This window comes from Agelaius phoeniceus, chromosome 4, assembly GCF_051311805.1.
Source record: "Agelaius phoeniceus isolate bAgePho1 chromosome 4, bAgePho1.hap1, whole genome shotgun sequence".
NCBI classification, from domain to species: Eukaryota; Metazoa; Chordata; class Aves; order Passeriformes; family Icteridae; genus Agelaius; species Agelaius phoeniceus.
This window is the reverse complement of record NC_135268.1, coordinates 39933508-40077686: the sequence shown is the minus strand read 5'-3', so window position 1 is coordinate 40077686 and position 144179 is coordinate 39933508. Positions and strand designations below refer to the sequence as shown.

At 35.7% G+C, this 144179-nt stretch overlaps 1 long non-coding RNA gene across 1 annotated transcript; it reads left to right on the top strand.

Moving 5' to 3' along the window:
* Positions 1-53042: 53042 nt before the first annotated feature.
* Positions 53043-134533, top strand: LOC129120156 (uncharacterized). The gene is made up of 3 exons (XR_008534199.2): positions 53043-53206; positions 133087-133200; positions 134497-134533. It is a non-coding gene; the product is annotated as an uncharacterized LOC129120156 (long non-coding RNA).
* Positions 134534-144179: the final 9646 nt, after the last annotated feature.

Genomic DNA, 144179 nt, shown 5'->3' with positions numbered 1-144179 from the left:
TCATTTTCAATTCAAACCATTCTATGATTCTAGTTCATGTTAACAATGAATTACTGTCTTTTTAGTTTCTGGGCTTTTTGCTTCTTTAGGAAAAACTTCACATTAATATTTTTTTCTTTATTATCCTTTACTCTGTACTTTCTTTTTATTTTTTTTTCTAGTTGTTTTTCCTTTCTCTATCCATGTCATGGTCACATCTTCTTCCAAGAAGTCACCAAAATCATGCAATTTTTTCATTTCATTTTCTTGTCAGTTCTGATTTCCTTGGGTCCCTCCTTGGGCCAGAAGGTGTGTCTTTAGTGTTTACAGTATATACTGGACAGAAAAATACATTTTTCTACATAGTTAAAATACTAAATAAAAGACTATTTCTATTAAAACGATTATTTCAAAATAATTTCCTGAGTCAGCCAGATAATTAATTTTACATAGCCCAATACAAATTAGAAACACCAATTTCACATCCACTTCAAACATGATATAAATAGAAAAAGGAAATAGACTTTTACCCTACAGCAGACATTAAAATTTTCTTTTTGCTAGTAGAGTATTTAAATGGCATCCAGTAGGGCAAGTCTGTCACAACAAATAAAACTTCCCATGGACTTCTTCTCATGGACTCTTTTTTTTTTTTTTGAGAAAATATGTCCATATTTTTAGTTTACTCTGCAAGATAAGAAGATTCAATATGGGGATATCTCAACAATATTACAAACTAGAAAAGCTTATGTATTTTCCCCTGTAGATCATGTAGTTTACTTTAAATTAGAAGTTTATATTCAGTGTTCCTTATAATCTTGTATCACGTGGTGTCTAGAAAACTACTGAACCTCCACAAGCATTGAAATCAGAGAACAGATGAAGAAATTTTCACAGGGTTTAGAAGCCACTAAGGAAATGTACAAAAAACGAATACTAACTACTACGTACATTAAAAATATTTTAAAACAAAAAAAAAGTAGATTAGGAAGAAACTTGACTTCAACAGTAACAGTCAAAGAAGGAAACAAAAAGAAATTAAACTTCAGAGAGCATATTTTGCAGGTATGGGAAGGAGTGTTCTAATTCTTCTTTAATAACTCAAGAGAGGATAAATTTTTCCCTAACAAAGTATTGGCTACACACTGACAGGAATAAATTTGACGCCTGGCAGCAAAAGCATCTGCTAAGATCTACTTAAGGTTTTATAAATCTATCGTGTGGTACAACTTTGCTATACCAGACTAGCATAATAAAACAAAATCCTAGACTACTGACATTAAAACTAATTAGTAAGTAGAGTGAGGTTTGGGAAAGCAGCCCAGATGAGGTCAGCCACATGGTAAAAGTTTCTAAATATGCAGAGGACCTAAAAAATAAGTATGCAATAACAACAGTTTTTAAAGTTTTAGCAAAAAATAAATCCCCTCACAATCAAATAAGCTTTATACTTTTTGAAGGCAAGTAAAAGGTAGCAACTTTTCTCAAGTTTTTATAAACAGCAGACCCTGCTGAGACTGTAGTAACCACAGTGACTGCTTTAAGAATCCTCTAGCCTTTGATCTCATCTCATCCTGGACAGCTATATAAAAACACTTTGATTCAACTAATGATTACTCTTCCACAAAACAATTTAAAGGAGCATCTGGATTTTCTTTAAATAGAAGGAAGAGGTGAGAAACATATTAGAATGCAAAAGGATTTGAATCATTACAGAGTAAAATCCATCTTCAGAAAGATGAGGGAATAAAATACTGTATTGCTTTCACCTTCGAAATTTCTCCTGAATTGTGTATTCATGTTGCCACCCAGTTCTGAGGAAAACCACTTCCTAGAAATATTCTTGCTCATTTTTATGTTTTAAGCTTCTGTACTGAATTCATGGCAGACACAATGTTGATGAGAAATTTGTATTTATTTAAAAAGGACTCTACGCAGTAGTAGAGGAAAAAGTTGAAAAATTCTTTTAACTTTAGCACAATAATGCTAAAGTTCAATGCTTGGTTTTGTACTACATAGTGCTTAGTAGAAATGCCAGAGATTAATGTGGCTTTGTGTTAATTCCCTATATCTGTGACACATAGTCTTGTGCCAGCTATTTGGTTCCTTACCTACATATATCAGTGATTATTATGTACTAGCAGATGTCTTTGTTTCGAGAAAAAGTGTTGTATCCCGCAGCAAAGACTAGAAAGAGAAGTACATTATGACCTGACAACTTATTTGAGATGGTCTCAATGAGAAAAAATTCTTCAGATGATCCAGAACCACATCCAAGTAATCCCACTGAAATAAGGGACATGCATGTATTCAGGAAATGTAATGAGTATTCAATAGGGATGTAGTGAATAAGTACTGGTTGCATTAACATAGCCAGGTCTGTTAAGCTGCTGGGCATGCATGTTAGGTGGACAGATTTCCCCATGCACTCAGTGTGCTAAATAAACTAATATTGTCTTTCTAACCCAACAAACTTGTTTGGTTTATTTTTATTTTTATTTTTATTTTTATTTTTATTTTTATTTTTATTTTTATTTTTATTTTTCATTTATTTTTGGTTTATTTTAATTTTTTGTTTATATTTTTTATTTCCCAGTTTTAAGTGACTATGAGGAGGTAAAATGCTTGGTTTGTCTTAAAAGTCTCAGAGGCTCTTGTATATTTTTTTTTATACCGATATTTACTGTGAAATATCTTATATTAATCTCTCATGCTGTTTTGGAAAAGGAAAAATGTATCTTAATTTTATGTTAGTTTTTGAAATATGTTCTAAAATTATTCTTAGGAAAGGCTTAAACTCTCATTACATCCTATGCTGACTGATTGCTAAAATAAAACTAAATTCAGGCCAGCGAGCAGACTCAGCAATGTATGTAATTATTTAAATTTAAATCTGATGGTCAAGGTCTCAGGCTTGATACAGCCTAGTGGGAAGTTTAATGTCGGAATAAAAGCCTATTCCACAGTTGCATCTCTCATCTGCAATGATAAAACTTGATTTGACAGCTGGAAGAGAAGCAGACTTAAAGCTTTGTGGGTCAGCCACAAGAGAGAAAGACATGCTGACACACAGAGAGCATTAGCACTTATGGAAAAACCTACTCATTGTATATGTACTAATATATTAAGTTAGAGTAGAAACTCTCATACTGGTAATCACAAGCTCTCAGGAGTCATTTATTGGAAGGAGTATGAGCAAATATTCAACACTGAAAGAACAGCGCCGTACAGAGCAATGAGAAAGAAAAGAAAGAATGACTAAATAATAACCTCCAAGAGCACAGAAAAACTAAAGCAAGAATATTAACTGCACATCTCGATCACTAATTTCCAAAATTACTGTTTGTCAAAGAAGTATATTTTAAAAAGCTGTTTGCAGAAACTGCTTCAATATTTTTCTCCTCTGCTGATCTGTAGAGTTTTTTGTTCAAAATATGAAAAACCAGAAAGAAGATCATATCAAAATCCAGAATGTTTCTTTTGCATCAACTTCACCATCTCAGTTGCTAACATTAAATCTCTTTTCACCAAATATCCATTCTCAATCTCTCTCTCTGAGGTCTGCAGAAGAGCTAGAATTTCAGTAGCTGGTAGGAGCAATATGCCTTTAGAAATAGACTTGTCAAAAGCTTCAGCCAGGAAAAAGAATTAGAAAAATAAACAGTCCAAAATTATTTGATGCTGGCTGCAGGTATTATTAAATGGATGATGAATGAGGGTCTTCTATTTACAACTGATTTATTTGTTGTGATTTATTTTTAATAGAGAGGTGTATTTCTCTAGATACTGAGTTCTGGTTTCTGTCTGTCTGTTTGTTCTTTTGTTTATGTCTTTCCCCAGATGATATTTATTATTGATTAGAAAATAACACTTTTAATGACAAACAAACCAATGCAATCCTAAAGTCAACAGCTGGCAGAAATGAACAAGTACAACACAATGAATATATGAATACGAAGTGAAGCTCTGAGGTAGGGTTAGATTTTCTTACCCTCTCAGGCTCAGGAAATGTGTGATTACATCTCTCCCAAAATGGCCTGACAACCCCAGCAGCAGTATCTAAAACTATTTCTAAGGAATAAGTTAGTGAGAAACAAGTACACATGTACTTTTCCCTATCTGCTTCCCTTTCTAGCTCTGTGGTATTTGATTATTTCACAGTATGTATATGTTTATATATAATAGTGTAAGGAGGGGAGACACAGATATTTTTCCCTTGTAATTTTTCATCCTTAATTATGTTTCATATCTTACTGACTCATTAAGAAACACTAATAAGAATACTGCTGCTGTTACTGTTCAAAAGAGCAAAATAATGGTTAACTTTGTCAGTGTGTATCTGTCAGGATAGAATTAAAATTCCAAAATATGCAAAGATTTTTAGGCAAATTATTAATTTTAAAATTGTACACGAAAGAGAAAAGCAGAGGAAGGAAAACAGATACTGCATCACTTTCAGCGCACTGAGCTAGATTTCATTGTTATCTCAAAATAAAAAAAAAGGGAGTTACTGTACATATTGTTACTCATTTAGTAGTGTCTTACAATATGTTGTGATTTGAATGTTTGGAAAAAACCAGTCAGGGGCATTGCAAGAATGTGTATATATATGTATAAAATTAAATCCAATTTTTAAAGTGTGTCCTTTAGACACAAATCCTAGCATACACTCTGACAACAAAAAAAAAGTTTCCCTGAAAAGTATCCTTACAAGCTGTTCTCCAATAAGGCTAAAATGTAACAGGAGTTTATCTCACTTTGTGAAAATGTATTGTGTTTTTTGGAAAGACAGGGTCAGGTTTTCAGAGCTGAAAATATACATCCCAAGTATATTATCAAGAGAATTTATGGCAGAAAACTTTCCAAAAGATGTTAAAAATGGTACAGGTAGTGAAAGAAAATCTTATGTTTTAGAGCTATTCTTAATGAAAATTAATTTAACTTTGAACATTTTTTAAATGTATTTTTAATTTGGTTATTTTAAAATTTGGTTTGGTCTCTGATTTCATCACAGAAGATAAATTTTATTTTCTTTTTTCTGTCATCTCACAAAAGCTTGGAATTTGTAGTCATTGAGAAATAGGATTCTTTGATATCTAATCCTTCAAGAAACTTTTTGACAAAACTTGAAATAGTATTTTATTTAGTAGGGGGAATCCTTGAAGACTAGGCTTTCTGAGCTAGGACAATTCACTTCTTAGTATGATTTAGTGTGAATGTTGTGGCAAAATTACAACTATATTGAAGTTTATCAATACTTGTTGTCACATAATTTTACAGCTTCAATGCAGGAAAATGTGTCACATAGCTGGCTCACCCCTGCTCACTGCCTATTATTCTCAGTGTTTGATGAATAAACTAAAACAAAGCAAAAGAATATAAAACAGTACATCAGATGGTAGAGTACATTTCCATTTCTTCCTTGGACAAACATTGATATGAATACTAATGAGCAAGCAGAGCACTCATGTTTCAAAATAAACAAGGTTAAAAAAAGATTTGGACTAAGGCAGTACATAGCCCCTGTTATTTTCAACTCAATATTTTTCTGGTGTCAACTATGTGATTTTAGACTTATCTTCCATCTGAATTATGCAGGTTATTCACCATACAAAATTGATATTATAATTTAATCTTCTCTCTCTATTCATTTGTAAAGTGCCTATAAAAATGGCTCCCAAATGGAAGACTGTTAAGAACAATGATATAATAAGCAGAATAAGCCATATTTCAATAAATCTCTTATTCTGTGTAAAGCTGCTTTTGATTTCTCTGTAAACTGAAAATTAAAGTCTAATTTATGGCTTCAGTATTTTCAAATGCTACTTCTTCAGCATGTGTTAGGAATGTTTTATCTTGGGTATCACAGTGCAACAGCAAAAGATTATTAACCAAAGAATACTACAAAAGAGAAATTAGAAGAATAATATAAAATCTATATTCAATTATGTGCACACATTTTGCAGAATATGTAATGTACGGAAGAGGAGCTAAGTAACTTGTAATTGCTAAAAAATAATACATTTTTATGCATGTAGAAGAAGAACATAAAACAAAAGCAAGTCAGAATTTTATACCCAAGCACTCATTTTTTTTAAAGTAAAATATTTTTCTACATAGTGTTCATTTTGAAGATTACTTATTTTCTACCCAGTAATGCATTTTGTTTCTTTTTTATATGTGCAAATGATGAACAAATATGTGCCTATTGGAATAAGAGAAATAAAATTGGGAATATTCACCATCAGTGTTATCTTGGTTCGTCAGCTGAGGTAGATAGCATTATTTCTGGACTTGCTCTGTATGCATTCCAAGCAGCAGATATTTCAGAACAATGTGGGTATTTTCAAGGGTAACCGCTGTGCATGCACGTGTGCGGTCCTAAGGTGGAAACACTAATTTTTAAGTCATACTTGTGAGTAAAATGTGAATTCCATCTCACCTTTGTAAAGAGACACATTATCAGAATAAGTTTTTACTGTTCAAGTAACTGTGATTTTTTTTAATATCTTCATTATGTGACATAGTTGTATTTTCCTGAAATTCAATAAATATTTAAGCACATTTCCCTGTTGTCTTTCTCTACCTACAGTGGTTATCTAAATCCAGCTATGAGCAGAGTTATTTCCAAAGCATATAACATTATCTTTCAATTGTCATTGCTAAATTGTTGAATTTATAAAAACAGTTGAGAATTATATTCCATTTTCATAAGCAGAAAGCCGTTCTTTAAAGTGAAATTAAAAGTCAAATCTGCCCACAAATGGCTTCTTCAGAAACCAGGGCCTTTTTCCCAAAGTTTGACAATGCTTTTGGTATCTTTCTGTTGTTCTCCCAGGCATGAAGACAGCCAAGAGTGTTTTCATTCAGCATGAAATTCACACCTGCAGAAAAACACAGACAGAGCAAAGAAGGGTTTAAGGTGGGTGGTAATTAGTATAGCTGGATAGAGTTAGTCTGTATATGACAGGAGATTATCTTTCAATGGACATAAAGAGACTGCTGCAGCCTGCCTTTGAGAGTCACGGTGGTTTTCTGGTGACTTCTGTCCCTGTCTGGAATTGTGTAAATGCATTCTTGAGGTGACTGCTCTGTCTCTCAGCATGGGAGAGCATTCATGCACCCAGAAAAACTCATGCATACAGATCCTCAAGTTGAGGGGCTGGGGCAGCTGAGCAAGGCACAGACAGTGACTGTGTCGGGGGAGCAGGCACTGAACTTGTAGAAGGACAAAAAGAGGAGGAGCATGGCACTGAGGCACTGCTCTGAGGTGTCCAGAGGGCTGGAAATTATGCATTCAGCATGGAGTGGGATCTCTGCAGGATTCTGGAAGATGCTTAGTACTGCTTTTGATTTATCTGTTGGGTCTTAACTGCTTGTTGAGATAGGACTGAAGTTCACAAAGTCAAGTGGCCTAATCTAATTATGCTACCTGGTGTAACAACAACTCAGTGTGAGCAAGTTACTGACATTACATTACCAAATTTGATTGGCAATAAGTAGTTCATTCTTTAATAATATAATTGGGAAGAACAACAGGTAGATATTTTAGATAACTCATTATTTTACGCTCAAGTATTACCTTTTTCCTGAAGATTACTGAAGTATAAACTAGTCTCATTTTTTCTTCCAGGTAGATCTGCAGTATCAATGAGAGTTTCCATCAGCACAGTCAGAACTCACATGAAACTGGGGACCAGTCTGGATCTCAAAAGTCACAAGAGGCTGCAGCTCATAATGTTGCAACTGATATTCTTCTTTTGTGGAGCTAGAAAAATTCATCTTTTTCTGAGCCACCTATTCAGGATGAGAAAAAGGTATTACTCTCTTGATGAAATCCTCTTTACAAATACATTTTCATTCCCTGAACACAACAGAAATCAAACAATAAAGCAAACTACTTTTGTTCAGTGCTCTGAGACCTTTTAAATAGTATGCACCTAAAAACTTTTTCGATTCCTTCTTAGCTCAGGGTAAAGGTATCTTTTTTTATTGTTATATACATATTTCTTAGCAAGCTACACCCACTCAGCCTGTAATCTTTGCATTCCTATTTTTCAGGGGTTTTTTTCCTTTCTGCCTAGCTACAAGTTTTGTGGCATATTGTAACCTAAAATTATTATTGTTTAATTATTTATTATTATAGGGATTTGATTTGGTATATGATGCCACAAGCATGACTAAGGATGACAATGAGCCATATATGAAGGCAGACAATTATTAACTTGACTTTGCCATTTAACCAACATTTCCTGATTTTTTTTTGTCCTCAGGAAAAATACTGGACCAAAAAGCATCTTTGTTCCCTGGGTAAGCTCTTCTTTGGACAGAGCTGTGTTTTTGGGATGGAATAACTTAGTGGTTTAACCATGCTCTTACTTAACCTGTCTTAGATGAAACAGTTTACAGCTGTCAGGCTGAGGGAGATCTAAGTTAAACATAGCAAGGAACAATGATCTGGCAGCAGATAGCTCATCAAAACTCAACAACATTTTCTTGCATACAAGCTGGAGCTGACTTTCTCTTGTCTATGCTAGGCACTTTTCTTGCATGTCCAAACTAAGATGCCTGAGGATTTCTAGGGCACTGATATCCATTATTTACATTTGGGATGCAAAATTTACTTCAGTGTGGCAGTTTTCACCTTTATTTTCTCTTCATAAATGTTTATAAGTGTAATTTTTTTTTTATTTTATAAATTTCAACTCTAGGAAATTCATCGAACTCTAGGAAAAGAGCTATGATCTTCTGTAACAATAGAATATATTCTCCAAAAGTTGTTTCTGTGACTGTCAGAGACTTCAGCTTCACTTCATTACTCAGTCACTTGCAAAAGCAATCTTCATTGAGTAGCATTTGTCCTTGAACATTGGTAGTTCAGATTATCATTTGCTTTTGAGGAAAGCATTCATTGTCAATTCTGATAGCAGGTTTGAATGCTGATAAAAGTTAGGAAATTAATTTAAAAATGAACCAGGTAAAATTAACAATAGAGAAATGACAGAAGTGCATTTAAAACAGTAAAGAAAACCAGGACTTGACTATTTTCATTAAACAGACATCATATTTTTCAAGTGATTATTATAGAAGTGTCAGGTTTACAAGAATAATATAAATCAATGAACTAAAATATTGAACCTTAACAGATTGCTCTTTCAGAGAGCGGTCTGTTTTAAACACAAGCCCTTAAAAAGCATCACATTCCCAATCTAGAGTGAACCAATAACTATAAATGGTAAATTTTGTTTTTCAAATTCTTTGAAAACTGTTTTGGCAATGCTGCGTGCTCCTCCAGTGTCGCACTGCCCTTAACGTGACAGGGGACTGTCGCAGAACCCCATTATTGCCTATGATTTCTGCTCTCTTTGTTATTAAAAATCCAATTCCTCACTGCCACAGCTCTAGGTGTCTGCTTATTACTCCTTAATTATATTCAAGTTTCCTATCCCCACTCTTCCATTCTGTCTCTTCTTATACCACTTTTTTACACAGACTTTTTTTCCCTTTGGAAGGGTCTTTCAAGTTTCCTCCTTACCAAAGGGCCTGTGTTCAACAAATTTTTTTCTTCTCTTGTCATTGCAAGTTTTCCAAGATTTTTGGTCTTATAAATTCTTTACACTATATCAAATACAACTGTGCTTGTATTTTATCTCCCATCTTGCCAGTAGCTGAAAATACCTTCAAGTTCAGCATGTTTTATTGCTGAAATACAGTGTTTTCCCACTCTTGCTAATGCTCATAATGCTTTATGCCTTGCCTTTCCCTCTATTCTCCCCCTCTTGCCTCTTCTTTCCAATAGGATTATTCTGTTTTGTTCTCTTTCTAAGATGCCTGCTTTCTCTCCACCTTTTCAGACATGTACTTTTTGTTCTCTACCATTATTTTCCTGGGACATATTGTTGTGTCTGGGACAGCTATTCATGGTGTTTGCATTTTGACCTGTAATAGAAGGAGAAGCTGTAATGAGACAAGGGAAAATAAGGTAGTTACTAATGCCATTATCAAAGCAGTAGAATATTCTGAGTTGTGGATTATTTGCATTAATCAGATTATTCGTACACATTATTTCTTAGTACAAAATAAACCAATTATATGTTCCCACACTATAGACATTTAGCAAATAGGCAGATAGATAAATTGGTCTGTTAGATATGTGGATGTTCTACTTCTTATACGAAACAGTAAAAAAATAAGAAATTGTGTGTTGAGCTTTTAGTATGTAATTTTCTGCTATCTCAAAGTCAGTCAATGTAGCTTTCCTATCACAGCTATGGTTCCCATAAAGCTAGTGAAGCAAAAAACATACAGATGCCATTAAAACACAACCAATCTATTTGAGCCAATAAAGTAACAATTAGATAACTTACATCTGCATAAGTTAAATAGGCGAGAGGAGTTAATTAGAAAATCTTACATCTGCCTGTTTTCTTTAGGAAATTACCTTACAAGATTCTTCTTCCTTAGCCTAGAGCACTTGAAGGAGAACACATGTGGAGGAGAAAAGATAAATTAACTCTTAAAGGTTTTTATGTTCCTAGAAGTTTACCTGAAAACTCTCTGATCGGGCTAAAAGGAGTTACTGCTCAAGGGCTCTTAAATAAATGTAAAAAAAAAGCCATAAAATATTGCTTCCACGTGAGCTATTCTCAATATATTTTACTTTTTTTACTAGTAACACAGACAAAGAAGAATTGTGCATCACTTTCCAGTTCCTTTTACCAAAGACTAAACTCAGCTCAGTCCCAAAGTTTTTGAATGCTTTCTTCCCTTCTCTGCTCAAAAAGCAAAGGGCTCAGAGTTGGACTTTGAAAATTATATACTGTGGAGTTACTGATTTTTTGGGGGGTAGTTTACCAGAGCCCTTAGCAGACCCATTTGCATCTCTTTATTTTACATTTAGTGGTCAAACGAGGATGAGCTTACAAGCTCCAAGTCCACATGATTAATGGAATTCTTTGCCAGATTTTGACTATCTGACCAATTATCTCCTTCCTTTCCTTTTCCTCTTTAATTTTCCTGAAAAAATGGTTTATTATGAATTACCTCTTGCATGGCAAAATAATGCCTTATATACTTTTATATAGTAATTAGCTTCAGTTTCCCCTCACCAGATATAGATTTTTTTTTCCCCTAAACTCTTCTAAGAAAAAAAACTATAACAAAGTCACTTTTGGATCATGTTAATAATATCTGAGAATGTCAGCTCCAGTGTGTGTTCTCTTGAAAAAATATTTTATGCATTTTTCTCGAAAAACACAACAAAATAAAGCAAAACAACACAGCACAAAAAACAAAAACCACAAAATTCAGACACACAAGCACAAGACAAGGAAAAAAATACTTTCAAGTAAGTGTATAGATGAAATTTTTTTTGCAACGAATAATATCTAAATATGAAAAGCATATTAAAAAGAGTCTAAACATATGGCAGGATAGTATAGATAATAGTGTGTTTAAATAGAATTTTGTATCTGGAAAAATATGAAGAATCATAAAATTCTTAGGTGACTATTTTTCAGAATTTTTTTCTTTTTAAAGCAGGGCATAGGGGTAATGCAATGTATGAAACTGACAATTCCTCAAGATATTTGTTATTCTGTCTCCACAAATTCATGTATTCATCACGTTGATTTATGCCTTTACCTCAGCCATTCCTATGAGAGCTAGAAATGTGGAAAAGTGAACTCTGTTTTTTGTAAAGGCTTTTAAACTGTGTTTTATTTTTCCAAACCTAAATAAATGACATTTCAGACAGAATTTTAATAGTATGGGAATGACACAAGTCAACTAAAATGGAGGTAATATAATCATATTAATTTACAATATTAATTGATCTAAGATTTTGTATTTATATTTATAGTTATGGTTATTTATAGGAATAGTTAGTTATAGTTATAGTTATAATTAATTAATTTAGTAAATTAAAATAATAATAATAATAATAATAAAATTAATAGTTTAACCTTTTATTATATATTATTTTTCACTTGCTTTTTAATAACATTTTTGGTACAATTTACTCACTTATTTGTTTTCTAATTTTCCTTAGTTGTTTTTTTCAATTTTTTTTTCTCTTTAGGATTTTTATTTTCTTTTGAATCCTTTCCATTCTCTTTTGTCTCATAACTTCTTTCCTCTGCCACTTATCTGACTATGTTTCGGTTATTGTGTTTTCTTTGGTATTTTTTCCCTCATGAACCCCTGACTACCAAGATGCAATGAAAACACAATATCAAATATATTTAGAGTGATATTTTGCCTTATATCATGCATATTTCCAACTGTGTTGCTGAGTTTTATCTTCAATTCTGTCCACTCTGTCTTGTTGTTTATTCAGGAATCTGGACTAAAAAAATCGAACTGATCAAATGAACAATAACAAAAAAAAAAACCAACCAAAAAAAAAACCCAAAACAAAACAAAACAAAAAAAACCAAACAAAAAGCCCAGCTAGACTAACAGCTTCTGATCATGCTTTCCTGATGTGATTGACACTGCTTTGTATAACATTATGATTTGAGAGTCTAAAGGTAATCTTACCTTTAGAAAGCCAGCCACCAAATCTTAAAATACTTTAAAAACTTGAAATTAGATTATGTGCATGTAGCAAATGTTTTACTTAGCTTTTCCTTCTAGTAATATTTCTTCTTAACGAGTACTGTTTATCACCAATATTTATCTTAAAATTTATACTTAATTTCTGTCTGTGCTATATGCCTGCTGAAATGTGCACCCTAGATGAATTACAGGACACTCAGCTGATAAACCTACAGACCTAATTTTTCTAGATCATGCAGAATTAATTTATTATGAGGTTGTCAAAATTTCAGGCATATTTCAAACATCATCCTGTGTCTTAAAACCTCAACGAACTGAAAACATTTAATTTAATTTTGTCCAGCTTTTTTTTTATGTAGGCCTCTTCCAGACAACAGAAATTTACTTCAAAGAGAATCAGATTTAATTATGGAAAGAAAACAAAGCCCCTCCTTTCCTTTCATTTGGTTAAAGCTGTGAAGATGAAACTCCATCTGTTTACTTTTTTTCCTAATGTATTCTTTTGTGTCAGGTAACTCTGCTTCAGTGAAGAGAGAGGACCATATACTTTTTAGAAGGAGCCCCTAGCCTTTAAAACAAGTCAGATTCAGAGGTATTTCCACAGAAGCCCAGACCCTGTTCCCTGATGCTCCTTGCTGCCTTATTATTACTTGACAGCTCGTCTCCCTGAGGGGACTGTGAATATTTTGCCAACAGCCATCCCAACCATTGTCTCCAGACAAAAGAAAGTGGGGCCTTTGATGCATACGCTATGAATTCAAATCTTTGGGATTTCTCAGGAGATAGGTACCAAAGGGGTTTGATGAAGCCTGGTTTTGGGGGGAAAAAAATGTTATCTAAAGCTTTTTGCTACAGGTACTGAATCCTTTGTATCTATTTTAGCATTAAGAGGTCAAATATTTGGCAAGTGGGGAAGAAAAGACAGGAGCTCTGGCTTTGTCCTGGTGCATTGGAACATAGGGTCTTGTCTTTCAAATATCTCAAACATCTGATAATGTACCCTTTCTGCTCTGAAACAAAGATCTATTTCCTTCAAGCTTACCCTACAACTGGTACTTACTACTATCTCCACCACATTTTTATATGGTTTTGCAGAAGTATTGCAGCTTAAAATACTTAACTATTCTTGCATTAATTGGAAATTTTCTGTAGTCAGAAATATACTTAATATACTTAAACACTGCGTTCTGTTTGTACTGAGACAAAATACAGGGAATTTTATGGTGGCAATGAAGCAAAATCAGCAGGTGTGGTTATCATGATAACTACACCCCTGGGTGCTTAGAAGCACATGGCTGCATCTGGTCCATAGTTATCTCTCCAGGGGTGAGATTATTTCATGATGGCCACACCACCCTAATGGCCCATTGCTTAAGTAGTATTCATGACCCTTATTCAGAATCTTGCCTATATTGAACAGACTGAATTTCTCCCCCACCACAGCTGTCTCTACTTTAATGTTTTTAATGTAATTCTTTCCTTGTTCATTTCTATTCATTATAGAGATGCATTTGATATAAATGCAGAATGCATTGTCTTTAATAGCAAAATTGCAGATGAGTAAAATATATGGTTTGGATCAAAACAAGCAGTTATCTAGAGTCTAGGTATAGCCTAACTGATTTTGTGTCACACATCTGGTGGAACTCGACTGGCATTATTTGCTATGAAAATATAATTTCCAGAATAAGGATTTTTCCAGTGCTCTGTATGAAAAATAATGATTTCTACCTTGTAATTCTATTAGTGCTACAGAAGACGTAAAGAAATGAGAGCAGGAGCAAGAGTTTCCTATCCTTTCACACCTTGTAGTCATTGACAAGCAGTGTGATTAGCAATTAGACTGAGAATATTCTAAAATGTTACAGAGCAAGAACTCCAGAATTCAAAGAACCAAGGGCTGAGCAATGCAGATATAAATTTAATGCCACCCTTGCAATTCCTGTCATCATCTGATTCCTGGTACATATCTTCAGCTGTGGCAGGGTTCTCTTAATATATTTCAATGTCCTATGTCACCTAATTAAATCTGGCTAACAGTGTGCAACTATAAACGCTGCCTAAACACTTAATGAGTACAGAAAGAAAATAAAATACTATAGCTTGAAGGAAATATTTTTGTATTTCATATAATAGATTATTTTGCCGCTTCCCTTTAAAGGTTAATGTATTTTCCCAGCAGTTTAAGTTGAACACAAAGGCTTAGAAAGAGAGAAAATGACAGGAAATTGAGTGTTACCAAGTAAAAAACAAAGGCTTTCTTCCTCTTAATGGGACTCAAGACACCACGAATCTCATCTGGTTTAGCTGATAAGGTAGGCATCGAGATGGAGAAATGGATTCAAAAGAGGAATATTTCTTTATCACGCACATCCAACTTTCATCTTCTTTTTGATATTTTTTTTTCCTTCATAGAACTAAACAGCTAAGATGATTACTTTTCACAAGGTAGTAATCATTCAATGACTTAAACCAATATTTTATTTTTTAAATTGAGGGGATGCCACGAGATATTTCTTAATTAATTTCATAATTCCTAAGAGCAATTAAAAGGATTATTGTGAGAATGACTGGTGTAATTTAAATCAATTTTAGTGCATAAAATAATTTTACCACCGTATCCTCTCTCCCTAGCAACAGTGGATCAGAGCATGACAGGGAAGTGAAATATGCCCACTGCATTCAGACTTGGTAAGCACAAATTAGAATGTTTGATTGTCTGAGTCTCACACCTCCATTGACTCTGAACAATACTTTCAGGCTTTTCTCGGGTTTTCATGTTTTTAAAACTTTCTGTATTTTACAATTAGGATCCAAAGCGAAAATATTCTCATATAAAACACAGAATCATAGAGTCATAGCATATCCTGAGTTGAAGGAGACCCACAAGGATTATTAAGTCAAACTCCTGGCTCTGGACAGGATCCTCCCAGGAATCCCACCCATTTGCCTGAGCCCAATGTCCAAATGTTTCTTGAAGGTTTGGCAGGCTTGGTGCCATGACCCCTTCCCTGGGGAGCCTATTCTACATCCAGCTGCCCTTTGGGTAGAAAACCTTTTCCTACTATTTAACCTAAATCCCTCTTGACACAGTTTCCTCCCATTCTCTTGAGTCCTATTGCTGGTCACCACAGAGAAGAATGACACTGGTGTAAGTCCTTGGGCTTCATCTTGTGAGGAAACTGTAGACTACAGTGAGGTCTTCCCTCAGTCTCTTCTTTTTCAGTCTAGACAGACCAAGTGACCTCAGTAGCTCCTCACATGACTTCTCCTCTAGACCCTTCATCATCTTCAGAGCCCTCCTTTGGACACTCTCTAACAGCTTTACATCCTTCTTATATTGTGGCACCCAAAACTGCCTCCAGCACTCAAGGTGAGGCCACCCCAGTGCAGAGCAGAGCGGGACAATCCCCTCCCTTGCCTGGCTGTGCCTGATGCACCCCAGGACATGGCTGGCCTTCTATTCACTCATTCACACTGTTGACTCATCCTGACCAGGACTCTCAGACTCCTTCCCACAGCACTGCCCTACAAGGTCTTGTTCCCCAGTCTTTATGTACATTCAGGGCTGCTCCATCCCAGGTGCAGAATCTAGCACTCGCTCTTGTTGAACTTCATGGAGTTGGTGATTATCCAGCTGACAAATTTGTTGAGGTCTCTCTGCAGGGCCTCCCTGCCTTTGAGAGAGTCAGCAGCTCCTCCCTGTTTGATTTTATTGGTGAACTTACCCAATCTACCTTCAAGCTCTGTGAGTTGTTTGCGGAAATATTGGAGAGTGCTGGCCCTAAATGGGAACGCTTCAGAACTAGTGACTGAAACATGAAATTTGTATTTTCTGGTCCTCTTCTTATGAAACATTTTCCAAAAAATATGACTAAAAGAGCTGGGAGGAATGGATTATATGTTATAGACGGAAGCAACTGAATAGAATTGTTCTGCTACTTTAGTATTTATTTTTTAACATTAACCAGTAGTTGTACAAAACTTGGAAACAGAGAAGCAATAAGCTTTTAAGCAATTTACTTCTACACCTAAATATTGCATCACCAAGTCTATTCAAGAGACAAGCTACAGCAACACTGTACTTTGTTTTCTCTCTTAACTTCAGGAATCCCAGCTCACTAACCCCTAGAGAGCTCAGTGAATAATTTACTTCTCGCGCTAGACAGGAAAAATGCTGAAATCAACAGACTTTTCCTCTTAGAACCTCTACACAAAATTTTCTTCCCATGCAAGTCGTAGTTTTGCTTATCAGGCAGCCACTCAAGCCCCTGTCTGTTATAGTTGTGTGTCACAAGGTATACAAATACAGCCTTAACTTCAAATATTCCAGGCAACTTCATTGTGAAAGTTTCTTTAATAACAGTTTTGTGGAGGAAAGGGAAAGCTGTGTTTATCACATACAATTTTTCCTTCAGTTTTATTAGTATATGTCTCTTTTAATCTAAAAGAGCCTGAATAAGTGAGATATAAGGGAACAAAATGATATATTTAAATAAACTCATTAAGTTCTGTTATTCTCTAGCTGAATGATATTTGAACAATTCTTAGTGATCAACAAAGAATGAAGTACTTCTGGAGAAAACATGACCTCCCATTCATGACATGGGATGAAAAGTGTAGAATGAAATTTTTCATTCCTAATTTATAAAATAAGTTGAAGGGAATTTCTCCTGTGTAACGTAATAGTCCATGTTTCACATGCCATCTGCAGCACATGCCACTTTGCTTAATTCTATTCTGCTCAGGAAAATATACAACCTTATGCAGAGCTGTCATGATGTGAACTGTCCCATAGGAGTTGAAATTATGTGACTTTAAAAGATTACTTGCATCCTTAAAGCTAAGCTTATTTCAATTGTTAAATTTAACTGAGATCATTCTGCTTAAACTTGTAAAATATTGGGCATCAGAGGTTTTACATGACACTGTACTTATCTGTGAAAACATTTTTATACTGAAAATGAGAGTTTTGCAGACGAAACCAGGGTTCCTTCCCATGTCTACGAAATGCTAACTAATCTAGAGTTATAATATTGGAATCAGCCAGTGTTGTCAATGAGATATGTAACCACAAATTTCATTGTACAAAAAAAAGTTCTTAGGGGATTTTTTTCTCCACATTCACCATTCTTTTTATTTGTGTAATGGAAATTTTCTTGCTTATACAAGTAATATTTATATAAATAAATTTCTACAGTAAATATTCTAACTTTTGAAGGAACATTTAGAATAAATATGATTGCTACAGTCCTAGTCTCTTAGGTAAATTTCATGTGCTGTTTCTTTTCAAACAAGGAGAAAATATTTTTGTTGGAATGCAAACAAATGCTTTCAAAGAACAGAAAGCTTTGAGAGCTGTGCAGTATTTTTCATCTCATTTGGAACTACCAAACTAAAGAAGGAGAAAATTACTACCTTTTCCTGTTTAGTACAGAGCTGTTTCAGATCATAGCAAGTGTAGCATAATTAGACACAAAGAATGTCATGGGAAAATAAGGAGGAAAACCACCATCAACAGGTCTGAAGAAATTAACCCTGCTTATAAATGTCACATGGTCAAACCTGGCAAGTAGATGGAGGGAAATGAGCTTCAATATTAATTCATCATTATTTTGAATAGGACTGTTAGGCTTCTCTATTTAAGTATTGGGCCATTACCAAACATTAAATAATGCTCTCTGTGATTTATATCCATGATTAAAGTATATAGCAATCCATTCACACACATTTTGTTATCTATTTTATTTTATATCTATTTTTATAAGTAAGCTATCTCATTTAAAAATAATTTTCAATGAATTTGTATATTTCTTAACTTAAGAAAAAGAATGTTTCATCAATGGCAATATTACCAGTGACAATAAAACAGATACTATAATGTCTTGTTTTAACTCTCTGTCATCTAATTCGAGCTATTAAAAAAAACCCCAAAACCTTTATTTGTAATGTTTATGGTTTTTCTGAGTCTGTGCAAAACTGTAAGTATATAATGTATAGCATATTTCATAACTAATAATCTTTTGTTTAATAATTAAGTTAACAGTAAGAATGTCTTATTGAAAAGTACATTTTCCTTCTGAGATGGATCATCAGCATATAAAACAATTGTTTATTAAAAAAGGTACTCAAAATTTGCAAGATTAGACTTGTGATTATCAATCAATGCACAGAGATATGAAAAGACAATTGTAGTTCCCTTTGAAAAAGAAAAAAAGAACTTTGCAAAAGAACTTTGTTTTTTTTAAAAAACACTAACATATTTGCTAATTCAAGTAAAATATTTTGAAAGGAGTCACTGAACTCTGTGTATTATTATAAGTTCTGTCCTGTGTAGATATTTATGTTAGAGAGAAATAACATCACTGCACTTTCAATGGTGAATTGTCTTGGCACTAGCAATACTTACAAATAACATCTCCTTCCAAATAGAGCACATGTTTTTTGTTCCTTAGATAATTGAGATGACAAACTTCATGAAATGATAGGTTATAATAACTGGTACTGTTCAGTAATGAAGCCATTTATGTATAATAAAGCAAGACCATTTAGGCTGCCAAATAGAAAAAAGCCATATAAGCATAAAGCCCCCATATACTAACAGAGTAATTCATTTTCTGACAATGGTTAAGAAATTTCTTTTATGTATCTATTGAATAGTCAATGGCCTCTACCCTCAAGAATGCTGAGAAGAAGCAATGCAATTATTCTCAATAAAACAACATGACCAAATAACTATCCAAAAGAAAGATACTTTTAACAATAGAGTTTTAACAAAAAATTTAAGAGCTGAAAAGTTTTTATGTATAATGGAGTGTTTGGGTTTATTAGAATAAACATTTTGTCTCTTTTTATTACTGATGAAACTATCTACCTATGATATTAGGACTATCTACCTATCATGTACTGCATACAAAGCAGATTGGCTATTCACCAGCTAAAACATATCATGAAAAATCTCAGGAAGAAATGAGAAAACAGAAACACAAAATGACAACAGCTCATTAACGAATCCAGAAAACAACGGATGCAACTGTCCCCCCTCTTCCATTTATTTAGAGAAAAGGGATATTTTTAAAAGCCTTTGGATCTGAACCAGGTCATTTCTCTGACTTTCTTCTCAACCCAAGATCATTGTTCCCAGAACAGTCTCGTTACTCTAAAAAAGCAGAAGCTAAGGACTCTCCTTAGCTCTCTCCTAACTCCCTCCTTTCTCCCCATGGCACCAGCCTGAATCTGCTCAGCAAGATTTCAGGTCAGCATGCCTCCACCATTTGATTTTACAGAGACAATCAAAAGAAATGAGATAGAGTTGTAAGAGGCTACTTAAAAAGAGTTTTCTCTGAAGGATTTTGAATGGGCTATTTAGATGATTCTATATGGTTAAGCACTAACAGCTTCTTTACTTAAACATGAAGTCATTTAGACCACTTATTTTTGGAAAGACTACAGAAGCCAAGCCAAAATAAAAAAAGGGGAATTAAATTCACATCTCATGCATTTTTCACTCTCATGACAATTTTTCTTTTGAGAATTGGCTTGCTTTTTTTTTAATTTATAAAAGTTAGGGAAATGTTTTTCAAAATGATGAAGGTACCTTACAATGACAATCTTGTCAATTAATACCTTGCCCATTTGTAAATATTCACAATTACCAGGAATAAAGTGAATAGGTATGTACAAATTTCAGAAATAAGATGTGCTGGTTTGTTCTGGGATAAAGTTAATTTTATGCTTAGTATCTTGTACCGTGTTGTGTTTTGCATTTGGGACTGAAAGATTGTTGTCAACACTGGGATTTTTCAGCTGCTGCAGAGCAGGGTTTACACAGTCAAAGTCTTTTCTATTTCTAACACTGTCCCAGCAGTGAGTAGTCTGGGGGTGCACAAGGAGTTGTGAGGGGACACAGCTGGGGCAGCTGACCCCAGCCACCCCACACCGTCTGTCCTCATGCTTGGCAAGAACAGCCAGGGGAAAGAGGGGGGAAGGGGCCAGTTTGGATTAACTGCATTTCTCTTCCCAAGTCAGTGTTACATGTGATGGTCCCTACATTCCTGAAAATGGCAAAATATTCCCCTCCCTGGGAAAGAGTAGATGAATTTCATATTTTCCTGTGCTGCTTTTGCTTTCCCTATTAGAGTGTCTTTATCTCAGGCCATGAGTTTTCTCACTTCTACCCTTCCAGTTCTCTCCCCCATCCCACTGGAGGGGGAGCAAGCAAGTGGTTGTATTGTGTTTAATTGCCTACCAGGGTTGACCCCAACATGAGATGACAGTCTTGGCAGAGGTAAATCAACAAGAATATCAGACTTGGTTTGGGTTTGTTTTTGTTTTTTTTTTTTTTTAATTTTAGAATTTAAGCAAAGTAAATAATTGTGGATTTACTCCTCTTTTAGTTATGTTTTTGAATTCTATTTGTCTTTCTCTAATATTAAAATTGTCATAATTTATAGTCATTATTTTTTTGTTTTTCTTTGCCATTGAGTCCCAGTTGAATGAAGACAAGTGCAGGGGGCCAAAATTGTGCTGGCCATGAAATTAAATCTGGCATAAAGAAGAAGTATTAAGAACTGAGCTTTATCTTCTAGAGTACTCAGACTTAATTTTAACACTTTTAGTGTTTTAAGATGAAATATGACACTTCATAAATTGTATGATCGCCTTTAACATTATGCTGCACTGTTGTTTTCTATGTTTAGCACTGAATCCTGTAATATCTCTGCAGGCTGAAGATCCCATCACCAGTTTTCTTTACAACAATGCAAGTATGACCAAGCCAAGGTTGCCCTTTTTTTGAACTCATGTATGTTTTCATTACAAAGCATGTTTTTTATCAATCACATAGTCACTCTCATTCCTATTCTCTTACAAATCTACAAAAGTTTGTTCATTTTCCTCTTAAATCAGAATCTCTTAATTATTAACATAACAAGAGTATGACTATGTTTATATGAAAAAAAGGTAAGTTTTTGCAATTATTATTCTCAAAGAGAAAATACAAGCTAAGTTTGTTAGCTAAATCTTCTCAAAATCTGAAGTTACTGCTGCAATAAGAAAATTGTTGACTGAGGCACCAACATCAACTCTGTTAAGAGATTTCTTAATAATTGTATCATCCTTCACTTCATACTCTTTTCCATCCTCAACAGGGGAGAGAAATACTTGTTTAATATGTCAGTGTTTTGTAAATATTAATAGCCATATAAAATGGACTAGTCAGCACATTTCTAGTCTTTATTTTTAAAGTAGTTTTAATAAGAAAGTAGTGAGATGTGGGCATCTTCTGGATTTTCTTTCCTTAAAAATATTAGAAACAGTTTGCCTGTAATAAATCTGGGAGTTTTCAAGTTATTTTGAAGTTCAGTTAATTCAATCTAGGTCTTTATGTAGTCAGATTAGATATTTGAAATGAGATCTTCTGGCTTTACATTCTGTGAAACTATGACACAAAATATATCTTTTAGAAGTGCCATATCCAAACTCTTGCAATGAGAAATTTTGTAGATTTTGCTTGTCTTGACAGGAGAAAGATATACGGTAAATCATTTTTAAAAACTAGAAACGTACTTTTTATTGAATAATTATTAGCATACTTACTCCATGTTTTATTTATTTTTTTCAAGACTATTTGATACAGGCAACTTTGAATTTAACATACACCTCTACACAAAATAAAAAAGTGAGACCTTTTTTAAATGCATATTTAAATGTAGATAACTTGGAATATAGCAGAAATGGTATAGTTTCAGGATCACTTCTTGATCCAATAAAAATTTAGGTGAAAATTGTTGTAATACTTTAAGCTCAGACAGAAAAGGTCTCACTGGAAGACCTCTAAGTCTCATAGTAAGTCATTACCTTAAGTCCCATGTCCTCAGCTCATGAAGAACATAAATGCATTTTTGAATTAACTACTCCTGCAAGTAGGAACGCACAGCTTTTGAATTTTGAAAATAATCAAAGAAAGATGAGGGATAGAATGCAGTCTTGCTCTCTGAGAGCATTGCCTTGTAAATTGCGTATTCTACAAACAAGATTGTTGTAACTGATCCAAATTGCAAAAACTTCACCAAAGGTGACCACAAACTACTTATAATTGTATTACTAGCACTCTTCTGAACAAGATTTGGTATTTACATATTGTCTGCTGTGATCTGAAGTTAATAGATATATATCTTCCTTACTGCAACTTTTTTACTAATAAGGATATCACACTTCAAATTGTGAAAGAAATAAAACATTTTTTGCAGTTTTCCATATTTTTTCAACTACTGTCTTATTTCTTGTGAAAAAGTTATGATATTTGTAGAAATTGCAGTAACAGTAAAACCAATGTTTTTTCGCGGTCTTGTATTGAATTCTGCATAGGTGATAAAGGTCTTCAAGTGTGTTTGACATGCCCAGAATTGCTGAATTCAATAAAAGTGCTGTCTGGAGAAAAGCATTCCAGAAATCATAAAGGTTTTCAAGTGTGTTTGACATGCCCAGCATTGCTGAATTCAATAAAAGTTCTGTCTGGAGAAAAGCATTCCAGAAAATGGGTTTTGTAAGTGGTTGTTGCAAAATTAACATAATTCTACTGCTAATTTTATACCATTAAATCTGTACTTGTAGTTATGGCAGAAGTTTGTGGGTTTTCCTCATCACTGGGACGAGTTACACACATTTCTTTTTTAGTCTATTTTCTGTAGCTACCAGTATCCTAAAAAGCATGTACTTTAAAGCGTTCTGTTAAAATAGCTGGATTTCAGAGATTTAGGTTTCTTATTTTCTAGCTTTATGGCTGAATAAGTCCTAGGTTAAAGCTGCTTTATTCTTGGTACTTCAGTTTGCTAATACTTATCTGAACATCATAAGTTTCAGAATAGACTGACTTGGCTGTCTCACTCCACTTGCTGTGGGCAAAAATGTTTGAGATCCAACCAGGTCTTTTTTTATTCTTTGCAAAGTAGATCACTGTTGGTAATTAGCAATGTTTCTCAGTTTAAGTCTGGAATCTACTTCAGGGTCTTAATCATTCAAGTGAGTTAAATTAGTCAATATGCTTCATTTTCTGATTTAAATAAGATTTTTATCACTGATTTCCATCATGAATGCAGGAGCTGACAAAGTTTATTCACACTTTTTGAGTAGATTGAACTACTATTGCTTTGATGATGAATTGGCTATTACTGCATTCGGCTGTGATTTTAGTTATTTTGGATGTTTCTTTTTTTTGTAACTGTGGGCTTTTTATGATGTCTTAATGAATGGCAATTTCAACTCTACTGAGAACAGCAGCAACTCTTTAGAACATACAATTAAATATCTGCTTTGTGCCTGTGACTATTTTTGCCATCATTTCTATTATGAAAGCTGAAAGATTGACCTTTGAATGCCTTAGCGCCAATTCATCACCAGCAAGATTAAGACATAATTGCGTACAATACAGGAAAAAATTCTCTACCAAGAAAATTAAAATTGAGCCATTAGAGAGAACTGAAATTCTAAGAAAACAATTCTTTCTCCTGAACCTATGCTAGGCACATCTGTCAGGGAAGAAAGAAGCAGGGTGGACTTCCTAGATAGATTACTTTTACTTGGTAACTGAAATCTTTGAAGAGTGCTTCAAAATGACTTCTGGAGATTAGTTGGCAGAAAAGTCTTCTTTTCCATGTGTTGTATCTACTCATGAGAAGAGAATCAAAAAGTTCCAGTAATTTTTCAGTAATAAGGCTTTAAATATTTTTTTTTAAATACAAATTGACTGTACATGAATAGCTGTGGAAAATTTGAAAACCATGAAAATAACCAGTATAGAATCTAGAGCATGACAGTTATTACTCTGCTTCTCTTTTTTTGACCCAGCATACCAGCATATAATTTTGCAAGTAAAAGAAACAAACAGTCTAACAACAAAGTTCACTTACAGTCATGTATGTCTGCATAGCAAAGAGTGGCAACCTCTTCATTTAAAAAAATGTACAATAATGTAACTGATTCCAATGAATCAGACGTGCATGGAAGCATAGGGATAGAAATGGGTGCTCAATACTGAAGAAAGACAAAACGGCTTAGTAGATGTGAGGAGAAAAGTAGGTGATGAAATATATATGCTCAACTTTAAAAAGAGCAAAAAGAAACACACACATGTTTATTTTTATCCCGATTGTGTTACTTGTGTTTACTTAAACATTTCTCAGCTTGGGCACTTGAAATTTCAAGGTCTTTGAGACAAAAAAGATTTTTCCTATGTCTTTAGAGAGTGTCCAATGCTTCTGAACAATATCAAACTCTATTCAATAGATATATTTCTTTAATGTATTTTTTGTTTCATTTGCAATATGCTTGCCAGAAGCAGAGGTTGGTATATTTATAGACAGTAATTGGGCAGGAGGTCAAAAACATTATCTAATGTAACTTTTTTCATCTTTAATTAAATTCCATTTGTATGCACTGCAGGAATAGCTACAAAATTAAGTTAAATAGTTCTGTATTTTAATGTTTATTAGTAGAAGGTCATGATGACAACAGCCCCCTTTTGCAAGATTAGCAATTTTTGTTCAGAAACCAGTAGATGCTTTTTATCAGTTTCAATTCTGATGTGTGTCCAAAGTTTTCATTTTTATCAAAGCACTACAGTGGTTGTTGATAAGAAAATTAGCCAGCTGCCTCTTGCTCTTTCTTCATGAGATTATGCAATTCTTTATCATCATAAGCAGATACAATGACACATTGTAGGTCAAGAACAAAAAACCTTAAATGCAACCCTTTATCATATTTCTTATTAGATAAGAAGGCTAAGAATTCAGATGTCAAGATTTTATCCACTGTCTTTCACTGTGAAAAATTACTCCTGAAAAAATCAAGACAGGCAAAATGAAGGGCCAACTCCAGCTTCAATACAGTAAACTATATCTTATGTTTTCAGACTAGAAAGTATGGCTATACTAGGAGTACCATGTATCTTTTAAATCTAGAAGTGAATGTATTTAATATTCTAAATGCTCTACACTTAGAATGTAAAACTTAATGATAGTTTTTTTGTTTTGTTTTTCCTCTTGTAGCTTTGTTTAGAAGCATCGAGTATGCTTTTCTCTAGCAACAGAATTTATAGTATTAGCAGCAATATTACTAGAATGGTTGGATATTTATATTGTAATTGTTTCATAGGAAACAAGCTTTGAAAGATCATTGAGAAATGGTCTAATTCATACCCTGCCCCAGGGTAGTGAAATCATTCCTATCAGGTATTTGTCTAATTTGCTTTTTAAATCCCCTGTTTTGGAGAGTCTACAATCTTCTCTCTTAAACTAGTGCTGAACTGTCCTTACTGTTGGCAAATAATGTTTTTTTGATATCTAATACTGTACCTTCCCTGATTTACTTTTACTTGCTATTCCTTGCCTTAGACTCATAACAGAGAGTTTATGCTTTTCTCATTTTCAGTTGTCTGATCTTGGTAACCTCAGCATTCTCATCCCCAGACTAATCAGCCCCAAATACTCCTGTCTTTGTAGTCTATCATTATTACCATTCTGCAGTGATCTCCCACTAGTTAATTCTGTTTTATCTTTTCCAAAAGAACGATGACTTCAGTAGGATAAAAGGCTCTAGTATATGCTTTATCAGCATTGAGCAGACTAGAGGACACACTTCAAGGGTCTTTCAAGCAGTTCCTACCAGTCTTTTTCTGCAATAGTGCTTTGTTAAGCCATGCCTCAAGGTTTTTTACTCTGATTTTTACATTTAAACTTATTTTCTTCTGGGCCCTCTTAGCTTAAGCATCCACACTGTACTCATATGAGGTGAATGTCAGGATCTCTTTTGCTTTAAACTGTCCAAACATTTCCTCATGTAACTCTATGTTTGACTGAGTTACAGACTCTTTCTGTAATATTAATGGAATCATGGTTGGGTTTAAAAGGACCCTAAAAATCATCTATTTACAGCTGCATTGTCATGGGCAGAGATACCTAGACCAGCTTTCTCAGAGCCTCAGCCAGCCTGGCCTTGAACCTATCCAGGATGGGGCATCCATGACTTCTCTGGGCAATGATATGCATTGGTCTGCAATAAGTATTCTGGCTTCCATATTTCTGAGCATGTGTCCAATGCTATGCCAGCAGGTCTCCCTTATCATGAAACCTAGTATGGAACTACCAGATTAAGCTTCATTATAAGATATAATCTAATAAAAATATTGAGTCAGAAAACTGCTGACTGGAGTAGATAACTTATCTAGAAAGGCCTATGGACTGAGAAATTCAAAACATTCAAATTTCTTGTAGGAGGTACTAGACATGTCCAGGGTATTGAGTGCTATACTCCAGACTGTTCAAGAAAGGACTAGGAACAGATGGTGTCAAGTGAATCTGTTACCCAGACATGATGAAATCACTTCGAGTGAGAACAAAGATGTTACAGACATTTTATACTCATGTTGCCTAAGAAAAAAAAAAAAAGAATGCAATAGCTGACTTGATGTAGTGGAAATACCCTGTACAGGCTGTACTTTGTGTCTCTCAGAAGCTCATACCACCAGAAATATGACAGCATGATTCCATTAATCTATAAAGGCTCAACTAAGACCAGGTCATAACTGTGGAACTGCTGCTTGGCCAGTCATCCTCTAGATAATTTTTCTTCAGCTTCTTATTTTTCATTGCACTTGTCCATCTTGATGGACATCTTATTTTTTTTCAGTGAGGCTCCCTAATTTGTCACAATCATTTGGCATTCTAGCCTTCCCTTTAGAAGGGTATCCTTCCCAGCCTGCCAACTCATGCAGACTAACCAACATGCACTGCAGATCAATCACTCAAGTAATTAAAAAACAAATACTGCCAAAACAACAAAAAACACTGCAACAACCTCTCCAGTTTGATAAAATCCCATCGTGAGAGAACAATTTGTTGAATACACCCCATTAGTGTATTCTGCCTAATTACATTTTTCTTTGCATCGCACTTATGGATATGTCTATGCAGGTAAATAGAAGACAGAAGGCAAATTGCAATGGATTGACAAATGTCAACACTTCATGAGGGTGCATCCTTCTACAATAATAAGGAATATGCTTCCAGATGATCTTCCCCTAGCTTAATCTGTCCTGTGAGAGAGGACCATCAACACATCAGTCACTGTGGACCCTGGGCTCTCCAGTGAGTTCTGCATACTGAAGTTCAAGAATGTGATTCACTTTATTCACTATACAACTGATTGTTCTGTCTCTGTTCTAAAGTTAGAACTTCTTTGGGCATTTGGCTGGGGAGATAAATACACGTAGGAGACCTGTGGTGTGCAAATATGCGATAAAAGCTCATCTGTGGGGCACAGAGACCAAGGCAGCAGGGGAGCCCGAAGAGCACCTGGCCTCAGCTATGCCTGGGACCACCACAGATACTGTCAGCCCATCAAACTTCTATTCCCACAAATTCACAGGAGAACAAGGGCACAGGTACAAAAATTAAGGCATCAGAGAAAGAAATGTCCTGTCCAGTTCGCTCCCATTGCTTTCTCAGGAAAGCCTCAGTTTAAAAACCTACTTGTGACACAGAATCATAGAATGGACTGGGTTGGAAGGGAACTTTAAGATCATCTAGCATCACATCAAAGTGTGTTAATGCTGCAGGAGCACATTTTGCACTGAGGGTCACTTTTTACTGGAATGGAGGCAGGGGAATTTTGGAATTGCACAGGACTTATTAACACATGTTTAGAGGGGGAACAAAAAGTGAGAGGATCTAGGTGATTTGGGAAGGGAAATGTGCATGAATAATATGGGGATGAAAAGGAATGATGGTGATTAAATAGTTTTGTATGCTTTTCTGCGCATTTCTTGTGCCTAACCACTGTGATCTGTACACTCTTTGAAATTCCTTTCCAGTTCTTTCCTTGGATAAGGAATTCTATTTCATGTGTCTGCATATGCATGTCACAAGGTGAGTGTCAGCAACTGGAGTGGATTGTAGGGCCTGTGGTACCAGCACCTGGAGTGAGCAAGGTCTGGGTGCCAGCAGCTGCACTGGACCACAGGCCAGAGGGTCTGTGTGCCTGGGTGAGGGGGAAGAACCATGAAGCTGCTGGTGCTGTCTGTGTTGGTGCAAATGGCTGCAAGTCAGAGCTCAGAGGCCAGCTTTGGCTGTGAGCAGTGCACACATGTGCTTGGTGTGCATGTGCCTGGTGGAAATGTGTATCTTCTGCCTTGCCACTTGTTCAACCTGGGACATGGAGCTGCAGCAGCATAGCTTTTCTTGGACTCAGATCTGGACTGATAATTTAGCCTAGAAACAGGTTCCTGTGGACTTTTGCAATGCATAAACCTACCCAGCAATGAAAGAACATCCTTTGAAACTAAAGAAACTTTATAAGTTACCCATACCCATACCCTGATTGAATTATTGTTAGATACAATAAAAAATTAAATGAAATAAAATTCCCTGCAATTTGATAATGCAGATGACACCTCATGCATATGATATCACATTAGATATATCAAATAGAATGGTGTCCTCTCTATAACCTTCTTTCTTTTTTGTGTAAAGTAAATTAACAAACCACAACATCCAATAATCAGGATTGTAAGGAGGCTAAAGTATTAGTATTACTTTAGCCGAGGCTAAAGTATTTTGTTTTCAAGAATTGGTTCCTGTTTATCTAACTCTTCACTCCCTGAAAGTCAATTCACATAGGCTATGCATCTGAGAAAATGTACTGCTAAATCCTGGCAATATTATTCAATTACTTATTTCAGAACTATTTTTTCCATTATATAGCCACCTCTTTTCCAACACATCTTAGATATGTTTGCACAGGTCTCATTTTCTGTACTGTGTGAAGAAAGCTGACACTCATCTGAACTTCAACTCTTTTTTTCTTCATTTTAATTGGGATATTGTTACTGCTTCTATCCTTCCTTTCTCTTTTTTCCTCACTATTGTTCTGGCTGACATATTACTTGATTATGTTTTTTTTATCTGGCAGATGTCTTCATCATCACCATCCAATTAGAGGACAATCAGTGAGGATGTATGGAGACTACAGACTAAGCACAAACCGTATTTGAACTATAAAATGCTTTCTGCAGCACCCACATAATATCTCTTTGGGGCTGTACCACTGCAAACACTAAAGTCTCATTATACAGATAGAATAGATCTCTGAAAACTTCAGGTATTTCTCTGATATCCTAAAGCCAGTGTATTCTCACCTAATTTTTGAAAACAAACTTTGAATATACAGAATATTATGTACATTTTTTCCATAAAATTACTGTGTTTTCTAATGCTTTTAAAATTTAACATCCTTTATTGCAATAATCCCAGCAATTTTAAATAAAATTTCTTTCTGAGAACATTTGTCTAATATCTTTTTTCCTACATTGAACCAACCAGTTTTTTCACAGTTTTATTTCAATTTTGGAATTTATTACTCTAATCATTAAAAACAAAAACTATGAAAAATCTTCCAACCTGTTCCTTGTAGTAAATAAAATTTCCAAAGTTGTTCAGAGTTTTGCCAGAGCAAGAAGTGAAGCTGGCATCTTAAAGCACACCACCCTAGGAAAGATATGCCCTCTTTGTGGGGTTTTCTGATTCTTCTAATCTTGTTTTGGGCATTACATTGCTAATTATAAAATCTGGTTAACAACATAAATCTTTAAATGATGTTTTATAGGAAATAAAACCACATTAAATCAACTACTCAATCTAATACCTGTGGTTATTAGATTTCATGTATAGCATCTATAGCTATATATAGCATTACTTCTCACAGTAGAAATTGTATGAAGGCAATGTAATAACTACATATATAAAGAACTGGAAAAGCATGAAAATGAAAGAAAAATGTGCTTATCTCACACCATGACAAGCTTACTGAGGTTTTAAATGAATATATATATTTATAAAATTGCCTTTGACAATTCACAAGATCTGATTATGTGGCAGGATGCTCTGACAAAGGATTTGATTATATGGTGCACTGAGCTGTGGCTAGTAAATAATAACCTTCAATGTTCATGCTTCTATTTGTTATTGTTAGAAAAGTGGCACAGTATTGAAAATTAGTAAGTGCCGTAAGAAAATCAATTGAGGCAGGACAGCATGTACCATTTGGAAAAGGCAAATAGGATAAACCATTTTATTTCTCCTGGAAGGAATTTTGTAAGTGGCTGCAAGTGAAGTGTAGATCCTTATGCATGAGCCATAATTCAGCCTAAGGGAACAACACAGGAAACCTTTTCATATATTTATCTAGAAACCAAGCAAACAACAAACAAAAAACTCCAAACAAAGCAGATAAAACACCCATTCAAAGCCAAAAACCTTCTCCCCACTGCACTAAACAAACCGTAAAGGATAGCATCTAAAAGAATGACACAGTGACTGTCTCCACCCCAAGGGTGTTCTCTGGACTTACTGTCCCTTTTCCCTGTTCACCTTGTGGTCTAGGGCACATTTCAATGCAGCACAAGGCCCTTCAAGACAAGCTGAAATCACTACTGTTAAAAAGTAATTAAAAAAATTATATAATTTTGTGGTTTATGACTGCTATTTTTTTCAGTCTAAAACCAAAAACTTTGGAAAAAAATATGATGATCCAGAACAGAGTGAAAGACCTTCCAATTGGAAATAGCAGGAATATGTATAGTATACTATTCTGCCAAAAATTTCAAAATGGCATTCCAATATTCATTGGCCAAATGGTGGTAATTAATTTTTAATTTCTAAAAACTTTTTTAAAGATTGAATTTTGAAAAATAACCACTTTGAACTTAAAATTAAGACCCTCAATACTGACCAAAATGTTTTATTATTTTCTGATTTTTTTTTTCATATTTTTAAGTGAAACTATCTCTACCCAACAGTTTGAAGAGCAAACACAAGTGTACTTTCACTATGGAAGTTTGAATTTGGGGAGCAGAAGCAGAAGCTGCATTTATGATTTATTATTTGACTAGTTTTTGAGATGGAATAGATCACATTTCTGCTTTAAACAAAAGAGCAAATTTTGAAATGCCTCAGTAGCTGCTGAGTTATTGATATACAAAATGCATACCCAAAATTCTCTTACCTACAAAAATGAGATTCATTACTGGATATGAATTTCCTAAAAGGTGGAGTGTTAATAATTGAAAAAGAAAAGCAAGTTGGTCCACAAGCAGCAGAGCAAAATGCTTGGTTACTGGAGACAAGCACACTTCATCCCTCATTTCTCCCTGACCATTTTCCAGTGTCAGTTTTGAGAACCTTGGAGTGTTAAAAAACAGCAAGCACATGGTCTCACTGACACATTCAAGCTAAGGATTCAACTACACACAGAAACTGATGAGGTGCCCATGTACATGTACTATATAGGCTGGCTACTGTTGGCCAATAAATAATGGATAACTCTGCATGCCTTCTTTTTGAGATCTCCAATTCATATTCTCGACATACCTGGGATGAAAGAGACTTTTAATCCCAAATTTTACTTAAAACTCAGCAAGATATTAACTCAGGGACTGATAAATAGATCCAATAATCATCAATACAATCACATTAGCCTTTTCTTCTTAGCCTAAATGATAAAAAGTATCTAATCCAAAAATTGTGCCTGTTACCCAAGCCTGAAAAACTAGAAATAGACGTGAATTTTTGACTTTCCTCTTCGTTCTTGTTTTCAGGTGTCATAAGGTCAATTCATGAACACTGTTATACTTTCTAAACCAAGTTTCCTAAAGGGATAATTTTAGTTTGATTTCTATCCAAGTTTTATTTTGAATACTGTGCAGCAAATTGTTATTGAATTAATAGCATAAATAGAATGGATCATCAATCAGTTTATGAATCATGCTTTGAGCATATAAAAAATCCATTTGGAATCAAGAAGAAAGACAAGTGTTTAGCATGTTAGAAAGTCAGACATAGAAAGTGTAGCATTATAGTACATTTTTGGATAAAAATAATATTTTTCTATTGAAAACCAGCCTGTAATCAGGTTTCAGAGGTCACCATTGAGGGTTGGGGAACATGTTTACTGAATTTGCTGTTGATCAGAACCAAATGTTTAAGACATTGTATTAAATGCACTGGGCATTTGCTGTGCATTATTTTCATTTACTTATTTTTGTTAGAAGTGAAAAACTGAGATGTCTTGACAGGCTTGATATGCTAGAGAATAGAATAAGGACACTGGCATAAAGCAGCAGGGATTTGCCTGCCTTTTGTACTTTCATGTGAATGTTTCTTAAACTCCTATCTATTCTTGCAAGCTCGCAGGAAAAATTCCACATATCCAATGCTGAGAAAACTCACAATACATTCTCTTTAAACATCAACAATCTTCTTTGATTGTAGGATCTTAAATATTCTTTTCTTTTTTTCTTTCTTTTTGTAACTTTTCAGGTCATGATGGCACTTCTGGTTAACATTTTACATTTTGATATGGTTTTGTACTGGAATTTAAAAGAGTTTAAGTGTTCTGCACTTGTCAAAAAAATAAAAATCTGCAGCATATATGATTTTTTCAAGAAATGTCTAAGTATTGTCAACATCAGCAGGAAAGAGAGTGACAATGAAGTATAAAACAAAAATACAGTTTTTTTTCTTACATGTTATCTTAATTTACTACAGTATTAAAAATAAAATGACAATATTTTACTTGAAATGAGGAAACATATGTCTTAATAGGTGATGGACCAAATCAGTAATGATTTTAATCATAAAAGACACTTAAACAGCATGACCCCAGACAAATGCATCAGAAATTTTACTGTGTTACTGGCTAGGCTTTTTAGGTAGATTATTGTAGTGAGAGCAGATGGTCTCAGTTTATGCCTTTGTTCTGCACAATTATTGATGTGGATGCTTATATGAGACAATAAGTGGGCTATTTTTTGTTTATAATTGACACTAAATGGGTAATATTGAGGAAGCATTATAACAAACAGACAGATTCAAATCCATGTAGTCCTTACTAAAAATCATGCAAGTTCAGAATGCTGTAGCCAAATTACCACCATAATTATCCACATACAAGGGAAACAGAACAAAGAATCAGTAGGGGAAAAAAAAAATCTTTAAATGGTATTTATGGTATGCAAAGTACCATACCCAGTACAATTTCAGAGAGACAGAGGTGGCATTGGACCGTCCATTCCTTTTCATGTACTCAGAGCTGTATTTGCACCCTGCCATGGGCACGTGTCCTTCCCACACATATTTACAAATACCTGCTGGTATACACAGGGTCAGTCTCTGTGAGCACCAATTGCCACCCAGAAGGACCAAATTTTTGCCCTATCAGGGCTGTATCTTCTTTGTATCTAACAAATTACAAAATGAAATATGTCCAGCCTTGATAATCAGCAATGTTATTTATTTTCTTATTTCAGAGTTGTTAATGGCGAGCAAATAGGAATCAGGAAGCAGAAGGATCTTCTGTACTTAGTTTTTTCAGGCCAGTGCTTGTTTGTCTTTGTTGTTCTGTGGTTGGTTATTTTTTGGTTTATTTGTTTTTTTTTCTTTTTAACACAGTGTTTAACCTGTACATCACTCTTACTAGGAGTGAGAATACATTCCTTACAGATATAAGGAATACAGTTTTGGTAGGTTTTAGGACCAGGTTTAACTAACATCTGTCAGAAATGTCATTGGAAAAACTGATCCTGTCTGAGGCATAGGAGATGGACAAGATAATCTATTGAGGTTCCTTCTAAGACCATTTGCTGTGATTATATAATGTGTTACCTTTGGACAAAGAAAAGAAACCATCAAATTCAACTTGGAATTTGAAGGTTTTAAAATCTAACTGAAATACATGACTTGTAATACTTTCTAGATCCATCCAAGCTTGTTCTAGTTCAAAATCGCTGACATAAATAAGCACGCATATACATTTGTTACATGCACCCTAATTTTCTCCTTCACATTAGTTTTAAAATAGACACAAACTACTTGGACTGGATCCACCCTGATTTTAGCAGTCTGGAATGAATGAAAAAAGTCTGGAATTAATAAAAAAGTCTTTAAGCAAAACTGATGTGAAATCCTGATTGTGTTCATCTGAGCAGAGGTTTGCTGTTACTGATAGATTTTTTTCCACAGATGAGTATTCCTACTAACAAAATAAAATGCTATTCTGCATTTTATAATGCAGGTGGGTAATAGAAGTTGTAAAAACTCTTAACCTCTACAAATAGCTATTGGGATTTTTTTTTTCCCTTCAGGAAACAACCTCTTCTCAATATATGTCAAATTAAGAGAGACAATGAACTCTCTGAGAAGAAAGTCAGGAGTTCAAGTTTTAGCATCAGGATATTGAAAGATGTTTGGACACCATAAACACATGAGTAATACTAGATGTACAAAAAACATTATAACAACAACAACAATGGTATTTTGACATGATGCTTCTCTCATTTTGGAAAATCGCTGAATCTGTTTCAGTGTTCTGTATTTTCATTAAGATAGATTGTTAACCTTGTTTACTTTAGACAGAAGCTTGCGAAGTATAATTTGAGAGTGCTTTTGGAAGAAGATTCATAAAGGTAAGATGCATTATTTAATATCTATATAGAACCTTCTAATTTCAAATATTTTGATCTGTTCTGCTGAAAAGAAGTAATCTTTACTATAACATACATTTATGGCAGATACTGTGTAAGCATCACAGAAACACTTCACAGGCTTCTGATATTCATTCTTTCTGGCAGCTGGACACATTTAGACTTCATATTTTTAAGACAGCTGTTTATTTTACTAATTCTGTCGTTCTTGTATCAAATTATTCCTTAATGATAATGTGCATTTACATTTAAAATCTCATTTTAGTATACTATACACTTCTGTGTTATCCTGAGGGGGGTGTAAATAGGCAAATCTTGGTTGAGTTCACTGGATGTTTGTCAGTATGCATCTGTTTGGTATCTGGTTGCTTATTTTCAAAGCAATATGCAATTTAGGAGGATCAAACCGGGTTTTGTAAATAAATACTATGATATTTGCCTTTTCCTCAGATGACAGCTAAAATATACACCACACATGAGAATGTTTATTTGTTATGATGAGAAATTATGTGCTGGATTCTAGAGAGAATTCAAGTAAAATTGAAATGACACTCTTTAGTTCTGCTGCATTCAGTTTCTAAATGATCCATCTCTAAGGTGAAAATTTCCCATCAAGGGAATTGTTATTTGGCTTTTTACTGATTGTGTTGGGACTTACCTTGTCCATATCTCAGTCTATTATTCCATTGACCCTTGTATGAAAGCTACTGGTAGAGAAAGAAGTTGGGGATAATTCATTGTGTGCTGTCTCTGATTTTAGTAGGGATCTGTATGCTTATATTTGTAATTAGATCTTTATATCTTATTCAATTAAAAACCCCATTATTTTCATGTTCACTTTCCTTTTCATACGTAATTGGACTTTTGATTTTTAGGGTTTTTTTCTATGCAAATATTAAGATAAGTTATTACTCAAATATATTTAATAAATATGATCAAACTTTTTTGTAAATTGAGACTGAAGGATAGATTATTGTCATCCTCTCTGCTGCATGAAAAGGAATGGGGACTTCAGGGCTCACCAGAGAATGCATCTGTCTCAGTCACAATATACCTGAGGCAGCCTTGTTCCCTTTCCTTTTATCTTTAAGGAAGGTAGTTTGCTACTCTGAACATAAAATGTTATTTACCAAAACAAGTCAGTCATTATAGTTTGATTTTCAACAGCTGAAAAAGCTAGTCTTTGCTTTAAAGAAAAATAAACTTCCTGAATTAGTTTCAGAATTACATATCTTACACCTCATTTTTCATTTTATCTGACAAAAAATTGAGAAACACAAACCAAAAGTAGTCTTCCTGTGCTAATTTTGAAGAACTTAAGGAAATTAAAACTATTTTTTCTCGCATAGCTCACATTCAGTGATTCTGCAACTGATCTAATGTGGTGCAGTTTATCTGAAATGAATGAACTCAAAATATAGTCATAGAATATATTAATTTGCTTTTGAGGGGAACTCTGTTGGATCAAAGTCCAAGACACACTAGCACACCTTCAAAGTGAGATATAGATACTATGAATTCCTAATATGTCTGTTTGAGACAAATCTTTGTATTTCATTATAAAATCTGGGCACTCACAGGACTAAAAGAAAACCATCAACCCCAGAGAAATAACACTTCTGGCTTATAAAAGCTTCCTAACTGAACATCAAGCAGCTCCAGATGAGGATCAAAATGTGTTAACAAAATCTATTAACTTTGTGTCTGTGTTTTAACATCCTGACACCTTATTCAGGTAACACTATGCTATCAAGGCAAACATCTTACCTGTTTCAGAGATCTCTTCTTTCATTTTTCTGATACAGTTTTGAAATAATTACCATTTTTGATTACACTGAAAACAACAAGAAACATGTGAGCATGTATTATATCACATACACACTTGAGTATCTGTAAATATTTTCTGTTCTGAAATCCCCATATATGTTCACTAAGGCCTCTGACCACTGTCAGGCAACCTGAGTGCGTTTAATTTTTGATATTATCATTAACACCCAGGAAACTACATGATGAGCCCACTGAGGCAGGCACAGAGATTCTCTGGATGATCCATGCATGGGAAGTGATAACCATCAATCATCCTTCATAGATAGCACTGGGTGTCTATTTTAGAGTATTGCTCAGATCCGGGTCCATGTGGAGGAGGAAGGCAGCAGTTGCAGCTTCCCCTTGCCTTTGTTTCTTCCACTACAGTTGCAATTTTTCTCCTGTTTCTGTCAGTCACCTTTTTCAATGCTGCACATGTTGCAGATGCGTACAGTCCTTGGCACACCTAGAGAAAGGATTACTAAGGTGGAATGGCAGCAGGCAGAGGCTTCAGATAATATCTCAAAAGGCATTTGGGTCTACTGTTGTGGCTGGCATTCCAGTAGATATGTGATTAGCAGCAATTAATTGGTAGTTAAACTCTCTCTTATATAACAAAGGAGAAACACTGTCAGGATCTGAGATGGCAGTTCACAATAGCTTCAGGAAACCTAATGGACGTAGAAAAAAGAAAGCCCAAATTTTACAGGCTTGGTCAAAATGCTGAGTTACCAGGATCCAGACATCCAACCTAGGTTTTTCCTTAGGAACCTGTGGCAGCGTTTTCCAGAGAAGAGCAGGCCAGCCTAGCAGCCTAACAAACAAAAAAGGAGTCCTGTCCTCCCCACTGAGTCTCTCCCCCACTGCTGCCAACCACATACTTCCCAGATCTGTTCTAATTCCAGTCCTCATCTCACCAAACCTGTTGCTGAGCCCGCTCAACATAATAACTCAGGAGAAATAAAGAGGACAATTAAAGAATTAATAAATGAATTGCTTTTGGAATTTCACAGAATCATAGGATGGCTAGGGTTAGAAACCTTTAAGATCATCTAGTTCTACTCCCTTGTCATGGGCAGAGACAATTCCCACTAGACCAGGTTACTCAGAGACTCATCCAATCTGGTCTTGAGAACTTGGAGAGTCCACAACCTGTCTGGACAACCTATTCCAGTGCCTAAAGCATAGAATTTCTTCCTAACAGCTAATCTAGACCTACCCTCCAGACAGCCCAGCAGGCACCGGGGCGGGGCAGCTCCTACATCCAGATGGCACTGGGGAGGGTCAGCATGATGGGAGCATGGAAAGTCAAGTGAGACTGTGCCTTTCTAAGAACTGTGAGACTTCAGACGCTCTAAAAATCTCACTCTAAGTTGCCTCCTCAAATAAGATAGAAGACAGCAAGAAGAGTGGGACCAGTTTCAGACCTGCAGATAATTTCTGCAGTTTACACAGCAACAGGATGCATTATCTCACATCAGTTCCCTCAAGCAGAAGTCAAGATATTAAAATATAATTAGATTTTTTAAATAACTAATGTATTGATTATTATTTATTAATATTTATTATCAGACACATAAATACCACACATATAAGATTTACATGAGTTAGTATAAGGTAATTGGAGCAAACTTGTAGTCCTTGGAACCTGAAAATCAAATTAAGTGCCTCTAAGGTTTTTTTGGCTGGTTTAGTTTTTTCTCTCTACCTGGTTTACCCATTTGCCCTGCCTCACCAAAACAGACTGCTAACAACAAAGCCTATCCACTGGAAAATATGATTAATACAGCTCCAGTGTGAGTAAGTGACTACAATCAGAGACAAATTCTAATGGGATGTACTACAATTCTCTCTTTACTCACAGGTCAGGTACAAGGCATTGATGTAGTGCCCAGCAACAGGGGTGGCTATATCACCATTTCAGAACAGGATCTGTTGCATCCAGTATTTCACTAAGGTGTCATCACACCTGGAAAAAGTCAGGAATATTTGTGGCCATGATTTGTAGACTTTAAGTCAGCTTATAGCTTGAATTATGGAAATTGTGTTTGCAACTGTCTCTCACTGAGAAAAAATGTTTTATTTTGCTGAGAAGTTATTACAATAGACTGTGAAAAGTATTTTTTAGTATTGGCAGTGAACCTTCTATTTAATTTGATTGTGCAGAAGTAATTTGCCTTTTAGTGTTTTGCTTACGTTACCAGCCAAAGGAAAATATTTTGAAAAATATTTTAGAAAATATGTCAGATTTGATGCAACATTTATGCCAGATCAATGGTGATCTTGGGCAAGTGATCTTAATCAATTACTCTAATTTCTTTTGGATTCCTGGTGTCCCAGAGGTGTTCATAAAGTGCCATAGAGAAGAAAAAATAATCATAAAACATATCACTTAATGAAAATTACAAAAATATGGAGCTTTCAGATCTCACTTATTAATGTTTTACTATGCCCCATTTTTCTTCCCTATTACTGATCTGTCTTATTTTATTAGCATAAATTAAATAAAATTTTGAATGAACATATTTGCAGTAGTTCTCTAGAGCAAACAATATGAAATCTGCCAATTCATTTTGTAAATTGGCCTCGGTTACATTTTGCACTTACTCCATATTCATACTCCTTTAAGAGGATTTGCAGATGGTAAACTACATACAGATTATTGAGAAAACTCTGGAATTATCATCTGAAAATATTCCCATAGTCACACATTCTCATTGATACTTCTGCATATTCATAAGCTTTTGGGAATTTGCACTGAGCACTCGATGCATCTCATCTACCTCTCCTTCCTCCCACACCAACCTGCACAGAGACTGGATTGTCATTCATTTCCATTATTACAAGTACTCTTGTGCCTCAAGAATCTGTTCTATCTTCAGCAATCATATGTTGCCACACTAAGTACATTGCACAAATATTTATGTAGACAACACAAAACCTCCATGAGAATTGTCTTTACTAAAGATGAAAATTCAACAGTTTGAGAGAACTGACTGTGTACATAATTGACACAACTTGAATGTTTAAGTAGGGAGAATGGCTCTGCTGGAGAAACAAAAACCTTCCCCCTATAATTATAATTAGTAATATACTATTGAGAATCAATTGTTCAAAAATCAACCAATAGTCTGGGAAGTAGTAGAAAAACCTGAATGCTCAGGAACCTATTCTGCACTGATACTTTCACAGATGTCAGTGCCCTGGCTCTCTCTACTGCCTGTGAGACACCCATGCATGCAATGTTATTGTTAGTTCTGGACACTGGATGTCATCACCTTATTAGGTGTGCAAACAATGATACACTTACAAAGGAGAGTCAGAGAACTACATTGTGCATTTTCAATCATTTTTAATTTCATCTATTGGGGGAAAAAAAACCCCATCTATCTGCAGGGAAAAAGTTTCATCCCTGGTTTAAAGTGAAATTTATAAAACTAAGCTTGATTACCCCCTCCCTTTTTGAGATTTTTCTTTCAAAAAACCCAACATTACTTTAGAGTACTAAAAGGGGGCAAAGAACGTGGCTGTTTTTACAAAAATTAAAAATTCATCAACTCTATATTGTGTTCCTGCCAATGTGTGATTAATCTTGATGTCTCTGTGGAGGTTTGTATCCACTTTCACCTCATTCTTTCTTAGTTTGCATACTATGGAATTCAGATCACAAACCATGTTTGTAAATGAGGCCTAGAACTGTCAAGCTCTTAAATGTATGTCGGATTTTATGTAAGTGTCCCTTTGCAGGTGGATTGCTCAAATGTGAGAGTTAACTTTCCATGAAAACAATTGCTGGAGGAAGGCCCAAAGAAGATATTTTTGCATCAGATTTTTATTAATGTATTTTGTTCTGCACCAATTTGGTGGATTGTATACTATGCTTGTGGACTTCCTGAGCAAGTGTTTATTAAGGAAAACATCAGAACAGATAAGCATGGCTTTGCAAGAGTAACAAACACATTAGCTTATGCAGCATCTTTATCTTCTTATTTAATACACACTTAGGCATCTGAACGAAACACAAGGTTTAAAATTGCCAGTCATGATCATTTATTATAGACCACTAAAAGCTAGCTGCCTAAGAACTTTTCAACAATTTTTTCAATATTTTATTGATTTTGCAATAAACATACAGTTGATGAAACCAGTGTAGGCATATTGGAAGATGCATGTCTAACAAATCCTGCAATATATTTGCTGATAGGTAACACATCACCAATCAGCTTTTAGAAAATCTTCAGTGGGATACAATTTCCTGTGCATAAAGGTTTATCTCATTTAGGACCAATAAGCAACCATGCAGTACAAATTAATCTGCACTTCTACCACTTCATCTGATGCCCACTATCCAAATAACAGAGGCTAAACATTGGGTCTTCAGATATTTTCCAGATGCTTGTTGCCCTGGTTTTTTAAGTTTTTCTAAGACTTCTGATGTTTACATTCTTGTAACAAACTTTCTCACACATTTTATGTAAATAACTTATTGTTTTACATTCGTTTTTGGAGGAGAAATCTGATGGACTGTTGGTTTGTCCAGTGTCATTGGAGAGGTGGCACTGTCAGCCTCCAATCCACTGTCGCTTTTAGAAATCCATAAATGTTGGAGTCAGAAATTAAATATTCTCTTTTCTATGCTGTTTTCAAGAGCTGCATGTATCCATCATGCTATTTCATGTCCTATAGTGACAGATGCTTAGAATAAAGAAAATGGAAGATTACAGTAGCTGAAATAGGCAATTTATCTACAACATTTAACTTCAGTCATATGCTATCAGAATTAGGAGCCTAAACTATTTAATGACAACTTCAGAGGGTGATGTGACATACCGAGACTCTGCTCTCATTACCAGACTCAGGTACCCTGGAGAGCTCCGGGGAGTTCTGATAGCAGAAAGTGCCCCAACCACACACTCGGCTATCTCGATCAGATGGGAATATCTACTGTTCTACTGTGTCAACATCATCACTTGTGATTCAGGAAATTTCTTTTCACAGATCAGGTGTGTCCTGTGTTGCTGTATGAGCTGGTGAACAGTTCTGTTTGTTTGGAACAATTTGAGGCTTTTGAAGCACTACCCTGCAGCAGTCTGCACCTCTGTATAAGTGACTCTGCAGGATCCTGCTATCTCCCTCAATTTATTTTAATCCAGTGTCAAGCAGGAAAACACTTTTTAAAAATAAGCAGTGTTTTAAATTTTGTTTTATCTTTCTTTGTCTTGAGGATTTCTCCCTGCTCATTCTGTTCACTTTTTCACTTCTAATACTGATAATTGACACCTATGCTTTGGTGTGCCATTCCTCCTTGAAGCATGCCTACCTAGTCTATCCAAAATTACTTCTTCATTTCATTTGACCATAGTCATAAAATATTTTTCCATTTCCCCCAGGGTAAACTTACTAATATTTAACTCATTCTTTTTTTTTTTTTTTTTTTTTTTTTTTTTTTTTTTTTTTTTTTTTTTATCAGAGCCTCCTCTCCAAACACATTAGCAGAAATTTTTGCAAATTCATTTGGAACTTTTTTTACCCTTGCTAAAAAGACATAAGAATCCAGATAGGAACAAGATCATCAATTATCTGCCAAAAGTAGTAAGTTGCTAGTCTCAAACATTTCAGCTCTATTTCTTCAAACTCATTCTCCAAGTTCAATGGATTCTGACATAATCAAAGAAAGAGTACCAGCAATATCGTACCTTGGAACTGAAGTTTGGTAACAGAAGTGGGATACAGCAAAGTGGGACACAGCTGAAGGACCCTAAACAAAGGGAAATTGAGTTGGTCTTTGCTCACATGGCAACATCAGACATCCTCAGGGAAGGATAAGACCTATTTCATTATAATTACAGGCTGTAACAAGTTCTATATTCACATAATAATGCATATCTTTAGGAAGAACATCTCCCATGCTGGTCTAAATAATTTAAATCCTCAAGCATCCTTATTAATTTCTTTTTTAAGATGTGTGTTTTTAATAGGTTTGGAACAAGCATTCTTTGAAAAATGAAATCTCCTCTACAAGTTCCTTTGGAGATGCAAGTGTAATTATTTCTCATTTTAATAAATATTTTTTTTTGTAAATCTGAGAGTTGGTCTTCAGATTAGGCTGTCTGCAAAACTGACAGCTCTAAGATAACCTTCAGGTGGTCACTGGAGCAACTGCTTTAAAATGGTAAAGTGTCTGCTGCACTTCGAGCAATGAATTTTTTTCTACTTTTTGTATTTTTGACTAATTATTAAATGTTCTGTGCTTAAGCAGGTTAATGCAATATCTTCTACCTGCACAACCTGGGCTAAAACCATTTGAGTGAAGATAGGGAGTGATGTTAACTTATGATTTATTTTTTAAAAAAGGGAGAAAACAAAACCAAAAAAACACTTGTAAAAGGATATTTTCTAGTACTCCCTCTGAAGAAATGTGATTTTCAGAGAAATGAACAATTCTTCCTGGAGGGTCTCTGCTCTGTGTCTTTCTTCATGACAGCAGCTGTGTCTTTACTCATGTGGGCAGCCAGATGAACCCTGTTTTTACTGCTGTATTGTCCAGGTGGGAGAAATAGATGTCCATATGATTATGTGCCCCCTAGCTACACCCTTCACCAGAGATGAAGGCAACATCCAACCTCAGCTATAGTACTCTACAGCCTTGCCAATACCAGCCAGTCCTGGTGCTCTGATATCACACCTGAATTAATCTGATTTTGTCCTACAACTGTAGAAAGGCCAGAGTGAAAAAAGGAATGCTTCCAGCAGCCTTGTAGGAAGTGAGAGTCTGAAATGTATTATTACAATCACAGAGTTTCAGGAAAGGTGAAATATTTTAAGATCAATAACTCCAGAGAAGGGATTGTGTAAAAAATGTCATAGAAAGAAACCAACCAAGTATTTCAAAGGAATTTCATGATCATGTTATCACCTTTGAGTGCATATTTATATTAGTAGTAATCCAACAAAATGTTTTAATGGTTTAGTTTGTCCCCATGGTTTGGGGAAAGTGCTAAAATAAACCTCAAATTATTAAAAATGAGGCATTGTTTTCTCTTTTTTTTTTTTTTTTTGTTTGAGTGATAATACTTTTTTCCAGCACCAGCCTATTTAGACACATTCAGACATAAAATTAACAGAAAGGAAAAAGTTGCTGCATACCTGTAACTTCTATTAATTTCCAGCCTTAGCTATGCATAGTAATATTTATGTTCCTACCAATACAGAAACATGAAAGGTCAGAAATGCTTTCAAATAGAAGCATGTGAATTTAACATTTTTAACAAGCTAAATTATAGGTATGAAACAGATTTCTATCCCTATTGAAATCTATTGCTGTGCTTTCCATTTTCAGTATGTGTTTACAATAGACAAGCACAGTGGAAAAAAGCAGAATTTTTCAGTACAAACCCTGTAGATGCAACCCACTCTGTGCCCTATAATGAAAATAATTACTTTAGCTTGTCAGCCTATAGGCTTTTGACATCATTGCTAGTACATGGAATATGAATTTCTGTGGGAAGCTTGGCAAAGGTAGAGAGATGGAAAGTGTTTTTATCACAAAGCAAGTTCAGATATACTCATTGATGAAGTTTCAGATTACTAAAAATATTCATAATGAGAAAAAATTTAAGGCTTTTGTTTGCCGAAATGCATCAGTATCTGTGGGAATGGATTTTTTTTCTGGTAAATTACATTAAATTATACCTTCTTCTTTCCTTTCTTTCTCCCACTATATCTCACTGTAGGAAAAATTAAACAATAAGACATTTTTGTGTTGTAGTGCCTATGATCTATTACCCCCTCAAAAATGCCTTTTAAATATCTACTTGATTGCACCTGAAAATCTTGTCCTCTGATAGGGTTCAAATCCCTAAAGTTGTGCTAATAAGAGAAGCTTCTCTTCTTTTTTCATTACCTAAATAGATATGTATATTTAATAAGAATGGGATTCACAGAAAGATACCAAATGCCTGTTAGAGAGTAACTGCACTAAATGGTGCTATGGTTAGACAAACACTTCAGCATTTGTTTGGAATTAGTGACCTGGTCCTCCCCAGAGGGTTTGTTTTGCTTGTCTCCCCAATCCTTTCCTGTCAGATGAAACTGAAGAAGAACATGTTCCTCAGGAAGGCACTGAATATTCTCCAGCTAATAATGATCATTTTCACAGTGAGGTACAGCTGCAGCAAATATGAAATAAATGTGCAAGGAATGGTGCAAACTCCTCTATATGTTCTATTTGATTCTGTAGGTCTGTCCCTGTCTGGGTTATGCTATCTCTTAATGCAGCCTTAACTTCTGTATTTTATAACACGTGGCTGCAGGACTGAATACTTACCACATTTTTAGAGTCCACCATACTCATAATCCCCCAGTCCTTAAGGTTGGGGTTTTTGTGGCAACACACCTGTCATCTGCACATGAGAGTACTGTAAACAAGAAGAATGTGCATTTGGGATGGAATTGTGCTGCTACAAATATTCAGGGCACACAGCTCTAAGGAAATATGAATTACTTTCCTGTATACTCAAAGATCTGAAAATCCTTCTCTCTGAAGGAGATCTCCTCATACACACCCAGGCAATATACAGATGATCAGATTGCACTGAATATTGATCTCATATCAAAGCATTCTGCTTAAAATTTTGTATGGGCATTTATTTCATATAGGAAAAGTAAAGAGTGAAATTACTATTACACTCTGACTATTTCATACAGGAAACTTGACTGTATGATATTCAGATTTTCTTCCCTGAAATAGCATAAAAGAGTGTGAAAGCTATTCAATTATTTGACTTAATATTATGTTGAAAATAAACACTCTTAAGTTCCACAGGGAATAGTCATTTCTTGCATTACTTTTTTACTTTTTTTTCTCTTGTAGGTTAGATCTTGGTTTGTTTATCTTTAATTATCTGTGCTATGACCTGAGATCATTAATTATTTCTCTGCAAAACAAAGTGGACCTAAGTGATTTTTCTCCTGACTTAATAAATATACATAAGAGTGTGAACTAATACTTAAAAATCTCCATATGAAGATCAGCCACAGCTAGCTATTTCTTACAGGAAATGAGAGTTGGGAGGAGTGCTTCCATGCATGAGTGGTTCTTTGAGGTCTTCTTTAAAGTCTTTTTAGTGGACATTTTTACCTCCCTTTCAAAAATATAGAAACAGAACCACTTCAATAATCACTCCTTAGTGATCCTGACCTGATCAGGTAAGTTGGGAAGGGAAGCGTCTGATTGACATAATCTTGTTCACTGGGCAAATGAAAATCAGGATTGCTTGTTTTTTTCCATGTGTCAACATAAATACATGATTCATTTTTGTGTGAAATGTTTCAATCCATACACAAAGAAAACAAAGCAACTCCTAAAACTCATAATAAGGAATTTGCTTGTTTAATGCATAAACTCAATGCATTCACGCAAGGAATCAAAAGACCAGTTAAAGATTCTGCCATTGTTCTGAACGATATTCAGATTTTCCTAGAAGAAAACCCAAGGTGTTCAATCAAATATGCTGTCATAATTTAGTCTGGATGTTTCATAGTGATGTTCTCTGTATTCACATGAAGTATTAAAATATATCCCGAAACAGGAACCAGGCAAATGGCATTGTAAAGACCATGAGGTCATATACATTTTTATTTATCCCAGTATATTTGAGTATATTATACCCCAGTATATTATTTTACACCAGAATATTTGAGTATTTTATAAGCAGTTGAAAACCTCTACATACAAAGACTGCAATCACAAAGTGGAACCTCCATATTCTAATAATAAAATTATTTATACCAAATGGGGCAATCACCAACAAGAGATTGAGATAATTTTCCCTTGGAGCAAGTTAATATATTTCAGTCATATTCTTTCTTACCTGTGAAAAATACAGACTCAAATAAAGTGCTCTTACCTGGGCAAAAGGTCTAGCCTTAGTAAGGGAAAGTAGCTGCTCATTTCCTTGTGAACTAGAATCTATAAATTGATTTTAAAACAACACACTACAGATTATACTTAAGAGGAAGTCACAACTAGCTCTGAACAACTTAAAGGATAAATTAACAGACAGGAGGAAGCTAAGAAGATAAGGGAAATTATGCTAGTCACTTCAATGGAAGCAAAAATAAACCATAAACTTCTACTATAAAAATAAAAAAAATTAAATTGCTTTCATAATTTCATTCTGCTTTGACTATTATGATTCATCTTTAAATACTTTCCTTTAAGTCTAGCATATTTTGAAGCACTAAATTCAGGCAGTAAGACCACAGAGCTACCTAGGTACCCATCTCATTATAAATAAATTTTCCCAAAATGTGCTCTCAGATCATTGAGTATGCAGTAAACCATAATCACACTTCCATACTGTCTTTGACTGTGTCATATATCAATTTTCTTTCTTCTAGTGAAATCTTTCTTATTATATTGAATTACAATGGTGTTTTGGTGAGGGAGTTTTTCAGTGTAAGATTTCTTTCTGATGAACTAAAAGGCTTACTGAAAAGGGTTTCTTAGTGGTTAGCTCTTTTAGTAACACACTTTCTAAATACAAAGATCTGCTTCACAGTCACTCTCTGCTTGCAGAGTGAACTACTTTAGTTTAATTTCTAAATGCCAAATTCTCAAATGCTTCTGTACAAAAGCTGAACTAATGTTCCTAATTCCTGAGGGAAAGCCATGGTAATTCTGCCTTTCCCAGTGTCATGGAGGACTGCCCATCCAAAACAGCAATACCAGTGTTCTCAGTGTATGTTAACACTTCTAGAAATGCTAAATGGGTTAATATTATGCTTCAATACAAAAGTATCATTAATATCTACCTAATGAATATATCTTTATTACCTGTCATAAACTAAAGCTGTAATCTTCACTGCAGTTAAAATATGCATTTACTAATATTGTAAATTAAATATGCTAATACTTGGAAACAGATTTTAAAATGGTAAATCAAAAGTTGTTCATAACATCCTGCTTAATGTAAAGAAATATACTCATATTTAATTTGAAAATATTCACAAATGTAACAAGAAATTTGTGTACACTTGTCCTTCAATAGACTTCAGGGTGTTGATAATATTTTCCAAAAGAATCATTTGGGTTTGTCGCCAAGAACAAGGCCAAGCATCTTGGAAGAGCAGCTGCTTGTATCTCCAAAACACCAGTCAAACTCCTGTCTGTATTTCTTCCTGTGTAGCTGGTGTCATTATTTGTGTTCTCTTAAGATAAAGTGACACAGGGCAGAGGTAAGAGTGATGTAAGAAGGCCTGACTTCAAACTGTGCAGAACTGACATCAGTAGTGTGGAGAAAGCCAGCACTAAGCACATCAAGTACTGTGAGTGCCCTTCTGATTGATAGGGGATGTGCTTCTGCTGGAAATGACATTTTCTGGCTTTGGAGCCTTCTCTATTCCTACACAATCAGTTTTGGTCTTCTATAGGTAAGAGGGCAGGAAGGTGCTCCCATGCTGAAGATGCACATTTTTAGAAATAAGAAATACTCCAAATATTCTGAGATGCCTTTTGTCTTGTTTTGTTTTGTTTTGTTTGAATAATTTTATAATTTATAATTAAAAATGGCTGAGATTTTTTTAGCTCATCTTGATTTTTAAGGTTTATCACTCATGAATGCGCTTTCAGCTGGGCTATTTATTAGCAACAGATTTACTAATTTAGCCTCATGGCTGTAATCCAGACAGTGTTTTCTTTTCTTTAAACCACTGAGTGTTCAAGGAAAGAAGAGCTGGGCTGTGTAGCTTACTGATGTAGTGTCATAAAACTTCCAGTATTATGTGATTTATAATGTTGCAGACAACTGCTTCTGCTTTACAAAGGTTCATCTTCCTCAAAAAAATATAGATTACTGCAACTAAAATGACAGACACCTGTACTTTTTTCAGAATAAATAAAAGTGATATGCCTACTATGAGCAGCATATAGCACTGAATCAGGAAAAACAATCAGATTACCTCAGAACAATCAGTATTTATCTGCCAGTCATTGATTTATACAAAACATATAGTATAAGCAATAATACAGTTGGACTTTCAAAGACACCACATGGCTGTGATCCCATGGTAGATATACCATTGTATTACAGACCTTTCTATATCATTTAACAGAAATTCTTTGTATGTATAAGAATTACCTTGCTCACTCACCCATCTGAGAGTGGTGTATTGACTTTGGCCCCAGGCTTAGGCATTAGGCACTGTCAGGTCCTGTCCAGTTGTGCACAGAATATAATTTGTGAGCTTTGAAACCCCTGAAATGATGAGTTAATAAAAATATTGACATAATCTGTACTGGAGCATCTTAAGCATGCTGCTGTACAATAATATAATTTTTTTCCAGAGGGAAAATCAAGAATTGGATACCATTAGGTTAGCAATTATTTTTTCACTAACAGGAGAACTGTTATAATTAACACTGAGAAAATAGGCTTTAGTGACAGAAAATGTGCAAAGAACTCATTAAAATATCACACAAAGCATTTGTTCTCCTGGACTGAAAGTTCAGAGGCAGGGGGCAAGAAAAAGTCAAATGGAATGATATGAAATAGCCTGAGCCTGCATGTCTTTGTGTTGTCATGGCATTCTAAACCATTTCTGTATGCTAATTCACTTCTTTTTCCCCCTCTGTTCTGATTTTAGCCACTCACACTTTACAGCTGCATTTGTCTAACTTTTTCAAAATATTTTCAATTTTTAATGTGATGTTTCCTTTTGTGAAGGGTGTCACATACCTATCATTTGAATACTGTCTAGCTCATAAAGCTGAGACAGTATCTGATACCACCCTGATGGCCTGGAAGAGTTAGATGTATCAAAAGAATAATTTCATTTCCATACTCAGGTAACCTTTAGTATTTCTGTAAGTGTTCCTAAGAATCTAAATAATTATGGAGAATTTAATGACATTTGTCTAACTGGATTTTTGCACTCATATTTTCTTTTGTTTATTATTTAACCAGAAAAAATAATAAGAACAAGCTATTTACCTCTCTTTCTTCTAACTCTGTTTTAACTTATAGTTTTAGTTAAATGGAAGTCTTTAGAGTGAATTTTAGTCCTCTTTTCATTAATAATTGTTTATTTTAATTTTATTTTTTCCATTCACTCTCAGTTTTAGCCACACACAGAGGAAAAAAAAAACTGAGTGAAAAAACCCTCAATCTATTGACATTCATAATGTTGAACATTTTACATTTTTCAAGGACATTATCCAATTGTAATTCTCTGAAGGTTGACCCTGCACAGTCTTTTGGATCATGGAGTACTGTACATCTTTAAGGTATCATTTATTCTCACTCAATGCATAATCAGAATGACCAGTTCTCTTTCTGTACCTTTTTTAACCAAATCATTCTGTGAATTCTGTCAGCAAACAAGCATAACAAACTCCTGTTCTAACAGACACATTTTAAATTACAATGAGGAAAAAAATGACAAAGAAAATGAAGTCTTCATGAGAGATTGCAGTGTTTGCTTTTTGCTTCCATCACACTGTACCTATTCTAAAAAGAAAAGTAGATTATTTTTTTAGATATGGTCATAAATAATTGTGTGCACAGTTCACAGAAAAATCAACCTGAAACTTCATAACACAAGACTTAAAAAATGAAAAAAAAATGTATGAAGTGATTTCAGTCTACTATTGAATTGCTGGGCAGCAGGACATAATGAAATTAAAGGATGCATAGCAGACTTGTAATAAAATACTGCCCTTTTAATTAGGAACAGTTTAATTAGTGATAATATTGTATAAAGACAAAATTTTTAATGAGCTATAGCCAAATGGAAATTTGCCTTCTAAGTCAATGAAAAGGTGATCTTCAACCTATATAAGGACTCCAGCTTAGGATGGACGTAGAAGGAAAATCTTATGTACATAACATAAAATAATGAAAAAAAGCTTTTGTTTTATTTTTTTTCCTCAATCTCTTAGCAAAGTAAGCAATGAGTGACCCACCCAGGTCCCTCTGCACTGTCAAACGCTTTTGGACTACTACTGCTGCTCCAACATACTATACAGAAATTCTTGTGCTTTAGGGCATAACTCAGTCATTAAGCCTTCAAATACAGCTGGTTTCAACAGTTTTCATAGGACTAGCTTTCACTGAAATATGAAACCTTGCCAAAATCAACATGTTTAAAGAATCAGGTCAACTGATTAGAATTTTCTTCTGAAAGAAAACTGGAACGGTATCCGATGTTTTTGATACCTTTTACAGTCATACATGTAGAATATTTTTTTTTCCTGCACCCATCTTTCTGTGATCTTTGTGCATTCAAATCCTCTTTTCATCATCAATTCAAGTTCTTGCCGTTGTACTTGTGTATTTCACATAGGCATAAGCATATTAGAAATTATAAATTATTTTACGTATTCCTATGCTGGAAATTGCCTATGTTCTCTTACAAATTATTTCCAACTATCTTAAAAAGGAAAACATTGCATCAGAAATATCCTGTCACTGTGTAATCCTGTCTCATGTTAGGAAAGGGACCAGTGACTTTACTTCCCTGTTTCCCTTTTCCATATTGTCTTAAGTGGGATAAACCAGCAGATTTTTTCCATTCGCTTCCACTTCCACTCCAGTTATGGCTGAAGTTGTATTACTACAATAATGTTTAGAACAATTCATTAGTTGTCCAGTGTTCAAAATGCAGTTTAAAAGACTAGAAAAGATTAAATAACAATGGACAAATCTTCTTTCAGGGCAGGGTGTTACCCTCCTTTTCAGCCTTTACATGCTCTCATTACCCTCACACTGGCACAGCTTCTTTCCATCTCTCTTGATCTGGAAAATGGGGTTGAAGATGTACTAAGAAGCTGAAGCACTGGAGTGTTAGTGGCATAAACTCTTCAGAAGACTAGGTAATGAGCAGAAGGAGGAGAAAATAGGAAGCACTGTATCACTCTTCTTTTTCTTTTGCAGTTATGATTCAACAAATGCATCCAAGTAATGGTTCACTTGTTTTTTTCCCCCACAAAAAGCTCAAAATTTAACAAGGATTAAGCATAAATTAATTCCTGATTCAATTTATTCATCAACTAGTATTTTATATGTTTTATTTTTAATCTAATCTATTCTTATCCCTTTTTCTTCTTTGAAAAAAACATCTTTTTTATGTCTGAAATAGGCTCTGCTACAGCTTTGGTCTCTTATCACTTATGGACAAGAGAGGGAAAGCCAAACTGAAGTTAGCACTAAAAAAATCTATCAAACTGGGTAGAAGTTTTGTTAGTGCTAGAATATAATCTGGTTTTAAACTTCAGTCACTTCTATAGGCATTAACATAATTTCTAAATTAACCAAATAAAAGTAAGAAAAAAATGTAATAAGCCTTAGTTCAGGTTTAGAAATCTTGTCAAGATGCACATCTTAATCAATATGTCTTCTTCTTCTGCAAATAGGAGCTGGTGGTGTGAACCTTCCTTTTACCTCCTGCCAACAACACTTCCACAATTGTAAGCATCCTGTGTGCACTATCTATTGTGAATCACAGTCAACCTATGTCTTATTTACTAAAGCAATCATTTTCACAAAATTGGAAGAAATAATTTTCCTTGCTTACCTCTTATAGTCAGTCTTTGGAAGTGATCTTGTAAAAGGGCATAGGAAAAAGAGAGTTTTAGCATGTAAGAGGTTAGAGAACACTTATCATCTGAGAGTTTTTTCCTTTCTTTTTTTTGGTAAAAAACCCAAATGTTTCTGAGTGTAGAACAAGATCTCAGCAAAAATGGACTCATGATTTTCTTGAGAGACCAGTAAATCTCTTGAGCCACAAGGTGTTGTGTTTGTTATGCAGAGCAGTACTCTCTCTTCCTTTTCTCTCCTGAAGCATCAGACTTTGCAATTCTTACCCAGTCTGATATGAATTAAAAAATAAACAATATCAGTATTGTTCTTTTCCAAGTCTCCAAATATCTGTGCCTACTGAAAAATCTATAGTTATCTGCAGTTTTGTTGTGTTTCCTTAGAGGATTTTTTTAATGTGTTTGCCTGAAGAAATCAGTTAACCTGAACGTTGTTTCCACGGAGTGAGTGGATTTAAAGGAATGAACAGTTTTGTTTGCAATGTTAATGCCAAACACCATGTCCATTAATAGAACATTGGATAATATGCCAGGAGCCTTCCAGCCATGCTTTCACATGACACCAGCCCTTCTCTCAGGAAAAGAGCAGTGTTTTCTGAGAGCTGTCCAGGAGCAGGAACTGCTTCACAGGGATCAGAGGAAGGGTGACATGTACATTGGTCTTCTGCTTAGAGGAATTATTCCTGACATCACCACTAATTAATGGTATTCATGTGTTAAATACAGCAGCTCAAGAGGTAAGTTTGCATTTTCTAATAAAGTCAGGGGTATGCTTGAGGAGTTCTTTAGCTCCTATTTACGTAGCTTACTGTCAGTGAGAGGAGAAAACACTAAAGCCTTCACTAAGCCTATTTCCTTATCTGCAGTAAGTTGTACGCTGTGACCATTTAATTTTATTATTTCTAACTGCACTAAGCCATTGATTAATTCTATCATAAGCTGACTTTACACTGATTTAACTAAAAGTCTATATCATGGTTTAACTACTGCCACCAGCACACAGCCACTTTCTCACTCCCTCACCTGTGGGTCTGAGGAGAGAATTGGAAAACTTAAAGCTGGAGAACTCATGGGCAGAGATACAGACAATTAAACAGGAAAAAGAAAAAAAAAAGCCACACACACAAGCAAATCAAAACAAGGAATGAATTCATTGCTTCCCATGGGCAGGGAGGTGCTCAGCCATCTCCAGGAGAGCAGGGTCCCATCACATGCAATGGCGACTAGGGAAGACAAACACCATCACTCCAAATGTACCTCCCTTTCTCCTTCTCCCCCAGCTTTATGTACTGAGCATGATTCCATATGGTCTGGAATAGCTTTTGTGGTCAGTTTGAGTCACCTGTCCCAGCTGTGTCTCCTCCCAACACTCCAGCACCACCAGTCTCCTCACCAGCGTGGAAGAACAAGAAGCAGAAAGGCCTTGGCTCTGTGTAGGCCCTGCCTGGCTGTAACAAAAACACCTCTATATTATCGACTCTGTGTTTAGCATAAATCCAAAACACATTCACATACCAGCCACTATGCAGAAAATTAACTCTAGACCTGCCAAAACCATCACAGTCTCATACTTTAGCATTTTCCCTGGCCCTTCATGGTTTCAAAAGCACTGGATCGAATTCCTAGGTAAGTGCTCAGTTCCTAAGTCAATGTTAACTGAGATTTTGCAGACTCATTATTAAAGATACCTGAACTTTCAGATGCTATTATTTCTTTATATGGTGCATTCATAATAACACAAATCATAGTTTGGGGAAAGTGGTACACAAACTACCAGAGGAGCTGTCATGTGATAAAACAGAATTTGTAAAAATTCAGTCTTTACAAATTCCATGCTCAAGACCTAAGTATGTCGTATTTACATGATGGACTCAGTTTGGCTATCTGTTCCCGCTGTCATTCAATTTTGTCTCAAGAAGAGCTTTAGACACATGTGATTCTTTCTTCCACTCATGTTTCTGCCTCTGCTTGTCAAGAAAGTGAAAGGCAGATTTTTGCCTAGATGGGAGGCATGATGGGATCTGGTTGGGTCATCAGCCAAATCACATTAGGGATTAGGAATTTGGGAAGCAAATTTGGTTCCCATGGGCAAATGGTTCATAGTTCATAGTTCACTTCATAGTTCAGTTGTAGCCTCAGGCACTAAGTACCTAAACCTGTTTTACATTTTCTATTTGATTAGTCTTTTAAATCCCAGTAGAAATGCACCGTGTAGAGAAGCAAGCAAAAGTTCAAGACTGGGTTCTGAAAGAACTATATTTATGTTATCATTGATTTGCCTTGTAGTAATTAGCAGGGACTATCAGTGGCAGTGTTAGCTTGGGTGAAATGACATGCTGATTCAGGTGCATTGCCTTTGATCTCTGCCCTTTTGTGGAACCTGGTGCAGTTATAGTACAGACTCTGGAAACTACAGCATATATGTTTTACTCTATTTTACTTTGATAGGCAGTGTACCCCAATATTTATCTGTTTATTCTTTTTGCTCTAGGCTCTTGTCATGATAGTGTTATTCATGTGTTGCTAGGACACTGACATGTTGGAAAAGAGAGAGAAAAGTCACAGCTGTGTCCTCCTTATGCCAAAACCTTTAAGGCAGAATCTGAGTCGCTAGACAGAGATATATTTACTAAATTGGGACCAAGACGGTATGTTCAAGGCGTCCCAAAATAGAAACTTCAACCCCTTGGAGAGCCAAGCAGGTTTTCATATGTAAATGTCCTCAGTCAGCAGAAAGTTTAAAGGAAGCAAGGAAGGCAGAAATGTCTGAAAATTGTTAGGGGATACTCTGCATATGGAAAGAAAAAAGCACCATTCAAGTGCAAAAAGTGAGACAAATTTTCTTGCTCATAATGAAAAGTAGTGTATTTGTAGTTGTTACAGAACACTCAACACCACAGTAAAGTTGACAAGTTAAATCAGAGTACCTTCTTAAAAAAAAAAAAATATTAACTCCTCAATCATTAAAACTCTTCCCTTTTTGGTGCACCAGTCTTGGACTAACAGTCTTGTGAATACTTGGCTCTCTATTTCATGGGAGGGTTTCACACAAAAATAGAACTGGGCTTGTTTGCTGCCAAATTTGATTCAAGCATCTGCTCACAGGTCTAACAGAGAGAGGTGTGTGAACAAATGTACAAACGTGGAAGGTGATTAGAAAGAAAAGACACGTAAGTTGTAGCATGTCTGTAGATGAGAGAGGATAAATAGAGCAACAATGGGGATGAAAACACACATATGCACACAAGCATGCAGGGTGACTTGAAAAGTTAAATCGTGTCTCAAAGTCCTGATAGTATCAAAGCAAATGATTGATTTGTCAGTGGCTGGGACGGTAAGAGTTTTTGAAGGGATGAAGAACAATTGTGGTTCTAAAATTAAAGGTGGGAAATCTTGTAAAATTCATCTAAAAGAGAAAGGAATAGGATGTGGGATTTCCTCATGGCTTATTATTAAAGCAAAGAATTCAAAAAAACAAGGGTCATGGAAGAGATCCTTAAAAATTAAAGAGATTTTATCTTAAACATCACTAAACTGAAATCAGCAGCAGACATAGAATATTTAAGATGTAAACAAATACACTTATCGTTTTTTAAAAATTCCTAACAGAAAATCAGAGCGATAATCCAATTAAAGTTTCATTAAAGGACATTGCATGAATTGTAACTAGTCTAATGTACACAAAACATGATCTTTCAAAGAAAAGCAATAAAGTTGCCAAATAAACCCATGAATTTCTTAAATAAACTGTATTGCAAATTCGTGGAATGCAACAAGTCAATGTATTTCATTATTCAACAAAAACACTAAGAGCTGCAAAACAATTCATTATGTACATAATTCAGTATAGCCCCCAAAAATGCGTTAGCCTTTGTTTCTTTTCATTGTATCTTTGCATTTCCTTGGTGTCTGGAATGGCAATGTTTGTACTACTTTAAAAACGGGGAAAAAAAAAACGAAATAAACAAATGCCATATTTATCTATTCTGAAAAATGCTGTATTTATCTATTCTGATGGGATTTGAAACATATATATATACTTAAAAGGTCTGGTTTGTACTCTGGGTGTATCCAATTTGCAACAACTCTTTCATGCAAAGAGGAAATTAAGGAGCAGATTGTTAAATGGAATATAAACATGATTTCACTCAGGCTTGCTAATACATCAGGATGAAAGCCGACACTCTGCTTTATTTAAAATTATTCTAAACAGTGCATGTCAAATATTTTAGACATTATTGAAAATGGCTGTCACATAAAATGTAAAAGGGCTCCACATATATTCGGCGTGGCTTTACTGTCTGAATGCGTGAATCTCTACACTGACACAAAATTGCTACCCTGTCAGCATGTAAAAGGATGGATCATTTAATCTCTTTAGTGATGAAGTTTCAAATCCACAAAGCACAAGCTATCAGTCCTTTGAGATGATTATGATGCCTCGAACCTGACAGCTTGTGATGACAGCTTTCACAAATTCTGGAAATCAAATTGTTCCTGCATCTAACAGAAGAAGGCAGGTGTGTACATAACAGAAATGGATGAGGTTAAACATGGGGATAGTGTGATCTTTATGTTCAGTGTAATTGTTAGAAGTTATACCAGGGAAAATTATAGATTTTGGTTTTGAACCTCTTCATGATATACACAGATGAGGGCACCAATAACCCTATGGTTATTGGTATGGGTAAAAGGTTGGCCAGGAAAGGAATATCAAGATAAACAGATGGCTGTACCATTGCCATATGGCTCCTCGGAAATTGGACGACGCTATGGCATTTTGCCACAAGATAGATCTAGTGTTATTTCTGTGCCAATATTTTAAGCAATGCAAGGAAAGAATACATAACTATCTGCAATTAGCTGTGTTATGTAAATATAAAAACCTAACTGGTTTATGGGAAATTTTGTAGTCTGATATGTTTCTGAAATACAGATAGCAATTCACTGGGAAGTTATTTGCTTCAGTTCTTCATTTTTCATAGTTTTTACTCAGAAAAATGTGTTAAATAAACTAAGTTGCTGTGCTGATGAGGCTTAATTTCACAGTTTATCTCTTTGTACAGAACAAAGAAATTGTCTGTGAAACAGTGTTAGCAGTGCTGAAAAAGCAAAGGAAAGCAGAAGGATACTACAGAGTACTCAAAATAAGGTCAGTAATTCCAAAACTCAGCTCAGCTGGATAGCTGCATACATAACAAAATTATTCAGATATGACCTTGTACTCAAGGTCAAAGGTTTGGTGTTATCACAGAATGAGTACTTAGTAGGACTTTCTGATGGTTCCAACACTGCTGGCTGACATATCAGGTCTACTGCTACATTTTCATGTATGTTGCACTCAATCAGGATTTTGCACTGGCCCAGACATATCCTTAGGTTTAGTTCATACTGGTATTATTTTAAGAAATAAATAGAAGTACAACATAAGGTACAAAAATACAGAGGGTGTGTCCACTTCATGAAATGGTAACTTGGCTTCTGATGTTATAATAGCAACAAGAGGGCTTTAAAAAAATTTAGGGAACAATAAATGAGTACAGGTATTCCATTATTTGTGTACTTTAATCCAAAGCACAAAGCTTATGTTTTATTAATAAATTACACTCTGGGCAGATCAGAGGGAAAGTTTCACTTATAAGGACTCTAATAACTCTCAGAAAACTGCATTAAATATTACCTAGTATGCAAAATCATCAGGATGTCTTTAAGACACAAAACCAAGCAAGAAGACACAGAAAGAAAACCAAGAAAAAAACCCAAACAAATCAACAAAAAAGCCTGCCAAAACCACAAACAAACAAAACAAAACAAAACAAAACAAAACAACCCGAAAAAAAAACAATAACAACAACAAAACACACAAACAAACAACCCCCCCCCCAAAAAAAAAACCAAAAAACCACACCTCCATGTCATTCTTCAGTGATATTTCCTGCAGCATTTTAGCTAGGTGTTATTCCTACCAAGCATTTAGAAACTTTTTGAGCATTCCTTTAGCTAAAATTAGCAGTCAACCTGATTCTCTCTTATTTCAAATCCTTGCCTGTTAACCATAAACCTAAAATCAGAGAGCAGTAGAAATAATCAGAGGATAGGTTTCACAATTGACTTGTGGGATGCTAGCCATGATGGGGTTTTTTTGTGTAGGGAAATAAATGGAGAGCATCTGGAAAAAGACAAAGCAAAACAAAACCCCAAAACATTAGAAAGTGGAAATATATTAGAGAAGTATATTGCTGACCTTAAAAGATAGCTAGCAATTTTACACAACTCCTGTTACTCTGAGCAAGCTATACTGACAAAAGATGCCCCCACAGAAGCTTTGGAGAACCCCTTCAGACAGTTCCTTTTAGAAATCCATGAGGTTTTCAGAAGATATATGCACACTTCAAAGTTTTGATCACTTGAGCTTCTCAGTGGCCACAGAACTGTATAGCCCGCAGTACAGGTCTTTTTTTGACTCTTCATTTCCCTGCAGTATTGTAGGCTTCAGGGGAAATTTCAGCCATAGCTTTGAAGCACAGAGAGAGTTGAGCTACTGTAGAGAGGTTTTTGCACTCAGCAAAATGTTTTTTCATGCACTTGTATTCTTTCTTTTAACAGGTCTCGCATCCCTGCCCACATTTCATTAGAAAATTTGTTCTACTGCAGAATATTCAGGAGTAAGAACAAGGCACATTAATATTTCAGTTTTTTACTGAGATATCAAGGCTTTTGACAGACAAATAGTAAGTTGACCACATCTTATGGCACAAATTGATAACAGGTTTTCAAAACCAGCTTGCTCTCCCACCTAATTATTATTACTGTGAGTCGCTGTTAAATTCCATTTGTATAATACTGTATTCAGCTGTATTCAGCAGATTTGTTCCACTAGGTTGGCTCAACAACAGCTCTTGGTCACAGTCTTTTAACACCTTATTCAAGGGAGGAGAAGTAGGAGGAAAAAGAAAGAAGGCAGAAAATGAGAAGAGGATTGAGAAAAGGAGTAAATTTGTGGGGAACCTAACTTAGTTGATTATTGTGGCTTGTCTATTCAGTACAATGAGAACAGTGTGCTCTTAAAGCAAAATCCCTAGGCATAAAGATGCTGCATTTAGTGCCCAATACATAGATATGTGTAGGAATCTAATTTTAAATTTTCACCAGAATTCTTTCCACTTTGAACCTGCGAGGCATAAAAAGAACCCATTATCAAAACATTATGTTTACTTAATGGGAATACAACCTCCCTTTTCCCTACACATTTTCTTCCAAAATGGTTTTGTTCAAATTACACATATCCTTGAGATGTTTTGCTTTTAGTGAACTATTAATGCCCTACTTTTAGCTAGAAAGGTTTTCACTAGCATTACTGGCATATTTGTGAGCCATTCATTCTGTGGTGCTGTAGTCTGAAAACTGTATTTTGGCTGCTCAAAATTCAGATGTTAGTTTACCATTTAATCAGAAAATCAGCTCTAGGATGACCTTACCTAGACAGAAGACTGAGTACTGCTTGAATCCCCTATTTGCAGCAATGATTAGACTGGACAAGAGAATAGACATTAATAGCAATCTTAGGGAATAAAGAGGTATTTTTCTGGGAATACATAAATTGAGTTATTTATCATACAAAATGAAGGCCAGAAGGAAAATTACTTTCTATAGCCATACTGGAAGGAAAATAAGAGAAAACCTGTTTGGATAAAGGACAATGTTAGCACAATAATTGGTTATAAACTGACTGTTGAATGCTTTCTGTCTGGCAGTAAGAACCTTTGAGCCCTGAAATAGATTGTGTAGGTTGCTTAGGGAAAATTTTTACTGCAAGCTTTAAAGAACAGCATAGAAAAATGGTTTGAGCACTGTGATCCACACAATATGGGCAAAGACTGGATAACTGGACAATCTCTGAAACTTCCAGCTTTATTTCTTCAATATGATTTCATGCAAGAACAGAAGATTGGACCAAATTTGGTGATCAAACTATTGTTTCCAGAACTGCACTGTTATTGATAAGACAAATAAAAACCTTCAAGCTACTTTTAAACTGTCAGAAGACTATATCTTCTGATAAAATTTTTAGCTCTGCTACCCAGAATGGATATTTTCATATACACAACTAATGGGACACTTTTCAGAAAGTTTTCAGGTCCCAAAAGGAATCTTTAATAGCAACTGGAAGGAAGGAGAAACTTTTATAGGTGCATTTCAGGGGGTAACTGCATAAAACAAACAAACAAACAAACAAACAGTCCACTAGTCATGTGAAAGCTTGAAAAAGACAAAAAGGCCCTTCATAAGGCTTTGTCCATTCCCAGACAAGAGTCTTTTCATACATCACATGAGGATATTTTAGGACTATAAATTAATTCTGGGATAATTTTGCTTGGGTATTTAATGCAAGGCTAATCTACTTTAATTTCTAGACACTATTGTACACACTATTAAAATATATTCTGTGAATTACATTGTTATCGGTATTTTAAGTTACCTTACCTTTTATTTATGTTCTTGTAGCACCATAGATCTAATCAAAACCAGAATCTGTCAATACATAGTTATAGGCAAAACAATGATTTCAAACAGTGTGGGTAGTGGAGACAATTAGTATTGCAGTAGAGTTAACAACTACAACTATGACTATTTCTTTCAAATCAGGACTTACTTAAAAAGTTATTTGTGGGCAGCAATTATTATACTTTTCAGTTTGTGCATCTACAGTCTTTGTTGTGTGGGAACTTCATACACTCAGCTGAATTTGTGTGCTCCACTCCAGGATTCTGATTGCTGCATTCATGGCTAACCCCCTGAAGCCTGTATCTCCTTAAGCTGAATTTTGCTTTGTATGACAAGCTAGTAATTGCCATAGCACAGGCATAGATCACTTGAATTTTGGGAGTATAATCAGCACTCCTCATGTAGAAAGAAGGTACTGCAGAGACTGAAAATGGTCTGTGGGACATTCTCTTTTCATCAATTTCTTCATTTGTCTGGAACAGGGACTTGCCCTCTGTGGCTGAATCTAGGGAAAATGCCTGTAATGTCCTAGCAACACATAACAAGTTGTGAATAAATGAAATCCTCGACTGTAGCAGCTCTCAGTTAGCTATACCCAGAAGCACCATGAGGATTCTTGAGATGTAGAAAGCTTTGCTACAGATGCCTAAGGACAGAGTGTTAGGATACCTAGGGTTTTCAAAGACAGTATGCTGTATTAGAAATTGGGTTTTTGTTTGGTTTTCAATTTATGCTATAAAACTCTCTCAATGTTTAAGGAAACCTATTTTCATACATTTGGTGGTTTCAGGCTTTTTTGACTTCTAAGAAATGTCTAAAATTAGTTAAGCATCTGTTTTCTTCTTTGTTTGAAGCAACTTTTACTTTTAAACAGCTGTTTAGCCTATGATAATAGTCTACCTCCTGGGAAAGCAGTTCATCTATATTGCCAAATTCCATTACCTTAGGATGGGTTGTTTTAAATTACTAAATGGATAATTCTGCTTCTACATATTTCTGCCTGTGTGACTGTTTCATACTCTCTGGCATATTGGCACAATTCTTGTTATGTTTATTAAGCTGTTAAGCACTTGTTAGAGCTCTGCCACTGACTGACCGTTTTCTTGGGGAAATGTAAGACATGAGATGTGAATGGAGTGGTGAAGTTCATTCAGTTTCCATTTGGGTTTTTTTCCCCATTCATCTGTGTGTATACCTTCTTCATTGTTTCAGTGCTTGTGTCCTTCTAAAAAAAGAAAAAACATATTGCATTATTAAGTGCAGGAGAATGCAGAAGGCTAGTTTTCCTCAACTTTTGCTAGAGAATGTGATGGAGAGACTCTCAAAGCCTCATGAGTCAAACAAGAAATTCTCCAGAGCCTGAGAGAAAACATTGTAATGAAGGAAACAGAAATTACTGGGTTTGCAGTGCTCTCACTGCTTTTGTTTTCCCCAGGTTTCTGTTTTGGTGAAAATTATAGGGTTTTTATTAACCCTAGCTTTAACAACTCCTCATGAGAACAAATCACTCAAGATAACCTTCATCTCCTACTTTATTGCTACCCTGTAATGTAGTCCATGGGTCCTGGAAAAATGTTTTGTCTCTCACTTTTCTAATAAAATGTTATTATAGTAACAAATGTTTCAACTCAAAGATTCAGGAACATGCCAAAACCTTCCTTTGACTGCAAAGGAGCAAATAGCAAGAAGCTAATTTAATGCAAAGTCTTAAAAGATCTGTTCCTTATTCTTTTCTGTTAAGACAGCTTAGGATCTGCAAACTATTACCAGCTACCCCATTAATTTTGAGAAAAAATAGTCAAAGATCTTGTCCTCTAGATCAGCTCAATTATTTACAATAGTTGGTTTTTCTTGTTAAAAAATGTATCAATTTATTTTCTCCATTCCTGAACGTCTATCTACAGCATTTCTCCACAAACACTTCTTTAGCAACAGTTACTGAAGCAAGAGAAAATCAACTTGAGAATGGAAATGTGTGACCATCTTCTAGGTGAAGAAACAGTATGCAGAGCTACCATCCTAGGTTCAAGTTTCAACCCTCTTTCACTACAACTTCCACTTTCCTGGTTTCCATCATTAAGAAAATTCTCCGTCTGGAGTCATTCATCTTCTTTATCTTTGCAATCTTAGTTTCATTTCTGTGTCGGTAACCATGGTTTTGCATCATAGGGCATGTAAGCACTAAGATAATGTGAAAAAATGGGTATCATGTGCATCAAAGTCAAAAGACTTTTTTTTCCTATGACAGAACAGAGGTTATTTTTTTTTAATGTCTGTCTCCCTTTGCATTTTCTCTCACTGATTTTTTCCATCTATGCAGTCGTAGTGACTAAAACTTTGTGGATGAGACATTTAGAAATGTTCAGAGTTAGCTTTCTGCTTCTTCATGAAAGGATTGGCTTTTTGCAGCAGAGCTGCAATGACAGTCAGGACTTCTACCCCTTCGTAAGAACTCCAGTTCACACAAAACCAGCCTGGAATGGTCTGATCTCCTAATTCAGAGTGTCTGGTCCACAGCACCTTGGAAGGTCCTGAAAGTGTCCTGCAGCCCCACCTAGATGAAGGCATTTGAGAACCAACTTTCACTCTCTATGTTCAAGGACTTGGATTTTACTCAACACTAAGAAAGCATTTCTGCATCTACGTTGAATTTTCAAGTGTACTTGTTAACCACTTCAAAAAAGACAGTTTGCTGGAGAACTGCAAAGAAGTCAGCCTTAGATTCCATGACTAAAGTGAAGCTGATATGCTTGTGAAAGGTCACAGACAGTAGGAGAAATGTTACTTGACAGGTATTTGGGAAGCTATCTGGTTGTACAATAGCTGAACAGTTCGTCTTCCAATATCACATGCTAGAAGGTTGTGAGAAGATTGCTGGGCCTTTCTGTATTCCTCTTGATTACTTTTTAAAAGTGGGCTAATGTTTGCCTAAAAGAATTGGTGAACCTAATTTATAAACCCTTTAGTTTCCTTCTAATTTAGGGGGGGAAAAAGAAAGTTAATATAACAATATTCCAGTTCAGAACTTGAAGACTGGGACCTGGAGGCCATAGATCTGATTGCTGGCTTTTTAAGATATTCAGTTCATGTAAATTGTACTAATTTTGGATCATTCTTATTATAGAAATAATTAAGAGCCAGTTCAAAACAAGCTTCTATGGGGCTGGGTAGGATATAAAGTATCAGAAGGTGTTCCTTTATCAAACTGCAATGGGTAGAGAAAGGAAATGGGAGTTGGCTCATACAGGTGTTATGAACAGGCAAAATGAAGCCAAGATCTTTTAAAAGGCTCGGGCCTGTTCATTGAAAATCAAGATAGCTGAAGATGAGACCCCAGGGTAAGCCTGGGGCCCACACAGCCTTCATAGTTAGAAATTAGCAATGCTGTGTTCTACACAGAGCATTTCCTGGGACACTGGATCTGCTGAAAGACCCACGTGCTCGTGCTTGGCACCCGGGGATTTTAAAGTCTCTTAAAGCCACAGGATTGGTGCGCTCTCAATCCGCCTGTTCATTGGTCCTTTTCTTGGTTGTTGGTTGGTCCATAAGATGGTGCATTTCTGGCAATCATTCTACAGTTCTGAGGCTTCATTGGCTGGTTAGTCTTCCAATCATATTTCATATTAATGTTATCATCTCATGAGGCAGTGTTCTAGAAAATTCCCTCACCAGCCCCCTCTAGTGGACATGCATTCCGATTACAGCACATTTGACTCCATAACTTATTACATAAATTAAGTATAACAATTTATTACATTAAGTAACAATTCATAACCCCACCTACAAAAGCTAACTTTATTTATAACAGCAGGAACCACAGTGAGGCAATAAATGCTAATTTATGATCTTTTTCATATCTCTTTCTTTAGTGATATACTTCAGGGGCAATAAACACTGGCAGTAAAGAAAAGTAAACAGTAACATGGCCAGAAGAGAGTATAAAATGGAATTAAGTAGGTATGAAGAGACTGTGAGGAAAAGAAATGAAGCAATTAGTGAAACAACAAGTTAGCTAAAACTACAGATTTAGTGAATGTTCAGGCGACCATTCCTTGATAGATTCTGTGCCTATGATCAGGTATTTTTCCCTTCTACGGTGTGGTTTTGACAAACAGCTGTAACTGCAAGTGAATGTACTTTTGTGAAAACTATAGATAACAGAAACCCTTTCCTTCCTTCTCATGGCATTTTTGGTCTTCCCATTTGGAGTCCTTTCCAGTTAACAAAAAGATCTTTCAAAATAGAATGCCAACCTAGAGACTGAACATGAAATTACTAATTAAAATTCAATCTTAATACAAAATGTTTCTTAGAAAGACAGCAGGGAAAGGTAAACATCAAGAATCCTGAAAGTGCTGCTTGATTCTTGTATAATCCTTTTCAGCCATAAGTGACATTTCCAAAAATGCTATGTCAGCAGTGATATTATAAAGCTGTGAACTCTTTATGTTTTTAAGTTTGTTTATTTTGTTAGAATTCTTTCTTCTCTAAGGTGCTTCCATGTGTAAAGCAGTATATAAGCTATGCTAGCTATATGAATTCATGCGTCCTGTACACAAAATGCATATGAAATAGCAAGAAGTAATAAAACCTAAAAAAAACCACATTACAAGCCTCCATTGTGCATTTATTCCTTAGGCTTTCTGGAATATCAGTCAAAGCTGTAGCAAAGGGACATGTGATTGCTGATATTATCTTCACTGCTATTCTTTTTATCACTGCTGCTGTCAGTCTATAAACCAGGGTTACTGGGGTAGGGTCTGGTAAAATTGTACTTGAAAAGCTGAAGTGGTTCCTCTCACAGTGCAGGAAGGTAGGTATCTAGCAACTCTTTGGAACAAATATTGTTACACAAGTTCCTGGCTTTCTCCCAGAAAATTTCATCCATTAAAGTCAACTCATATTTACAACAACACAGGAAATGGAAATACAGCTTTTAAACTCCCAGTCAGTAGACCTTGTGGAAAAGATCCTTTAAAGTTACAGAGGTACAGCCTGACACAGCTTTTTGTGCCACTACTTAGGCATCATCTATAATGGCTCATCTGTGTGGTTACCAGGTACTTTGTCTTAAATTGCTATACTGTGCTTATTACTTCATCACATTTCCTGTTTACTTCAAAAGGTCTCCTTGTTACACGAACTCACATATTTCACACATGGATGATACTTATGGAACAATTGTTATAATAAAAATAATAATTTTAGCTTATCATGTAATTTTAAAAATAGGCGGGATGCATTAGTCAGTGAGCAGACTTTCAACTTGCAAGAGATTGTGTCCTTTTGCTAGCCATATTCTCCTTTTTTTAAGTATAAAAGAATGCCTGTCTTGCAGACATTATAAAGGTGGCTGGTGTTTTGTATTCCCATTCAGAAGTTGCACTTAAGAGTTTTGAATTACTGATCAAATGTTCTATTTTCATTGAATTTTCTTTCACAGATAAATTCCATATATTATTTTAGGCAACCTTAAATAAATTGTTAAGATGGGATGTTATATATATATATATATTTTTTTTTTTTTTTTGCTTGTAAAACAGCTGTGTACTGTATTGTTTTTTGTTATTCATATATTGGTTGTTAAAGACATTTTGGAAAGTTGAGGTGCATTTTCCCCTGTGAAATGTAATAAACTGTGGACTAGAAATATATGAAACCTGAGCTTTTAAATTATTTTACCAAAGCAGAATAAGCATAATGTCACACGGGCTTGCTGAATCTGCAGTGAACTCCCCACAGCTGGAAAACTGCAACAGCAATTCTTGCAGCCAGTTGAGGTTTGACTCACTTGTTTCACCTGGGATGTATGGAGAAACTGCCTGATTTTTCATGAACTCATACTAGTGACAATATTTGTGGCATTAAAATATAAAAGTACTTTTTTTTTTTAATTATTTACTCTTGAAAAAAGAATTTTTTCCCTGTAAAATCTGGCAAAATTTAAGACAGAGAGTCCAAAATGGTTCAAAAAGAGAGTTGAAGAAAAATTAGGGATTTTCTCATTTTCGAATGATACAAAGAACCTTCCTCAGTGATTCACTGTGGGAACCTGAACATTCTTACAAATGTAGATCAGACACTTGATGTGTTGTGGATAGGTTGTATCTATGGTAAGATTATTTGCAATAACTTGGGCAAAATACAATTTTATTCTTTATCAAAATTTCTTTCTTTTCCTTTGTGCTTTGCCTGCAAGAAACCACTTGTTTAATCTCACACAAACTGGGTCAGACACTCTTGTAAGAATAGCACAATTGTAATGTGGGTTTAAATTGAATGTTTTGTCTGTAATTTGATGTATTGTGCAACCAGACATAAGCTGCATCAACTGCTTGGATACAGGGTAACCATTAAAAACTCCAGTTAGGGCATAAGGAAGCCCTTTGTATCATTTATGTCATTCACAAACTGTATTTGATAAAACTGTAAGAAATCCAGCTGGTTCTGCATATATCTTTGCCCCTTCATATAGCTTCAAGTCCAGAGCCTAATAATAATCAAAATTAAATTCAGTCTTTGAGACCAAAGCTGTTTTTTTCAACGGAAATAAAAGCAATGGGTGTCTAAACAGCTTCAATTTTCTTCAGATTTAAGGCAAAGGGTTAGAACACCTTGACCTTTCTTGGGCTTCCAGAAAAAATCCCATTTGGTTTCTCTTGCCACAATCATGGGTTTATCCCATAGTCTTATTTTGGGACCCTAATGTAGGCTGAGGCTTGTTGCCAAAACTTCTGGTTTCTGTAGTTATTGAAGTTTCCTCTTGAGTGACAGGTCACCTGACCTGTCATTTTCCCTCTCTGTCTCCTAGGATAGAGGAAATATTCCAGAAAATGTTTTATTTTCTGGACTAAATTTTTGTCTTACCAATCTTTAAGAAAAAAAAAAAGAAAATTTATTTCTTACTGTAGAGCTAAAGATGCCCATTATACAATTCACTTGGGATAAGAGGAAATCTAGGGTTAACTACATTTTTAAAGTATGGAATTTAGCATAGTAGATGGGTCCCTGGAGTCTTTTATACAAGACTTGGTTCACATACAAATTTTTTCTTATGCAATTACACTCTCCCAAATAGATTGTAACAATTTACCCCCCAAAAAATTAGGGAAAAAAAAGTAATGCTAGATTCTGCATGGACTTGCATGGACTCTGTTAATTTTTACAAGCTGTTTTTTGAAGCATTCTTGTCTGGTGTTCCTATTTTGAAAATAGTGACATAAAATCTCTGCAATCTACCTTCACCAAACTAGAATATTTTGCTATAGGTAAACAAAGTCGGAAAAGCCACAGTCTACTTAACCAAGACAGATATTTTTTATTATGAAGGCTTTATTCTCTGTAAAAGTCAAGAAATGCTGCAAGAGTAAGGGAACTTTGCAACTACATTGCATCTTTTCTCCCAATTGCTGCTTGGTTTTCAAGACAAGTTTGTTTGCATCTCACAATTTGCACTTTTTCTTTAAAAAAAAAAAAAAATTCTCAGATGTTTCTGAAACTAAAATATGCAATCAATTTAATTCTCCTGGGAAAGAATCAAACCTCTTTTTTTCCTCAGGCATCTTTCAGTGTTAGTCACAAGTATTTAATGGCACAATGGTGACTGCAAGATAGAGTTTGGATTGTTGTGGCTTGTCCAAGAAGTTTGTTTTATGATTTTATGTCATAAATAGTCTCCTCCCACTACTGAGATGCCTGTTGCTCAGGGAAAGGATACTCTGAAAGTTAATCTTTTTTTTCTTGACCACCTGTCTTCTGGTTGAAAAATGCTGATATCTATACAAACATCATTTCAGGTAGACCTGGACATTGAAAAGAAAATTAAATTTGTGTGCTTGAGGCACATATTGTATAAAAGCCTTCTTTTTATGTTTTTTTTTAGGGACAAGACACTGTATTTAAAACCTGATGTGCAGCTTGGTCCTCATTGGTCAATTTTGTTTAGGCATCCTTGACAGAACTATATGGAACTTATATAGTTCAAAACCAGTACTTATTAGTATACCATGTGAATATTTAGGACCAATATTCAAAAATAAAAGCATGAATGTGCTCCCTACCTTCTCAGTAGGCACCAGACAAGCCTGGGCAAGTGGCTGCTGGTCAAATCCAGCTACATCATCTATACAATGCTAGGTTTTGTGACAAAAGCTCATCTGCATCCCTACAAAGGACAACACAGAGATAACATTTGAAGTGAGGAGGTCCAAACCTTCCTCCCAAGCCCATCACAGGAGCCATCAGTCCATCAGAGGCTCATCTCCAGCAGCGCAGAGATACACAGGGGCACAAAGTCATTCAGCCAAAGAAATTAAAAACTTGGAGTGAGTTTCACCTGTCCAGGTTACCCCACAGCTGTCTCAGAAAAGCCTGTCCTGCTGTGGGTCACATCAGAATGAGCCAATGCAGGAGCACCTCTTGTTTTGAGGGAGGTCAGTGCTTAAGGCTGTGAAACACATTAAGGGATGCAGAGGAAATGTATTTCAGGATTTCACAAGAATTCTTATGGCTATATTTGGGGGAAGGATCTAAGTGGTTTGGGAAGGAATAAGTGTGAGAAAGTAGAGACATAAGGGAATTAAAAAGACCTGGTCTTGTGTTGTTTTCTGCTTGAATGGTTGGTTAGCTGTCTGTTCCACAAGGCTAGTCAGTACAGACTGTCCTATATATTAAATTTCTAACTCTTTCCCATAGGCAGGATCACAGGAGTAACTGGCTATCAGTGGGACCGGTGTAGTCGTGGACAGCTGCTGGTGACACATGACACCATGGGGTCTGGGTGTCTCTAGAGATGAAACCCCCAGTGCATGTACCTGTGGAAGGGGAAGGGCACAGAGCAGACATCTGCTGGGGACCAAACATGGCACGGCAGGCTGTGTGTGTGTGAGCACAGCCATCGGTGCCAGGAACCACAGTGGGCGTACAGCCTCTGCGGCTTGTAGGTCCTGGTGACAGTAACTGGTTACAAGTGGCCCTATCCAGCAAAATACATTTTTCTCCAACACCAACCGGCCCTGAAAACATGCTGATTTTTTATTTTAGTGAGTAATCGTCTTCAAAAACTGATCATGTGCTGTAGGTTCATGTTTTTCATAATGCTTTCAATTACTATTACCAATTTCAAAAACTAATTCCATTTTCATTTTCACTTCTCCTGTCTTACAAGGCTTTCACTAGTGTATTTACACAGTTCAGTAACGGTTTTGTTCATTAGAGCTGACTCAAAAGTCATGCTGTTGTGGTTCACAAAGCACATACTTGCAGACAGCTGATCCTGTGAGTTGTGAGATGCATATCCAGATGCTTTCTACAACAATTTAACTGTGTTTTTTTTCTTTATTTTATTCCATGCTCTTTTAGGCAACCATGTATTTATGCATTTTCCATCTCTTAACACTTATCTCTTAAAATATTACTTATACCCACTTATTTGACTTTAGTGTCCACCATGTCACTAATATAGTAATTCCCTACATATTAGAGATTACATAGAGGTACAATATTTTCCTTATAGGTAATGTAAAACCACTTCAGCTTTCATGTGACAATTAGGGCTGCACAAGTGTTGAAATATATGTTGGAGGATGCATATATTTGCTATTTAAAAAACAGAGAGGAAAGAGAGAGGTAAAACTGCATAGAAAAACCAAAACAAAACACTTCTTCTACAGAGAGAGAACTCTAAAAGCAGCACACACAGTTTGAGCATTAGTGATTAAATAGTACTTTCAAGCCTATTTGTTTTGAAAAATCTGTCCTTCCTACACAGTACCCTTCAGGATGCAATGTAAATTGAACTGCGGGGCACTCTATAGCAAATCTACAGTCATTATCTCTTCCCTGATTCTGTCTTGTGCCTCATAACTTTTCAGAGGTACATATGAAGCTCCTCTCATAAAAGCTATTACTTTGTCTCCATGATACCTGTTGATATAAGATGATGAAATAAAGATGATTACTCATCCCAGCAGGCACCTACTTTGACCTTGTTGTGTGTAGTTTATCACAAACATTGCTGTGTGGTATTTCAAGTTGAAAATTAGGCAGATGCAAGAACATAACATATGCCACTGGGCCATTTTATGTCTTCTGGCAGTACACATGAGAAGTTTATAATGCCACAAAAGCAACATTATACAGATGATACAGCAAATTTAAACTAAGCCCACTGCTAAAATTGTTCTTCATGAAAATGGGACCAAACTCTAGTTATTTTCTCTTTTTGAGAGCAGAAATTTTACAGAGACCACAGTGAAAAGATCTGTAGAACAGAAAATAGACAAAAAGATTAAGTGTATTTTTTACATGAATATAAATGGCTAAGATATATTTGTCAGCCTCAATGTACACTTACAGTTAATATTATTTTCTAAAGATACATTCCTGTAATTTGAGGAGAATTTAAAAAAATCAGTGAAATGTTGAAAAATGTTGACACCCTCAAATATAGAACTTTTTCTTTTTATGTGCAAGGCAGAAATAGGAAAAAAAAATAAAGTGCAAATATAGCAAATACAGCTTTAAATATATTTCAAACAAATATTATCTTCAGACTTGTCCAGGAGCATATGTCATAAGGATTTCACTCATCCAAAAAAAATCAGATAGATTACAAAACCTTCATTATTTGCTAAATTTTACTTATGGCACTTTTCTAAAGGAACAATGGTTTCCTCCTCTCATTTGTAACTTTCAACACTGCTCTTTAGAACAGCTAAACACATTCAACAGAGGAAACAAAGGCAGTAGAACTGGAAAAATAAAAGACTCATAACTTCTATGTTTTATTTCACAAAGCATCTGTATTTCAGGAGACCACTCAACTCCTGAAATGTTATTGGCTAAACAACAGAGAAAACTGTATTAATGTAGGATGTTTTATCTTGAAATTTTGGTGATTAATGCATTCAGAAGTGACTAAAAATACTGTAATGAGCCTTTATAATTCCCTTCAGAAACTGTATTTTCAACTAGACCAACATCTGAATAAAGAGCCTGAGATTAGCTCAGTTGATTAGAGCATGGTGCCAATAATACCCAAAGTGTGGGTTCAATCCATGCATGCACCATTAATTTAAGAGTTGGACTTGATTATCTTTCTGGGTCCCTTCTATCTCAGAATATTCTGTGATCTGTAAACAATATCTGGCAATATTTTACATTCATTATAAAGCATTCATGTAGCATCCCATGAAAATAAATCAAAGTGCCCTGAGAAGAATTCAGGTGTGTTTGCTAAAGTGTGACAAAAAAGAAACTTAGATTTGAATTAACTTTAAAATGTTAAATGCTCCTTGCCTCCCTGATTAGGAGAATAAATTTTTTAGTCTCCCTGCTACATGCCAGTCTGTGCTTCTTAATAGTACATATGGATTGCATGAATAAAAACTGGACTCTAAAACTGCAATCTGAGCAAGATTTACATATCCTATTGCTTGTCAATGATAGACTTCTTAGATCAGTCATGTACATGTAAAATCTCATCCCAAATCCTGAGACTGAGTTTTGACCTGTGCATAGAAGTCTATATACCTTGCCTTCAAATTAATTTAAAATTTTTGTATCATAAATTAAGATAGTATAATTTTATTAAACCTAGTATCCTCTTGTCCAGGCTAAACTGTTGACTTTTTCTGTTTTTCTACAGTCTTTCTGTAAAGAAAGTCACAGGTTACAGTCACTTTAAAAGGACAATTCATGCTGTCCTAAGACATGTTTCTGGCAGAATAATATCAAATCCTATTCCTATTTACTTCTAATATACCCCACAAACACACCCTGGGTTCCTGGTTTGCTGTTGTTCTGATTCCAGCCAATAGAGCACTGGTCCTGTGTGCAGCATGGCATTGCATCATCTGTTATATAGCCCTAGACCTATTTTAGTTTCCATTTGATTCACGAGAGGCTTTCATAAATGCTTAAAAAAATAAGCACTGGATAAATAGCTATCTCTTTTACCCCAATTCATGCTGTGGAAAATGCTACCTTTGTAACAATCAATATTATTAGCAATTTACTTGTTTACAAAGAAGATTTCGTTAATCCAATGCTCTTCATTTAATTCAATCTAAGTACTGGTTTTTCTTGAAGAGTTTATTTTTCCAGCTTTCCACAGGTATATTATATTCCCAAACATTTTCTTAATTGGGTCTTCACAGAAAAAAATGTTATGCAAGAGAAGAAATATCTACACACCCTGGCCAGATTACTAGCAAAAGTCAAGTTGAAGAATAAGAGTAGAACAATTAAATGAGATGGGAGCTTATATTCACATCTTAGTAGATGTCATTACTTCACTGTGTTAATTCATTGAACAGTATTAATGGAACAATGCATCCTACTTGTAGAAAAAGGGGGAATATGGAGAGAATAAAGCTTAAATCTTCTATGATTATTTCAATCAGCTCCTTCCTTGTGTTTTTGCACTTCATACTTCCTTATTTCACTAACAATCTTGTGAGAAATCTTTAGTTTAAGGCAAATCAAGGAAATTTAAAGGCAGCACACCTAATCTTTTATGAAAATACATAAAAAGGATTATGAAAGACAAAATTTGGTAACCATTATGCACAAATACAATAGAAATCTCCCATTCCAAGAAAAGTGCATGCAGAAATAGTGATAATCTTATATAATGCCCTGTAGAGAAAAGGCTGACTTTATGATTGCAACTGGATAGTATATTGTGGAACATTTTAAACAAAAGAACTAACTAGCAATAATTGTTTTGTGTATTCAGTAAGCAAGAACACAGTGTGAATATTTTATTAATGTTGCCAGAATATTTGTAAAGCACAGATGGCTTGTCCCCAAGACTATCATACAAGACAATAATGTAGGGTAGTTAATATGTGAAAGATTGTTCATCATGTCATAATCTTTTCTTGAGGAAATGTTTTTGGTCCTGCATAGGGGTAATAGCTCTTAAAAACAATGAGAAAATAAATTTTGAAAAGAATATAACTGGGGAAAAATATGGAATTCAAGAAAGGTATGCCTATTTACATGAGCCTGTAACCCACTACAAGTTTTTGCTAAAAAATCAAAGCTACTTTAGGGAGCAGGATAACTGAAACAAGTTTTTATCTTTTTAAAGAGCTGATATGCGACCTATTTAACTCACCCTCCATTTCCTCCTTCACTTTGCACATAAATTCTAAGTCTCCTTTACCTGGAAACACCATGTTACAGTTGACAAAAAAAAAAATAGAAAATATTTGGAAAAGCAGTAACCTTTTTTTTAGAGACTGCTTTTATGTGCATTCACACATGCTCTGTATTCCCGGATGGTTCAGTCCAAATACCTTAAACATCAGTGTTATCATGAGGAAAACAGAGCCACAATGGATACTGAGAAAAGTGAGGTGGTTTTAATTCAGAGATGTGTCCCAACATTTAAGTGCTGTTCTTTGACCTACACATCAAGGCTCTGCTTTCAAAATGTGCACAAGCATATAATTAAATCTGGCTTTTTTCAAAAGGCAGTTCCCAGCCCCTGTACTTTTGTAATAGCTTGTTCTTATGTCACACTTAAGCCCTGATTTCTGACTGTCTGAAAAAGTATTATGTTTGCATGTACATTGGCATGCATTAAGTGCCTCTCTGAGAAAACCTGAATTTTGAGTAAGAGAAAAAAAAAATAATAGTAAAAACTAACTTTTTTGTTTCTGTTCTTCTAGGACATGTGTAGAACATATATAATTAAGTCAGAGCTGGATAAAATTGGCTCAGTCCTAGTTTCTTGCAAGAGTATTTTAACAGACTTGGAACCCCTCCATATCTCCATACAGTATGCTTATTTGCCTTCAAAGTCCAACCACAAAACAAAGCCCTCTGTTTAATACCCTCTATTTTTTTAGAAATACTTATTCCACCATGTCCTCATCTGATGAGGGACTCTGAATTATGTGGCCTTTTCTCTTGCTGGTAAGTAAAATGAGCCTGTGGGCTCATTTTTCTTAAATGATTCTGTTCCCACTTAAGCCTGGGAGTGCTTAAGCCTGGGAGTATTTTGGAGTCCTCTGGAGGAGCATTATCCAGTTGAACTTCATTTGCATCTAGAAGCTTCTCTGAAAACCTTAATGTTATAGTTTTCCCTAGACAACCATCCTCGCAAGGAAAAGGGTTCAGTCCCAGCTGAGCATTCAAAGTAGGCAAAGTATACATGGAATATAAAGGGCATTGCAGTAAAGTGGCAATAGAGCTACTCTGTGAAATGAAATATTTCTTTATGGTGGTACCACAGGAGTAGTAGGTAAATTCAAAATCCATACTCTTCACAATCCTACACACTGGCATATTGCTAGCTCAAGGGGAAGAGGACATGGATGCTCCTTTTTGACAGGAAGAAGACAGACAGTGAAAGTGTTTTGTTTGAGAGGGTCCTCCTGTGTTGTAGGTAAGGCTCTAGGAAAGTTTTCTGTCATGTGTTTAACCTCTCCATGATAACAAATCTGATATTGGACTTCAGATATAAGATGGTTAAAGGGATATACTCTTATTAGATCATAAAATCATGCAATCATTTAGGTTGGAAAAGATGTTTAAATGATTGAGTTGAACTGTTAACCCAGCACTGCCATATTCACTACTAAGCCCTGCTCCTAATCACCACATTCATACATCTTTTAATTACCCCCAGGGATGGTAATTCAGCCATTCCCCGGGCAATGGCTCCAATGTTTGACTACAATTCTGGTGAAGTTTTCTTTATATCCAATCTGAATCTCCCTTAGTGTAACCTGAGGCCACTTCTTGTTGTCTTGTTACTTGTTACTCAGGAGAAGAGACAGATTTCTCACTACAGCCTCCTTTCAGGTAGCCATAAAGAGCAATAAGATCTTGACTATGATCCATTATCTGCACTCTGAGAAAAGAAAAAAAACAACTAAACAAGCCAAAACAATACTGAAGAACCTAGTGTTCTTTTATGGATTCCAAAGCAGAGAACCGAAAATTGGAAAAAAAATTCTGTCTAAAATAAACCAAAACTACAAAGCTTAGCATACTTCATTTCCTTTTGCATTCTAGTAAGCTGTAGATCTACACAGTACTTCTGTGCAATCCATAACTACTGTTTCATATGATTCCTACCAACTTTCCCCCTCAAAGAACTCTGATGGCACCAGTTGAAGGAGCACATCTGTCATTTTCAATTACTTTTCCAAATTCTTTGGAATTAAAGCTCAAACTCCTTGGAGCACTTTCTCCTGTTAATCTCAGTGTCCTTCTCAAAGTACTCCCCAAGTCTTGATAATGCCTTGCAGGTGTGAGAGACATGACAACTTGGGTTCATACCAATTATTTCACACCACTCTTTTTTCCTAAAGTTTTTGCATTACCATGTGCTGCATATTGACTGTCATGTCACATTTCAGAAGCTGTAGCCACTTCCCACAAGCTGTAAATCCTTGGGATAGCACTCAGTGTGTTATCAGTGTAAGAAGAGATCCATCAAAGAAGGTTAAAACTCAAAATTACAAAATTAAGCATTTTGACCACTATAAAAACACTTGTCAGAGCGCTAAAGCTAGACTGTGATGCTTCAGATATAATATTCCTAGAAATATAAAATGAAACAACACACTGTATTTTATGATATTAAAAGCATCTGCTTTTCAAGGAAAAACAAACAATCCCCCAAGCTATTAACTTATTCTGTAGAACTGAGAAAAAAACCTCATGCAACTCTAAGTAGAAAATTAACTAAAGAGCTAAGGGCAGACTATTGCAAAACTACTTAACAAGGTCATCTATACAATTATATGTTCTTGAAAACCACATGCTGGGAAGTAAGCTCAAAGGACTAGTTTAGAAAATCAGAATTTATGGCAGTATCCAAGCAAAGCCCAATACTGGTAAATCTAGGAAATGTAGATGAAGATAAGATCACCTCCTGATCCAATAAGAGAAGCACAAACATGCAATAGCGAATTGATCACTCCTTTGACTAGACTTGATTAGATTTCAGGAAATATCAATACATTTTCATTATTTATGAATTTTGTGATATGGTTTTGTAAAAATTAAAGCAGTGGATTTCATTTTCAGAGAAAAATCTACAACAGTGCAGTGGACAAAACATTTTTGCTTAGATAGAGGGAAGTTGATATGACCTAGGGAATGTATTTACTACCCAGAAAGAATAGCAAACAGAAAGTGGAAGAAAATTAAAAGTACTAAAATTTTATGAACTTCTGTTGAATATTATACAACAATTTGAAATGCCAGTGTAAGAGATGAGCAAGTACAAACCTGATTATTTCGATAAGATTATGACCTGGTTTGGAAAATTGATCTTTGTAAAAGTTCCAAGGCAGATTTCTGTTCTGAGGGCTGAGAAATAAACAGTATAATGTGACTTACCCTACTTTTGAGCAAAAGAATTCTTCTTTTAGGTACCAACCACACAACAAAGCAAAGAAAATTATTTGAAAATTTAGATGCAATGAAAGTACAACCAGTGAATCAATTAAATAATTGTAATGTTACTGTATTGTACAAGACTACATGAAAAGGTATTTTGATATATTTTTAAGACTACCTACTAAAGAATATTCCAAGATTCTGGCGGAAATAACAAGCAAAAAAAATAAAAACCCAGAACAAACCAACCAAACAAAAAACACCCCCCCCAAAAAAAACAGCCCCAAAACTACCAAAAAACACCATCACTGGTAAATTAATAGAAGGCTTCCATAAAAGAAAAAAAAATTAAAATAATATCTTAGAAAAACAACCTGCTGTAAAGCATTCAGCAGTGAGAATGTTTTTCATGAAAGACAAACTAAAGTCCATGCAGAACTGGATCCATGTTTCCAAAAGTTTGAGAAGTGATTTGTCCTATGACTGAAGGAGAAACACAGAGAGATGGTTCAAAAAAGGGAAGTAGATAAAGAATGAACAAAATCCATTATTCAACTCTATGAGACAGGACATTCTCTTTTATTAACATGTGGTAATCAGCTTATTATCATTGTTTTTCAGCATGAAGATTATTTAAAGACATGGAAATAAAGGAAGAAAAATAAGCAAAGGGATGCCCATACTTCAATTCACTTAAAATATGCCGTGTAACAACAATAGCACATAATATACATCCTGTTAATAAATATCCTTTTATCAGAGAAAGTGCGAAAGCTTTGTGTATATAATTCATCTACTGTTGCACAAGATGAAGAAAGCAATATAAATATGTAAAAATAAGAATTCTGAGAGCTGAAAAATAATATAAAAAGTTAAGATAAATACATATTCATTCGGTCTCCAAACACTCAGCTTGAAAGGAAAGCCTAAAGCCTATTTTTTAAAATCAAGCCATAGATTTTGTATTCAATAATACTGATTTATGTGTCCTATTTGATGACTAGCAAAAACTCTTTCCCACAAGTAGTTACACTGCAAGAGGGTCATTCTGCTCTCTCTCTATTAAGCAAGAAAATATTTACAAAACAATAATCAAATCAATATATATCACTGCCTCAAGATCACTTCCACTTCAGACAAGTTTGAAAAACTGGTGCTCTAGACATCAAAGCATTCATCTAATAAATCACATACAAGCTGGCAAGTAACTAGCAAACCATCCATATAACAACAATGAATAATGGCCTGTACAGTTTATAAAAATGTTCTTAGGAATGTCCTTAAATAAAAATCATGGGGCAAACATCAATGAGGTGCATATGAAACAACTCTGAGACCACACTGCTGAATGTGGCCATAAGTGATATAATGATGGTAGTGAAAATCAACATGACATATTAGAGAAAAAACCTGATGAGAGAATGCATTTTCTGTATTCCTTAATACTGTAGGAAAACATGCTGCTTCTTAAATTGACTTCAGCACAATACTTTACCTGTTGCAAAATGTTATGTCTTGACTTTGTTTACATATACGATGACCAGAATAGTAAGTGCCTTGGATGGGAATTTCTAGCCCTCTTAACAGGAGAGGGAAATACAAGCAGAATGTGTATTTTCTCTTAATTCAAAGGTTCATTTCTGCTTTTTCTTATGTCAGCATCATTCTTGACATTTCTGCTGCGTTTAGAAGAGATGAGTGTTGTGTTGCAACTGGAATAAAGAAACAAGGAAAGCACTGTAAAGAAGGTAATGAAAGGAAGAATTCAAAGAGTTAATTAGTCAGATACCCTAGACTGCAAAGAGAGATGTAAATTTAAAACAAGCATATCTGTAGCTTGGTCATATTTGTATTGGTTTCCCATTTTCCTCCTTTGATAATTTATAATCCTGTGAATTCCATGTTCAGTCACAAAGAGGTATTGTATGAATCTGTCAGCTGTTATTTATGAATTATATTGAAAAGGTATTGAGTATCCCATTGGACACATTTAAGGAATGCTTTTAAAATGTCAGTTGAAAATTATTTTAGAACAACATATTTTCAGAATAACTTCCATTATAAACAATGATATGAGAGATGATCAGAATAGGAGTTACCTGGAGAAGCATTAAATAGAAAAACATTAAAACAAAGGCTAATGAATCAACCTGACACCCAAAAGCCTTTGCGTGACTGAAATAATAAGTAGAAATAGTGAACATGCTTCTTATGTGAAGGGGTGGGAAAATGATGACATACATGCTGAAGATAAGCTCTACATGTTATTATATTTATTTTCCTAAGGTTCAGTTCTATACCAGTCCGTCCCTAAAAGAGTTGAAAACTAAATTGAAACTATAGAAAATGCAGTCCCAAATGTCAAAACAAAAATAAAAATTGATGTGTGTTGCATATGCAGCTGACACTCAAGTGCCAACAGTCAACTATGTTGTTACTGATTAGTAGAATATAAATCACTATTTTATTTCCTTTGTATCACAAAAAATTTCCTCTTAAATATCAAAAAGCTGTTTTCATTGTGAAAGGCAGTATGAATGTTCTTATTCCTCTGAGTAGGCTCATTTTTATAACTTTTACTTTCTCAGTGAACTTTTCTTACTGAATTTCTGCAATCCTGTTTTCTGAAACACTGTTAAGTGGTGGAATGTTTCTTGGAATTCTGTATGTTAGTCAGGTTTTGTGGTATAGAAGATCAAGAAAAGAAACACATGGATTCTGATATCATCATGTCTTACATCTCACCCAGAGATTACATTTTTCTTTGGTTTTATGTCTAGCTTTTTCTTTTATTTCTCTTTTGTGATGAATGATAATACTTCCTGAGCAAAGAAATTATGCCACCCATCTAAGAAAGATATATTAAATCTTGATTTTATTTTCCAACAGTGGCACTAAGGTATAGCAGGATATTTTTTATGTATCAGAAAAGATAGCCTGTTTTTGTTTCAGTACCCAGATTAATTCTGTTCTGGTTCCAGGCACTTGTACCACTTATATTACAGTGACAGCACAAAATAGAAAAGAAACAATATTTTCTACTGTCTGATTATAGCTGAAGCTGTACACACTTCTTTACTTTTCTGGGAGTCACATATAGTAGTAGGTCTGATACTACAACAAACAGACACAGTACAGATGATTTCAGCATGAGTGATGACAAAACCAAGGCATGGCTGAAAGCTGGATCCAGCAGTGCCTGTTGATACCACAGGTTTCAAAACCACTTTCCAGCAACCCAGGAAGTATCAATAAGAAGAGCTTTAAAAAAATTGCACACTTGCTATATCATGGTTGGAATTTCATTTCATATTACTCCTCCAGAGAGAAACACTACAGTTGGAAGACATCTAGTTAACTTTCCACCACCAGTGTATGGAAGGCCATATTAAAATCTCTGTCTAGAAACAAGAATTGTAAATTTCATCCTCTACTGATATATCTGTTTGTCATATCCTCCATTTAAAATTCTAATTTCTGTAGAACAGATGCAAAATGTATTTTGTGAGAAAAACTTTAAAATATTTCTACCTTGCATGCTGGCATGTATTGCTTCTTAACCTATTAACAATTATGGAAAAAAATTTGTCTAGAGTGGAAAAATTAAGAGCTTGTTAATACAGCTCTCTTCTTCACAACAAAAGGAACTAAAGGTAACTAAAAATTTTTCAAAATGCATGAATGTATGTATATATGATTCACAATCAAATACTATAATTTCTTTCCCTTCTCAGGCTTGAAGGAAGATAATGCCCATTACTTTTTTTAATTAGCAGTTATTTGTTTTGTTCTGTCATTTAAAATTGAATTGATGCCATGTAATAAAACATTCTTACATTTGTGGACCCAAAGATTTGACAAAAACATGTGTCTTCTTTCAAGAAGGACTGTTGCTATTAGGAGAAATCAGTGTTTTATGTCAAGTTTACTACTGGCTTTATTTATGATTAAAATATATAAATGGGGTCTTCTGTTTAGTAGAAGCAAATAGATCACAAATTTACTTAATCCCATTTAAGTTATGTTTCCTAAAACTCCCATTTCAATGCCTTCTCTCAGGACACAACCATGACTCCTTCCTGACCCTTGTTTTCCTCTCCTGCCATGTGTCCTTTTCAATAGCATGCCCTTCTATTTACTCCTGTTCTGCCATATGTCCAAAATCCTAGCTGGTTCATTCTCTGTTTCAGCAAATACTTACACTGTGCCTGAAACACAGTGTCTGGAATACCTGATGGCATTAATGAAGCCTGTAATGGATTTTGGATCAAAGATTTTCTTGGTAGCAACAATCATCAGCTCTCAATATTTTTCTACAATAAGCTGCCTTTTTAGAGCAAAGATTTCCAAAAAAGCCTTCTAATCTCTGTGTAAGATTTACAAAGCTGCTGCCTTTTGATGTTTCAAAAACATTTGCATGATGGACATATCTTGTTATCCATACGGCTTTAATTTCTGAGATAATTTTGTTTCCTTCAAACGTTTATTTCCTCATCACATCGCATGAGGTAGCATGATATTATTGTGCTTATTTAGGAGATGGGGAAAAGAAAAAGGAAATTATAAGTCTAGAAGACATCCTCTAATTCAGGCATATAAAATTATTTTAGGATGCTAAATGTCTATCATTGAGTCACCTCAACAAATTTCACATACCTTCTAGTATCTACCTTTAGCAGGTACCTTAAAGATCTAGGATGCAAGGCTCTTTTTCAGGACAACTTGAAATTATGGATGTTTGTCCCACTGCCCATCCAGTTATCTGTCTCAATGCACTTCTCACTGTCTCCCTGCTTCCCTCCCCCTCCCCACGTTTCTCTCTCTCACACAAACACACAGGGGATTATTTCTGTCATGCACAAATGCCTAGTGTCCTTTTATTCGGTTTACAAGCCTGTAGGTCTTCGAGCAAAAAATCCAAAACTTACTTGTAATCTTTCTTTTGTTGTTGACTTGTAAATTCTCAATGAATTACTTAGAGAAATATCATCTCTCATATCCAAGGATGCTAGATGTTCATTATCTTATGACTTCCTTTCCAGTTGCTGTATGTGTCTAAGTAGATTTCACCCCTTTCCCCTGTATCAATTTAATTCTGCCCATAACTAAGCACTATAATTTTTCTACAAATCCTATTCTATTGCATATGTAACATTACATGACATTAGTTTTGTAGCAAAAGTTTCTGTCATTATTCAGAATGCAGAAGAAACTTAAAGTCTCTTTGATGCATTACATCTCACATCACATCACTTTGAGCCACACAAAGCCATACGCTGACAGAACCAGACATAACAAGACACAATGCATCAAGTCTCTTTAGTTTTATATTCAAAGTGCAAAGAAAAATGCTATCACAGAGGCTTGTAAGGCTGCTTAATAAAAATCATCACCAGAAAGCTGTGCATCCTGCAGCAGTGCTACACTTTAAGTGCTTCAGTAGAGCACTAATATGCCATTTGATAGCATAATGGCAGTACAAACTTACTGACGTGGTGAAATGAAGTGTTACTAAACATAAAAAGGCATCTCACTAAATAAATCTAGTGGCACAAGTTTTCTGTAAGAAGCAGTATCGGTGAGATACAGTATTTCCCTCACCCCTTACCCTCCTACTGATTTTTCTGTTTACATCCCTGTAAACTGGCATCCCATTTAGAGTACATGTTATTTTCACAGCACTCCTTAAGCTGGCACATCCAAAAACGACCATCTGTTCACATTTTAAAACTGTAGAAGGGTGAGATTCTTGCCTGCCCAAAGTTTCAGACTCCTTCCTAAGGATCTTTCAGTCCTGAAATCTGTTCCTACCATTATCTACTAGGAAAATATTATGGCACTTTACCTAGATTAGTTTTCCCCACTGGAGCACTTTCAAGTTTTTGAAACATAAAAGACAGCATTTAATAAGTGGCTATTTTGATGGGGTACACTAGTCAACTACTGTGCTTGATCTTCAATAGTATAATTGAAAGACAGGTTTTTTCTATGATTCTTTCAGGAGGGTTTACTAGCTGTCAGCTTATTGGTAATAATATTCAGAGTAACAATGATACAATTATAGTAAAATCTGTGGAAATATTACCATATTTTGCAAAACTACTGTGAAATGGCACATTTAAGTGCTGAGCATGAAGTATTCATTTTCTCTAGAACATGACATGTAAGTTGTGCAGTCTTCAAACGTCATTCAAAATTTTTATGTACAAAAGTTTCTTCATAAGTATGGGAATTTTACAGCAGTTGATCAGTTCATTTGAACAAAGAAAGTAAGCAGCAAAACTTAATTATGAACAGGAGGGTTTCTCTTTTAAGAAAAAGAAAAATTAAATGAGAACCTTGAGAGCAGTTAGGAAGATGTCATGATGCTGTCATATACTTGAAATGAAGGAAGTAGCTTTCTGGTTTTGAATTGACATTACTTAATTTACCTCTGTTTACTTACCTAATGTTATAAAATACAAAAAGGAAAAAAAAATCCAGTTTTAAGTAACAATCAAGTGATTAGGAAATTGCATTAAAATGTAACTATCTCACTTTTGAAAGTTCCAGAAATAAAATATTAGTTTGATTTCAACCTTGTTTGGCATGGTACACAAAAATTAAAGAACTAGTTGGAAAAAATGGTGTCTTGATTATCCAAGAAGGAAAATAATAGACCTGTGCTAGCATCCAACTGATGTACTGAAAACCCTACAGAATGGCTTTTTCTGTGTGTCTCAGAGCAGTTATGTCATGTTTAAACATTAAAAAGTCAATCATCTGACTTTAGTGTAAGCACCTATTGTGCAAGTGCCAAAGACAAGATTTGTCTTTCAGTCAGCTTTTAGAATTTGGCTTCTCTTTTTAAAATGTAGCAATGAAAGTAAAGAGTAAACACTTCTGCCTTTGTAGAATGCTGATTGAAAAAAGGACTCTTTAAATAGCTTTCAGCTAAAAGCAAGTTCAAAAATTGTATATTGATTCAAAAGCCCACAACAGCAGTTGAAAACAAGAGTCTTAGAAAGATGTGTCACTTTTAAGAACTAAGCTTTATTCTTTGTCATCTTCTGCAATTGTACTTTTTCCAGGGCCCTTTCTGCATGAATAAAAAATCTCTCTTCAAAGCTTTAATTCCTTGTATATTTCCAGTGTCTTGTCATAAATAAAAACTAAGGGGGGGAAAAAAGTAAAGAAAATTCTTAGATGACTCACAGTAGTCCGTCAGTTCCTGTCACTTTGGCAAATAGAGACTGTGGAGGAGCAGAGGCAGTAGCTGGACATGAGTATCTCTTGTTAGCCAGGTAAAAAGAATCTTGGTTATGCAGCAATGTGACCACTGAGAACAAGGATTAGTGAAAAAAAATGACATCTCTGATAATGACATCTTCAGTCAAAAGCAAGGCATTATGGAAGTATTTTTACTCCAGAATGGGATTAAGGAGACTCAAGAGAGGAAAAACAAACCTTTGCAGTATCCCTGCAGTGCTGTAAAGACCTTATGGTTTAAATACTCAGCATGAAGCTATCAGTCTGTAAACAAGAATGACACCTGAACTGCAAAATTTGGATGCATGTTCCAGCATCCACTCAAAAGGATACAACAAAAGACAGGGGCCTCTATTTTTATGTCTATATGCTTTTGTCTGTGTCTACATAAATTAATTTTGGTGTCCTTTATGATCTAAATGAAGTAAATTGCTGTGTGATATCAAAAGTACACTATACTACATTTCAGTGCTTAAATGAAAATATTTAACAAAAATAGTTGGAAACAATGAAGACATTAAGAGTTTGAGTTCTCATTGAAAAAATAATGGCAGAAATGCTTCTGGAATTTCCATGGTTTTAGAAGCAAAACTTCAAAACTTTGGAATGTACTTGAAAGCCACTGGACCAATCCATGAGCTACCTAGCAGTGACCTGTCTCCTGCATGCCCGCAATTAGCAAGCCACAGGATTCTTCTGGGGATGTGGAGTTTATGAAAACTTAAAATGTCACTTCATAATGAATATGTCCTTGCTGAAACAATGCATGCAAGGGGAGGTAAATAAGGACTGCTCAGTAAAGGAAAGAATTTGGAGGAAAGAAGCAGCTTCTCAGTTTTGAAGTAATTAAGAAAAAGCATTTTGCTTGCTTCTTCTAAGACAAAACAACAGCAAAAAAAAAAAAAAAAGACACTATAAAAAGACACTATAACCCCCTCAGGAGTTTTAACATAACAAAGGCCTGAAACAACTGACGTTCTAAATGACCAATAAAAATCTCACAATCTTTTAAAGTTGTTTTTTTTTAGCTGAAATCCTCTATTTTAAGATTGAAGAGATTAAGACCACCAAATTGCCTTTTAGAGATATATTTCTTAAACATTTAATTATGTTTTACTTTTCATAAATCTCAAGATTCCAACTTTAAAAATAAGTCATTCATTCATAACTTAATTATTTGATAATATTAGAAATAAATTATTAATCCGGATCTCAAAGAAATCTCTATTTCTTTACATATTAAAAAGAATCTTTTTGCTGTGCCAGTGGAAGGAAAGACATGGCAGGCTAACAATCTACAACACATCTTCAATGGCAAGGCAAATCCATTTCCCATATCCTTCATGTTTGAAGCATTTCTCCATAAATTCTGGTGGATGTCTTTTCCATTAACTCTAGCTCCCACGTGAAATGAGCTTTGTCTGACCAAGAAAGGCCAGGGATGAGAGAAGAGCTAATCATCACTGTTCTGGAAGATAGAACAGTAGTAAGTTACGATATCCATCTGGGAGCAGTATCACACAATCTTTTCTGCTCTTACCACACCAGTTCCAGTGCTAGCTTAGTCCTTGCTGCATGGGGATGTTAACAAAAGACATCCAGCTGCGCTGGTGACAACTGCACACTCCCCAGACCTTTGCCTGGACAGCAAAGCTGAACAAAATACCTAGGAAGAGGTACACACCAGAGCCCATGAAAAATCAAACCAAAGTGAATTAACTTGAACGCACAGCAGAGAGATAAACCTCCAAAAAAGTTTCATGCAGATATTCATCATCTTCTGTTAGGAGCACATGGCTAGGTGAGCATGTTTGAGAGCCAGAGGAAACTGATGGTCAAGAAGAACAGGTTGCTTGCTTGGGTTGCTTAAGGAAAGAGTGAGAAAATTCCCCTGCATAAGCTCACCAGCACTGACCTGGTAAGACAGTCTTCATTCATCTCTGTACTGCTCACCTCAGGCTCAGTGTAGTGCCATGTTTTGTTATGCTATGTTTAAGACTCAAAGTTGCATCTTCTCAAGAAGAGTGAGAAGTTCAGAGGAATTAAATGTTGAGAAAGACTTCTAATAATGGATTTAAGTTGTACTTAGATATACCTCTGATAGAAAAAATCAAAGCTAGAAATAAGATTAAAGAATGGCTGAAGAACATGAAATAAGCTTTGAATCCCATATAATACGTGTGAAAAAATGGAAAAAACATTTTTATTTATGAATAGCACAGATCAATAATTGTGCTACTGAAATGTATTTGTTTCTGTTGCTGGCAACAACTTTAAGATATAGGCTGAACTTGGTATTTCTAGTTTAATGAACATCACAAAACAGCAGGATGCTCAATAAGGATTGTAAAGTAAGTAACGAAGACAGAAATTTCTCTCTGCATTCATTTGAATTTTGGTTTTTATTTTTATTTTTCAATTCATAACTCTCAAAAAATTCCAAACTAGCACAACAAAGATGTGTTGTTTATTAGTTTTATGAATACATAGCAATTTGTCAAGAGTCCCATTAGTGAACACTTGTGTAATATTATTGCTATGGAATTACAGAGGTAAGCAACATATTGTCATCAATGGCTTCATTCACAAGTGACCATTAAATTGTAATGTTTTGTTTATTGTTAACTTGAGAGAAATTTCAAGCAAGTTGAAAGTTAAAAGTTCTACTTTATCTTTGCAAACTCTTAGAAGTTCAGCGTCCTATTCCTTAGATGTTGATAGGCCTTAGAAAAAGACTTTCCATTATAAATACATGGGGTTTTTTGTGCTGTTTACAGCCAGAATGTAAGATCACACAGAAGGATGCATTAAATCTACAGAAACACAGGAATTTTGCACAAACAGACCTTAAGCCCTAGTGGGAAGATTTGTATGCCTATCATCCCACTACACTGGAACACAGTGTTGAAAGCCAAATGATATTTGTATGGGTCATGGACACATCAATATGTGGGGTTCTTTTGTTGCAATGGGCCTTTGCTTCTCAGTCAGTCCTGGATATTCAACAGTGAAGAACAGTAAGGGAAGGACATATCAGACTTTCAGCCTCTACAGCTCTACCTTTTGATTTGAGAATTTTTTTAAAAAAGAAACAAAGAGATGAAGAAGTTTGTCTATTTTGCTTTTTTTCATGAAAGAGAAGTAATGCAAGGGTCTTGAAAATAACAATATGAGAAAAGATACTTTACTTTTAAATTCTGTATATTGAAGGCCACAAATTCCATCTACATTTTGAATACCTCAATATATGCTTAAGTTACTTTCAGAGGCTATGACTTGGTATCTCAATTATATTCATTCATGCTTTTAATAGTTTATATTGTGGAAACACATTCATTCCAAAATTGCAATGCAGTTTAAAAAATATTTATTTTTTGTTTGGTTCATTTTGTTTGGTCTGTTGTTTTTTTTGTTGTTGTTGTGGGATTTTTTTGTCTTGTTTTTTTCTTTTGTGTAAGTTTTAAGGAGTAGAGGCTAGAAAGCAAAAAGCATGTACCAAGAGAGAAATGCCAAAATGGGCCTTACTATTCGTTCACTCAAAACTTACAGTATAAAGGAAGTAATGTATCTAGTTTTTTCAAGGCTTGTCTTCTTTTTCTGCCTGGCAATTACTTGGCTACTTGGGCTGTTCATTTATGAGCTTTTAGCTCCTGCAGCCCGTATGACATTGGATATAGATGAAGGTATTTGGAAATTCTGGACAAACAGCTGAGAACAACATTTAAGTCTGCAGTATGGATGCAGTTAAATTTACCATGCACCTGGCACAAAAGCAATCCAGTCATAATTTTAAATATTATATAATCTGAATGAGTTATATTCTGGGCATCTGCAGTTCTCTGGCAGAGAAGAAACAAAGATGAAAATCAGGAAAGCTTTGACTTTTATCTCACACAAGCTTCTGTTCATATCTGTTGTTAATCCCACATATGATTTTGCTGACTTTATGGTGATGAGTAATTTTCAGTGTTTGTGGGATGAGTTGCTAATTTTCTAGTTAGATCATTGCATTCACGGATGCTCTCTCTCTCACTGATTAATTCCATCCACCTCATAAATAACTGACATAATCCACTGATTCCTCCTGTATCGACTCAAAACTTTTAATTTTGTTATAAATAGATTAATTTCTTTTTGGCATTCAGTCTCTTATTACTCTGAAATTCTCTAGTGGTTTTAATTCAGTTTTCTTATGTGCCTCAGAAATTTTAATCCAGGGAGCAATTGTCTTCAGTTAGGCTTTATTTTTAGGCTCATCCAGCCCTGTGCTGACATGCATTTGAATGAAAGAAATCACTAAGAGGCATGCATAGGACTATTTGATCTTACTGTTCTCTTCTGTACCTTATAAGATAATCAAACATGCATTTTAACTTCCAGATGAATGAAGACTGTTCAACATTCCCATTTTTATTGTGGTTATTCATGTATTAGGGGTGGGATTTTTAGCTTATATAGAAATGGGTGGAGTAAGTTTCACCCTGTAGACTGGATTCAAAGATTAAAAAAAAATGAGAAGAGGAATATAGGAAGAAAGAAATATAATACGAAATATGGGAAGAAACAAATGGGGAGAGATGAGGGGAAAGTGAAGAAACATACATATTTGTGAAATCACAAATTAGGGAGTAGCCTAACAAATTTCCTTTGACATCATTCATGAAGCCAAATATCTACATAACTCAAAGGAACTAGTATGAGAAAAGATACTAAGCAAGTTTCAAATAATAGAAATTATGAGATGCAAAAGATTTCAAATTACTCAGGACTGGGGCTTGAATATCTCAAGTGCATTACAGTTGGGCCCACAGCTATAAAGGTGAATGTATGAGCAGAGTAACTTTAGGGATAATGGCATACTCCTAAAGATAAGAAGTCAATCTACTCATTAACAAATGCTTGCTTACTTCAATGGGAATATCAGCACTCTGACTTCAAAGGGTATTGGATTAGCCCATGTTATCTAGCTGTTACCACAAAGACTGAATCATCCATAGCAAAGCTCTTGAAAATGAAAGCAAATGTCTGTGAAAACTCCACAGATTGCTTTTCCAGTCTACTGAAAAAACCCTGAAAATATTTTTTTTTCATGTAAGATTAAATAAATAAATACTTGTGATTGCAGTGACAGGAATTTCACAGAAAACATTACATATAGACCTGCAGTCAGTTTGACATTCAGTTTTGCTGCAGTAGTGTCAAGGTATTCTGCGGTAGAGAAGCTGGGAACTCTAGGAACCCCTTGGTAGCTCCTGTATTACTGTCATTTAGCTGTTAAAACCATCTTCCTCAGTCATGTGTAATATATTAGCATGACAGCATCACAATACAGTGTTTTCATGGTGATAGAGATTTATAATTTTTTATGGACACTGACGCAACTTTGATTTTTCTGCTATAGGCCCTGCAGCAATGATAGAGATAGTTACAAAGGAACTTACTCTTTCTAGCCTACTTAGTACTTTTTTTCCCCCAATATTTATTCCTAATAGGAGCAAGTTTATTATTACAGACTATCTGACTGAGTCCATCTTGAAGAATTTTATTTAATCATTTCAAAATCTCTGAATTTTGAAGACTTACTGTGTAGGAAACTGTTTTTTGGACTTAGTTACCTCTGGCAGTAGTATCAAAGATACTTTCCTCAATGCCTAAGAATAGAAGAAAGAACAGTCAGAAATGTTATGCAATTTATCCATCTTCTGAACTACAAATCTATGAGGTAAAAATATCAGAAAATAAATTATTTTCTCTCTTTTGTTTCTGGAATCCCTACCTATATTTATAGGATCTATTTTCAGTGATTTCACTAAAGTAATATTGACAATAGATATCACAGTATGACTCTAGGAATATAAAATCATCACATACCTGCAAGAAAATTAATATGCCTTTAAGCAATTCAGTACTAATTATCCAAAGCCACAGAAAAGCCTATATATGAATATAGAAATTATTTAGTCTGGTTTTGAATGGTAATAGCTCATGTCTGTGGAACAGCAATTTGAATGTCCAAAGCCAGAGCCACCAAATAATCATTTTGGAGTGAGTTCTTTCTTCCTATTTTCCTCTTAGCTGCACTCTGGTATCTGGGTTTTTTGGCATCCTATGGGGCTCTCTTTCTACTGAATATGAGTTTGATTGAACTCTCTTTACAGTGTCAGACAAGAGTTCTTAATTCCTCTTAGAGCCCTGAAATGTGAATGTATTACACTTTAGAAAGTCATAAAACTGAACAAATACTACCATGCAAAAAATAATTTTGTAAGTGAGTTTAAATATTAATGCTCTGTATACCTTATTAGAATTCCTAGAATTAAATAAAAGTGAGTGATATTTCCCTAACATTGTTTGCAAAAGGCAGCTTTTAAACTAACAATCTTTTTTATGCAAGAAGAAAACAAAACAGGCTTGATCCAACAACAAAAAAAAGCTACACAGAAGGCCAAATAGAACCATAGAATCATTAAAGTCAGAAAAGATTTTGAAGACCATCAAGTCCAATCTTTGTCCAATTCATTGTGTTCTGAATATATTTTGTAAGGCTGCTATGACATAAGACCCATGGCCAGACACTCCAGGAAAAAATAAGTCTTTTGACTTGCTTTTTATAAAGAGAAAAAAGCTTCCACAGAAAATTTAATTTTCATAAATCAGTTATTTCTGCACATTTCCTCTACTGGCACCTGGCATGTCAGCGTCAATGTATCTGAAATGTAACTTCTTAATGTAGTAGTCTCTTGAATAAACAGCTTACCAGGGAAACAGTTTATTTCTCAATGACAAGAGCTTTAATTTGCCCTTAATTCTCTTGTCTATTCACCTCCATGAATAGACATCTCTATTCTCCACTGTTCACCTCTATTCGCCACTGTCACAGGAACAGAGTTGAGGACACTGGAGTTGAATTTGCCCACAGAACTGTTACATTCTCAGGAGCTCAGTAAAGCTGAAACCTTAACCTCATTTAAGTGATCAGCGTAATGAAAGAGCCTATGAAAAGGAGCAGTACATAAAGGCAGCAGCTTAGCAAATTTGAACCTTAAAATTGACAGACATAAATATATTCCCCATGGTTCCTTGCATGCAGACTCTGATTTAGATGGGAAAACAGTAGAACATAAGGGACAGGAATAATTACATTAATAGGTTTTATGCACATGTAAAAGTATTTAGTGTGATTAAAGAGCAATCATGATAAATGCAAAGACTAGAAGAACCTTACCAATATCATCACTGAAAATGGCACTTACCGAACTAACTATCCTAAAGCTAGCAAAGAAGGAAATTTGGTCATTGTCCCTGATGGGGTACTCAGCAAGAGTCACAGAATCACCAAATGGATGAGGTCAGAAAGGACCATGCTGGGATTGCCTGATCCAACCTCCCTGCTCAGTCAGGGTCATCATAGAGCACACAGCACAGGATTGCATTTAGACAGTTATTCAATATCTGCATTGAGGGACACTCCACAACCTCTCTGGGCAATCTATTCCAGTGCTTTATCACCTGCATAGGAAACAAGTTCCTTCTTATATTTAGTAAGAACTTCCTGTGCATCAGTTCCTGCCTATTGTGTGTAGCTCTATTGTTTGGTCTAGAAAAGGCTGGTTTCTTCTTGAAACACTCCCTTCAGTGTAAGTGGAAGAAACTCCATCATGAAAGCCATACAAGGTAGATGGTTGCCTGCAGAAGTAGAGAACTTGTTAGAGGATGCACGGCAAGAGCATTTGGTTACTAAGTAAAACTTACTATAAGAGGTTTATGGTCAGGACCAAAGACAAGAAAAGGATCAGGGCAGATGCAGGAGGAGCAAGCATGGGAAAATGTAGCGCAGTAAGTGTTCATGTGAGTGTCAGTGAAGGTGCTGACCTGTGTGACTGTGTGTGTAGGGTTCTGTGTGCCCTCGTGCATGTGTGTACAGGTGCACACACACCTGGCTGCCTGCTGGGCACACGTGCTCAGCCTCACCACTGGCAGGGCTTGGGAACACAAAGCTGTAGCAATATCACATCTGTCAGGCTGCAGTGGGAGAAACCCACATGTGGTCTGAAGCCTGCCTTCAAGATTAGGTTACCTCTGTCCCATTTCATGTTTATACATATCAACTCTGTTCTTAAGTGCCTTTTGCCTTACAAGAAGTGTCCTTTGTGCACTGTCCTGCACTATGCATACGTGCTACAAAAATGGTAAGTAGGAATATGCAGAGAGAGATAGACGTCTGTGGTAGTTCTTCCTATGAAAGAAATTTATGTATCTTAGATTCTGAAGAATATGTGTGCATGAAATCTTGTGCCAGCATATTTAATTGCCAAAAGGTATGCTTCATTTATTTCCTCCCTTTCTGCTGATGTTTCCTCTTGGTTGAAAGGTTTTATCTTAAAAGCTAATATTGGTCCACATGTTACAATAAGAAAAAAAGCATAAAGATAAGAAGTAACACCATTTAAATGAACAATACTACTATCTAACTAAAATGTCACAGTAGTAAATATGAAATTAAATGCATATTTAGCAGTTGCAAGGAACAGCTTGCAGTATATTAGTCTAAAAAATGTTCATATTGATAACTGCTATTTCTATACAAAGAACGTTATCACTGCTCAAATTAGTTCCTCTTTTTTCCTTGTGTTTGCTATCTTTGCACAGTCATACCCACATTAATATCAGTAGTTTTTCTTGCCAAAACATGCCTTATTCTTTCTTGTCTTACTCCATGTAGGTAATCCAAATTTCAATCCATGCCTGCAATGAGATTTCTATTTATTTGAACATTAATAATTGAATCTATACTTTATAAATATGAGCAATGCTTCATAATAAATCTATGATAAAACTGAGTTCAGCTGCAGCTTCTGCGTTGTGTTGGTCATGTGGATGTGCAAGCTATGGTCATCTCATCAAAACCATTCTGTACAAAAAAATGAAGAATATGAAACAGAACACTATCTTTACATAGTCAATATCATTAGCACCAGCTGGGCCCTCGGCTTATGAGTACTTACAGAAACATTTTTGGAATTATCATAATCCCCCTGCTTTTCAAAAGCCATATTTTTTCTTTTTAATTAAGTACAAAATTAGTACACAAATAAATGCAATGTGTTTGGTGGGAAAAACAGTGAGACATAACTCTCATTGAAGGACCAGGATGGTCGAGGTCCTTCAAGTAGATTTTATTGTGTGTTTACATATATACAGCTAGGCTGGATTTAACTGTCTGAACACAAGCATTTTTTTGAGACTTTTTTAGGGCAATCTCAATGGTCTAAATCTGCCATTCTAGAAAGGTACAAGTTTCTGGTAGGACCTATGTCATACCCACAGGTTTGTGTAGCTATCTTGACTATCTTGGACTATCTTGGATGGACTAGAATCTGGGTTTAGGTGACTGATTTGATCTGGTAGTCAGTACACTCAAGGAGCTCATCTTAGTCTGATGCTGGCACAGGAGGTGGGATTTGTTTACATAAATACAACCTCCTTATAAAGTTTTAGGCAAACAAGTCTCAAGTTAGCAGCTGGTCAGCTAAATAGCTCCTTAGATTCTTCTAGTCTCATAAATTATTTCCCTCTTAATTATGGATCTATGCCCAGTTGACAGAGAATTCGTTATTAAAGGTATTTTCCTCTAGCAAATATTTCTTATTTGATATTTTTTATTATTCAGGTACATTGAGTACTTTGTTAAAATAAGTCAATATAGTAAATTAAAAATGAATGTGTTACACAATATAACACTGCAACACTGAACCACCTTAAAAATATGTTTTGTTTACCACTTTGCCATAAAATTTTTCAATATCGGTATGACTTGTGCCATGTGTTTCATAGTTCATAAGTATAACTTATAAGCACTCCCCCCTCAAAAACCCCCCAATCTAAAAACTCCACAAACAGACACAAAAAAACTCCAAACAAAAAAAAACCCAAAACATTGACACCTCATATTGATACTTCAGTTTAACTTACATGGAATGCATATTTCAAGGAAAAAACCCTGTTATGAATATATTCATATTGCCTAATTCAGATTTTTTTCCATAAAGGAGATTTACAAGGAAGTAGAAAAACTGTATTTTAAAAGTTGGCAAATAACTGCAGAGGATTAATCAAAGATGTGTTTCTCATACACAAAGAAAATGCATATTAGAAACAAAAATTAATAGTGCGCAGTATGTTTACTCCATGATTATTCTTGAAACTAAGAAACTACAATACGTATACTTGGTTTAAAAATATCTGAGCTCTTGCTGAAAACTTGTGTAGGAAGTATTTTACACCTTCAAATGTGAACTGAGAAATTTTAAGATAGCATTAGAAGCTTATATTAATAAATTAATTATTTGATAAATACTTGGCAGGCTTTATCAAATCTCTTTGTTTTTAAATATTTAAAATAGCTAAGAAATATATTATCACAAGAAGCAATAAGTGATTGCTTTGGAAAAGTAGGTTGAAGACATCTCTGTAGACATTTCTCAATGCAACATCCATGAAATTTAAAATATTTAGGTGGTAACCACAAATACCGTCCTTCTTGGCAAGAAAAATGACCCATTTTCTAGTGAAGCGAACTGAAAATTAAGAAAAAAACATATTAAGAATTAAGGGTGTGGTGAGGCTTTCTTATTGGTGGTTTTGTTTTGTCTTTCCAATACTTAGAAAAGATTGATGCCACCTCCTCACCTCCTTTGCAGCCAATTTCCTTCTCCTCACATTAGTCATCTCTTATTCCTACCAGGAAGGTCAGATGAGCCAGTGGAGGTGTCTGAGCATTGTCAGAAAAAGAAGTCATGGATTTTGCAGCTATGCCTTGAAAACCATATGCAGCTGGACTTGGATTAAAACATGATCTGAGGAATTCATCATGTTTTTGTTTACTGTAGTTACACAGACCCGATATGTGTTGCATGATGCCTGAGAGTTTCACCAGCAGTTCATTACCACTTAAAACTCCAGGATAGGTTGCAGAAGTGTTTACATAAACAAGCACTCAGCAGAGTTAGAAAAGAAACCATGATGTACTTCTTTCTGCATAAATCTCTCAGCTGGGAGACTAATGAGAGCTTTGTGTTGGTTTTAATGAGTGTTAGGCATGTTAATCAAAACAGAATAATTCCAAAAGACAGTTTATAGACATCTACTGCAAAGTGTCTAAAACTAGATCTAAAATTGAGAAATCTTTTTCTTCTTTTCTGTACTTTTTCTTTTTTTTTCCTGAAGATTTATTCAGCTGAAGTACCTCTACAGCAATGCATGCAGCATTGGTAATAAGCAAGAGGAGTTGCAAATCATGGTGGAGCTAGAAATTGACTTAATTGCTATCATAGAAACATGGTGGGATGAATCTCTCAGCTGGAACACAACAATTGAGAGCTACAGGCCCAGAAGAGATAAGCTGGGTAGGAGGAGAAGGGGTGTTACACTCTACCTTAAAGAATGAATAAGCTGTGAAGAGCTGCCTCTGAAAAAGAGCCACAAATGTGCTGAGAACCTCTGGGTAAAAATCAAGGACAGGACCAACCAAGTACATGTTGTGGCGTGGGTCTAAGTCTGCCTGAGCAGGAGAAGCCTGTTGATGCAGCATATTGATTCTGCTGTAGGCAGCATCACCCTCACAGGCTGTCATCCTGATGGGGGGGATTTCAAACACCTGGATGTCTACTGGGTGGGAAATACAGCAGGCTGTGCACAGTCCAGGAGAGCCCTGGACTGTGTTGAGGATAACTTACTCATCCAGGTGTTGGACAAAGCAACCAGAGGAGAAGCGTTACTGGACCTGGTGCTCACCAATGCAAACCACCTAATTAAACAGGTTAGGAATGGAGGGAGTGTGGGCTGTAGCAATTTTGTGATCCTGAGGAACAAATATCTGAACTTTGGAAGAGTGAAATTCCACCTTTTAAAGAATTACTAGATGAGAGATCCCCTGGTAAGCTGTTCTTACAGAGGAGCTGAATGAGGCTTTGAACATCCAGCTCTTGTGGGTGTCATCCCTGCCCACAGTAAGAGAGTCAGAACTAGATTCAAGCCATTCTGTGCTTCTGCAGTACTATGATTTCTCATCCAGTGCCAAGGAAGTGAAACTATCTCTAAGTTGACTCTGGATTGTGAACTCTGAAATTCAGTTAATTTGCTACTTTACTTTCTAAAGCCATCATCATTAAATCCATGGTGTTCGGTCATCCTATGGCTGCCTCAGTACTCATGCAGCTCTCTGTCTCTTCTGAAAACTTCCAGCCCTCCTGCTTCTTCAGTACAACTGATAAGATATCATGCAGGCTTGATCCAGGGTTTCCAATAGCTTACCAAACCTTGACAAGGAAAAATTTTGGCATTAAAGAGTAGATTCGACAAACACCATCTCATTAGATGACTTTAAGACACTGTTTAAGATATATTAAATCTGAATATTTTAAAGTAGTTCATAATACATTTAATTTTCATTTATACACATTTCCATCAGTGTGCAAAGTAACAAATTCTCCATGCTCAACATAAGCTTAACCCCAGGCTGTGATCACACATGCTGAAACACCAGGAGTGTTTGCCAGTCTGGTGGAAAAAATTAATCTGGCAAGAAGTCACTCTGGAATTTGCAGTGGTATTTAATCTGCCCTGCTTTTGCTGCTGCCTCCTTCTTTCTTCTCAAGGAAGCTGAAATGTTCAGTAAGGGAAGGAGATTCAGTCCCTATCTGTCTTTAATGAGGGAAAGACAACTGATGACTCCATTGCCTGTGGGCACGATGGATGGGCTCTCAGATCCAGACAGCTGAGAGTAGCCTGCTAGCTAATCAAAATATTTCTTCATGATGTACCTGAACTATTTATACTTCAATCCAGATCAAAATTGTAGATTAATTTTAGTTTATTTTAATTTTTCCCCTAAGTCCTTTCATTCTTGGAACCTGGCTGCTTAGTTCTTTCAGGCATTTTAATTGTTTTTACATAAACTATTTTCACAGGATATATAGGAAAAAAAATCATTTATTGAAATGGAGTATGCCTTCCCTGTATGCTGGCTTTTTTGGCAGCTGGGAAGAGAAAGTTCTTTCCCTTATCACATTTTGCCAAACCCTTAAATTTCACATACTTGGTGCTTTGACACTAAAATATCTCAATATGCTTGAACTATTGTGGATTCTATCAAGACTTTGTGAAAGAACATCAGAGAACTTGTTTCAAGTGAAAAGAAAACCAAAAGAACTAAATTCACCAAATCCAATACAAGATGCTCTATGTTATGTTTTCATATGTCAGAACTGAACCCACGGACATCTGCAGAGAGATCCACATCATCAGAGTGGAGGCAGTGTTACTGCCACCTGCCTTCCCTTTGAGTATCTGCCAAGAGAGCATAATATTTTATTGATGCAGATCTCACACTCTGTTCGGGATTTCATTCCAGACAGAGAAGCTCTTTTAATGGCAGTGTTGGCTCCAATCCTCTCACACGGAGGGGATTGAGACTTCTTTCCAAAAAGTTGCTGCTGAGGACTAATACCAGACCTAGAAAAAAAGGTACCATAATCTAGTACTGCATGAGTCTGACTAAAACATTTAGAAGATTTAAACACATACATAGAGAGAAGAAAACCCTAAATTTTAAAATTTGGTGCTGTGTCCTGTCCATGTAATTTTATTGTGACTTAAGAGAAAAAATATTCAGGGACTAAGCATATTATTCATAATTTTTATTGAGTTGATTTCATGTCCCCCATACGCTTATGCCATTAAATTCTACTATGCCATATAAATCTCCACAGCTATGATTACTCTATGATAACTCCATGCCCTGTTGAACCTTACTGACTAATTGGTAGTTTACAAGGGAATATCTATGTTGGTTTTGAGATTAGCATCCTGTTTCCTCAGCAATAAGTAATATTTTCTTGACATGTTCGAAGTTACTAATATTGGTGCCTCTGCTTACATGTAATGCAAGTGAAAAAAAAGTCTGTTCAGATGGGCACTGAAAGTAATAAAAATATAAGTTTTTTGCAAGGTGAATATTTTCTGCAATATTAGGGAATTTCCTGAACCCTGTTTTGGTGCTCATTCACAGCAGTGCAAATCTCTGATAATTTGAAAATCTGAGAGTCAGCAAAGAATCTGACTACAAGGTACTGCAGAAGTCTCCATTAGGCTTCAAACAGGTGCCATGTACAGGAAGTATCTAAAGAAATCTCTCTGGCATCTTGATTAGAAACTGGATATCCTGTACCAACGTTTTTGATAAATAGAGATATAGGAGAATCTTGGATGTCTAAAGCCTCATGAAAACAGCTAAGGCATTGGACTATCCTCTCCTAAATCTGCTGGCCAGAATGCATTCAGATGATATTGAAATTTTTGTTATTTTTGCATTTTTTTCCATGATTCTCCAAGCAGCAAGCCAAAATCCTTTATCCGTCACAGTCCAACAACTCTTAGGACAGTTTTTGGTTCAGCTGCTGCACTTCTCTATAAAAACTCCAAAGAAATTAGATTTCAGTAAGATGACAGAAAACTTCAGTAATATTTCGAATCACTTTAAGATTTACCTACAAGAATTCCCAGCCATAGAACATCATGGGTTTTGACCTGAAAACATGAAATAACTTAGCTACCTATCACTAAGAGAAATATTTTATCACAAAAAGCAGTATCATTTTTCCATGCCTAGAAAATTTTATCAGGAACAGCCACTTTCTGGATGAGGCCTCAAACCAACACAGGAAGACATCTGCCAATACTGACAGACGTCTGCATTTGCACAGAATTTTTCAGAGAGCACTGTTCTTTTCTTTAGCTTGCCTATACACTATAGTTGCCTTTCAGTCCCACCCCTCCCAACCCAGGGTTCATTTCTGGCAGCATCTCTGTCCTGCCCCCATCAGCAAAGAACTTTCTACCACCTCTATTACTTATGAATAACTGGCTAGGTCAGAGGTTGTACAGCTCACATATCTGCAGGAAGTTGCTTCCTATCAGATTAGAAGCTAAACGCTGAATTCTGAGCCACAATAGAGAAATTCCTGGGCCAGACACAGCAGGTAAACAAAGTGCAGTATTTGGGTGTTTAAAGAACAAAGTCAAGCTGGACAGAGATATGCCCAGCCTTCCAAAAAGATCTTCTGTGGTGCCTGGAGAAAAGTGTCCCTTTCTAAGTGAAATATGGAAAAAACCCCAATTTTAAAAATAAATGTAACATGATACAGCAACTGTTGGAAAATACAGTTAAATGAAAGGAAAAGCAGACAAGAAATCCTGAAGGGAGAGATGGACTTCATGAACTCTTATAGCTTTCTGAACTATATTTGAAGCCTAAAGAAGTGCTGGTCTACATAATCCCTGTTCAGTGCACATCTAGAGGGTCAAGTAAAAGGAATAAATTACAGTCTTTTGTTTTTCTTATGCTTTAAATCTGAGTTTCTCTTCATAAACCATTGCAACATTTTTCTTGACTGTGTACTTTTGGGAGCTCAGTATAGACACAAATTCACATAATTCTGCCAATTTTTTTATAATATTAAGCTCGATTTAGGAACAGTGGCAGTTTCTCCTTCCTTCTACCAGGGCACAAACCTTCCTAGCCGTCATCTATGAAAAATGATGAAAAAAGGCCTAAATGTTCATGTCGCTGTTAAAATTCAAAGAAAATATTATGTATACACCATAATTTTCTTCCATTTTCTTATCTCAAATTTATCTTCAGCAGTTTTGCAGGTGTCTATTTTCTTTTCTGTTCTTCTCTATACCACTCTTTTTTTCTGCAGCCCTTAGGTGTTCTCTACCCTCTTATTCCCCTCCAAGAAATGGCTCCCACCGTGCCTCAGTCCCTCGTGTCCCCTTTCTCAGAATATCCAAGAATCCTAAATCTAAATTACTATTGTCATTAGCATCAGGCACAGGATTCACCATCCCATGTCTATCCAAAGCACGAGGTTGGGTGGGGATTAGCCCTTCTCACGAGAGCAAACACGCCCAGACACCATACTGCTCCTGAAGGAAGATATTTTGGAATTCCTAACACATTGTCACCTACCATCCAAGAAGCAAGGTGGCTCATGCATCTGAAGAGTAGAGATGAATGTGCCCCCACATTACGATGTGCACTATCTGCCTGCCAATTGTAGAATACTGGGAAGTGTACGAGAATCAGTGTCTCAGAAAATATTCTCCGTTTGTACTCCCTTTTTCTGTGCCATTTTTCCATTCTTTGCCTCACTTCCCAGAAGCAGTACAGCAGCGTATAGGTGAAATGAGTTATTTCGGTCTGATTTTCAATCCTGTCCATTCCTTCTTTATAAATTAAACTTTTTCAAATGTTACCTTTCTGATCCTTAAGACACCTATTAAGGAAAATCTTGTCTCCCTACCCTAAAAAGAGGGTTTGCTCTCTTTGCTCTCTCATTCTCTGGATCTACTAGACTACTTCTTGTGGAGAATTCTTTCTTATCTGCTTAGGTGACCCTGTCTTTCCAGGTGGGCTCCCAGAGCCAGCTTTAAAAAGCGAGCCCTTGCTGCTTCAGTTTTTCTGCTGCTCCCAGTGTCTCAGAAGCCATTCCTACAATCTTCATATCTTCACTCAGTGCAAATTTGCGAATTCATGGCCACTCCTCCCCTCCACAGTGTTTCATGCTCTCACAGTTGGACTGTTTCTGGACCACTGGACACACAGCTTTTTGCCATCTTTTTTATTTTTGACCCTATTCAGTATGGAAATTTCACAGCCAGTGATAGCATTCTTATCTTTAGGTAATATATTTTAACATCCCTATAGAAAAGTATCCTTGAGATAAGGCAAAGCCTTATCAACGATTCAGTTGAATCCTTCAAGAAATATGCCAGTTACTTCTTATGAAGGTTCTACTTTTTTTTTTTTAATATCACTATGACAGAAATGCCATTTCTTAATTGTCTTAGATTAAATTCACAAAGCCACTAGCCCTGTTTCTAGCAACATAAGAACCAGAGTAGTCTCCAAGTACAGAAAGATTCATTCTGAGACAGTTTGCTTTGTCCACATCACTTGATTTTAATCTTGTTCATTTGTCACTGACAGCATCACCTGCTGAGCTAAAATGTTTTTCAGACTGAAACTGGAGGATGGGAAGCCAAGATTAATGGCCCACAAATCATATATTAGGAAGTGGTTTTCTTTGACCAGCACTGAATCCTCATTTATGCTATTGTTGGATGGCAGTAGGAAACTGTAGTTAGAAAGCAGTGCACATTTTTCCTTTATAATATTTCATTTTCAGTCAACTAACCCCCAAAAGTTGTCAGATTCATCACTTAAAGACACCATCTGCTGACCTGTCATGCAGGGTGGTCAGAACTGTCGCAGTGGAGCATTTTTTCTCCCAGATTTTTGTCTAAAAACAGCCATAGGAGAAAAGGGTAAGATACAGACCTAGACTTGGTTGTTTTGCTTGGAGGATTCTCCACATGATTAACATTTACCAAGGCAACAAGGAAATAGATGAAGAGGGAAAGTGAAAGCAGTGTGTTGCATAGGAGAAGGTTCTTGTATGAAATGTGAACTTCAGGTGTTTTTTTCTGTTCACTCAGCTCTGCTAGACATACACATCTCATCCCTGGTTCACTGGGATTTTATTGGAACCACTGAATGCAATAGAGTGCAGGCAGATGGTGAAGCCAAGGAATATCATCAGTGCAATTTTAGTCTTTTTTCATGCCGTACATTGAAAATTTCTTGTTTGCTGACTGTGATCATGCTGCAAGAAATCTGATTTTGAGGCAAGGAAAAGCAACGAGCAATAAACTTAATATGCACTTACACATTTCTGATGCAACTGTTTTTCAGCCATAGCAGCACAGACTCACAAGATTTCTTACAAGACAGGTTGTTATTTAAGTTAGATTTTCCAGAGATGTGTCTTGCAAATACTACTCCCAAAAATACCAACAACAAATATCCAGTCTCCCTGTTAAGCAAAGAAATGTTCTTCTGAAACCTCATACAGTTTTTCTTAGATCATCAATTATTTTGCATTGTAACCAAAAAAAATTTCCTGCTTTTTCCTTATGCCCTACAGTTACATTAGAAACCAGAAAAGTTATAAGGGCATAAATACATCTTCGACTAACAAAAATACACCTTTTATTTAACTATATATGAGTGCTAAACACAATTTAAACATAATTTTGGCAGCAGTAATTAGCATGGTAACTTAGTCATGTACACAGATATGGAATGGATGAATATCTTTGTTCCATGAAAGTTCTTTCCCCCACCTGCCAAGCTGCATTTATTCTGTTTCCAACAAATGCTGAACTGTCTTCAGGCAGTTCTGCCTTTTGTCCCTCAAGATGTGTTTTCCATTCCTCTGCTCAGGACATATCACATAATGAGAATTGGTGATTTCAGATATTTGCTAGCTAGATAAGAAGAGCCTCAAGGACCCTGAGGCTCATTTGCTTCCTTCAGTGGGTCAGCAGTTTTCTTTCTCCATAGCAGTCCATTGGGAAAAAAGGCTACCATCACCAATGACTACCAAAAAACCCCAAAGTTAAGCAGCTTTATGCCATTTTCTACCAAACAGTACGCTGTTCTAAATAATTTGGTATCTATACGGATGAGAATAGGACTCAGGCTTCATAAGTCCTTTCCAAGAGGAAATATTTTCATATTGTTTAGCAAAATGAACAATTCTAAGTTTCCAGAAAATTATGACCCCGAAATTTTGTTCAAAGAACATTTGGCAGACAACTCCTCTGTGTCTGAATATTCTTTGTTCTTCAAGGGACAGAAGCAAAGGACTCCTTTCCTTCTGTTGTAGCTATTCATTTGTAGTTTTATATAAAGACCATATGTAAATACAGTGCCTCTGTTGGGGTTTTGGCTTTTTTTGCCTCTGTTCACCATCAAGGAACAAAACTCATTATGATCCATAAATGCAAGTCACAAGAAATAAGTATACTTATATCAAAGGCTCATTAGCCTAGAAGTATTAAATATTACATTGTCTTTCCAGTAAAATGTAAATGAGTTGGACTACCCACTGAGTCCGACCTTCCAAGTATTTTCATCTCTACCTTGATCAAATCAGCACGAAGAAGCAGAAGGGGGAGGAAAGAATTTACATCATCAATTCTTCCTTAGGAAGTTTATAAATCATAATTTTAACATTTGTGCATAAATGTGACCATGTTCTTATCTTAATCTGACTAGGTTTCTCTGAGCCTCCCTTCTCCCCTTCAAAAACTTTTCCTGAATGACACTGCCCTAAGCATGTGTTAAAGGGGAAAGGCTGAGCCATTGTTATTAGGAGCAATACTAAATAACTGGAGGTCTCCAGGAAGGGACAAAGAATAGACTGGAAACTGTGACATTTTCTCCTCTGTCTTCTGCATTTTCAACAGACATTATGCACCATAACTTTGGGGCAGTAACCACAGAAAAACCCAACAAATCACATTTTCATAAGCTTCCTTGGGCAGAAGGAGGACCAGACCTTTGAAAGATCTGGTTGCACACACTCCCAGTGCAGCTCTGATGACCAGCTGCTCCAAGGAGAAAAGTGAAAACAGGACCTTTGATCCTTAGTATGCTCTTGCTCCATGCCTTGCTCACTTTCACTGATAAACTTTTCTCACCACACCATGTTGGTGTCAAAGTTTCTTATGCCTCTAAAATGGACAGGCACATATCAAATTCATACCACCCCCTAAACTGCTGGACACTGAGGAATGCACTCTGTCCAGAAATCATGAATCAGTAGCCAGGCTGCCATGATTTTTCTCAGATATGTTTTTAATAGAATTTTGTTCTGGCTCAATTCTCTATTTGTTTTCCCTTTCTCTTTTTAATTTTTTTCCCCAGGATGGATTAACAGAGTAGTTGTTTCTGTTTCATCACTAACAGATGGCAATCAAAAACTGTTTAAAGAAATCTAACAAACATTCCAGCGTGATTTACTGAGTGAAAGTGAGAACACTGCCTTCCTGCTGCTGATGTACATCATCCTTTCAATAATTACCGACAGATTTCTTTTCAACTTTAATAATGTTAATTGTGTGAGTAGGGTTTATAGCTAAAATATTGTATTTGTGTTAAAAACGAGAGGCAGAAAATAGAACACTTTGCCTTAATATAGCAGGGGGTGTTTGTTTGCTGGAAAGGACTTGCTTTTCACATTGTTCACTATTTTTCATTATTAAAGAACTGTCTTTTAAAAAATTACATTTATTTATTAATCTTTCTTTCTGCTATAGTTTGCATTTGGCATATTTTTTCCTACTAGAAAAAACTACCAGATGCTTACTTAAGCATATTTTTTTATATGTTACTAAGAATATGTGCTTGGCTCTCCTGGACATCAAGTGGGACTTCTAATTCATGCTTCTGTCCTTTGAATAATGCAATGGCAGCTTGTAATCCTCTTACATGTGAGGATTTTCAGCAGCAATTCAATTCTCTGTGAGATGCTGTCTTTGGCTTTTGAAACTGGCCTTCACATGTGTGCATGTTACCTGAAAAGCTCTTTTATTCAGAATGTTTTTTTAATTTAATACCCACATGATTCTTCTTATACATAAGCCTAAGGTCCCATGTAATTCAAAATGCAAAGCCTTCTTCAGAACAAAGAGATATACATAAACTACTTACTAGCCACCACATATTTTTTTATGCTGTGAAAAGAGCATTTGTGACCTTGGTGCCAACATAAAATCTGGAGAAAGTTGTTTGGACTATTAAATCTCTGGGTTTGAGTAGTGGCAGAATTACAGTCCCTGGAATTTTTAAAATAGCTCTTTTTAGCTTGTTCAAAGTGATAATATATCCATCCCAATGATTTAATATCTAGCAGAATCTTGCCATAGTTAGAGCTGCAGAAAAGTACCTGGAAAAGTATTTTACAGCAGTGCTTTGTGACCCAAGTCTAAAACTGGGCTCTGGGTTTAGACATTTTTGTGACTATCACATCTCACCAAGCATAACACTCAGTGATGTACAGCAATGGAAATTCCTACCACAGTACTTCAGGCTTTCAATTGCTATCTGTGGAACTAATGTGTGGATGCACAACCTGCTCATCAGGTGCTCAGAGCCAGCCATGAGAAAACCTGTTGCAAAATGAGTTTAATGTCTAGCTGAATTTAGAACTGACATAAATGTCAGGGATAAATGTGTAACAGCTTCCAAATGTATTCTTAATTACTGTTGCATATTGAAATGTGTTCAAAGAGGATGTTCCCTAAAGGCATCTGGCTATTAATGAGTTTTATTGTGGGTCACTGAGCAGAGAAAAATCAAATACAGACAAGCACAAACTCTGGGTTGGGAAGTGAGTATTAAATAATTAGCAGTGCAGTAAAAGTAACGGATACTCACCCATCCTTCAACCACATGGAAAAAACCTACTTGATGCATAGGCTGCCTAAAAGGAGCAAGTGGCAAAAGAATTTAAATTTGCTCAGGAGAGATAGTTCAACATAAGCATAATGTGAGATGAAGGAATAATCAGTCAAAAGAGATATGACCCTGCTTTACAGTGAGCTTCTTACAATCAAGAAAACCACAACTGATGTCATGTTGATTCCCACCGCTGTTGACAGCACTAATCTGCCCTTCTGTAAAACAGTGCAAGAGAACCACTTGCTTGCAAATAAAGGAAATGGGAGTTGATGAGTGAATAATAAACTTGATGTCACTGACATCTCCATTTCCCCACTGAGCAGAAAAAGCCTTTATGGAACACTGTTCTGCTTCACTATCTCTTTTCAAGAATTTGTGAATGCTGAAATTCAAGGTAAGGTTTTACAGTGAAATTGTATGTGCATGGCATAGAACTTTGTCATCTTCTTTAAAACACTCAATCATATTTCCATTATTCAATATTTATTTTTGGTACTGGCAAGACCACTGTAATATGTCTGCCTAACACAAAAGAACTAGATTCTTTAAAAGAATACATGAACTTTCAAATCTCCTTTCCTCCTCCCCTCATCCCCACAAGTTGGATATAATTAGAATTTCCTTATTTTAAACTATCTTTTAATTGCCTTAATTCAAACTCATTTGGTCTTGATGAAATATCTTTTAATCAAGGCAAAACCTACAACTGAAACAATGACCGAAATGTCCCATTCTTTGCACACACATCAGACAGTGCATATGGCAATACGAAATGTTTTCATCCACTGCAGCATCAATGAACTTTGCATCACAAAGATAACATTATGAGAACAATATGAGCCAACTGGTAAAGCCAGCTGTAAAATTATGACTGCCAGATTATAAATTTATTATTTCCATTGTGTTTTGAAGAATTATGTGAATAAACTTTTATTCTAGACACTGTAAATTCTTCTACAACATGATTAAAGAACTCCGTGGCTACTTCTATTTTTTTGCCCTCTTTTGGGTTTTTGCATACATCCACCACCCACACCCAACTACTCTCCCCACCCCACCCATTTTTAAGCATGGTTACAACTGGTCATGTGGCACAGAGAACTGAAGTGCTTTGATATGTGGATACCAAAATTAGTATCCATATTCCATAGTGGCTGCAGACATATCAGACAAAGAGCTAGGTTTGTTATTTTCTTTGACATTTTTAGTGAATGATTCCAAAGCTCTGCCTGTTCAAAACCTGGTGTTAAGTTGAAATAGTACGTCTAAATGATTATCCCATGAACTCACCAAAATCTTCTCTGTCACTGAGCTCTGCTCCTGTAGTCCTTACCTGAAAGATGTCAAATACATAAATTTCTCTTCTGGATTAGTTAATCAACATGAATCTTTCTCATGTTTGAGCAGAATAGCAGAATAACTCCATGACATGCAACAGTTACTTGGAAAGCCCATCACTCCAAATGTCCTTTCCTCCTTCCTTCCTTCCTCCTTCTCCCCACTTTATGTATTGAGCCATACCATAAGGTATGAAATACTGCTTTTCCACTTGAGATCAGATGTCCCAGCTATGTCTCCTCACAATTTCTCATGGACCCTGTTTCTTCCTCAGCATGGCAGTATGAAAAACAGAAATGACTAAACCCTGCTCAACAATAACAAAAACATCTCCATATTATCAACCCTGTGTTCAAAACACAGCCTGGTACCAGCCACTATGAAGATAATTAACTCTACTCCTGCCAAAACCAGCATGTTTGTACCAGGCTAACAACAGAAACAAATGAAATCTGAAAAGCGTCATGGAACAGGCCACTTTTGCACAAAGCTTTTTCAGAAACATCATACAACACACATGAGTAACAATTATCATTAGTTTTCTCATCACGATATTTCTTAATGCTTTTTACACAGAGAATTTTCAGATTCAGTTGTATGGTGTGCAGCTAAATTTTCTCCCTCGCTCTCGGGACCCAGAACTTAGATGTGGTGAAAGCCTGTATCCTTAATGTTGAACACAAAAAACCCAACAGCTGTTATTTACTGGCTTTAAGGCCAGTTACATGGCACAGTTTGCATTCCAAATCCCACAGAATTAGGCAGCTTCATCTTTTCTGGGAATAGGCACTATGACGTGCTACTTGATCAAACCTTATTTGGACATTGAATGGGAAAGTGCTTATCTATTTAGGCAAAATAGCATGTGAGGAGTTGGACCTGCTATTAAACAGTGTGGGTTACCATGTGTGTATTGGATTTCTGTGGCAAGGTCTTGGTAGTGGGGCAGCCACAGATGTGGGGTTTTTTTTCTGAGAAGCTGCTAAAAGCTTCCCCTGCATCCAAGAAAGGCAGTGTCAGTTGGCTCCAAGCTGGCCCCACGATGGCCCCAAGCTGGACATGCCTCTTCCAGGACTGAGCCCTTCAATGACAGCATAATGCATCTGTGGCAACATATTTAAGAAGGAAAATGAAGTTATTGCGTGAAAACAAAAGCCAGGGAAGAGAGGAGTGAGAATAGGTGAGAGTAACAGCTCTGCAGACAACAAGGTCACTGAAGAAGGAGCAGGATTTAGTGCTCCAGGCATCAGAGCTGAGCTTCCTCTGCAGCCTGTGGTGAAGACCATGGTGAGGGAGCTGTGCCCCTGCAGCACATGGAGGTCCATGGTGGAGCAGATATCCACCTTGCAGAACTGGTGGATGCCTCAAGGAGGCTGTGATCCCTCAAGAAGCCTGTGCTTGAGCAGGATCCTGGCAGAACCTGTGCCTCTATGAAGAGAGGTTCCCACACTGGCAGGACCCGTAACCCTGTGGTGGACCAATGCTGGAGATGTCTGTTCCTGGAGGACTGCATCCCATGGAAGAGACCCACACCAAGCAGTTTGTGAATAAGTACAGCCTTGGGAAGTACCTGCACTGGAGCAAGGCAACAGCATGAGTAGTCCCTTCCCTGAGATGGAAGCAGAAGCAGAAATAGCATGATGAACTGACCACGACCCCCATTTCCTGTCCCCCTGAAGCTCTGAGGAGAGGAGGTGGAGAATCAGAAATAAAGTTCAGCTTATGAAGGAGAGAGGGACTGGGAAAACACATTTTTAAGATTTGGGTTTGCTTCTCTTTATTCTACTATGATTTAATTTGCAAAAAATTCAATCATTTTCCTGAACTGAGTCTGTTTTGCCCCTGATGGTAATGGCAGAGTGATCTCTACATGCCCTTATCTCCAAGTATGAGCCTTTTGTTACAAATTTTCTCCTCTATTCTAGTCAGGAGGGGGATGTCAAAGAGTCTTTGGTGGGCACTTGGCATCTAGACATGGTCATCCCACCATAATGTGATCTTTAGTGTGAACCTTGTCGTGAGCTGTTTACCAGCATAAACAGAGCAGGAAGGCCATGGCTCCCTTGGAGAGCCAGTAGTCAGTACAAGGGTTTTACAGCATGTCCTGTTTGTCCTGGGTGAGAAGGTGACTGGGATTTCTTTCTATGTCACTTTTATCTGTGAATAAAAATAATTTATTTCTGTAGGGTAGCTCAGTTTGGGGCTTTTGTGGCTGTACTTGCAAAACACCTAGAAAATTCCTAAGTTGAGGGGATATATTTTGCTTTCAGGATGCTAAGATTCCTACTGTAACCCTGATTCTAGAAATTGATAGAAAATAGCAAACAACTACTTATGCATTATTTCTCTTAAATGAAAAGTGAATGTGAAGTTACTAAATTTTCAAATGCAATCAACTTCACTTGTGGTCCAAAATATAAACTGAGTATTGACAATTTAACAATATTATAAAAATCTGTGCTTTGGAAAAGAATAACATGGATTCATTACAGGAATCTGAAAAGAAAACCTTTGGGAGATGAGCTAATGGTAGCAATTATACAATATGTAGCAGGATAAAAGTTCAGCAGCATAAATATTGATGGCAATTAGCTAAGAATTAAATGCACATTTAAAAAGGTAAGTGCTCTATGAGAACTGAATGCTTCAGCAGAAATCTTGTTTGGAAAATGCAGTGGGAGATTATTTCACAACATCGTGCTGTATCATAAACACACCACTACTAGAGGTTTTTGATTAAGTGGAAGAGATGAGATTTGTTTCTCTTAAACTTAAAAGCCTCGAACAAGCATACAAAATGAGAAGCAGCTTCAAATTAGACTGCAGCAAAGACTTGGTTTTTTTCCTATAACAAAGTCACAGTAAGCCACCTCAAAACTTACTGCATCCTCAGCTGACAACAACTGCATCTAGTCTCAATAATATATATGTATAGATAGATATAGATGATGATATAGTTGATGATATAGCTAGATTAGATATAGAAATAGATATAGATGTTATAGATGATCTAAATATAGATATAGATAGAAAGATATATATCTCCTGTCTAGATATTTGCATGTTAGTTTATATAAGGATTGATATAAGATTATTTCAGCTAATTAAGTTGTATCACATGGATATCTACACACCAATGCCACATTTTCACAGTCAGTTCAGGCAGGTTCTTCTGCTGAACCACCCATTTCACCCTCTCCTATCCCCGGCTGCACTACTCTATCCCTATAGCACTGCCTCTTTCATTTTGGCACAATTTGCGGTAATTTCAGTCTCTTTTTCTGGGTTGATTCTCTGATTCAGATCGGAATTGTGCAAGCACAGATGAAGGGCAATACCAAGGTGAGGATGGACAGACATGAGTGGAGGGTTGGTGTTAAGTTCCAGCAGCGATGCCAGCTTATTCTGATTTAGACTGTTTGAGGAACCATGCCATCACTAAGGAGAATTAAGGTGAGACAAAGACTGATCTGTCAAATTCAGAGACAACAGCTGGTCTAACAAAGCAACAGATGGTTTTCTAAGAAAGAGCAGTAATACTTATTTTATTAACCCACTCCTGAAATAGAAAGGCATTCTGGGCAGAAAGATGGTAGGAAGATTTATGGGTTATTTCTGTTCTCAGTGAATCATTAACTGTTCCTCTGCCTCCTCTGGAAAAGGAAAAAAGGTTTCAGCAACTCTAAAAGGGGAAATGTCTTTGTAAACCTGGGCTTTTTTTTACCCTTTAGAGCCATGGGAGGTAGACAGATACAAATTCAGTAGTGGCAAGAAGAGTTATGAGGGTTCATGGTGCAGAGAACCCTTGGTAATTCATATACCCAAGAAATCAAGAAGAAATTTTGGATGGAGTAACAGAATGGTCAAGGTATTGCTCAAGTTGGTGCTTTCTTCAAGCACCAGCAGGTAGAAAAAGCAGAGCAAATATAATGAAAACCAAAATGAATTCCTATTTTGTGGCCTATCTAGAGCCTAGCCCTCAGATGTAAGAGATATAAAAACAGGCTCCTAAATCCTGAGCTGTCACTAAAAGTCAGACCACAGTCAAAACTCTTTGTATGGTTCTGGAAGTTTTTCCTCACAGAGGAAAAGATCATTCAAGAACCTGATGGAACTATAGGGATTAATGACTGAAAAGACAGCAAATAAGATAATACCTATTACTTACTATAATAAATCCAATGTAAAATAACTATAAATGAATGAGGTAATATCCATAGACATTAGATCATAAATAATGGGCTCCAAAATCTCTGAATTATGTCATTCACTCTTTGGAGAAAAACTTTCTTCTAGCTAGTATTTCTAGATTCCTTTAGTGTTTTCTTAGGCTCCTTCCTTGAAACACCTTAAATGGTCCTATTAAAATAAGTGGCATAGTTTAATGTGCAGAACAATAATTATGTATGTATCTGAAGGACAGGACTGAAGTTTCAGTAGCCAAATTACTTGATTTGTGCATGCTCTCAGGCAGCTAGAATTCTTAATGGACAATATTATGAATGAACCAACTGAAGATAAAAATAACACCCACAGCCTTCAAGAGCTCTGTTAGAAATGTGAGCCACCAAATAAATTAACATCTACAGATTTAGATAAATGGAAATATGAAAGTATCATTCTTCAGACATTCTGAATGCCACTAGAGCAAGAAATTATTTACTTGAAGCCTTAAATATGTTATTGCTGGATTCAGAAAAACACTTTGTCCTTGTAAATCAATACCATATAAAGGTCCAGAATCCCAGCAGAGTCCTGAAAGTTTACCAAAATGATTTGGAATGAATAACCGTGATATTTAAATATTATTTCAAGTATTTGTCTGCTAATAAATGTAGAAAAAAAATTTGCATTCTGTGATGAAGGGGAAATGCATAATCAAATAGTATTTAAAATTTATTGAAAAACAACAGCAAGCTCTCCAAGGTAGATAACAACAGAAGAGATAGTTCACTTACTTAACTTGGACTTTGATTCTTGCTGAGACTGAGCAAATGTTTTTGATTTAAAAAATGTGGGGGTATGAAAATGGTATTCAATAAACTTGGATACTGTATTATCTCCTTTCATGAGATTCTAAGGCATAAATAAAAATCTCAGCTAAAATGATAATCAATTTCACTGAGTAAAGGTCTGTTCTAATAAATGCCCGAAAGTTTCTTTTTCCAACAGCACATCTGCTTGGAATAAGGTCTAAAAGTGCAATAGATTCCTCATTATTATTGCTTGAAATCATATGGGTCTTCCAGATAGGAACAGGATGTAGGAAAAATTTTTCAGCTTCTTCAGTGTCTTTAGCCCAGTTTCCTACTAGTCTCAACAGTGTAACCAACAAGACTGTAGAGTCAGGCAAGAGAGTTGGGTCTGTCTGTTTCAGCCAGTAAAAGCAGTAGAATATATGTATATTGTGGATGATAAATTTTTATCAGTCTTAGCAGTTTAAACAGTTGTGTGTTCAAAATGAAACAGAAAGGAAAATAAAAATAGCATGATTAATCAACAAATCAAAGTAGTCATTCAAGCCAGGAAGACTGAAACCCAGTCTTTGTGAAGTAGAGGGGAAATAAAATTCTGTTAGATAAAACATAAATTAAATGGCTTCAGAAATAATCTGAAGTATAAATGTTGAAAGCTTACAGAGAGAGCAGGAAAATAGTCTCACTGATATAAAGGGAAAGACCTAGTCAGAAAGAAACACAGAAACAACTTTATATGCATTTTTTTTTTCATCTGATTCAAATTAATGTCACGGAAGCAAACTTATGTGTAGAAATTTAAAACGGATCCCAGGTTTCTGGTTTCCTCCCATTTCATGTTGCTATTTTCTACAGCCTTATATGATGGGTGGCTCTTAGTGATATCCACTCTGCCATATCAATTCAAAGTTAGGTTGCTAAGAGAAACACATAGCTTCTCAGGTGCCAGGTGTTGTTAAGGAGCTCAGAACCTTAGTTCTTACTATCTCAGACAAGGGCTGAAAATATTCCAGGTTCCCTCAAAGCACACTAAGCCATCCTCTGAGGGATGTCAGACTGCCAGCTCGGTGAGCTGCAGATGGGCCAAAGACTTTGACTTTGGCAAACAGATAATCTGGAATTAGTTCTGCTTAGATTTACAAGGAGCCCAGGACAACTGGCAGACTACGTGGTGCTGAGAACTGGCAACTACATTACAAATGTTTCAGGAGGGCTTTCAGACCATACTGAGCTCTGCTTTGCTCTGCTCTGGCTTGGGAACAGAATGCCTATTATGACTTAGAGGGTATTAGATACTGGCTATCCAGACCATATTTGCTAGTTTAGTTTCATCTGAAAGAAACATATTTTTTATGCTTTTTTACCTCTTTGATAAGCAAGCCAAAAAAAATCCCAGAAAATGGAGGTTATTGAGAGGTTTATGTAAAAATTGCACCCTTGATCTCAAATAAAATGCTTGTGCAGAGACTCACTCACTGATGATTAAATTGAAAAGAAGCATCTGGTCAGTTCAGATTTCTTTTGTGGGCAGCAATGAAAATGTATTTTTGGCATGTTGAAAACATGGAAGGAGAGATCTGAGCTTGTGGAGCTCTCTCTGCATCTTTTCTTGATCAACTTTTAATTAAGGAATCAATTTGAAACTAGATTGCCAGGGAGTAAGAAGACCAGTTTTTCTTCTTGAATACTACAGAAAAGTGAGATGAGTTCTTTTCATTCCTCTCTACCAGACTTGGCAGATATACACCTGCCCTAAAGCTATTCTTGGCTACTAATGAAGATGAGGCACTGTCAAAAATTGAGATGAAAGAAAGATTAAGATGTTGATGCCAAAACAAAGGTGAATTTAAATTAGAATAACTGGTCAGAACTGAATAGTAGAATGAATAAAAATACCAAATTACTAGCAAAAAGAACCAAACCAAAAAAAGCCCAAACCAAACCAACCAACCAACCAACAAAAAAAAAAAAAAAAAAAAAAAAAAAAAAAAAAAAAAAAAAACCAAAAAAAAACCCCAACCAACCAAACAAAAAAATACAAAACCAAACCCCTCAGTCTTTATTGGACATCTATCATTACAAGAGAGGATGTTGTTACCTGCTCACCATTGATGTTCAGTCCATTGCAAGGTAAATTAATTTGAAAATTATGTAAAGTTCTTAGTAGATGAACATGTTAAATAGTGCTGAATTCTCATGCATTCTTTGCAGAGTAGTATGCTTCAGTGACTGAAGTTCTTTGAAACCTTAAAATACAGAAGATACAATTTTTGGGTAGAATTTGAACACACCACATTGGTTTTGTGCTTTAAAAAAACCAAAAACTTTTTCATCTTTTTCTCAGGCTCTGAAGCTTACAGTTTGTAGTGTGTAGTTCTTCTTTGGATTACAAACACAGCTGTACCATTTGTCATGGACTGATTCAGACTGCACTGGAGCACAGCAAAGCAGAACACCTGCAACACATCAATGATATCATTGTACGGTGCAACAGCACTGAATAAGTTTTTAGAAGAAAGAGAAAAGGAAAAAACTAGCCAGAATCCTCAACACCCATTTTGCTATAAAACAAAGGTGAAGGGACTTGCACAGGAAGTCTAATTTTTAGGAATAAAATGGTAATATGGATGTCATCAGATCTCAATGGATGCAATTAGCAAGATAACTGCTGTCACTCTACCAATGGGCAAAATCAAACACAAGCTTTCTCAGGCATTATGGAGTTATGGAAAATGGACTTTTCAAGCTACAAACTGACTGCAAGCCTACTGTCAAGTGACCTGGAAGAAGAACAATTTAAAATAATGTTTTAAATAATGGCAGGTTATTAAAAAATTAGCTGAGAAATATTTCATGCAGTAACTATTCAGCTGGTCCAAGCAGAATAAAATAATAAAAATGTGCTCTACATGGCATTCAGGGAGAATGGATTTACCTGGAATCTCTGGCAGGAAGCATCAGGGAAAACTTCAGGTTGGACTTTAGAGTATTGGAGCTGGGAATACAAAAGATCCAAGGCCTGCTATATTCCAACTGCAAAAGAAAAATTGGCAACGTATGAAGGAGTTTGATCAGGGGTTTGAGGTGCTTCAGGATTTGATGGTCCTGAAACACAGCTTCTCCTGACATTAGAGTAGTTGTTGCTGTTCAAAGGAATGGTTTCTTCTACACATTTTGCAACTTATGCCACATGGAGTATGTGTCACAGTGATCACACAATAGGCTCCAATAGGAAAATCTAGTCAACCAGGAATTTTGGAAATGATCATGGACTGGCCAACAGGCAAATATTTTGAAGTATCACGAGATGGGGAGAGGATGCTTTTTGAAGAGACCCCACTGTACCATGAACTGCGTATTGCTGCTCAGGTAGAGAGCAATAGAGAGGTAGAGAAAGGTAGAGAAACTGGCAGAGAAACAGGTAGAAAAACTGGTTTTAAAAGCCTATCACAAGAGTGGGGGCACTGAAGAGCATGACCAGCAGATGAATCAGGCTGCTATTATTGAAGTAACACAGATGGGTTTGGGCTGGCAGCATAAGGATTAATTGGAAGGCCCCATGACACCTCAGGCCATCAAGGAAAAGATGCAATATGAGATGGGCTCACGATCAAGTTGTGGATTCAACCATGGACACTATTGCACAGGTTATCCAAAATGTGAAATGTGCATTGCAATGGAGCAGGCCAAGCAGTTAAAGCCTCTCTGGTATGGAGGAGGATGGCTGAAATATAAATGGGGGGCCTGGCAGATCAATTATATCACACCCCCACAAACCTGTCTAGGCGAGCGCCTTATGCTTACAATGGCAGAAGCAAACACCAGATGGCTGGAACCATATCCTACACCCCATGCCACTGCCTGGAATACAGTCCTGGCCTTTGCAAAGGAACTCTTATGGAAACATGAGTCATACAACAGGATTCATTTCTGAAACAACCTCATAGACACCTGGGCCAAAGAGCATGGCACTGAGTGGGTATATCACAGAGCTTGTCGTGCACCAGCCTCTGAGAATGTCAAGTGTTACAATGGTCTGTTAAAGACCAAACTGACAGCAGTGCGTGCTTGTCCTGGGCTGTTCAAACATTAGGATACATATATAGCAAAAGCTGCCTGGTTACTGGCCCTATCCAACTAGAACTGTCTTCATTAAACAACAATTAAAAGCACCATTCCACCTCTCCTACCTCAAGAAACTACTGCTACATGTGGAATTCAATATGATTTTATAAATCAAAAACAATGGATATTTTCAAGAAATGGCCCATAAATTTAGGGAATTATATCTGTGTGTGTATATAGAAGACAGGAAAGGATGTCTTGAAAAATGTGAGACCTGGGCATGATATAGATAGTTTAGAATAAGGAGTGGGTATTGCCCAGTTTTTGGCTGGGAGGGAATTAATTATTTTCTTCCTATTGTCTGGTATAGTGCTCTGTTTTGGACTTAGAATATGAATAATGTCAAAACCACACTAATGTTCTAGTTGTTGTTAAGCGATGTTTGCACTAAGTCAAAGACTTTTCAGCTTTTAACACTATCCAATCAGCAAGCAGCCTCAAAGGCATAGGCTGGGAGGAGAAAAAGGCAGGACAGATGACCCCAACTGGCCAAAGGTTTATTCCATACCAAGGTGTCAAGCTCAGTGTATAAACTACAGGAAAAGCTGGTCCTGGACCCCTGTTTGAGAACTGTCTGGGCATTGGTGGGCAAATGGTGAGAAATTGCAACGTGCAACAGTGTTTTCTATAATCTGGCCATTATTATAAATTTATTATTATTATTATTTACTCCTGTTTCTGTCTTATTAAAGCATCTTTATTTCAAACTAAAATTTCTTCCCAGCCCCACTGAGTGAGAGCATGGAACAAGCTGGGTGGTGTTTAGCTACCTGCTGGGTTAAGTTACTACATCACTGAGCATAAACTTGCTAAAATGCATGATAGGAAAGAGCAGAAAGTGTGCATAGCATGAACAACTTCTTAGTGATATTTCTTAATTTCTAGTTTTGAATATTCTTAGTTTTCTGTTTGTGCAATTTTTATAAGCTCACCATTACTGCTAAAGTAGCTGTCTTGAAATACATTTGAGACATAAAACGTTAGGGTTCAGGAAAGAAAAAGAAATAGGAATTCCAAACAATGGGAATCACAATTGCCTTGCCAAGGATTAAAAAACATGCTTGTGATGTCAGTCTTCATGCTTTACCACACAAGACCTAACAGTAATTGCTAGGATTAGGAAGAGAAGTTCCTTTCATTACAGGGATCTCATATCTAATTCTGAGTTCTTCAGCATTGCAACTACACCATACCCAACCATTTGTCTAATTCAGCATCTCAGCTTCTGTGTTCCCTGCCTCTGTGTCATTTATCCAAGGCAGAAACTCTGCTTTATTACCCAGCAATAAGAAAACTCTTAACTCTAATAGCTGTGCCTTAAAGGAAACCAGCCATGAAAGACCATGCCAACTCTTGATTAGTAACATGTGCAATTTCCCTCCCAGGCCTCCAAGCAGAGGATTTGGCAAGTGTGTATAGTTGTCATAAGAGAAGCACATACTGCATATTAGGAAATTGCACAGGAATGGGACATGAAAACTCTGGTAGAACTGGACCATTATCACAGAATCAACTGAAAGAAATAATCTGTAAAATTATAAAAGTGTACTTAGGAGATAACAAGGTAAAAGAAGAAATCCAGATGTTACAATATAAAAGACAAGCAAACAAACAAATGGAGATCTAAGTTTATTGAATCAACTGTACAGAGAGATCAATAAAGATTTGCCAGGGCCAACCTCCAGAGAAGCAAGGTCAATTATTATAAGAAACTAGCTCTTTCACTCAAATAACTGAAATATATTTCACTGTATTTTAGCATGAGTAGATAATAAAGACTTTATCTTGCAACATGAAAAAAATGTTATAAAAATAAAACCATTTTAATATCTCAAATGTCTCTACATTTGACTCTATAATTAATGTATTGTTCAAACTAGTATTGTCATTATATTCCAAACCTTCAGAATGTTATGTTGAAATCATCAGAAAGAATAGTTGAAATGACCGTGCTTTCTCTAACATGGAAATGTTTTAGCATTTTAACAGCCTTATAATCTTCTGCAAGATACACTATCCCAGTTCCATGTGCACTGTAGGCACATACTCCTATCTGCTCCTATTCTGCTGTTCTGCATGGAACAAAAAGGCATGAAATCATCCATGAAAAAGATGAATCATCCTTTACAGTCTTTGAGTACTTAGCTCAAAGAGTGTCTTTACCTACACATTTTAGATATCCAAACCTGTTTTGGATTCCTCTCTGATACCTGTCATCTAAAAGATAAATTAATAAGTTTTAGATGCAAATTTCTAACTATATTTAAATTCTCAGTTTCCCAGATTGGATACAGTTTGGAGTCTCTCTTTATTTTCCCTGGTACTAGGTCATTTCTATCCACCCAAGATCCAAAACTGGTAAATTTTCTGAATACAGATAGTCCCTTATGACTATCCATTCAAGAGCTGAGTACAGCTCACCCATTTTTGTGTGTGTGTTTTCTTAAAAGGCAGCTGGTAATCCCAATCACTCTCTAGTTATGTGACAAATCTACTTCATGTAAAATCTTGTTGAATTTCACAGTTCAAACCCCAAGAAATTTAACCCATTTGTCCAGCCCCAAAGGAGGAAAAAGTCTCTGTTATGTAACATAGGGTTTTTTATTGTCTGGTAAGATTTTGGCTTTCCTCCACAGAAGGACTCAGAGGTCATGCATTGCACATTTTTTCACTCATGTGCTAGTGAATATTGAGTTACTTGCATAAGTGTTCAAATAGTACATACCTCCCTACAGGACACATCAGGAAATACATACAAAAGAATATTTCTGTGCAGTTACATAAAAACTACATTTTACTACGAATGGAATTTTGCTTTCCAAAGATGACACTCTGCCAAAAACTTTAATAAAATTATGCAGTTTTATGAGAACGTGTAAGAGGTTAATTTTTCATACTGATTAGCGCCTACAGTCTAAAAATCAGGATACTTCCTGTTGGAAATGTAAAATCACTAGCAAATAATAAAAAATTATCTTCTTTCCCAGCATGAGGTGAGTTGCAAGAAATGAAACTGTTTCTGTCATAGTTACCGTTATAGGATGGTAGCTGTGTAAAATATTAAGAAAGAGTTTGATCATACTTTTGATTTTCAATTTATCTTAGGCCTCTTAACCTTCTGTAACACATTGTGCTTGAGGATTAAAACCATTAGTCTAATAACTATAATTAGTCATAATTATCCTAATAGGGGATATTAGTTAATGAAATCTAATTTCAGTGTTCTTAATAGATTTAATTAATACAATATTTATATCAGCTGGAGAAACAGCGGCTTTTTGCAATTTATCTAATATTTTATGACTTACCAAGAAGTATTAATTTAATGTCAGTTGCCAAAATACAATCAAAGGTGAGCTCTCAATGTGCCATGAATTTACCTTGCACTAATCAGAGTAATATGAAGATCTTTAAACCTCTTCTCCTTACTTTTTCTGAAAGAATTTTTAAACATCCATGACTGGTACTTTTCCAATAGTTTGTCTTTCTTCCAAACTTCTTGGTTTTATTATTGCTCTACCAAGGAGTTCAAATGTCATTCAGTCACTAATGTACTTTCCTCACCTATGGCCCCCTTTCCCCTTTCTGAGAGATGCTCAATAAAGTTGAAAGATTTCAAATGACAGCAATAGATCACAATGTGGAAAGGATCCCTATTTCACTTTTTCCTCCCAACAGCTCTGGACTTAGGGAATTCATGTTCACATTTAAGAAATACACGCTTAAAACAAACCACCACATGTTGAATTGTGCTGTCATAGCTCAGGGCCTCCAGCACTGTAAAGAAAGCTGCTTTAGATTTACAGGAATACCCTTCCCTGTGGACAGAGGCAGCTCTAACTTTGGGGAAAGGAGGAAGGTCCATTCTCAGCTGTAGTTGTCAGAGAAATCCTATTCCCCATCTGTGCTAACCACAATGATGCCCGGCAAGAGTGGCATCAAGCCTGTCACCACAGCATGTTGGAAGTGTACCTTGCCTGTGTATCTGCCCTCAGGTGCATATCACCAGCAGCTAAAAGGCCTGAGTCCTATGTTTAAGTATATTTAGTCAAAAGAAGACAAGTTTAAAAAGCATGATAGATTCTCCAGGAAAATTAAACATTCCAGAGAAAAAGACAAGGAATTTTTCATTGTTTTAAGTAACAGATTGAAGACTCTTGTGAGGTTTGCTTTTTCACTAAGAAAAATTGATAGGAGTCTTTCATCCTTTCAGCCTCACTGCCAAAGAGCCATGGATGCTCAGTCTGCCTGTCCCTGCTGAAAGCAGTAAATGATCCAGGAACTTGGACCATTCATGCAAAAATAGAAACTGATAGCAGTCTTCTAGGTGAGCAACCAGAGACCCATAATTTTCAGTTTTTCCACCATAAAAAACACTTCCTTAAGAAAAAAAAAAAAAGAAGATATTTCCTACCAGATATTGATTTTCACACAAAATTATCAACTACCTCTAAGCTTATAACACTATGTATGAACTCTGCACTAAGTAAATTTCATCTCCAAGTTAAATGTTAGCAAACCATCTAGCACACAGAATTTCTAAAACTATGTATGTAGGTTAGAAGGCAAATTTTGTTTTCAGCAATGACTTAAACATTTATTATTTAAATGCTTTGAGAATTTTAAGTCTAGGTTTTTCAAATATTTCTCACTAGAGATAAAATGTAAAAGTGGAAGTTAAAGGACAAAAAACCAACCATTTAACTCAGAGTTGAGGCTCTTAAACCTTCTAAAAAGACTGTTATATAAAAAGTGCCATTTTAAGAGCCTGAATTTTCCATAGGAATGAACTGATAATTTCTATAATTTTGATAACTTTTGCTTTGCTTGTGATTTTTTTATATCCTGAAAAAACAGTTAGAGGGAATCTAGTGAGTTCCTACTTCTCCCCAGTCACACATTCCCTTCCATTCCCTTATGCTAGCCTTTGAGGTCCAATGGTTGCATCATTTATTCAAGTGGGGAGCCGATGTGCTGGGACCTAATCACTTATTGCCTTTTTTTTTGTTTGATTAGTTTTAAGCAGTGTCAGCTCATTAAGGACATGAGAATAGAACCATGCCAGGATGAGAAGTGGGATCTGCACTGGCTGCTCCATTTTATGCACTGGAAATAAGATAGGTGAGGGAAAGAAGTATAAATCTACTGAAACTCAGAATAAAATTTCACAACTGGCTTCTTTTTCTAGGCGGCTTCTCTGCACACTGCCTGTTCTAAAAATGGAAAGATATGGAGTGTCCAAAGAAGTAGGTTTATCTTGATGTAAATCATGCTTATAACACTTTTTCTTCCATGTCTATGATTTTGTCACATTGTATGCCTGAAAGTCACTCTGGGAGAAAAAAATCAGGAGTAAAGTCTTTAAGCCACTTTTGCCTTATCTTTCCTAAGCAATGTATGTGTAAAATCAAAGGTGATGTGTAAGGCAACATAAGCAGTCAAAAGGCAGCCCATGCTGCCAGCATTAACATACTGAAAAGCCATAATTTGAATTTTTTTATGTCTTTCAAAATGTTCCCCTGAAGAAGGTTAAGCATGATAGTATTATACATCTCATTCTCATGAAAAATTAAAAATTCCAATGGGTTTTCAACTGAAAGGGTTCTCTGCTATATAGTTTGAGGGTTTTTTCCAATTACTGAACAAGTAAACATAGAATTACATAGAATTCACTAAGGCCTCCTTGAGCTTTCTTCACCAATCACAAATCTAGCAACAACATGCACAGAGGAACTATGCTAGTTACCTTCCAGAGATTCAGGAAAAAATCAAGTTTGTCTTGAATGCTTATTTCTTGGGGTTTCTTACTTATATCAAGCCTACTGTTCAAATTTACACTATAGGGAAAGCAATCTCCAAGCTAACGTATGTGCAAAGCATTCTAACTCCAATTTTGAGGATTTCAGAGGGACTTCAGAAGCATTTAGCTTTGGGCTATCCTTCCATTGGGAAGAGAACCTTGCCCAAACAGAAGCTTTACAGCAATTATCATCATCCTAGAATTTTATAAACAATGCACATGATAATTAAGAATGCTTTAAAATATCACCCTAATCATTATTAATTCCTTTGGTATTTATGGTAATAATGGTAATTGTGATGAACTCATTTTGCATTAATGTGAGTGCTTCTGGAACTCCACATTAATTTGTAGCACTATACTGAAGTGTTATTCAAGAAGGATATTATACAATTTAAGTGTTTGCAAACTCTTTGATTTTAAAGACCTCCTAGAAAAATCAGATTTTTCCCAACTGAAGAATTTTTTTTTGTTTGGTTATACCCATAGTTTCTGCTGAGATTTAACAGTGATGAAAACTGACAAGGTTGAAGGGAATAGGGTGAGGCTCATGTCACAGAAAATACATACAGAGAGAGAAGAAAAATCTTGTACTTTTCAAAGACACCTACTTAAATCATTTTTGTTTTCATTTTACACCTAATGACAACTGCCAGATTTATGCCACTGGAAATTAAAAACAGTAAGTTTATTCAGTATATAAAGAATGCCTGCTCCTGCTAATGTTGACTGTGTCTGATTGAAAGGCTGATTTATAATGAGACTTGGCTGATTCAGTCTGTGTCTCTGCTCCAGTGTACCATACCACTGCAGTATCTTTAATGATTGGAGTGTTAAAGATCTCTTAGTCCACTATGTTCACAGTATGTCAATTTTTCTTAAATTAATAATTCAAACTGTAATCCTTCAAACTCTTGAAGTTAGCTACCTATGGGGTTTATTTTTCCACTTGAACTGCCTGTTGCACTTAGGACTGAGAATCTGCCACACAGCTGAAAGGCCAAATCTAAAGGAGATATGTGATTTTTTCTGCATTTTTCAAAGATTCTCTCAAAATCTTAGCAGGTGTTGAGATTTACTTTTCAGACACCATAAGCACAGGACTATTGCTCCATATTATTTCCCCTGACAGCAAGGCTGACATAAGTGGCCTCTGAATCCTGCCACTCCTTCTCCCTTAAGAACTGCATGGCAAAATCATATTATTTAAAGCTCCTCCTTCATTTTTGCAGTGCTGTCAGTGCAGCTGACGGGAAGTCGCAGGGGGTGGAAATCATTGGCAAGGGGAGAAAAAGCTTCTTAAGTCAACTTTGCTGCTTCCCAGGGAAAATGGAATGACTGACCTTAGGTTTCTGTATTAGTAAAAGTCACTGAGGGCTTAAACTAAATGTCACTTAAGTAGTGCACAGGCTGCTGTTCACACGTGTTTGTGCCCTGCCAAGGAAGCTCGTAAGAATTCATTCAGATTTAAGAACAATGTCACTACTTTCACCACCTTTTCATTTTCACATTTTGTAAACACTAGAGTTTGTGAACTTTTTTATGCTAAAATACACATGAAAATCAATGAGCAAAATCAAATGAGCTTTGTTAAGCTCTAACTCTCTGTTATTCTAGACAGGCCACAGCTGAAAATCCTCTGAGCTTTGCTGGCTATTCCTCTGGAATAGAGAATGTGCAACCCCCTTCACTCTCACAGATATTGTTATGTACCTCTGATGCCTGGATAGTTGCTTCTCTAAGCCATGGGTAGGCAGGCAGATCCCAATGCAGCATAGACACTGCCAGCATCACAGTGCTGCAAAAGGTACCTTTACAGTCCCTTTTCCCCCAAACCTTTCTTCATACTCTGCTTACTTCACTGGCAGGTGAGGATACCTGTCACATTAATAGAATTGTGTAAGGAAAAGCAGGCATGAAATGTACGGGGGAAAAAATGAGATGGAAGATTTCCTGTGAGAAGATAGATTCCTTCATATCTTTCATGTGTTCAGTGGTACTAAAATGTTTCCCTGTAAAGGAAACCTTTGCTTTGACCCACAAGTATATACTTCAAAAAAAGACAAAGGCAAAAAACAACAAAAAAAAATCTTTAACCTGAGTTAGGCAGCTGTCCAGAAACAGACATACAAAAATACCTTCACAAAAGTGAAAGTGAGAAAAAGATGGTTGGCATTTCTCGAAGTACAGCTCTTCTGTATTGTCCATTTTTCCACATGTTTTTATGTTCAGGTCTACAGTAAAATTTGCAGGAGGAAAAAAAAAGCTTTCCACAAGGTGCTGGAAAATAGTGGTTTGCGATCTCTAGGGTTGTTGATCTTCATATCTGCCAAAATGGCAAAAGACTACATTTTACAGAAACTGAACACTCATCCTTTTGTAAATTTTTTTGATACTTGGAAGAAATCAAAAGATTCCTGATCTCGATATCTTCAACATCTGCATTTTCCAAAATGTAAAATAATTTTCCCTGAATAAATGCATTCAACTAAAAGGAGCTGAGGATGTATCTGTTAATAGCTTTATAAATTGTATAGATGGTATGAAGTTATATATATAAATGGGTGTATAAAACTATTTCCTTTCGTACAAATACATACAAACCCATAATAAAGAAATGGCAAAGGAGAGAACAAAACTGACAGGAAAAGCAGAAAATTATATATAAATAAAAAGAAGCTCAAAACATCAATTAATAGAGGTAGCAAGCTTTTTAGAACTTTCTACATTTGTAATTTTTTCTACAAATATATGATCTTATTCTAACTGTCAGAAAAAAAAATCTCTAGATTAAATTCTAATCCAAAGAAGCATTGAATATGCAGTGACAAAAGAAGATAGCACCTAAAAATGGAAGACAAAAATTCCAATTGCTAATATTCTGGTATATTCTTTCTTAAAATATAGCCTTCTAAAGTGAATATGATTATTGCTGCTTGTTGCAAAAGATTTTTTTTTTTCCCACAACACTAGTGAGATTTTTGATTCCCATATTCTTTTCACGCTTCCCAATGGCTGCTTTGGTTGGTGTTATCTCTGTATTAACTCTCTTTCCATCAGTTTTTTATTCTTAGTGTTTTTGATAAGCTTTACATTTCAGCATCTTTTGCATTTGTATTGCCATTTTTTGTTTGTAAACAAAATGGATTTTACAGTACCTTGCATTTTAATTTAAAATATCATGAGAGCCTATCAAACTTTAAAGATTTGCTTTGAAACTTTGAAAGTATGTTGAGATTAGCATTTGTATTTACCACCTCACTGTGTTGGTAATAATCAGTGGAATGAAATGTTAAACCACAGAAATTCATCTTTTATGGCTGGATAATCCCATCAAGAGGGAACAAGAATAGGCCGTTCTCTTCTTTAATAGGCTTTGAGATGTATCTGTCTTACAACAGACATCAAACTACATCAGTCATATTAAAAAGTATTTATATTGTCATGATTTAGTTACTTGAAATAAGACTTATAAAGACCAAAAACTTACTTATTGGTTTTTGCTCAGTAAATTTACAGCCTTTTACTCAAAGGACTGTATAGGAATATAACTTAAGTATAAGAAATGCAAAGAGAAATTTGTACCCGTTGGTTTCATTGAATCATATTAATGCTCTAACCATAAGGTTAGAAGTAGCAGAGATAATACCATAAAAAAAAAAAAAGTAATGTGATAGTGCAAATAGGTTAAAATTATTTAAATTTGCCTAAATCAAAGCACAGGTGCAGTGTTTAGGGCCATATAACTATACTGAACAGATTTTCTAAAACAGTATGTTATCTGTCACTAAGACTTTTTGTCTCCAGGTGAAGCATCCCAGAATTGCAATCCTTCAGACGTTTAGATAAAATTAGCATTATACTCAAGCATCTTTAGAACAATTGTACCTTTGCATTTTGATTACTGCTCTAGATCCCATCTGTGAAATGAGTGTTTGATACAGTGCCACCAGTGAAGTTCAAGGTGAGAAGAGCATCTTATTCAGTATTTTTCAATTTAAAAAATTAGAGAATGAAACTTAAAAAGTCAAATGGCAGTGATAGAGGGTAGAAACAAGATTTTTACATAAACAGAAAAGACACGTGGGAGTGAAACTTGCTTGAAGAGGTAATGACCAGCCCTACTCAGCTCCTTACTGAAATCTGACACCACACCAGATTTAATCTGAGTTACAGATGGGATGAAACTCTTCAAGATGATCTGTCCAATGTGCCTTTTGATTCAAGACTAAAATGAGTTTTTTCATAACCAGTTTTAAACTCTGTAGATGGCTTATATTCCTACTAATTTATGCAGGTGTGAAGAATCATATGGGAACATGGCAAAAGATTTGGCATTAAAGTTCATAGTCTCCCAAACCTGGGCTTTATCTAGGGAGAGAGAAAAGGTATTGCTTTTTATCTATCTAGGTAGATAAATTTATCTAAGGGGAAGGAAAAGGTATTGCTTCCTCAGCAAGGCCATAGCCCACATGTTAATTATCCACATGGGTAGCTGGGTACCAACCACAACTTCAGCAACTCTGCCAGCTGCTGAAGAACAGGCAGTGAATATCCTTGCTAATCCAGGACAAGAAGAGATCACCTGAGGATTTGTCCATGTCCTGGATGCAACAGAAAACAGGCTGGTGGCAGTACAGGGTTCTGCAGCAGTAAATCTGCTTCTGCTGGTCTGCCCTTTCCTCTTCCTCATATACGCTGTTCCCAAACATTTTATTGCACATGCCAGCAGAGCTTGTTTAGTGATCCTCCAGATTCAGTTTGTCTGATAAATTCTTTTGCAAATCTATTACAACAGATGACTAGGTTAGATATGAGCCCTTTCATGCAAAGGTCTCCTTGATTACACACATCTTAAATATCTGTTATAAAATATTACCAAATATTGCATCTGATGCCGGATTCTCTGTCACATTTCATTGCTAGTTTTCAAGAGAAATACTGCTTTAGTTGAAATCAAATGAAAGCATACATAATACCTGTTAAAATAATAAAAAACAACATTTTTCTCCAAAACAGACTGATCCATATCTGGCTTAAGCAGGATGTTGTCAGTTTTTTTTTTTTTTTCTAATTGTCTCTGAAATGCAAGGAAATGCAGTATGCAAAATCCATCAGTAGCTTTGCTCCCTTTCAGATACAAAAGACCAAATACTTTGTAAATTGAATAATTCATCACCATGGATTTTACAGTACCTTGCATTTTAATTTAAAATATCATGAGAGCCTATCAAACTTTAAAGTCATCCTGGTCATCCAGGACCAGTCCCCACCAGTCCACAATACAGAGTGGAGACTTTTGCTGCAGGAAAGTATTTTAGAGTAAATGTCAAAGCTAAAGTATGAAATGAACCAATACACATTTTAGAAGAAAATCTACATAAAATTTTTTAATATAATTGGCCCAGTCAAGAACTCAATGTGGGAGCCATTTTTAATACTCAATTCATGGCTCTAAAATATATATCGTCATATATATTTTGGTTTTGTTAAAATATAAAGAAGGATATTTCTTTTGAAAACATGAATAACTGCATATGCTATATGAGAAGCCAGGAGGTTATACATGACCTCATGCCTATATATGAGCTCGCTTAATGCCACTGAGATGTATGCACAATCAGCTAAAGGACTTTTAAAAATTGCTAGTAATTTGTTTGATAACTTGCACGAGTTCCCTAAGAAAGATTAATTTCTTTAAAGGGAAGTATCCATTTTCTTCTTCCCAGAAAATTAGATTGTTTTCGAAAAAACTAATTTAGAAAACACAGTTTTTCTCAAACTAAAATAATTATATTGCAAAACTATTTTCCTTATGTGCTTTGTAAATATAGTAATACTTGGGTATAAGCATGTTTTTAGAAAAAATAAAAGCTATATTTGCCTACATAAAAACTCTATTTAAGATCACAGCTACTGCCTTAGTACAGAAGCATAACAAAGACAACTACTTACATGAGAAGCTGTGGCTTCTACCAGTATCAACTATCTTCCTAACTAATACAATACTCTCATATTGAAAAGTTTTTGTGCTTTTTTTTTTTTTTTGAAAGTTACTATTTCTTTATTCTAGGATCTCTTTGCTGTAGCTTACTGCACTTGGCTGTTACTGTCAAGGGACCTGGCTATCCTATAGGAGAAAACAGCACATCTTTTCTTTTGAGCTTTTCCATGCATCAATATTCTATTGGCTCAGAAATTAAACATGACACTGGATTTCTGTTTCTGAAACTTCTTCACCTTCTTTGACCAACGTAAATGTGACTAGTAAATAAATTCATTGGAAATTTATTTCTTAGAGGTATCACTGCCACGTGGGTTTGAGTCATAATATGAAATTCTAATATTTCTAATAAAAAATAAGTGGAAAAAATTTGTTGTATTCAATTTAGCATTTTGGAGTGTGTTGCAATTGCTGATAGTGGTTTAAATTGACTTCCAGCTAATGACATTGGAAAACTACTTAATTCTGATTACAAAATGAGAGACTTTACAGTCTAATGAATTTTTAATAAAGCTTCTGTGTATCATTGTATGGGCTTGCTCCTTAGCGCATGAGATGGAGATAACATTCCTCATATTCCACTTGTTTCCCTGTTTCAGGGAAATTATAATAAATCATCTGAATATTTGCAGTTCCACCTTACCCTACTAAGCAAAATCTCTCTTGAACACACAGGATGAAATTCTTTCCATAGTTAGACCTCTACATGTGAAAAATTGGTGCTTGAAATCTTGATTTTTCTTCAGAAAAATCTTGTTCGTTTCTTAAATCACACATACAAAATGCCACCAAGTGCCAACCATGTAGAGTGGACTCAGATATCTCAATGTTATCTGCCTTGGAGAAAGGCATGTAGTTTGTTTTCACTGACTCAATTATTCGCATTATCTAAAAAAGAGATAAAATATTGCAAGGAGCAATTATCTGTTGAGTGTCTTTTATCTGTACATCTGTCGTATACCACACCTAATTCTCTGGTTAGGTTTTGAATGGTGCTACATAAAGCAGGACATCTATTTCTGGATATTGAAAGTAGCAGAGATAAGATGTTATCTGTAAAAAATGCAGATCATAATTTTTTTATATCTTCTCCTTACTCAAGCACCTTTCGGGAAACTAGGCACAATATGATGTTTGGGATATTTGGGACTTTTCAGAAGAGTAGAGGAAAGGATAGTTGGTATTTGATGGAATTATAACTCCCATACCTGTTTAGGAAGGTAAATGCCAGGACTGCAATTGCCAAGAGTGCTAGCAGTCACAAGTGTTTAAGTACAAAATTGGACCTTAATGACATTGATCTGGGGGACATGTTTATTTATTACCTTAACCCATAGTTATTTGTGTTGTAACCACAAGAAAACCATAAGATCTGCTTATTATTTACTTAAAGATGATAAAGTCATATGAAGGAGGGCTTTGCCTTTGCCTGATGAGTACTGGGCCTGTGCATTAATATTCCAAAACCTTTTTTGATATGAATGTACTCAATGAGCTGCAAAGAAAAGGTTAAGGGGACATCATTACAGCTGGTGTTTTTCCCCTCCTTTTCCTATTTTGCCCTACTGATTTCTTGTCTTGTCTGTATTTCAAGATGATAACAATGTTTGTGGAATCTGTTGCTGGATGCTCAGATATTTCAGTTTCATATTATGGATTTACTTTTATGAAACTTTTTTTTTTTTCATGTAAATGTCCACCTAATAAAAATTTATTATGTGTAATAGACTGACACAAAAATCTCTTTTTCTGTAGTTGAGAGAATATAATAGGAGAACATAATAACTGAAGGCCGAGGTTTTCTCTATGCTGTAAAGGAAGTTAGAATAATGTAAAATTACTTAAGTCGTTATTAGGAAAAGGACATTAGGGAAGGGATGAAAAGACATACAGAGTGGTTTGGGAAGAAAACAAGAAAAATACAGAAAGGCTTTCCTAGTGATGGAGATCAGCACTCTCCAAGACCAAAGAAAAGGAAATCAACAGTTTTTTAGAATATGTACGATAGAAAATGCAGGAGGAGATTCTTTCATGACTGAAAATAACTGAGGACCTGTCCCTGGATCAAGAATAACGAAAAAGATGCAATAAGACACTGTTGCAGTTACAAAATTTCTTATAATAGAAAGTAAAAAATGAAGATTTAAATTTTACAGTTTATATTCCTGCTTGTGTTATACACCGTTCCTTTCAAATATCCTTTAAAACCTAGTTTTAGATGTGGCTCTGGAAATCTGTCAAAATGTGTCCCTATATCAGTTAGCAAGCATCAATAACTCTGGATGCTAGGGTTATATATCCAAAGAAGTAACAGAGTGCCCGTGCCTAGGAAACATGCTGGAGAAGATAGAAGTGAATGACTTCCAAAACCTGCTGAGCACAGTGTTGCAAGCAGGGCTCTAAGCCATGGAGTACCCTTATCACTCAGATGAAGTCAGCTGACTGGTCTTTGTGTCAAACTCACAGAAACAGAAGGGAGAACTTAGGGCAAAAGTGAAAAGGGGAAAATCCCTCTCTTGTGTCCTTTCTGTTGAGTACTACTATCATTTGATCTTTGTGGAGACACCAGCTCTCAAAATTTAGTCAAGCATTTTGAGGAATGTCTTTTATGTCTTCTCCACCCCATAAAGGATAAAGACAAAAATGACAACAGAAAGATTTTTAGTAAAAAAAGGAAAAAAAAAAGAAAAAAATCCAACCTTTTTGAACAGAACACTATTTAGGCCTGTCAGGAGGAATTAGGTACTTGCTGTAAGCTTCTAGAAGTCCTATAAGAGGCAGTATGCCCTCTTATTATCCAAATTGGAGTTCAGCCAAATATGTGATCAGTGATTATTGTTGCTCATCTTGAGTTTGAAATTGGTGAGTCTGCTGAACTTCCTAGCAAATCTTGTAGAAAAAGAGAATATATTCTACTGCAGGATCAATACACTGGATGAAAAACTGTAACATTTCGTCGCATGCTACTGGTTCAAATTTGGCATACAAATATCAAACCTCTATGTAGAATAAAATCTTATAAACAGACTTCAAAAACAAAAGACCTGAATTAAATGTGAACTTGCTAATCAGGACTAATGTGAAAATAAATAAAAACACCAGTACACTAGTAGGAATAAGCAACAAAATGTTTAGGTCTTGTGCAATCTGGAGAGATTTCCACTCCCCAGGGAAAAACATAACATGTATTTCCATGGAAGTCTATGGTTTTTACTGTCCAGTGAGTGAGGAAATTTAGTTTCCAGGCTTGTCTTTTGAATTTATTATATAGATATCCCTTTAAACATCCTGGACTGACAGGTCCAGTATAACCTATTTCTTGTGAAAGATATTCTTCCAGCTGTGACTGGGTGTCTCCATTGTTTACTGATGTTGTGTTTTTATTTTGGTCCATCATGTTTGATAGAGTTTGTCCATTTTATTTCTAGAAAAGCTTTTGATTAACTGGATATGATAGATTGTATTTAAGAATGTGTATATGTAGGATCATGGATTTTCATCCTTCAGCTCCTTCAAGGCATTTGGGGATCCTCCACAAGATTTTTTTTCTGCGGATGGGTTTAACAATTGTGGAACTGGGGAATTATAGGTTGTAGTTTATTAAATGATTTTCCATGTAGGTTTCAGTGCACCATAGCAGTAAGGTCCCTGTAGTTTTGAATTTAAGAGCAAAAATTAATGCTCAAAAACATGTAATCTACTGTAACACTCTAGTTTGATTTGAGGTGTAGTTGCCGTAAAGACTGGTATTAGATTGTGACAGTGAACATTAAAAGAAAAAATAATTCAAAATTTAAGAGCGATTCTTTATTTATTGTTAAAAGCATCACAAATGTCAAGAAAACAGAACTTTGCTATCTGAGATGTGGTGATCCAAAGACAAGAACTTTGGTATTTGCTGTTTAAGACCATGACAAAATGAGCTTTCTTAATTTCTGTCAAATGTTGTATCTCTGGAATGTTAGTTTTCTTGCATTCAGAAACTGCAGGTGAATTGCAATAAGTCATATCTATTTTAAAACTAAAGTTCAGATTGCTTCCTGAAGTGTCACCCATTGTTCCTTTTATTGTAGCTCCAGAAAAAAAGTTATGTGCTGCTTATGGAGATTGTGTGCACTGAATGCTGTATTTTAATGGATGTTGCTACAGTGCTAGAAATTTTTTAAAACAAAATTTATACTTTCAGATTAAAGCTAATGGCTATTTGTGCACTCAACATATGGTTTTCACAAAGTGCTGACAAAACTCTCCTCCCACTAAAGGAAATAGGAGTGTTTCTGCGTACTTCAGCAGAAGCACACTAAGACAAAGAAGAGGACTACAGCAGTAACTAAGGTGCTATCCTACTTAGCAGATGAGACACAGCGATATGACAAAGAAAATCCATTCTGCAGAATTACTGTACAAATTAGGCTTGTGCTTAGATCTTATAAAAATAATGCTCTCAGCAGGTGATTTAGCACAGGTGAAGTCAAGGTGGGAATATAAGCAGGGCTGAATCCTTTCTGCATGAAAGCCATGAACACAGTCCAAGTTTTTTATTCACCTGACAGCTGTTCCATGTCGTAGAACAGTGATGTCATTTTTTTCTTTTGTAGCTGTAAGTAAAAATTAGAATACCAGCAAAAGCAAGTGCTATTACTGCTGCCAGTATGGTTGTAAGTCTTGTCAGAAAAGAAAACAAGCAAAACTGCATGTAGGCATCAAAATCTGTACCAGCATCCAATAATAAACATGGAGAAATGATTGTATAGAAACAGAGGCTTACAAGAGATGCACTGCTTTAGTGTAATATATCTACTTGTTGTTCTGTACCCTATAAAAAACAGAAAATAATTCAGTAAGTCTACACAGAGACCTCTTATCCTTTTAGCTGGCTCTTCTAGAAATCTGTGGACCCACTCAGGCAGTACTAAACACAAAAAACTCGTGCTCATCTGCAAGAACTTCCTGGACAAGGAGCTATTGGAGAAGTCAGTCTGTGGCCCATACTCACTGCGGTCAGTTGCATTCCTTGTCCTTATTCCTAAAGAAATTAGTGCTGCTGCTTCTCCTTCTTCCCTTCCTTCCTTTCCTCTTCCTTCTTCCTGAGTCAAACCCACCTTCTGTTCACAGCTACTTCTCCTTTCTTACTTGACTTGAGGAGTCGCCTTTTTTACTATAAGAGAGAGGGGAAAAACCCTATGCACTTCTCAGGGTCTGTATTCCTTTTATAATATTATCTACTATTAATAATACATGGAGGGTTTATTTAAAATATCAACTCATCTACTGGAAAAAGAAAACAGCAGCTTCAAAGTGTTCCCCAGCTGAAACTAGGAATTTAACTACAGCAATAAACTGCATGAAAATAATTCTCACAAGTCAAAGGGGTTATTCACAAGGCAGAGGCTAATCACGCCTCAGTACCAAAACAGAGACACTAATTGCCTGATTTTCAGTGTCACTGGATACCTGCACCTCCTACTGAAGTGTACATTGTGGGCAGAGGAACAGGATAATAAGAACGTATAGGTTAGTTTTCTGTTAGGCTGTAGAACACAAGGAAAAATGTAAACCAGCAGATAACAGTAGCAGAAATAGTTTATCCCCAGTAAACTCTGAGTTTGCCATTTTAATTCCTGTTTGCAAAAGCGTTTAACATTTATAATGTTTAATGTCCAATATTCATTGTTGGTACAGTGGGCTCAGCAAAACAATGTTGAAATTAAAGCTGAAACCAACAGAGTATGTGCTATAAGTCATATATAAGAAAATGACAAATAGCCCAGCTCAGATTTTGAGAATGCCCTGTGATAAGCTGCATAAAAATTTCCATGGAAACACAGACAGTTGGCCTTTTAACAAATATTCCGTATGTTGAAATATCAGCATGTCATTTTTTTAAATGGACAAATGAATGAAGATTATGTTCAGTTTGTGTACAATAAAATAGAATTGCTCTGGATTCCACAAACAAATTGTTTGCTGCGAATAATTCATTGTTGTTTCCTTCTGTACTATAAAATTCTAATAATTTTCCAGTCATTTCAATGGAGCAATAGTTCCAAAATTTTTTATTTTCATATCCTTTTGCAGTGATAACTATTGAAATATGGGTTTATTTTAATTAAAAACTGGCTTGCATAAAATTTTTTTATTACTTATGCAGAAAAGTCTGGCTTAGTTTGTTGGATACCTTTAGATATGTTTCAAGGCAAATGAAAAGCAATATTCAGTCCAATTGCAGTAAACAGTTTAAATGTTTAAAAAACTTGTTAAACCACAATACTTAATGGCACTGTATTAATCTACAGGTACCTCAATGATGGCAAAAGTAAGGTGCTGGAGAATATATAAGGAAAAAAAATCTAGTTTCCAGACATTAAGAACCTCAGCTACTTTTTAAACTTCCCCACCTGCTTCCTGGATTGTGACAATGTATTTGTGCTCTATCTGGAGGTGCTAAATTTTGCCGGATCCACATTAACAATTTTCTTTAGCTAATGCTAATTTTAAGGAAGGGGTAAGCACAGTAATAATAATAATAATAATAATAATAATAATAAGTAGTAGTAGTAGTAGTAGTAGTAGTAGTAGTAGTAATAGTAGTAGTAGTAGTAGTAGTAGTAATAGTAAGCAGTTTTTGAAATTCTGGAAAAAGAAGAGAAGGGAAAGGAAGGGAAGGGAATAGGAAAATGGGAAGAGGGAAGGGGGAAGGCTGAAGAGAAAAAGGAAAATAGATAGTAAAAGTAATTTTACATTTCAATACCATCTAAATATTGGTCATAGCCCACCCCCTGCAGAGCAATTTTGCAATTTATTCAAGTTTATAGCTGAACAGATATGCTTACAGAACTTTTTTTGTTTGCATTCCTCAATTGAAAAACCATGGAGAATTAAGAGACCCTTACATTCTGTCAAATCTGCATACCTGGTAACACAGAAAACAGGGAAAGCAACTAAAGATACTAGCAAGGGAGAGCAATGCCTAATTCAGGCATTCTGTGAGTGAATTTATAATATTTTTCCAAAATATTGGAAAATCACATATATCAAATTTTCAAAAAAAATGCTGCCTTTTTTCCCACACAGGGAGTTCTGTGAATGTGTCAGAATTTAACATAGTCTGGCTTTGTCCCTTCTGTGCTGCAGAATCTACTGGAAATTCTTTACATTCTTTTTTGCAGCTTCTCTCATCCAAGGACATAAGATGGCTGCACAGAAACGATCTAATCCTACACACAAGGTTACAGAATTCTTCTCGGTCTGTTTATTTACTGTTGGAATTAGATGATTTTGTGAGCAGAGACTGTGAATCTGGTTAGAAAGAATTTGAATAAAACACAGATGTCTTTTGAAAGACAAATGTATGAAACAACCTTCTGTGTAGATGACCTGAAGGCAACATGCTGAATAAAGTACTTATGACTAAAAACATACATTGCTTGCTGTTTTCCATGTGCAGAGGATAAAATTTTGAAAGAACTGAGGTTTTTCATAGTGCATATTCTACAATTGTTGTCCCTAATTCAAAAATTTTTTATTCAAACTTACCACTTTAAGGACAAAAATTTCTTTGGAATGGTGACTAATAGCATTTGTTTTCAATGAAAGCATCAGGATATATTAGGAAGTCAGGTAAGCCATCTTTTAGTGTTACGGTAAATAATGCACAAAAAGAGGTAAGGATAATGAAGTTATAATTTGTGGGTTTGGTGGGTTTTATTTTTTAAACGCCTTACAATTAAGTCAGCTATAAAGCAGAAAAATTCACTGTGGGAACAAACAACATTATCTATTTTGCCCTAGTTACAGCCCTGAAGTGGACATATGTGACATATTCTCAGGCAAGTAAACTGAGTAGCTCAAAGATTTGTTTAAACATGTAGTGCTCATATGAGCGATAAGGACAGAACTTTTGTATCCTTTACAGAAACATAGATTTTTGGTGTATTGCAAAAATATTCATACTAGGAAAAAACCCTCAGGTTTTCAGAACATTGCTACCTACTTTAAATTTTTTCATAAGTTGAAATAGAGAACAAAAGCTTTATGTCTTTTTAGGACACATCATGGCTTTGAAAGTTTTTATGATGAAACAGAACAAATGGTGATTTCTCTATTTAGGTTTGAAACCTTCTGCTATTATTTTCCATCAAGATTAATTTTTAATTTAATTTTATCACACATGATTAACACACATCAAGGAGTAATTGCTTAATCTCTTTTGAAGAGAACATATTAGAAAAGAAGTTGACTGAAGCCATCCAGAACTGGCTATGAGTTAATTGTAGAAGAGACCACTCTAAGGGTTCCAGAGGGAGCATTTGGGTTTTGTCTGCTAATGGTGCTGTTATTGTTCTGTGCATCCTACTCTACAAGGGAATGTGAAAATGAAGCTGAGGGCATGTTAGCCTTTATCCCTTTTTCCTTCCCCATCTACATCTCCAGACTGTGGAGGCAGGGAAATCCACTGAACAGGAGATGCAACATGTAGGGATGGCCTTCCCATCACCTCACCATTGACAGTTTTCAACATATCTCCAGTGGAAGATGCACTCTACAAACAAAGCAAACTTTGTTCTTTCTCCTTACCTTACAGTCTAAAAGTGTGTGCTGTAACTCTTCAATCAATTTAATTCCCAGAAAAAGAAAACATTTTGGCATATCTATTTTTTAATCGGTGTTTAACCTTCAGCAAAGCTCTGAGCAGTAAAATTTCATGCATTTTCATAAAACCCACCAAAAATTACTCTAAAATATTATCATGCTATATCTCCATGACGTAAATGTCACATGTATGAAAAATGTGTTTTAAAGAGGCTCACAGAGTTATACAATGTGCTCATTGTAACCAAAGCAGAAAGAGCTGCTTGACCTCCCATTATCACTTTTAACTTATCAATAAAATTGCCTTAGCCAGCTTGCCTTACTGAACAAATAGCCTGAGAAATATTTCAGCTCTAAGGCGTGCTCTTCCCTGTGACCGAGATGTTCCATGTGAGGCTGACAAAAAGTACATCACCATTACCCATCCTGGCCACTTGGACTGTCTTGGCTTACTGGACAGTAGATCAGGAGCAAATGGCTTTGCAAGAAAAACTTCAAGAAGACTAGGAACTACCACAAAAGAATTGTACTATTAAAATTGATACCTGTTTATAGATCTGTCAATGAAAGCTTCAGTAAAAGCTTCCAAGCAGTGTAAATTTTTCTCCAGAAAGTAGAAGTCAAATATCTTACAGTTTGCTTTAGCAGAGTCAGGATTTTTTTTTCCCAGTGGTTGAAGGAAAATTTTGCAGATGATGTCTGCATTAAAACTGTAGCAGTTTTAGGAATTCAGGCCAGGAGCCTCGCACCAGGCTTACTTAATTATTTATTTATTTAGTCCCAGAAAGAAAGGAGTAGCAGCTTTCTATTATATATTTCTGCTTATTTAATAAATAAGATGCCTGAGAAGAAGAACATAGAGTTTCCAATTTGTCTGTCTTTAGCCAGGCAAAGTTCAAAATAAATCTTCTGCATCTGAGATTTCCCCAAAATACTTGCCTCTCTGCACCTCAAGGTAGAAGGAAAATGAAAAACTGGAACATTATTTTCTCAGTGTTTCTTGTGAACCTAATTTCACTGTGCAGAAGAGACATTTTGGGTTACAGGCAGGACCATAACTTTTAACTGAATTACTTGTTTTCTGATACCTGCGTTTGGGGAAATTTCTGCCATTATTTTAAAAAGTCATCAAATACTATGTTATGTTACATCATCACAGTAGTATGTATGAATTGGTTTATTTCTTAAAAAATTTCATCCAAAAAGTTGCCATTGAGTTATGCTAATTTAAAAAACGAACAAACAAAGACAAAACAAACAAAAAACCAGCCAACCAACCAAAAAAAGCCAACATTCCAAACAACTAAAATGCTGTTTCACTAATTTGGGTACTTGATTTATGATGCAAGCATCCAGATTCTTCAGGATGGTTAAGAACGCCTGTATCTAAGCATTTTGTTTGGCACTTCTGTAATGAAGAACAGAAATGCTGAGAAAAATAATATTATTATTGTATTCACATAAGAAGGAAAATGCACTCAAAGTTTAAATTTAGTTTCTGAAAATGCAGTTTGAGGAAAAAATCAAATCATGTTTCATCTTACTTCCCAGTAAAATTATTGAGAACCTTGACCTCGATGTCAACAGAGAAAAAATGTCATTGATTTTTTCCCAGGATGACATCTATAGGTCTGTGTACAAAATGCCATGACAGCAGGCATGGAGCAGGGTAGACTGGCTGTGAGATTGCCACTGTTTTCCTGTGGCAAAGATCTAAATGAAATTTGGAAAAATTCCTTTATATTTCGTCAGTTTTTAATGTGATATACTGTCCTTCTTCATCCACACTACAGACAGAATTAAGATTGTTTTGCAATAGCTCCAGAAGCCTGAATGTTAAAGTCAACTAATACATTTTGGTAACTGAAGTTGATACAAATTATTACTTTTTCCAACACAGAATACATTACAAATAACTCTAGTCTCTAGGCAAATATTTCTTATATATCAGAAACAGACAGGTTCCTGAAGAAATTTCCTTTAATTTTTGTAAGACAATATGTGCTGTACCCTCAACCTAACCTCTTCTTTTCAGTTTGGCTTTGTCAGAAAGAATTATTGACATTCTTTGAGACAGGCAATATTCACAGAATATACAGTAGTGTTTACTTTAAAAAATGAGACTGTTCAATCAAAGAAGGTAGACAGCTAGGACTTTCATCTAAGCCAAAGTCATCTCAATGGGAACTTTCCTGCCGTGCAATGCTCTATATTCTAAATTGTTACCATGCTGTGCCTGTCTTCTTATTTTTAGGTAACAGATGCAGCTCATTGCTTAGAATACAATTTACAGATTTTTATAATAGAGGTATGAATTATTAATCTGCCTTTCAGTTGTAACTTTTTGTGTATTGTAGCTTAGTAAATAATGATAAGCAAGAAATCAACAAGAACACTATGGTGTGTTTCCTAAAATCAAACAGGTACAAGAACAGAGTTAACAGAGATAGCCCTAGACAGGCTGTAGGCTTAGTGACCACTGTAAATATATGTATTTGCTGCCTCTTATGAGCAAAGTATTTTGCTGGAAAAAATTTAGTCTGAAAAACTTCAACATATCTAGAAGATTCAGAATAATTCAAGCAGTGTATAGTGCAATTCTTAGGCAGTGTTTTATTGATCTGTTCAGCACAAGGAGGAGACTGAGGGGAGATCTCATTGCAGTTACAATTTCCTCATGAGGGACAGAGGAAGGGCAGGCACTGATCCCCTCTCTGTGGTGACCAGTGACAGGACCTGAGGGAATGGCCTGAAGCTGTGTCAGGGGAGGTTTAGGTTGGATGTAGGGAAAGTTTCTTCCCCTATAAGGTTGGGCACTAGAGCATCTTCCCAGGGAAGTGGTCACAGCACCGAGCCTGACAGAGTTCAGTGAGTTTTTGGAAAATGCACTCAGGCACATGGTGTGATTCTTGGGGATGATCTTGTGCAGGGCCAGGATCCTTGTGTGTCCCTTCCAATTCAGCTTATTCTGTGATTCAGTGGTTTTGGGAAAAAAAATTAGACCATGTCCTTAAAACCATTTGAAGAGCTCTGATTGTGAAAGATTTTTAATTCCATCAAGATTTTATATATATATATATTTTTTAAAAAATTAAAAATTAAAAAATATATATATAAACTAAAACTATCATAATGTATGACAAGAAATATAGCTGGATTTATTTTTTTTTTGGCACTAGAGCTCATTTACAAAAAAAGAAGAAGAAAGAAAACAAAACTCATCAGTGATTTTCTCTCTGAGTATCTTAGGCCTCACTATTAAATAAACAGGTGAATATACTTTTTATGTAAAATAATTTTATGTAATATAACTTAAGGCTAATATTTGCTTTCTGTTCTGTAGCATTTAAGATTCCAGAATTCACCACGGTGTTATTTTGTCATTTGAAATTCATTTTCTATTTCCATTTAATCTACTCCTTTTTCTATAATGGATAAGGTCAAAATAACAAAGAAAAATTTTTATTGACCTTGCTATGAACGGAAGCAGGGTAATTGTCTCAATATTTTAGCCATTGAGCAGATAATCACTATTTTTTATATTTTATAGAATTTTTTAATATCCTTTAATAATCTCATGGCACATAACAACATTATAATTTTGTAGTATTTTTATAGACTATGATATTAATTTAGGCTGATGAGTAATGCAACTTTTGTGCAATTGAGCACACCCACCCTATCTTTAAAGCATGGTTGTTCAACTTTAGTAGACAGCATTTTCATAGAGGTCATGGTCATATTTTTAAAACATTGATTATTGGACTAAATTTTACCTCATTGCCCCTAAATTAATTGTAGCTTCTACTGTATGCCGAACACCATATGGGAATAAAAATCATTATTAAATTAACAAAATGAAAACTGGTACATTTGACTGACTCTTATTGAAGCCAAATTTTCAATAATTATGTAAAAAGTTGTGAGCACAAAATTTCTATACCAACACAGCAGAAAAGATAATCATGGTGGCAAGATATAAAGACAGAACTATATCTAACTATATATTTATAGATTAAGGCTTATAAAATAATGCACCTTAGACACTAAATAAAGTGGTGTTACAGTCCTTAAAACCTCATCTGTGTTTTTGCCAGTCTTATACTACTGGTAATATTAAAAAAAAAAAAAATATTACATTGTTTTTACTGACCTTGAAAATATCTGGTATTTAGAGAACTTCAGCTCATATGTATCCCCATAGCAAACAAATACTCATTCTTAGATTTCTGTCTTCAGGCAAGGACCTTTCAAAGCTGTTTTGCATTTTATTCATTTCACACCAAATGCATCTGGTATTCTTTTCTATTTTATCGGGTTAGAAGTGCTTGAATACTGCTTTAACTAGAATTCAGACATGCACGTATGAGTTTGGGTACAAAGTTTGCATACAATCCTCTCAGGATGTGTGTATGAATTTCAGTGTGTTAGAACTGCTCAGAGCCAGATATGGATTTTCTGCATGATGCTTCCCTACTTTCTCTGCAAACCTTTACTAGCAAATTTTATACCCCCATTAAGCACTAACAGTAGCAAACTGTGGATATAGAAGGAAGTAACTGAATTTAATTATCATGGTAGTGGATACATTGAAATCCTTGAAATCTGTTTCTTCCATAGTTGGTTTTTCCCTTGTCAGCATTAGCATTAGCTTAAGGTTTTGTCTCAGTAGAGAATGGTCCAGATTCTTCAACAAATACAGATCCTCACCAATATCACTTGGCAAATTATGCCACATGCTTTGTCATAAAATGGAATTAAGTCTCGGCACAGCTGCCTATTTCAGCTCTCTGTACTCAAAGGCTGTCTTTTTATAAAGGCAATCCACAAACACTGCAGACTCAAAGAGTCACAACAGGGTAACGTTGGAAGGGACCACAGGGTCCAACCTCCCTGCTCAAGCAGGGCCACCCTAGACTACATTGCTCAGGGTTGTGCCCAGATGGTTCCGGAATATCTCCAGAGAGGGAGACTCCAAAATCTCTCTAGAGGTTCTGTTCCAGTGCTTGGCACTTATACAGCATAGAAGTTCTTCCATATGCTCAGGAGGGACTTCCTGTGCATAATTTTCTACCCATTGCCTCTTGTCCCATTGCCCAGCACCGCTGAGCAGATCCTGGCTCCATGCTCTTGTCACCCTCCCTTCAGATACTGACAGACACTGATGAGGTCCTCTAGCAGATGTCTCTTCTCAAGGCTGAACAGCCTCAACTCAGCCTTTCTTAGTAAGAGGGATACTCCATTTCCCTAATCACCTTCATTGCTTTCTGCTGGACCCTCTCTAGGTTCTTCATGACTCTCTTGTACTGAGCAGCCCAGACCTGGACATAGCACCCCAGATGTAGCCTCACTAGAACAGAGTAGAGGGGCAGGATCACCTGTCCCACCTTGATGGAATGCTCTTCCTAGTGCCCCCCAGGGTGCCATTGGTGTTCTTGACCCAACTCTGCTGGCTCATGGACACTTTGGTGTCAACCAGGACCCCTACACTGCTCCATGCAGAGCTGCTTTCCACCAGCTCAGGTCCAACCTGTGCTGATGCCTGGGGTTCTTCCCCACGTGAAGGACTCTGCATTTGTCCTCACTGAACTTAACTTGGCTCTTCCCTGCCCATCTCTCCAACCTGCCAAGGTTCCTCTGAAGGGCTGCATAGCCCTCTGAGGTATTGGCCACTCCTCCCAGCTTTGTGTCATCAGTCAACTTGCTGAGGAGGCATCTGCCTCTTCATCTAAGTTCAAGGATAAACTAAATACTGGACTCAGTATTAAACCTTGGAGGACATCATCATCAGTAACAGGCCTTCAACTAGAACCTGTGCCACTGATTATGACCCTCTGGGATTCAACCAAATTTCAACTCACCTCACTGTTCATTCATGCAGTCCACATTTTCCGAGTTTGCCCCTGACAATTTTGTGAGAGCCAAAAATCTTGGATCTTCAGCTGACCACTTTCTGAAGTTTTTTTGTGGTGATGAAGTGCTATAAAACAGATTTAATGAATAATTAAAACACAGAATTTCTCTGATTATTCACAAGCAGGCATTGCATTCATATGGATGCTGCAAGAATGAGCATGATACTCCAAGTAAAATAAAGACACCAGACTGTCCTCTATGCCCTGCAACTAGTCCCCCACAGAATCTGACTAGAAATGCCCTTGAGAAATGCCCTTGAATCTGGTTATGAATAGCCTTGAGAATCTGGTTACAAATGCCCTTGCACCGAGGTTTCAATTTAGAGCTGCCTTCACTTAAATCATCACAGCAAGCAGCAGCAATACAGACTTCCTTCTGACAGAGCATCACCTTCACAAACATATGAAAAACCCTAAAAATACAGAAGCACCTTTTTTCGTTTTTCTTTCCTCCTAGAACATTGTTTTTCAATGAAGTTTAGTACTTGTCATGAAACACAGGATTTCCTTACCAGATAAAAGTGCCCTAAGACCTTTCTAATCAATACCTAATAGTTACCTTCAGCTCAGAAAAGGAGCTCTTCAATTTATCTATTGATCTACCAGCATTAAACAAAGAAACAAATATTTTTCCATAATCATCTCCTTCACTGGAATCATTTTGCTTAGCCTCATCAAGATTCTTTGCAAGATTTTGTGAATTTGCAGATAGATGTAACAATAGTAGGTCCCCAACCAGATATTTCATTAAGAATATACATGAAATATAAACAAAAATTGCCTTAAAATCTACACCAAAAAGTAGATGCAGAGAAGCTTCTAATTACTATCATCTTCAGCAGACTGCAGATGAAAACAGCAGCCTCTTTTTGTGATACACAGCTGCTCTGCTCCTGCTCTTTCCTTTGAGAAAAACTTAGCTCTCAGATTGAATATACCAGCCAACCAAGTACCTACCAAATATTGCTTTTTTTAGACCAGCTTTTTTCCTTTCTTAATTGTCCACAATATTTCACCTATCAATGCCCTGAATTTCCTCAGAGATAAAAAGAAACAATCTAGACAGCCTCTTCCCCCACAGTAAAAATAGTAACCGTACCATGCCATTAAGAAACCAGAGCCCTATTTATTCATTTCACACTTGGTTTCTGGAGGAGACTGGTTTGTTTCTGTCCCTGGAGGAAGTGCCTGGTATGAGGTTTGAAACGTCAGGGATAATTAAGACAAACTGTGCTTTTTTGCCCCTACAAAGGAAATATATCCCTTAAAATAACTCCCTACTGAAATCTCTGAACAAAAACCAGCCCAGCGCTGTGGAGGTAGCTTACAATGCTAAATCAATTGTCAGCATTAGCAAGGCTCTGAACTGGAGCATCTTGCAGTTTCATTGCAATCCAGCAGCTACTGTGTTATCAGCAGGTAAAAGTACAAATACAATGCTGAATAGTCAGATATGAAAGCATCTGTATGGG